The 121,896-nt window shown below is 34.4% G+C and overlaps 3 protein-coding genes across 3 annotated transcripts in view; 1 reads left to right on the top strand and 2 right to left on the bottom strand.

Annotated features, from left to right (window-relative positions):
• Window positions 1-1,289: 1,289 nt before the first annotated feature.
• On the top strand, window positions 1,290-32,157 carry nab (NGFI-A-binding protein homolog). Its single transcript, XM_073985207.1, has 6 exons — window positions 1,290-1,797; window positions 10,892-11,164; window positions 11,246-12,171; window positions 13,476-13,570; window positions 13,648-13,813; window positions 31,837-32,157. Exons 1-6 carry the CDS (start codon window positions 1,290-1,292, stop codon window positions 32,155-32,157), a joined length of 2,289 nt encoding a protein of 762 aa, XP_073841308.1.
• Window positions 32,158-46,981: 14,824 nt separating this feature from the next.
• On the bottom strand, window positions 46,982-101,465 carry LOC141402729 (venom serine protease Bi-VSP-like). Its single transcript, XM_073984611.1, has 6 exons — window positions 100,828-101,465; window positions 52,799-53,657; window positions 52,653-52,728; window positions 52,502-52,586; window positions 47,400-47,698; window positions 46,982-47,326 (listed from the first exon to the last, which is right to left on the bottom strand). Exons 1-6 carry the CDS (start codon window positions 100,916-100,918, stop codon window positions 47,183-47,185), a joined length of 1,554 nt encoding a protein of 517 aa, XP_073840712.1. The 5' UTR covers window positions 100,919-101,465; the 3' UTR covers window positions 46,982-47,182.
• Window positions 101,466-121,657: 20,192 nt separating this feature from the next.
• LOC141402732 (venom protease-like) overlaps window positions 121,658-121,896 on the bottom strand; it is a 12,167-nt gene continuing 11,928 nt past the window's right edge. Inside the window, exon 6 of the mRNA XM_073984615.1 lies at window positions 121,658-121,896. This exon is cut by the window's right edge and continues 77 nt beyond it. Coding sequence (XP_073840716.1) covers window positions 121,830-121,896 — 67 coding nt within the window. The 3' untranslated portion in view covers window positions 121,658-121,829.

Here is a 121,896-nt window from a genome sequence, read left to right as displayed (position 1 = left end):
ATTTCTTCCATTGTTGCAGGCTAAAAATACGTTAGATTTTTGTCAGGAAGAGAATGAAATAAAATTTATTATCACCAAGGAAACTGAAGCCGTTATTTTTATTTCTATTACAAATAGAACGTATGTTATGTATTGCGCCAAAATCTAATCGCAGCTTCCTAAAAACTTCAGATGTACCACAAAAAACTGGCCTATGGTTTCTAATAAATGAAAACAATAGAAAATAATGTTAGAAAAAAAATTATATAAAAAAAGTATGTACATATGTATGTATATTCTGTTGGTAAATAAGACAGAAGGAGATAGAAAAATGGCATTGCTACTCCTTAAAGAAAAAAATCTGATACGCACACACACACAAATTAATAAATCTAAAAAAATTACATTTCTATGCAAATTCCTACGGAATTGTTGATCTCCAAGGACACGCATCTCTAATTGTGCGTATGTAATGAAACACCACTATTTACTTTACTCTACTCTCAAAGGAGGAGTCCTGGGAGAGTGAGCATGAGAGAATAGAATCTTAAGTTTGAAATTTCCAATAAGATAAAATCTTGAATTTGTTTAAAAATCACCCTTAGAACTTTGACATGCTTGGGTGTGTTCCTTAGTTTAACCCTTTTCTTTTTAACCTCTTTTTTGTGATATGGGAGAGATTGTCCGCGCACACACACACATTTGAATACACAGCTACATATACCTTTGACGTTCTTAAAGTAAATTTCCTTCCCCAAGGATCGATCGCCTGTAGTCTGTCAAGGGTATAATGAAGTAAAAAAAGAGGTTTAACAAGATTCCCAATGAGCCTGTTTGTTTGTGAGAGGAAGAAGCATTTCTGTGTGTGTGTGCATGCGTGTGTGACCGACCAAGTTTGCGTCGTGCAGGGGTTACGATAGTGTCCACTGAAGTAAAGGCTTAACAGAACGCAGTCTGATCTCGTCAAGAGCGGTACTACAAATTCTAAAAGAAATTTTTTCTAAGAAAACTATTTTTTAAATTAAAAAAAAAAAATTACGCGCTAAACATTTTCTTTATAAGAAAAAAAACGTGTTTAAATATTTTTAAATATTATTTTAGTTATTTTTTAAATATAGTTTTCATTTCAATTCGATTTAGTTAAAGTAGAAATAATTGTTGCATGGTTATACTTGTGGTGTTTTCGTTTTGTGTTTTCTTGTTCTTGTTCCTCCTCTACGTTGTGTATTGTCCTTTATTTTGGGACTCTGTTGTTAAGTTTGTTGTTGTTGTTGTCGTGTTTATTGTTGTGAGAAATAAAAGTGCAAAAAATGGAATCTTCAAACGGAAGTTCATCTCAGTGTTTAACAACATCCGCCAGTACAACAACAAATGCTTCCACAACCAATTCCTCCACCTCCTCATCGGCCTTAACCACAACATCATTGTCCACACCATTGGCTTTGACAACACACACATCATCAGGCCCGGCCTCAACATCATCGGCAATTGTGGCGCCTGGTTGTTCCACACCATCTACAATCAGCAGTAGTTGTGGTGCTACAAATTTGACCAGTGTCTCGGGAAGCCTGGCCGCCACAAATCTAACAACATCTGGTGGCGCCTTTAGTGCGGCGGCGGCGTCCTCATTCCATCAACATACCCCGCTATTGCAAATTTTACCCTTGGATACCGGCAAACATGACGATAGCAATAATCTGTCATTGGCCAGTGGCATTTCTGAGGGTCAGCGATCATTGTCAGCAGCACCGTCGGCATCGTCCAGCCCCATTCTAAGTCCACCAAATAAGATTTTCGGACGCAATGCAAATGGAACAAGTAAGTAGAGATTTTAATGTATTTTATTTATTATTATTTTTTAAGGAAGTTCAAAGCAATATTTGGGGATTGGATAGAAGTTAAGGTTTAAAAAGCAATTTGGAAGATTATAAAAAAATATTATTTATTTTTGTGTGCAAATATTCCCAATGACCTTTAAAAAAATACAATTAAACCAATCTCTCTGTCAATTGTTAGGAAATCAAATTGTGTCCTTGATTTTTTTGTTAACTGTCTTACAAGTTGGGAATATTTCCATTAAAAAATAAATAATTTTTATTTTAAAATTTTCAAAATTAATTAAAAAATACATTTGAATAGGAAAATCTGAAATCGATTTAAAACATTCAAAAGCAAAGATGCTTTGAATCAATCACCAACTAACGAACAAATGCGTTTGATTCGAAGAATTAGATATTACTCAAGTTTGGATTTTCAATTTTTTTGGTGATGACCTCAAAAAAAGTTTTGATACAAATTAAATTAATGTCAATCAGGTGTGAATCCCTAGGACTCTGAGTTTTAGTGAAAAAAAAATAACTTCAAATTAACATACAACAGGTCAACAATAAATACCAACAAAAAAATAAAAATTAATTTTGTCTCGTAAATGAGGAAACATATCGAGACATCGTCCGCATACAATATTTTCTAAAAAGGAGAATAATATTTGAAAACTTAAATAGTAACTGTACACATTTGCCGCCTTATAAAATTATGCAAATTATGGAAGTAGGAAAAAATGACCCCTTAGGGGATTTCGTTTTTTTTTCACTCAGGTATTTAAATATTTAATGTATGTTAATCCTTTTTTGTTGGTATGACATGATTTGAATATAAATGTCTATTACAATAAGAATATGCTTCCTTTAACATTCTAATTAGAAAATCCAATGGCTTATTTACTTCAATTTCAACTAAGAAGGTCAGTAAATAAACTTGTTAACTGAGAGGGTAGTTTTTTTGTTAGTGTGAAATCTTTAGGGGTAGTGATTTTTTTCCTGTTACCATACCTTATTTTTTTCTGTTCAGCCTATAGCAAACCGGGAACAGAAACTAGTTTTCTTTTGTTATTTGAAATCAGCAAATTTTGATTGGATATTTTGTTTTTACAGTTCAACAATGTATTATTGAAATCAGTTAAGGGTGGATTTTTGCTACTCTTTTGGCAAATGAAATATGAGGAAGTTGTTTTTTTAATGGAGTGGCAACGGTTGAAAATGTTTCAAAAAGAAAACCGGAAAAACTTGTTGGCACAATTGATTTTTTTTATTTTTTTAAGATCAACTTCTATAGAAAAGTGGTAATGGCGATATGTATGACAATTTCAATTTAAAAAAATCGAAAAGTCGTTAAAGGTAGAATTAATTTCATTAAAAAGGACAACCACCTCGGAACTTAGTATTTCAAATTATATAAAATTTAAAGCTTCAAAAACATTAAAAAAATCAAACTAACTGCTCAAACTAGGAAAAAAAACGTCTACAAGCGGCAGGGATATATTAACAACATATTGTATCGAAGTTGTCTTTAGTAACAATGATTCGTTAAGGAAAATTGCTTTAAAACATATTTAGAAATTAATTAAATTAAATTAATATATGGTATGGGAATAAAAACCGAGAATTATGGACATATTCGTGAGAAAAATGTGACTAAAAACGTAAAATGGAGGAGGGAACACCAAAACGTCTTGCTACCAAACACTCAAACCGATTGGATAACCCGTAATGAAATTTGTGAAATTTTCACACACATTTTCACACATCGGGTCTTTAGAATCCTTTGTTTTATTTATCCAGAAAAATTTTATTCCGCTTCTCTATTTTTTTACTCTTTCTGTGGGTTTCAAAACTTTTATCAGATTTAAAAAAAAATATGCAATATCTCCATACGACTTGCAGCCGTCTCTTATAACGATTTCTCGACTTAAAGTGAGAAAAATTACTTAGGTCAGGTCCATTCTAAATACAATCAGTAATTAACTCCTTTTTCAGTTAACGATCAAAATATTAAAACGCCACATTTTGAATTTAAAATATAAAAATAAGTAGCCACATTACCCACCCACATTTAAAAACTAGGTGTTGGCATCATATTTTATGTTGCATACTTTAGGGAGCTATAATTTTGTAAGTCTGCGATGGGCACAATATTTTCCTCTGCATACTTTAGGGGGCTATTGGCTTTACCACAAATTCTCACCAAAACTGTATGAGCTTCATTTGGCTTAGCGATCATTTCACTTTCTATGGCGGTGGTGCTCAAAATATTTTGAGAAACTAATTTCTCTGAGCGTGTTTTTCCTTGCTAAACCACGGCAGATGAGAATAAAGAGAACCAATGTTGTTGTTGCAGTCACGTTAACGTATATGGGAGATCTTGGCCGTTCTATGGGGTCTCTATCTCTCAGCAAGTCAGCTGTTTTTTAAAGAGAGTGGCTCTCACACAAATAATCTCTCCATATCTCTATCAACTTTTTTGAACTCACTGAACTTAGCGATCACTTTATTTTTTGGGAATGAAACAGATAAATATTTCCAGATAAAATTCCGAGTTTTTGGTTAGTCGAAGTTCTGAAACTCATAGTTCTCTGCTATATTTTCTTGCGAGATAGTCACAGAAAAATTTCCTGAGCATTTTTTTGGAAAACGATTTTTTTTAATTTTATGCTTAACGATCATTTCACTTTCTATGGGGTCTCTATCTCTCAACAAGTCAGCTGCTTTTTTTAAAGAGATTGGCTCTCCCACAAATAATCTTTCTATATCTCTATCAACTTTTTTAACTCACTGAACTTAGCGATCACTTTATTTTTTGGGAATAAAACAGATAAATATTTCCAGATAAAATTCCGAGTTTGTGGTTATTCAAAGTCCTGAAACGCATCGTTTCAAGAAACTACTATAGTGTTCTGTCTCTTTCTCTCTCTACTATATTTTCTCGCGACATAGTGATAGAAAAATTTCCTGAGCAATTTCTAGGAAAACATTTTTTAATTTTATGCCGCATTTACACCATACGGGGTTTAATAAAACAACTCATTTATGTTGTCATGTCCATTGAATATCTGTCAAGTAAACTAAAACAGTTGTTTTAATAAGGTTCTAGTCTTCTCTAAAATGCCGACTTTTCCTTCTTTCAATTTAAGCCAATCAGTTAAAAATTATTTATTTTAAAAACATATAAAACATATTCCATATTTCTTCAAGTCAGCTGAAAAGGTGATTAGCTCCACCACAAGCTCGCTCCCAACATCTTTGAACCACTTTATTTTATTCTCTTTTTCTCCCTTCTTCATTTTCTCGCGATTCATGGAAATATTCCCTGAGAACTTTCTAGGGAAACAAATTCGACGTTGCTTGAACCTAATTTACGCTTGCACCTAATACCAGTATTTAAGGCAATATTTGACAGATATTTAATGAAATTGACAACTTAAATGGCACACGGGTTTAAAACGTGTTCGATGTAAATGCGGTTTGACTTTAAAATTGTATGTTATATTTACACCAAAAGGTATTTAAAAAATAAATTATTTAAGAAATTAATTCCATAAAATGTCTGTCAAATTAAAGGTGTATTTGAATAAAACAATTTTTTTGGGTTCCTGTGTAAGGTTTAGACTATACACTTTTACGATGATTAAGTGCATTGTTTCGATTTATTTGACAAATATTGTATGAAAATGACACCTTAAGGGCCTGTTTCCCTATGTCGAAAGAAAATGAATGCGAACGAAAAACACCAAAGCTTTGGTTTCCATGGTAATATTGACTTTGTTTTAGCTTCAAAACAACTACAACATTTGAAAATGATACATGAGTTTAGGTATTTTTCATTCGCATTCATTTTCTTTCGACATAGTGAACCAGGCTCTAAATCCACTGGGTTTGTTAAATCAAACATAGGGTAAGCGAGGTATTCATCTTTCCCAAAAACGCCGACTTTTCGATCTTTCAATTTAATCCAATCAGTTAAAAATCGATTTTCGATTATTTTTCTCCTCTCAATGTTGACTAAAGCGGGGTACACACAATCAGTTTTGCTCAAATTGTTCAGGCAAATTCTTTTGGAAGGATATTCCACATCGCAATTTATAAAGAAATGTCAATCATTTCTTTAAAAAACCTTAAACGCCGTCTGTATTGGTGCTTTTTGCCGTGTTATCCTCCTTTAAGGGAATTTATTTGTCGTATACATAGTGCAATTGACATTTAAAACCCAGTGGATTTCTTAAATCCGAATATATGACAACATATAATAAACTCCGATATTGGAAAGAAATTTAACGCCATGTTTACAGCAGAGATTTGTGCCAAGTTAACCTGCTTTATGAAGAATTATTTGAAGTATATGCAATAGATTTGACAATTTAAACCGGCGAAGCCCACTATATTTTTCTATTACATACTTTACGGGGTGTCATTGCGTAAGTGCATGCTTTTTCAATGGGTTGAATTGTGTGTGTGGAGAGAGCAACGTTAAATGAGTGCACGTGGTCGATCTCTCGCCTGACGCTGATTTAAACCCCCTAAATTTTCAAAATTCACTTATATGTAAACATACTTTAAGGCGACTATTCTTCCTACCCTCAAAGAAAAAGTAATGCCATTTTTATTTCCCCCCTCAAAAGTATGCAATTTGTTTTTATGCCTTAATGTTTTTATTTGTCAGCCAGCCAAACATTCCCCCATGTCTTTTGTCAATTTTTATGAGTCTACTTTTTTTTGGACAAGTTCAAGAAAAAATTATTGGAAAAAATCTTCGCTTTTTATCAATTGCTAAGGTTGTTTTGGTAACTTTATAAATTCCAAGACATTTCTTTAAATTCTAAAGGCCAAGATCATTTTTTTGTTCAGTTGTTTTACCATTAGTTTTTATGGCAACAACCACCCTACATAACTTCCAACCAATATGTGGCAATATCGATATGTTGTATTTAGCGTGTCCTCTCTTTAGGTTTCTTGAAGGCTTTATTTTTGTGATTATTGTTGGCCATTAGCACGTCGTCTCGCCTCAGTGTTCAATTGTTCAAGGGTTTTTCTCTGTGCCAATGTCTTGCATGTTTGTAGAGGTTTTTATGATTGCTGCTGCTGCTGTTGGTGGTGGTGGTGGTGGCTCCAAAAGAATTTTGATCGACAAGAATTTGGCCATTTAAGAAAAACATTTTCTTTTTTAATTTATCATTGTGGCCTCATAAAAACAAACAAACAAAATGTCCAGCCAGCCTGCCAAGCTTTTGGGCCCCATTGCGTATAGGTTGTTGCTGCTATATGAGAAATAGTTGTGATGACAATAATGATTATGATCAATGTTGGCAATGATCATTAAGAGGTTGGTCTTTGGAGACATATGTTTCCATTATTTTTATTTGTTTTTTTTCATTTGCTTCTTTTGACATATTGTTGTGGCTGGTGATGATGCCTGGGAGTTTTTCCTTACTTTGGCAATAATCAATTGCTTTAAATGACCAATCGTTGTGGTAATTTTTACCTTTTGCTGATGCTGTTGTTCATGTTGGGGATCATTTAATATTACACATGCAGAGCAGCGACAACTTGGAGTAGAATCATCAGCACCATGGCCAACAATACCATTGCCATTCTTCCTCATCATTCTTACGCCTGGTTAGCTTGTGAGGTTTCTCTCCCCTCCCTCACCTTAGCAAGTGTCGTGGTTTTTTGCGTTTGTTTTTGTCATTTTAAAATGTTGGCGGGTACTTAGGCATGTGGCGTCGTATGTCATTATAAATACTGTTGTTTGGGCCTCCTGCTACAAACATACATATTTCTTTCATTGCCTGTCCTGTCAACAAGTGCCAAAGAAACTGATTCTAAAGTTTTGTGTTGCTGTTATTTGCTTCCTTCTTGTCAATTGTTTCTTTCACCTTGGCATAGATGCTTGGCTGGCTGGCCATCAGCATCCAAGCAGCTAGCTAGCCAGTGAGTAGCTGGTGTGGGGTGGAATTACTACCATGTTTACGCTCATTTTCACATTTTACTTATGAGAAGAGTGCTGTTGTGGTAACACAGCCATGTTGTTGTTGATGACGAAACAGCCAAACGACAAAAAACGGCCAACAACATATTTAGCAAATGACAATGTTTGCAAAATGCTACAACATTCATTTAAAGTGGTAGCATTGTTAAATAGTAGCTTGGCCGCCAGTGCGTTACTTGGTCAAGCGAGCAGGCAGGCCTGTAAAGACAGTCATCATCACATTAAGTAATGAAGGTAATATTACCACCATCACCACCACCACCAGCGATTGCAGACAAAAAACAACACATTCTCTGCTTCGATCTCTAGTAAATTTTAATGAAACCAATAATCATGATCATGATAAAAAACTTAGCAGCAAACCCAGCAACAGCAACATGATAATATGTATTTTTTGTTATATTTTGATGCTGTTCTTGGTCTTCTTTTTAATGTTTTTGTTTATAGTTTTAGATCATTTCTTTGTGGTCTTCTTCCTTCCACACACACTCACTAGTTTTAGGTTTCCCGCCACATTTTTACTTTTATATTGTTAAGTATTAAAATCACGTATCATTTATTTATTGCTGCAAAATACATTCTAGTGTTTTTTGTTGTTGTTGTTGGATTTTTTTCTTGGCCAGTTTGTTTTTATATGCTTTTCAATATCTTTCACTTCATTTTGTCACTTACTTCCAAAAAAAAAAAAAAAAAAAAAAAAAACAAAATAAAATAAAAAAACGCAAAAGAAAGGATTCTTCTTTGCCATGTTTTTTTGAGCTGTCAATGAGCTTTACATTCCTCACTGAGGTCCTCACCTTTATTCCAAAAATGCCACATAGACAAGGAGTTCAGATCTGAAACAGGGAAATTAATTATCCGCAGAGGGTATCAACGGGCCCAATAAACCAATTGTACTAATATAAAATCAAGTAATATTCTCTTTAGGTTTAAATTGTTCTTTCAATTCTCTCAATTGGACGTTTTTTATAGGGGAGAGATATGATGTTGAGCATAATGGTGAGAGAAAAATAATAATAAAACTGACCCACATATCACCGACATACAAAATTCATTTAAAAACCGGCACACAACGATAGCTCCCTAAAGTATGCAACAGAAATATGGCGTCGATCAATACTGCGATGGGCACAATATTTTCTTCTGCATACTTGTATGCACGCATTCATTTTCAATTAGTTGAGTTGTGTGAGAGAGAAACGTTCATTGAAAGCCCATGGGCACTCTCTTAAACATCTATGGTTTCCATGTTCTCTATAGGAGAAAAAGAAGAGAGAAAACAACATCAAAGTCGAAGTAATAGAAAAATTGTAGATCTGGTAACAATGTCGAAAAGAAACAAAACAATACAAATTTTTCTTTGGTTTTTGTTAATTTTCCAAATAATCGTCAAACAAATGTAGAAAAATCATTTGAACGCCATTTTTGTTTTGTCTTAAAAATTGTTTCCAGTTTTACCTCTATTTGAGGTTAGGAACCGTTTGCAAGTTAAACATGGTAGCCTCAGGCAAGTAAAGGAACACAACTACATACCCAGCAAACCAATCGTACCGACATCGTAACGAAATCGGAACAAAATTCGGACGCTACGTCCGATGTCGGATCAGAAATCGTAACGATATATTAACGAAAGTTGTATGAAGGGGTTGATATAATTTCGGAACGAAATGTCGGAGCGAAATCGGATCGATTTCGGTTCGATTTCGGAACGAAATCTGAAGAAAATCTTTGGGAAATTCGGAAGGGAAATTTATTTCCGACATTCGCTCAGAAATCGGAACGAAATCGGCACGAAATCTGAATTATTTCCCCTCCGAAAAATCGTTTAGAAATCGGAACGAAATCTATTGCATACTTAAGGGCGTGTTTAATAATTGATCTGTTCCAGAACCTGCAAGAAGCTACTATTTTTTACTACGATAACATTTTTTCCTTGATATTATCGGAAAAAATAGTAAAAATTAGTAGATTCTTGCAGTACTGGAACAGAGCATATGTGTGGACAGAGAAAAGTTCACTGAGGTCCCATGGAGGCTCTCTTGGGCATAGCTAATGCACAAAGAACACACAAACTAATAAAAATTTCTCTATTGAAACAAAAAAAAAAAAAAAACTCCCTCTAAAAATATGTGGCACCTCTCCATACCCTAACCGTAGGAGGAGAATATGTAACACACTTTTTGCCACCTAAACCAGGTAATGGTCAGTCAAAAGCATGCTTGTTAAATGACATTGTTGGTCACTTAACATGATGTTAACAAGGTATTACAACTTCTTGGCTGTATTCTACGTTTCCTTGGGCATTTTTTGCAAAGCTTTATAAAAACAAAACAGCCATAGTTGTGTGTGAAGACCACCAAGGTTTCAAAGCAGATCATCATCACAAAGGCAGTATCAAATATTTATCTAAGAAGAAAATTCTCACGCTCTATAACTCCATTTTTTTGGGGTAGAAAAATCTTTTTTTTTAGAAACTGAAAGTGATAAAAAATGAATCGAAAAAAATTTTGAATAAAATATCCACAAAAAACAGGATAAATATTTCAAACAAAAAGCAAAACAAATGCATGCGTGAATGAGTTGATGATCCTTTTTTTGGTTGTCTTTAACAGACAAACAAGCCAGCGAACACACAAAAAAAATCAAACCCCAGACCATCCTCCCCTAAACGACAGCAAAATGAATGGATGTCTGCTCAAGAAACAATAGCGACAAGTTGGAATTGGGTATGCACACAGGAAGACTTATGAGTCTTTATATCCCTATGCAAATTAGTTTGAATGGTCGGTAGTTGATGATCAAACGACCGGTGTGACTGACTGGGCAAGGGTAGTAAAGTGAGGGCCAGTTTTTTTGCTGGGTAAAGGATTAATTTTTTTCCTGTATTTGAAAGGGTTAAGAGTTAGGTAAAACAGCGTTTTAAGCATAAAAACATCAAATTTTTTTCTTATGGGTTTTAAAGAATAGTGGGAACCTTAACTTCACTTCCTATTTGTATTTTTTTCTGTTTTTTTATTTTTTTGAAACTAAATGCACCAAAATTGAAACCGGTTTTTAATTAATTTTTTTATTTCCTTTCTTCCATTTTTAGTGGTGGCCACATCCCGTCCCAACAACGAAGCCGAGATTCAGCTGTATCGTGTGCTACAAAAAGCCAGTCTTTTGGCCTATTATGACACCTTACTTGAAATGGGTGGTGATGATGTCCAACAGCTGTATGAGGCTGGTGAAGAAGAATTTTTAGAAATTATGGCCTTGGTTGGTATGGCCTCAAAGCCATTACATGTTAGACGCCTGCAGAAGGCTTTACATGAATGGGCCTTGAATCCAGGGCAATTTCAACAGCCACTAAATCACAATGCCGGTAAGTGTAATAAAACAAACATGACTCATCCCAACACTTTTGATGATTTTACTAAATTCCATCTTCTTCTTTTGCTTTCAGGTCAATTCGAAACACCTGCCAAATCAAGCACTTGCCTATACAATGCTGAACTTTCTCGTTCTCCTGGTCCCATACGCCCCAAATATCCCACTTTTAATCCCAGTGCCCCCTTTAATCCTACTCCCTTGGTTAGTACAGTTGCTCCAGGTGGTGGTCCAGCCTCCTCGGCTCATTTGCTATCACAAATATGTTCTTCCCTACCCTCTCTACCTATTCACAATCCATCTACCAGCCATGTTTTACCACCCACCACCTCTTTGACCCACGCGTCAGAAAGACCCCAAGCCCTTGTTAATATTCCCCAAATGCCAGGCAGTGGTGTTCCCTCAAATACCGCCCATCAGGTTAGCTCTAGCTCACCCCAACTAACTCCCGTCCTAAGTGAAATGCAGGTTGCCCGCATTACAATGGGTGCTGAGAAAATTGCCGCCCAATTGCCACAACGTGAACCTCGGGCCCATACCTCCAAGAAACGCACCAGCCGCGAACTGGAACAGGTTATGGCCATGAGTGAAAATGATCCAAGGCGCATGGATGAAATTCGTAAGTATTCTGCCATTTATGGACGCTTCGATTGCAAACGTCGTCCCGAAAAACCTCTTACCCTGCACGAGGTGTGTGTAAATGAGGCTGCTGCTCAATTGTGTCGTTTGGTCCCCGCCCTCTTAACAAGACGTGATGAACTCTTCCCCTTGGCCCGTCAAATTGTGAAAGATGCTGGTTTTGGTCATTCCGCATCCATTGCTCGCTATGGTAATTTACTCTCTCAAATGGTAGGCAATCAACAAAATGCAAGTGGACAAATTCGTTCGGCCTCGGCAATGCTTGAATGCGAATCGAATGACACGACAAACTCATCGACACCAAACAAGCGACAAAGATTGGCATCTTCTGATGCCACCTTGTCAGCAGCCGATAGTAATCGGGTAAGAATTCCAAAAAATGAGCATTAAATAGACAAGACAACTTAGAGCTTAAGAGCTTTTCAAGCTTCTGCTGTTGAATGGTTATGGCTTTAAAACAAACAAAAAGTTCTGAGAAATATTCTTCAAAATCCAAGAAATTTATTTGCAGCTATTTCCTACTCCCCTTCTCTATGGTGGTGAGCTTTTATTGCGATTTTTTATTCTTGTGGAAAAATACTGTGCTGCTTTTAAGGGCAACTCTTTTTGATTATAGTTATTTATATGTATATTGTTGTTTTGGAGAGCGGTTTTAAAAGTTTTCCAAAACCTAATCGCCCTATTCAGTAGTCTCTTTCCTTTGACACCTTTAAAGGTCTCGGAAACCTATGTTACTCTGTAAAAGTTTGTTATAAAGTAAATGTATAAAGTTCTTCTAATCTAAACCTTAAGCTTTTATAATAATCATAAGCTTCCATCTCTAAGGAATTGTTACTATTTATTGTTACCTTATGCAGAGAAATGCCTTTAAATCACATCCCATATCCCAAATTGATTCCACTGTACTATTTGCTTGTATTTACGCTTGAAAGCTTTCGAAAAGTTAAAGCTTTCAGATCACTACAGACCTCTTATCTCCCCTATATGTCCTTGTTGTAGATAACCTAAAAAGAATTCCTTCTAACATTCTTGGAGGAGAATGTTACGAAGTTTTTGGATATTTTTTTTAATTTTCAGCAAATTTTGTAAATATAAAAAACCCTCTTCCAGTTTTTGGCACAACTTTTAACCGGAGAAGTGTTAAAAGTTTCACAACGTTGCCAACACCACAAAAATATTCTTTGGCATATAGTTACTATATTGTTAATAAATTCCTAACATAAAATTATGTAGTTTTAGTTGCTTAATTTCTTAACCTATTTACTGTTTTTTAAACCTTTTTAGTTTCCTGTTAATTTTTTGTATAGTATTCTGCTTGGTATTGGTATATTTGAATAGTTCAAAACTCGTTTTTAGTTAAAAAGCTTTTTAGTTGATTTTATTTTTTGTTTGTCGTTTGTTTTCTTTTTTCTGTTATTAGTTTTGTAGATACTGTTACCGTTAAGCTTAGCATAATTTTTAAATATTTCCACCACTGACTTCCTGTAACTGCTATTTTTGATTTTGAACCAAATATCTAAATAAATGCTTAAAGAAAAAACAAAAACTCCTGCTGCGTATTTATTTTATAGAGCTTAAAGAAACCGCATAGTAAAAAAAAAACAAAAAGAATATATAAAAACAAAAACTAATGAAACCATACAAATGGTAAACTTAATCCTTTAAAGGATTCGGTGGAGGATCCACGTTACAACCTGTTTGCCATGTACCAAAAATTTGCAGCAAAGCCGCCGTTTGATTTGGCCGATATTGCAAAATTCACGTAAGTTTGAGAATTTATATATCTGAGAAAAGAAAAAGATCTAAATCATTGTGTTTTTCTCTTCAAAACATATCTAGATTGACAAAACCACATGATTTTGATGATCAAGATCAGGAATCTCGATTTTCCTTCAGCAATTCTAGTTCGCCTTCCATGCCAGTGAGTATGTGTTTCTTTTTTGTTGAATATTACATATCACATTTAAGTTTACTTATTCCGTATGAAACAACAGTTTTGAATATAGTACGTTGTTGCTTTAAAATTGAAATCAACGTGGTTTGTTTTATTATTTTATTAAAAACAAGCAAGTAAGGAAGGGCTATAGTCGGTCGGAGCCGACCATTTAATACCCTGTTATGTTTTTTAAAAGCGAATGCGAGATGTAAAGTCATACCGGGAAATTCCGCGCCAGTTTGAGACAATAATCATAATATGGCCTCATTTGTCAGGAAGCTCTTTTGGAAATCAGAATTGGTGTTATTTCAAAATATGACAACATGAGTTCAGCCATGACCGTACAGCAGAGGTCCTATGAAAATGCCATGTTTCGAGAAAACCTTTCTCATTTTTTTTTTGGAAAATTTCCATTGAAATGACTATAAAGAAACGTCGCAGAGTGGTTCAGAATCGTTTTTTCCTGGTCAAAACTCTGTAACTTTTAAACGGATAGGAATTATTTTCATAATTCTTTTTCTGTTCGGCAGATAACACTTTCAGTTTTCCAACACATTAAAAACCACAAAATTCGGTCTAGCGGTTGCAGAGGAATTCAAGGTCAATGTTAAAAATTTGTAATTTGAAAAAAATAAAAAAGTGTTAAACGGACAGAACGGAACTGATACAAAAGTGTACATGAGCTAAAAGAGGACACTCTCTGGCATCACTCTGTGAAAAAGAACTTCGTTCCAAGCTGTTCCCTAAATGTCTAGCTCACTTCGTATAAACACTACGGTAACTTATTAAAACGACTCTTAAAGGTTACAGTCCTACCTACCTAACAAAAAAACAATGAACACAATATCTGTTATAGTTTCTGAGAAATAGCCGTTTCTTTCTCCACAAATTTGCAAAAATTGCGTATTTTCTAAAATTGTGTAACATTTTTCGTCTTTAGGAGCACGCCATGTCCACACTAGGGTTATGACTTTTTTACTACCCCATATCCTTCTATCATAGCGTGATGAGTTTCTACAAAATATTACATAAAATCTCAATTATAAATTGTTTCGATAAAAAAAGCTTCCGCACGAAAAGCTTTTAAAGTTTTTATCTTTTGAACATTTTTGAAGTCACTATAAGGAGATTTTTTGGGTGCCACCGTCGTGCAATGGTCGGCAATACACAGTGAGCTAATATGAATCGGGGTGCACTCATTGATATGAGAGAAGTCTCCCTTGTACCATCTGGGATGTTCGTGGAACAATTATTATAAGTAGATATTTAACTGAAAACAAGATATAGGGGCACACGACATAACAGAAATGACATAACCGTTGGTTTTTCACTATTTTATCGTCGTATTATTACATATATATCATTTTATATTATATATAACATTATTTCATATATAATAAAAATTAAAAGTGGTTTATGCGGGACCTTTTTCAATATTTATGTGAAATAAAAGTTATTTTAGTCACTAATAGACAAAAGTTCATTCATTCGTGCAACAGGAAATAATTTTTTGAGAATTTTTTTTTTCATTTCATAGTATTTTTTCAAAATATTTGTTTTTCAAAATGGTTTGTGCGGAACCTTTTTTATAATAAAATTTTAGGCATTAGTAGGCAAAATTTCATTCATTCTCACTACAGTAAATCATTTTTGAGACAAAATGTTAAAAAGTCATAACCTTAGTCCACACCTTCCAATATTTTGATCTAATTGGTTGCTTTCCTTAGTTTCAATATGTTTACTATCGAATCCCATATAGAAATTAATAATCGGTGACAACAAAAATGGGAGTTTGGCCAGGAAAATCGATTTCTGAACCACTGTGAGTCGTAGTTCCGAACGCGGTGGTTCCCAATAAGATGTTCATTAGGGTTATGACTTTTTTTACAACCTCATAACATACACAAGATTACATAAAATCATGATTACATAAAATTTTAAAATTTGAATTTATCAGAATAATGGGCAATATTGCGAAATCACTAAGTAAGCGGATATAAAATTGAATATAAACTTTGGAGTCACATGAGATAACCAAACTGACAAAACATTTGTTCTCACTAATTTTCTTTAATTCTAAAAATCATTAAAATGTCGTAAACGCCTTTGTAAAAGATATAATTTCTTACAAAAAAAAAAAAAAAAAAAAAATCAAAGTGGTTTGTGCATGACCTTTTTCAATATTTGAGGGGAATAAAAGTTATTTTAGTTATTAGTAAGCTTAACCCATTTCGTACTTGGTGTTCGATTTTTCGAACAGTAAAATCACTTGTTTTCAAAAAAATATTTATGGATGAAAAAGGTTAAATTTTAAATAAGTTTTGGTATATATATTAAGTCTCATCTGTCAGCAAATAAAAAAAATGCTTCCCTTGAAAATCCCCCCCTCCCCCACGATGTTAGGGGTACATTTTTGAAACCTATATTTTTGGAAACTTTTTAAATTAATTTTAAAAAATAATAAACAAAATGAAATTAAAAAAGTAATCATGGGGAATTATTGCCAACACATGTAGCCGTTACACAAAATATAGAGAACATGATTTACATGCGCAAGCGCGACTTTACATTTGTGAAAAGTTGACTGTTCGAAATTTCGAACGCTGGTACTTAACCTACATATCGGTGGGTATTTCAAAACGTGGAAATTTACTGCCAAATTCCGAGAAAAAATTATTATATCCCCATAGAAGACTAAATACTAAATTCCAGCCATTTCTAACGGATAGTGCGGCTAAAACCCTGAAATACCCTAAAATCGGGAGGTACGGTTCAACGGAGGCTATATAAAACGTGGATCTGTGCTGACAAATTTCCGGAGGAAAGTTAAGTAGTCTAAACGAAGACAAAATATGTATTAGTTAACAGCCTTGCATGTAGGATAATGCAGTTAAATCCTTTAAAACTCCCGAAAATCGGGCGGTACCGTTCTATAGGGGGTAATCCAAAATATGGACCCGTGCTGATACAGGGTCGTACGCAGGGGGGGGGCACGGGGGGCCCGGGCCCCCCCCGAAATGGTTTGGTCGAACAAAATTTTTTAAGCTACTGTAACTAGTTATTGTATTTTTTCCTCATAAAAATGTTTGTATATTTGAAGATTTCATATTAAAACTTAAATTTTCTTAAGTTTCTGAACAGAAAATGTACATCATTAACAAGTTTTGTAAGAAAATATTTTGAAAAATTTTGTTTGTAAGCTGTTTTTGAGAGAAACTTCCAATAAAATCTGAATTACTTCTTCATGTCATATCATACCACTATCAAAAGCTAATTCCTTAATGAATATACCCCATGTCTATTATTTATTCGAACTGTATAGAGCTCTCGAGGCTTAAAACTCATCCGGTTATAACAAAAATAACGCATTCAGTATTATGGGAATGGAAATATGTATATAAAAAACCTATTGAATAAAATGTATGAAAAAACCTATTGAATAAAATGTATGAAGGTCCTTCGTGGACTACATACTGAAAGCCAATTAGAAATTTGTTTTACTGCCATCGCCAAAATTTTGTTATTCTGTTTTAGGCAAATTTGCTGCTAAACAGTATGAGAAAATAATGAAGACAAATGAATTTTTGTGGGTCACATATGTTTGGACGATATTCGTTTCAGCCAAGATGGAAGTACTTACCACCGTCCGTTCGTCTGTATCTCTGTTTGTCTGGCAGGTTGGAACTCATGATAACTCTCGGTCCAAGTTATGGATCTCGTAATGTTTTGTCTAAATTATATTTAAGTCATATCGGTACCTCCGCCATAAAAGTTCAAAAATGTTCACTAAAATGGTCGAAGGGACTAACCGATTCGGTCTAAAATCGAACCTAATATGGTTCGCAAGATTACTTCCAAAAGTACATCAAGGTCCAAGAGAATATGTTTGGACAACATCTTCAGGTCTCTTATACAAGTCTAACATAACTGCAGTTTAAAGACTGTTCGATGATTCTTTGGACATTTTTGTTTACAGCGACATCCTACTTTTCGTGGACAAGTTTATGCTTCCTGACAAAGCTCTAAACACTACGGTGGCCAACTAAAAAGCTTATGGGTGCGGTAACTATCGAGAGGAGTGTCTCCAAATAATTATTAGTGAATAATTATGTGGGGTTCAATAAGGATCGATTGTTGTTTGTAAAAACTATATAGAACTAAGTCCATCAAAGTGTTTGTCATCGAGTCCAAAAACTTCTAACCGTACAATTAAGAAAACAAATTATAACGCTTCTTTTGTAACATAATATTAAAAGTAAAAATAATCCTGGTATTAGAATCTATCTCTTTCGGTAAATAACACTGTGCAACATTTTTAAGGTAATCTTGTGCAAATAATTTGAAGTGAGGATTTTTTTGAAAGTACAGACCCAAAGTACAAAAGACCTAGTTCCGTTTTGTTGAGTCAGATACAGCTTGGATTTTATGGCCCCATCTAAACATTATTAAATATCGACTTTTTAAACAACTCGGGGCTATATCTCTGAAACCAATGCAAATCTTCTTCTGACTTTTGCAGCAAATTTGTAGATAAGGGCCAAAATAAAATATTAGGAGAAATGAAAAAAAAAAAATTATAATATATCTAAAAATTCCATAATTTGTATACATTTCGCACCATATCTCCAAAACTGTTAAATTTTTCATAATGTTTTCATTTGGAAACATATCAACGACAGCCGATATTCTTAAAACTTAGGCTAAGATCATCGAAATAGTGAAAATCTTGCTATAGCAAAGACAACGGCAATTCTCTGTTGTTGTAAAATTCTGCGATAAACCATAACGTGGACCTGTATGATTAAAAACTTCAATATACTTCAATAAATTTTACATGGCGACATTACCGAACGTGGCCCGATATTGTCTAATTTCAATTCTAAATATCCTACTCTGTAAATATTTAAAACCGTATCCTTAGTTTCAATTTACATTAAACGATTTTTCTTGCGGCAATTTTTCTCGTTCTCTTTTAAACTTGCCTCTTGCGTTTGTACAGGCAATTCTGTTTCTGCAAGTTTTGTTTTCAAAACAATGAAAATAATGTCAAAAACGAAAAATATAAAAGGAATTGCCTGAAAATTGCCGGTACGAGCAAATTTTTTCCACTTCCATACCCCTTACGTGTCTCTCCTACAAACTGAGACTTGCCGCAAGTAAACTCGCCTAATGTAAATTGGGACTAAATATTAGGAATTCTTTCTATTGAATTTATATACTTTGTACCATTATTTCATATAAAATATAGAATAGAATATGTGCCAAAATTTCCAGTCTATCGGACAAAAATTTACCGAGATATGAGCTTTCGAAGGGAAACATTTATTGTGTTTTGTATGTAGCATAGAAACTAAAAACGTCTTTTCCTCGAAGTGGCACTTTATATGTTTTTGTGGGACTATTGTACACATAAATCATGTGCTTAACCGAGAGAGTCTAAAAAAAACTGCTGATGGAGTCAGAAAAAATATCAATTTTGTACGGTGTTTTGTTTTTGTTAAAATCGAAATTTTAATTTTAACTGTTCAAAATTTTTAAAAATTGATTTTTTTAATTCCTTTTCGATAATGGACAAGATTATTAGGTTCGTAATGTCCCACAAAAATATATGCTGATCGGTTTATTCTTTTTCAAACTACAGTGGGTACCGCAAACTGCTTTAGTAAAAACAGTGCTTTATAAGCGGGCATTTTAATGTAAGATATTAAAAAAAAAAAAAAAAAAAAATAGAAGGTAAGTTAAGGTTTAATAGATTTTTTATAACAAATGCATGAAAATGGCTTTTCTCATGCTTAAAAGTGGCCATAACCCCTTAAAATAGCTTTACGTAACGCTACACAACATTTGAATTTTTCTAATTTTTGGTCAAGTTGTGCCCCCCCCGAAATGAAATCCTGCGTACGTCCCTGTGCTGATACATTTCGGGGAAAAGTTTTGTAGGACCAAAGAAGTCTTAATACCAATTTTCAATCATTTTTTCATACAAAAATTGTGAAATAAATCAATAAAACGGAAAATAAATGAATTTTATTTCACTTATATTTATGTAGCTTAAGCGCCAGTGTTCGAAATTTCGAACACCATTTTCGGAAAATTTTTCTGAGTATATTTTTGACATCAGTGGGTTCTAATTAACCTAAAAAAGGGTTTAGAAAAAATAAATAAAAAGTTTGTCTCTGTACGATATGGGTTAAGTGTATTCATTCGTGCAACAGTAAATAGATTTTGGGATTTTTTTCATTTCATACATTTTTTAAAAAATAATATTTTTTAAAATCGTTTCGTGCGTAAACTTTTTTATATTTCAATGGAATAACGTTAGTTTAGTCATTAATATGCAAAAATTCATTCATATGTGCTACAAGAAATCATTTTTGAGAAAAAATTTCGAAAAGTCATAACCCTAATGTTCATATTATTTCAAAAGTTATCACCTCTGTAAAGAAATTAAACAAAATGGCCAAAATGTTTCAACAACTTTCTTGTGTTAGCCATGTATTAGCTATTTTATGATATACTACACTAAAATAATACAATAAAAAAACACTGTCATTTATATTGCGTTATTTGGCCAGGATAAGAAAATATGACCTTTTGAGTTGAATTATCATCGCACAAGCGAGATATTATGAAAATGAAACGTTTCGATACAATTTTTTAATTTTTGTGCACATTTTCAGGCGGAATGGTGAAATTTTATATATCATTGTAAAGATAATTATCCACTCTTTCGAAATCATATCACACCGCAAGGATACACCGGCTACTTCTGGAGTTATGGCCTCTAGAAAATAACTGTCCAATAAATGATATTTTTTTATATTTTGACACATTTCTTCATTAGGCTATATCTCAGAGATGTGTGTTACTAAGTCAAAACTTAAGGTATCTATGTGAAGCGCCGATGTTCATATACGAAAAAATATAAACAAACTACAAGTATTCTCTCTTTATTTCCTTCTGCCGTAGTTTAACAATGGGAATGTTCGCTTACCACTACTAATGCACGAAATTTTGTGAGCACCGGTGGTGTAAAGGTTATTCCGTCCCAAACCACCCAAGGACCACAGATAATCCTCATGGAGTAAACGTTAGCCGAATTCCATACAATTTCGGCCCCTAAATATTTTTCAATCTTAAACAAATTCAATACTAACCGTTGTTAGTGAGAGGGCTAACTTTATTCAAATTTTTGAATCGATATCACTAAAATTGTGACCTTTATAGTGTTTACAAAGATGGACACCAGACGGAAAGATGCGGAGAGAAGTAAATAGGTATAATAAATGGTGGGTTCGGTATGTTACAAACTTTGGGCCAAAACTGACTTGTTATACCCCCCACGTAGTGGTGTACGGCGCAGCTAGGATGTACTCCAATTTGTTCCACAGCACACAGCCCGGATGCAGACCATTTTCGATCCGAATCACGGCATTTGATGCAGTGTCTTGGACTGAATTTAAATGCAGTCTAAAGATGCTGTAAAATTGCAAGTCATTGCAAAACATCCCAAAATAAATAAAATGCATTTATGACACTGTGCAACAAAATTCAATTTTTTCAAAATGATGGGAGAAACTGAGCAGATTATGAAATTAGGACTAAAAATATGAGACACGTGTATCGGCGTTTTTCACCTTGACATCGGAAAGTAACCAAAATAGGCGGGGAAAGTTCCGCCCATTTCTTGTTTTTCCGAAATATTAAATTTAAGATGTCTTGGAATCCGTGCATTTTAGACAAGAGTATAGGGAATATTTGTGTTAAAAATTTTAACCCTCATGCTGTTCATTAAAAGGGCCTTTTCGTTCCTTTTTTCGAAAATCGTTCAAAATCTCCTTTAAAATGTGGTCGTATCAAATCAAAATATTCTATAAAATTGTTTGTCATAAAATTTTACTATAGGTCTCAGAATACACCAAATCTGTTCTAATCGCCAGGAATCTCTAGAAAGGAAGAACACGTCTTAGGGTTAAAGTCGGACTTCATCTGAGTTTATTCAAAATTGTCCAACAAAACATAATTTTAGAGGAATCACGTCAAAGATAAAAATATTCTTCGTGAAATTTCACAATAGGTCACCAGAAAAATGAATTCTCTATTTACATCACGTATCATGCAAATATCAGTATCAATTTTGCTGAAAAACACGAAAATATTTACCAATTTTTTTGAAGAAAACATAAGTGATACCGACTTTCACAAGAAAAACCTTCATAAAATAAGAGAAATATTACGAAATAAGAGAAATATTAACCATAGAGAATCTTATTAGACGCGCAATCAACAGAAACACCACAATAACACGAGAAACATGCGAGAAAATATACAAACCTATGACATACATACGGGGGTTCTCAGAAAGGTTAAAAGTTTCTGATATATATGATCATACCAAATATCAGTTAGCATTTAAAACTACCAACACATTAAATAAAGTTTTTAGTAAATTGAAGAATAAATTAAAAGACGAGGACAAATCCAACGTAGTATACCGAATCAATTGTAAGGGGGACAAGTCCGACAAAATTAAAGACAAGGATATCCGCGCACAAATCTGACCAAAAAGCTTATAATAGGCCTATGGAACAAAAGACTGCGTTGGCAGCTCACTGCACATTGACGGGACATACCCCTGATTTCAATAATATTAAAGTTTTAACTCAAGAGAATAATTACCAAAAACGTTTTACTCTTGAGATGTTACATATAATTAACACTCCTACGAATGTAAGACTAAACTACAAAACTGACACAGACAACTGCGCCCATATATACAGACACATAGTTAATAAATACAAACCCGACAAACTTTAGTTGAAGTAAGCTCGCTGACTATTAGACAACGACAACTTTCTTTAAGTAAGTTTGTAATTTGTAATATTGTTTTTTGTAAATGCTGATTTGGTGTTAAATTGTAGTTCCCTGATGATGATTGGAGATTCCAATCGAAATATTGGAAAAATAAAATATTAAAAATCACAAAAACGATTTATATTTATGAAAAGCCTATAGCCAAACAATACCACAAACATCGAAAAAATTTTCCTTCTTTTTTCGAGTTGATACATGAAAGTAATATGAAACTAGGTTCTAGATGAAAAGTGTCAAAAGAATAAAAAATCTACACAAAATTTCACTACGAGTGAGCGTTTTGATTTTCGGCATTTTGAAGGTTTTACTGAAATATCGAAAATTTGGTATTTAGTCTTCTTTGGTATTTAGAACGGTACCTCCAGAATTTCGGTATTTTGAACGTTAGCCACATTGATTTAAATGAACTTGCCGAAATTTGGTTTTTAGTCTTCTTCGTAAACGAAAGGAAACTAATTGCTCCACTTTACTTCAATACAACTCGTTAATAAATCGGAACATATAAAAACACAAAAAACCCTCATATGATTCAAAATATGAAAAAACTCAACATTTTAATTTTTAATGTTTTTTTTTTTAATTTTTAATATCTATTTAAATATTTCTCCAATAAAATGATTCTATAATAGGATAGGAACATTATCAAATTAATTTATTACATTTTTATTAATAATTATAAAATTGCAAAAAATGTATTTTTCTAAAAAGTTAAACAACAACTGTCTTTGTGATATTTTAGCCTATTAAAAATTGCACCATTGTACTAAAATTTGCATATGATTATCGTCACTATTCTCTTGACATCTCAACATGATGTCAAGAACTCATTACAATTGTTTACAAACTTGTAAATGGCCTTATAATGAAGTTGTAAATCTTAAACCCTTTTTGCAACAATGCCAAAATATGCAAAAATGTGCCTTGCATAGGAAATTAGGAATTAAAGATGCAAATTTCTTAAATCGCATTTGAATTTCGCACGAAAGGAAAATTTGCATAATGCAACTAATCTTTTGTCCTTTTCTCAAAATGAAGAAAGAAATTGTCTTTGAAGATGATCATTAATCACTTTCCTTGCCAATAATTCAACCACTCAACATGAGAAGAAATCTTGTTGACGAATAACCACCAATCGCTGGGTGTTAAATAGTTTTACAATATATGTACATACATTCGGCTTACAAAGATAAATCTCAAGGTGGCACCTTCTCTTGTGCTCAATCAAATTGACAATAGATCGATGATCTTTTCGGCTTGTTTTGCAAATTGGGATGTGGTTGCAAAACCAATGTCCTTTGTGATAAACGAACTATTTAATTTATTGATACAACATCAATGAACCTTATGCAAAACGAGGCGTTGTTATTGTGATATTTAAAAAAAAAGTTCAAATCCCTCCAACATTAGTTGGAATTTTTCAGTTTCTAATTGGAAGTAGTTAAATTATTTTTCTTGCTTGTTTATGTGGCTTTGAAGAACAATTTTTCGTTAAACCGAATTCGGAATATATAAAAAATTACAAAAATTGTTACAAATTTATATTTGACCCCAAATAACCTTTTTTTGTACAAAGGGGATCGATGGGGTCTTTTAAGACATTACTTGTAATCGCATACCGTACCTCTCCAATAAAACTTATACAAAACAAGTGCCGAATGCTGGTCTATGCCAAAACTTTTATAGTACGTTCCCTGCCAGCAATTGGAAGTGAGTTTTATCTAATTTTATAAATGAGGATCTTTTTGGTGTCTAATTTTCTGTAAAAATGCGACATTTGTCTAATATACAATAACAATTGCATTGTTATCCCATTTGTATCGTATCCAGTCACCATTTAGAAAAGAATACGATAGACAAATAACAACAATAACATATGTATCTAAAAATAAATGTAAGCTATCTCATTTATATCCCAATGAAGGATGGAAATTAGATAGACATATCTATTTTCCATCCTTTATTTGGATACAAATTAGACAGCTTACATTTATTTTTAGAATTGTTGTAAGTTGAACAAATAAGACATTTGTACACAGATGGTTATATACGGAGGTGGTGCAATGGTAAGCATGCTCGCTTTGCAATCTAAATGTCCGGGGTTCGATTACCAGGTCAGGCGACATCACATTTTTCAAATGACAAAATTAATATAAGCGACAATTCCTGAAACAATTATAAAAATATAAATAATGAATTAAATTAAATAATAAAAATCCAAAAAGTCAAAAATAACCCAAACAAAGGATTAACGACACAACAATAAAACAAAACATAAAATAAAACGGAATTAAATTAAGTTAAAAAGAAAATCAAAATAAAATGTTGTTTTTTTTTTATTTATTATTTTTTTATCAAGTTTTTAGCTATATTAATGTTTTATAGTTAAAAAAAAAAGATTTGTCATTAAAAAAATGTCGACTGGCCTGGGAATCGAACCCGGGCATTCAGATTGCAAAGCGAGTATGCTTACCATTGCTCCACCGCTATTATCGCTTTAATAACTTTCTGAAGTGTCCAATTAGACACTCAAAAAAGTATCTAATGAGTGGAACAGTTCTTCCCGAGAGCTTTATCTTTTTGGATAAGAATGCGACTATCGCATTCGTTTGTGCAATCTAATTGAAGTGACTCATTGGACAATAAACAGATAGCAAATGTTGGCAGGGTTTAGACCAGTGCACCAATCTGCAGACAACAACAACAATTTGAGCAAACAAAGTTTTCATTGTTTGCCCTACCAACATTTGCTATCTGTTTATTGTCCAATGAGTCACTTCAATTAGATTGCACAAACGAATGCGATAGTCGCATTCTTATCCAAAAAGATAAAGCTCTCGGGAAGAACTGTTCCACTCATTAGATACTTTTTTGAGTGTCTAATTGGACACTTCAGAAAGTTATTAAAACGATAATATCGGTGGAGCAGTGGTAAGCATGCTCGCTTTGCAATCTGAATGCCCGGGTTCGATTCCCAGGCCAGTCGACATTTTTTTAATGACAAATCTTTTTTTTTAACTATAAAACATTAATATAGCTAAAAACTTGATAAAAATAATAATAAATAAAAAAGAACAAAATTTTATTTTGATTTTCTTTTTAACTTAATTTAATTCCTTTTTATTTTATGTTTTGTTTTATTGTTGTTGTTGTGTCGTTAATCCTTTGTTTGGGTTATTTTTAACTTTTTGGTTTTTTATTATTTAATTTAATTCATTATATTTTTATGATTGTTTCAGGAATTGTAGCTTATATTAATTTTGTCATTTGAAAAATGTGATGTCGCCTGACCTGGTAATCGAACCCCGGACATTCACAATGCAAAGCGAGCATGCTTACCATTGCACCATCTGCGTATATAACCATCTGTGTACAAAAGTCTTATTTGTTCAACTTACAACAATTCTAAAAATAAATGTAAGCTGTCTAATTTGTATCCAAATAAAGGATGGAAAATAGATATGTCTATCTAATTTCCATCCTTCATTGGGATATAAATGAGATAGCTTACATTTATTTTTAGATACATATGTTATTGTTGTTATTTGTCTATCGTATTCTTTTCTAAATTGTGACTGGATACGATACAAATGGGATAACAATGCAATTTTTATTGTATATTAGACAAATGTCGCATTTTTACAGAAAATTAGACACCAAAAAGATCCTCATTTATAAAATTAGATAAAACTCACTTCCAATTGCTGGCAGGGTGAGTGCATGTTTTTTCAATAAGTTACATTGTATGAGTGGAGAGAGAAACTCTCTTTCCTTGCTCGCGAGTAAAGGCGCTACCGATGGCCGCTTTAGACTATGGTGGATTTAGCAAATCCAGTCGATTTAAGTTGTAATTTTCGTACAATATAGGTCGAGTAAACATGTTATAAATGTATAGTCTAACAGGCGTTTTACCTCCAGCAAAAATGTGTCACATTTGAAGTATCACTGCGACCTATAGCGTGATTATGGTTACACTACACACAATTCACCCACTTAAAGCCACAGGTCGTTTAAACGGCACCAAAAATGATTGCAAAAATTTACGTAGAACTTGGATACTTTCGCACATTTTTGTGGGATTTTTTTTTTGCATTTTCTTATAGTATCTGTCATTCCATGCTCATAAAGCTTTATTTGACTTATGCATCTCCACACAATTGGCCTACAACTCAAGCAATTCCAAAAAATCTACTTTTTTGTAATTTTCCACTTTTGATGACAAATTAAAATATGCGATAAAAATATAATCATAAATGTTACATTCATATAAAGTCTGGGATTTTTTAGGAATGTAGCAAGAGTACCCTTCAAAGTTTTCGTGACCTTAAAAAGAAGGCCCTATTGCAGGAAAACTATACGTTTAAGAGAAAAAAGTTATGTGTTAAAAATTGCTTAAAAAGTCTCAAAAATATAATTTTCATATAAAATTTTAAGTTTTCTCGCAAAAATATTCTCGGCGCTAAGTGGGTTAAAAATGGCGGATCCCCGTATATACTGGGATGTAACTCTGTTATCTGACCACGCACATCGACATAATTAGCATCAATAGAAAGGTCTAGAGTTCCTCTTATAAAAAATGGGGTTTTAACATATTTTCCTGGAATATATCTTTACACTAAAAAATTTACCAATTTTCACACAACAGTTTTGATCCATTTAACCCACTAAACACTATATGATCATCATATTAAATTACAAGCTTCAAAAATGCAAAACCGCCAAGTCAACAATCTATGGGCAAACTCGAAAATCGATCACAAGATAATCGATTATGCGATTTTCCCTCCAGACAAAAGTCGACTACGATTTTTCGACTTTTCACTGCACAAAGTCTATTAATCGATTAATTGAAAGCCGACCTACCTATCCCTAAATTCGACTTTTTCAAACCGCTATATCTCTGGAACCGTTTGTCAAAAAATCTGCAAAATATACTAAAATGTTTTTCTGATGAGCAGCATCGCCACAGCAAAATATAAAGGAAATCAAAAACCACTTGTTGAAAAAGTGTCCGATTTCACTCACAAAGCCCCATATATTCTAGATCAGCGTAAAATTCTAAGTCGATTTAGCCATGTCCGTCCGTCCGTCTGTTGTAATCACGCTTTCTTTCGAATGAGTTGAGATAGAGATAGCGGCTGTGTCTTTGGTCTGAACTTAGATCAAGTTTAAAGATGGGCTATATCGATCCACGTTTTGGTATAGCCCAAATATAACGATACCGCCCGATTTCAGGTAGGTTCACGTTTTCTTATAGCCACCATATAACGGTACCATTCGATTTTGGGTATTTTTACGTTTTTAACTACGTTTTCGGGTCGACTTAGATATAATTCGGCCCCGTCGAACTTGACGATTTTTGAGTTGTTGTTATTTGAATGTATATTTAGACAGGGCTATAATTGGTTAAGCTTTAAATAAATAAATAATAAATATATTTAAATAAATATTTATGAAAAGTATGCAGTTTTGAGATGATTTTTCCCACAACTTATCACATTTTGCTACATATTGACCGTTTATAAACTATGATTTATTAAAATTATACATACATATTTATTATCCATATATATAAAAGAGCTTAGTGATAAGTGAGTGAGTGAGTGATATGTATATCATCGCCCAGACGAAACCGCTGAAGCTAGATAGCTGAAATTTGACTGTGGGTTGCCGTCGGTGTGTAGGGGTGAGATAAGGCTGGGTTTTTGGAAATTCGACCTATAAGGGTACTAAAAGGTACTAAATATGGTACCCTTTGTTTTAGGCAAACGGGAAGAGCAAGAATTCTGAAATTTGGAATGAGGGCAACTGATGGAGAGTTGGAAAGACGTACCATAGGGTTTTGGGAAATTCGACCTCTAAGTGTACGAAAAGTACTAAAATTTAGTACCAATTGTAGATTTTGAACGGATTTAGCTAGAAACTTGGAATTTGGTATGGAAATGAAGGTTGGGAAGTGGTGTTTATAAAAGCAAATGGTTTGTGAAATTCGTACTCATGTGTACGAAAAGTACTAAATGGTACTAAATTTAGTACAATTTGGATTTGGGTGAAAGGATAGAGCTGGAAATCTGAAATTTGGATTTAAGATTACTGACGGAGTATAGGACTGAGATATAGGGGTAGTATTGGAAATTCGTACTTATGTGTACGAAAAGTACTGCATTTAGTACAACTTGGATTTGGATGAACGCATAGAGCTAGAAACCTGAAATTTGGAATTAAGATTACTGACGGAGTATAGGATTGCGATATGGGGGTAGTTTTCGGAATTTGTACTTATATGCACGACAAGTTCTAAATGGTACTAAATTTTGTACAACTTGGATTTGGGTGAACGGATAGAACTGGAAACTTGAAATTGCGAATTAAGATAACTGTTGAAGTGTACGATTGATATATGGGGTAGTTTTAGTACTTAAGTTTAGGAAAAGTACTTATTGGTACTAAATTTGGTACAATTTGGATTTGGTTGAATGAATAGAGCTGGAACCCAGCAATTTCGTACTTATTTCGTACTAAATATGATGTCCATGGTATTAGGCAAACGGGAAGAGCTAGAATTCTGAAATTTGGAACGAGGGTCACTGATGTAGAGTTATAGAGAGAACCCTTTGGTATGGTTTTTGGAAATTCCACCTATAAGTGTACGAAAAGTACTGAAAGTTACTAAATGGTACCAATTATATATTTTGAGCGGATATAGCTACAATCTTCAAATTTGGTATGGGAATCAAGGTTGGGAAGTGGTGTTGATATAAGGAAATGATTTTGGAAGTTCGTACTTATGTGTACGAGAAGTAATAAATGGTACTAAATTTTTTACAATTTGGATTTGGGTGAACGGATAGAGCTGAAAACCTGAAATTTGAAATATAGATTACAGTCGTGAAATATGAGGGTAGTTTTGGAAATTCATACTTATGTGTACGAAAAGTACTTAATGGTACTAAATTTGGTAAAATTTGGATTTGGATAGAAACTGAAATTTGGAATTAAGATTACTAATGAAGTGAAGGACTAAGGTAATTTTGAAAATTCGTACTTATGGGTACGAAAAGTACTAAATTTATTTACTTTTGGAGTGTAGGATTGAGGTAGTTTTGGAAATTTGTACTTATGTGTACGAAAAGTTGTATACAGTACTAAATTTGGTACAATTTGAATTTGGGTGAACGGATAGAGCTGGAATGCTGAAATTTTGAATTAAGATTACTTTTGGAGAGTAGTTTTGGAAATCCGTACTTATGGGTATGGAAAGTACTAAATAGTACTAAATTTGGTAAAATTTGGATTTGGATAGACCAGGAAACCTGAAGTTTGGAATTAAGATTACTGGTGGAGTGAAGGACTGAGGTAGTTTTGGAAATTCATACTTATGGGTACGGAAAGTACAACATGGTACTAAATTTGGTACAATTTAGATTTGGGTGAACGGATAGAGCTGGAATCCTGAAAATTAAGATTACTGTTGGAGTGTAGGACTGAGATAGTTTTTGAAGTTCGTATTTATGGTTATGAAAATTACTAAATGGTACTAAATTTGGAACAATTTAGTTTTAGATGGACGGATAGGGTAGAATCCTGAAATTTGGAATTACTGTTGGAGATAGTTATTGAAATTCGTACTTTCATACGAAAAGTATTAATGGTATTATGAATAGGGTATTATAGACCCTCTTGATGTGTAGGGTTGAGATATGGGCTAAGGAATAGAAGTGGAATTCTGGTATATTATTTATTTGTCAGGTTCATTGTTAGAAGTGGTCGTACAATAAATGTACTAGAAGTATTAAGTAACACTAAATATTGAAGCACTGGTATTCAGTGAATCGATAAATGAAAGTTGTTGTGAGGATCACTGTTGAGATTGGATCAGAATGTTTATTAAAATCCACCTTTAAATATATGAAAGGTTTCTACATGTAATACCATTGGCATTGGGGAACAAGTAGAGCTAAAACTGTAAGATATGAGCTAAGGTTCTGGATAATGTACTATTGTTTCTATGTTAACACGAATTCGGTTTCTAAATAATGTAATAATTGTTCCAAGGGAGACTTCTCTCATATCAATGAGTGCACCCCGATTCATATTAGCTCAATGATATGGGACCTACTGTTTATCGCCGAGTCCGAACGGCGTGCCTTACGACACCACTTGTAGAAAAGTTTTACATGGCTGAAATACTCAGGAAATGTCGCCAACATTACTGTGGGATATTTTGCCACCGTCGAAAATTTGATGTTGCCTGACCGTGGAATGGATCGGTTTTCTACATTTTGATATCACAAATTCCTAAATTCGGTTGGAAAATGTGGATAAAATTTTCAAAATACCCATACCGTTCTAATAAAACATGGACTGAAATTTAAAATGTAGGCCGCTGTTGAAGTGTAGAGGTTTTTTTTTTGACATTCGAACAAAACGTGTACGAACAGTACTTGAAAGAAAGTAAATATCAATTCAAATAGGTATTAGTACATAAAATTTTTCAGTGTTCACCATATTAAATATTGTTTATTTGAATATTATTCCTTTTCCGCATACGAAGTAGCGGGCATTTTCCTAGTAATATTATATAATATATAATATAAAATACAAAATATAAAATTTAAAGTATAAAATTTGAAATATAAAATATAAAATTTAAAATATTAAATATGAAATACAAAATATAAAATATAAAAATTGAAATACAAAATTTAAATATGTTATATCTTGAAAACTGATGACAGGCGTTGTCACTTTTTTTATTAATTTTTTTTCCAAAACTACTGAACCTAATTTCATGCAATTTTCAGAAAATATTCAGGAAAATCACGTAGTTCAAAATGATATATATTTACAGACGAATTTCGGGAGTCTATTGCTTTATAATTGCTATATTTGCTAAACTTATGAGTGCATCGGCTTGCAAGAAAAACGGTATATTTACAAATTTCTTTAAATGGTGAGGTTCAACGGTCCATCAGCCATGAAAAACTAAAACATATACATAAGTCCAATATGGGGGAGATTTCGACTTAACTATTTTTTTAACTTTTATAATTAGATCGCTTTAGGATGGGATAGCATCAATGGGCGAAAAAATCCGTCAGTCCGTAAGAGAAGAGAGGGTCAGCAACGCGGACAGGGGTCTGCTAGTTATTTATAAACATTGTAATATTTTTTGTTGTAGTTGTGATAATAATTTAAAATCTTCTATTTATTTTATTTAGAACAATGGTCCGGAAGAGGATCGTAACGTTAGTTCCTTGGACAAGTTGCTATTGAAATCCAATGACTGTGTCAACAACAATAACAACCTGGTCGATTTACAGACGAGTATTGGCTCACCAACACCATCGTCAACTACAAATCGGGTTATTGCAGATTTAAGTACGACGCCAACCAAAACACGCTCCCTATCTGGTGATGTTCAGGTTATATCAGCTGCTGGTAGTCATATTATTGCTGTTGCCAATCCCGCTTTGGCTATGAGTCCCACCCTCCAGGAGGCGATAAGTTTAAAGAGGGAGGCATCATCACCGGATCAATAAAAAATGCGCGTCAAAAAATGTTGCTTTAGTTAAACACTATGTGCAATTTGTTAAATAAAATTATTTCATAGAAGTATGGCGAACAGAAATATTTAGGAAATAAATAATATTATTTAAATAATTTTAGTACTGTGATTGAAAAACAAGTTATATACGTATTATGTGGTGTATAAAGAAACCAACAATAAGAAACACTATAAAATAGTAAAATAAATATTTTATTTTATAAACGATGTATGGTGTATACGTTTTATTCATACTCAAGGCCCAAGAGAAAGGCACAAAACTGTAAAGACTAGAAGAAAATGATAACATATGGTCTGTTCCTTTACTTTTGAAATGTATCGTGTCTGAAGTAAATGAACGATTTTCGAGTATAAAGTGGTAAAACTTGAAGATTCTTGTACGTAAAGGAACAGAGCTATACTTACTATATTACTATACTAAGAAAAGATTTCCATTTCTTTTCATTTCTTCAATTTGGACTACTGCGCTTTACGATCTCTCTTCCGATTGTACAATCCATTGAAGCCTTGGATTTCCAGTCCTGCGTGTACCACCATGTGACCGGTATTTATACACCTTCTTATCTGGTTCATCATCGCTCATTCTTATCACATAACCTAGCCAACGCAATCGTTGTATCTCGATACTTTTAACTATACAGATGTACTTGTATCGCCGATACAGCTCGTGGTTCATACAGCGTCGATATTCACCATCAACGTATATTGTCCTGTATTCGAAAAAATGATCTCTGTAACACATCAAGAGCTGCGTTATCTGCATATGCAAGTACCAATGTGGAACCATACATTAGCACGGATAGTATCAATGCTATGTATGGCATAATTTTTTGTTTGAAGGGGGTTGTCATGCGAGGCTGCTTATGGCTTAGAATTTCTCAGCCGGTTTATTGCTCTGTTTATCTCATCTTGACAGGACGTTTTATATTAAATACCATCTTCTGGGATAGAATGTGTGGTATCTTCGTCGTCTTCGCTAGTATCGGATGCTAACAGTTTGGAAAAAAGCTCATTCCATATTATGAGCACCCTATCTATATCTATATCCAAATTTTCTTACTCGTCTCCACAGGGGGTTTGCCTGTAAATTCAGGTAGAAAGTTTTGCACCCCAAAGAAGTCTAACCCCGGATATGTCAGAGGAGCCTCTACGCAAGGCGAAACATGTCATGTCACATAGTGGTGGTTGTGGGTTCGTATCGTCGGCTTTCTTTTTCACTTGCATTATTGATCATTAAGCTCGAATCCAAAGAGAAGTTAATTAAAAAATGATACTAAAAATAATTTTCGCCTAAAAAGGCAAAATTTTCAAATAAATATGTTTACACTTCAATCAATATAACGGAACACAGTTTTGGTGCAAATTGAGGGATTGGAGAGGTATATTCGAAGCCCTCATAAATCGGTACCATAAAAACTATGAAGTGTTTTTACGGTTTTGCCTTCATTTCTTATTTGATGAATCCAAAATCTTCTAATATGATAAATTATTGGTTAAGCTAATATTTGGCAAAAAATTATTAAGTTAGGTCAATATTTTAGTGTAGCTCCCATACAACGGTATCTCCCGATTTTATGTATTTCGAGGGTCTTGAGCACATTTTTTAGTACATTTTTCTGTAAATTAGGATTTATAGTTCTGAATGCCTCAGAATTCACAGTGTGAACATTTGTCAATATAGGTCAATGTTTTGGTATAGGCCCCATATGGAGGAACAATTAAATTTGGGGGTTTTCGAATGTTATGCATATATCGCAACTAAACTAGCTCAAATTTTGAATTGTGCATTTTGAAGGGATTGAAAATATTTCTATCAAACATCATCTCTATATATTCTCGTTTTGGAATAACCTCCATATAAAATATTCCGCTACTTTTTTAACTCTAAATACTTTTCAAAAAATAGGGAAAAATATACATTTTAAATTAATTTTTAATATGCTTCTAAACTTCTTTTGCCATAAATATATTTTTCTAAGACTCAGATTTCTAACTGAAGTTGACGATTCCATTCTAAAAAGGGCACTTTTGAACAGGGTTTCGGAGTCGGAGTCGGAGTTGGAGTCGGAGTCTACGAGTCGGAGTCGAGCAATTTTGCTGGAGTCGGAGTCGGAGTCTGAGTCGAAAAAAATAACTCGACTCCGACTCCGGGCAAATTTTTTCCACGTTATTGAAATATAACATTAAATTTGGAACAAGAACATTTTTTTTAAAAATCATTATTTATTTTAAAAGAAAGGTATAAGAAAATATATATGCAAATTATATATTATACTAAGTTAAAGGACAACTCACAGGATATTTACTATCCTCTGAAGTGTAGTATATTCATCCCATTTTGTTGATCCCATTGATTCTTTAAATTTTTGCAAACAAAAGTTCAGTTCTATGACAATCGAATTAAGATTGGACCTTTAACCTCTTTCGTCAGAAGTCTTACTGGTGTTCTCACAAAGGTCTATTGGTATTCTCATCTTGTTTTTATGAGAAGCCATCCTTGTCTTCTATTAAAGACGTTGTGATCTCTATGGGAAATCTTACTGAATACCCTGTGACACAAAATGGATGTTAAGATCCGGGGGAGGAAAATTCCTTTTGGGAATGAAAGCCCCAATTGAGAACCACAAAGGATCCCATAGCTCAAATTTCTGAGTCATAACATAATGATTTTTTTTTTATTTGACCCCCATCAATCATTGAGAAAATATTTTTATATCTCTGTTTGGAGATATTGTTTCGTCATTTCTAGATGACATGTTTTCAGTTAAATGGAATGAGAAACCTTTCTGTCAAATATGCTGTCCTAGCTCAGTTTCTTCCATGTCCTTTTTGTTCTTGAACCCAAAAACTAAAACAAAATTGAATTTTCTACAAAAATGTTCCACCGAAAATTATATGTAGGTTTCCTATATCCAAGAAATCGACATTGTCACGTTTTCATTGTCCTTTATCAGTTTTACCCGTTACTTTCTCAAAAATGTATTTCGGTAAATTTCGCATAATCTATTAACTATATATCAAATTCGGATAGTTACGCTTCGGAATTAGGCGTCATAAATTCGTTGCTGGTTAACGACAGATTCATCCCGCTATAACTCAGAAGTCTGACAAACGGTTAATCGTTCTTCTAGGATTCATTATATACTCAATGAGGGCTTTAGATGTAGACATTCAAATAACCGGATCTGTCCGCCAGGAGCAGATATAGTTCATGTGTATGCGAGTTTTCTACACAATCAGTTGCATATACGAAATTCGATGAAATACATAATTATAGAGTTTTCATGAGAAAGGATCGGTTAAAAGTGATAAAGGACAATGAAAACATGACAATATCGATTTCTTGTCCTAGTGGACAGACCCTACAAAAAATTTTCCTAGCAAAATTTTTGTAGAATATTTTCATGCACAAAATCTCATCGTTTATTTATTATTATTATTTATTTATTTTTTTTTTGTAACATATTACCATGTAACACCAGTCATACCAAAATCCGAATTTAATTTTTTCAATTAATCTCCATTTTTTGCGATTTCACCCCTTGTGCATCGCCATCATTTCATATAAATCATTATATATAGTAACTATAACATAATGGTGGACCTGCACACATTGTCTTATGTAGGGTGACCACAGACATTAAACCAAAACACGACATACGAGGGCGGTTCGGAAACTTCTTAGCCTATCAATGAAAGAGAATAGTTAGTTTTTCAAAACTATTTGTATTTTTCAATATAATCTCCTGAAACTTCAATACGCTTAGTCCAACGCTTTTCTAGCAATTCTATCCCTTGATAAAAATAGTTTTCCTCAAGATCTTCAAAATAGTGGTTTACAACTGTAATTGCATCTTCATTTGAGGTAAAACGCTTGCCAGCAAGGAATTTTTTTAGATTTAGTAAAAGTCACTGGGAGCTAAATCAGGAGAATAAGGTGGGTGGTCAAGCAACTCGTACTTCAATTCGTTGATTTTAGCCATTGTTAAAACACTCTTGTGCGCTGGTGCGTTGTCTTGATGAAAAATTATTTTTTTGTGTTGTAAGCCAGGACGTTTTTCTCGAATTTGTACATTTAATTGATCCAAAAGGTTGCAATAGTACTCTGAATTTATTGTTTTAGCCTTTTGCAGATAGTCAATCAATAAAATACCTTTGAAGTCCCAAAAAACCGTTGCCATAACCTTACCTGCCGATTGAATTGTTTTTGCCTTCTTTGGGGCACTTCCTCCAGCTTCAGTCCATTGTTTGGATTGTTCTTTTGTCTCTGAAGTATAGTGGTGGATCCATGTCTCATCAACAGTTATGAAACGACGCTTAAAATCCATTTTATTTCGCTTAAAACGATCCAAACAAGCTTGAGAAATGTTCATTCTTATGCGTTTTTGATCGACTGTTAACAAATGCGGCACCCATCTTGCAGAAAGCTTTTCCATCTGTAGTTCTTCATGCAAAATTAAATGGACTCGATCATTTGAGATGCCCATGATATTAGCAATTTCAATCACTTTTATTCGTCGATCATTTAATACCATATCATGCACTTTGGCTACAATTTCTGTTGTTGTTGCTGTTTAGGACGTCCTCTACGTCGTTCATCTTTAATGCTTGTGCGACCACGTTTAAATTCAGCAACCCTTTTTTTACATATGAAGGAGCACTTTCACCTAACACATTCACCATATCATTATGAATTTCTTGTCCCGATAAACCTTTTTTATGTAAATATTTAATGACATCACGCATTTCTAATTTTTCCATCTGATGCGTCTTTTTTGAACACCTGTTTCTATATGAAGGAGTTGCCAGATCGAAACAAAATTTAACATGTGTTCATAACAGAGATGAAAGTTTCCAAAACACTTAACTTTTTTCTGTTTATACCGCGCTTTTTGTGCTATGCTAAGAAGTTTCCGAACTGCCCTCGTACTGTACAACAATAACAGGGAAAATGAAGACAAACCCCCAAAATGCAAAAATTTGACCCACGGCTATTTCCACCAATTTTGACATAACTCAAAATGCGCAAGCAAGACGCAAGTTTTGTTTGCGCAATATCAAAGACAACAATCAAGAGCAAAATACAAAAAAAAAATTCTCACGACCTTCTCGACACCTTTTTTTGTTATACTCCAATACATTTCAAAATTATGCAAAATCTGGACACATTTTGACGAATTTTTTAAACACATTTCTACAAGACTTTTTCAGTACATTTTTTTTTTTCAAAAATATTAAGAATTGCCTCTGTTTGAAATAGCCAAGTTTATGTAGCAAAAACTGCGTTATGGCGATTTAAAAGCAGCAAAATTTAAGAAATTTTCACATGTTTCTTAAATTTTAAAAATATGTTCAAATTTAACACTGTGCTTCACGAAAAGTAAACAACATACGACTTTGCTATTTTGGCTAGTGTGGTAGAATTTTGTACTCGTTAACCCTGTCAAAACAGATTATCAAAAATTTGTGTTTCAATTTTTCAATTAAGACTCGCTTTTTACAATCTTGCCCCAACGCGCGGCGTTTAAATACCCCCAATAAAGACTAAATACCAAATTTCAGCCATTTCGATAGAATATTGAAGCCACAACCTTAAAAATATAGAAAAACGGGAGGTACATTTCTATGGGGGCAATATTAAGGCGTGGACATATACCGACATCTTTACAGGGAAAAGTTGAATGCCCCCAGTGAAGACTAAATACCAAATTTCAGCCATTTCGATGTATTATTGTAGTCATAACCTTAAAAATACCGAAAATCGGGAGGTACCGTTCTATGGGGTCTATATTAAAAGTTTTATACCACCAACGAAAGATGAAATACCAAATTTAATCCTTTTCGGAGGAATATTGAGGCCACAACCTTCAAAATACCGAAAATCAGTAAGTAGCATTCTGTGGGGGCTATATGAAGGCGTGCGCCTATACCGAAAAATCGAAAATATCATAAATGTCAATCTTGTACAGAATTTTAATTGCTGCAACATTTTCTTTAGTTTCATTTCGATAGGACATTGTAGTTTCAGAATCTGCAAAAACTTCCCAGATGTAAGCACCATTTAAAGTTGGTTCAAGATCAACGTGAGGATTGTTGTTGTTAAGAACCGTTTCAATAAATTACCGTAGCGTTTTTACTAAGTAAGCTATTTTATTTTTCCTCAGTAACTAAATTTTAGTGAAATTTCAACTTTAGTGGACCGTTTTCACAGAATGATGCCCTAGAGTATTCTCTTTCAGTTCATATACACTTTTGTACCCGTCCCGTTCCATCCGTTTAACACTTTTTTACATTTTTTGAAATTACATGGGTAATTAATTATAGCAGCCAATTATAGCTTTCTTACATGAACGTATTTTTAGACGGAAATGAGTGACTACTTTCCTTTCGTACAGGTTTTCGTGCGACATATATAAACAGGCGGTTAATTAAACTAAGTTATAACAAAAATTTCGGGGCGTTACTCCCCCTGTTTCGGAAGATACAGTACATTATTTCTGAAATTCTTACACAAATTGACATTTTGAATGTATGAGTTGTTATAAGAGTTATACGAGTTGAATGAACCCCCAAGGAGTATTTTTTAAATTTTTGAAAAAAAAATTTAATTTTTTTGAAAAAATTCTTAAAATTGTTTTCCGAAATTTTTATTTGTATTTTTAATATTGACATTGTTTAAAGAGTTAAGGCCTGGACACATAAGATGCATGGCATTTTTGCCATGATTCTGAAATCTTTTTATTAGGTCGAACTTGGTCTTTAGTCTTTAATCAGATATGACTTCAGCACGAATGCCATGCTTCTTATGTATCGAGGCCTTCAGAACCATGGTATAATTATTTTACAGGTAGAGGCAAGTGTTGTTGTACAACAAACGTAACATCAACCACACATAAATTTGTTTATGTAAGTAATGTTCACTGGTATTTGTAAACAAAACATGAAAAGTCTCAATAAATTATTTTAATTTCAAAAATAAATATTTTTTGATTCGGTTACACAAATTTGAAAATCATGAATGAAAATTCGATGTATGTTCAATTCTAATGTTTCCAACCCATTCATCTAAATGGATAATTGCAAGAGGGAAGGATATTTGTTCAAAAAATGTTTGGGGTCAACAATAAAATGTTTGGGGTCGCTAAAAATTAAATGAAGAATGTAAGGTTGCTTCAAACTTTTGTTTTAGAAATCAATAAAAAAAATCGCATCGAAACAATTTAAGTATTGCCTGTTTTGAACAGAATCACATATTGCAAACATTATTTTGAATTGAAACTAGGTAATGTAGTCCAGAGCAAACTCGGTCAATATATGCTACCTTTGGATTGGTCAGTCAAATGACGTTTAAGCTGTGTATATTACAAAAAATTACACAAATATGTTCATAATATACAAGATCGCAGTGTGAAGATCAATATTGGGTATTTTATTCAGAAACGCCCCCATATGTGGTGTCATAATACATATGTAAGGTAGTTCGTTTGGACTCGAAAAATCTTTCATTGATATGAGGGATGTCTTCCCGTTTTATCTTCGGAGATATTCGTGGGAAATAGTTTTTATTCTGAAAGATATTTTGCTCTCAAAAAATATATATCCCTAATCTACATAGGAAATAGAAATAAGAATACAAAATGTCTTTTGGAGTTTGACACTAGTATTACACGAGAATCAAAAAAGCTGGCACTTAATTCTACCTGTAAATTAGTATAACATATGTACAAGTAAAAAAGTATCAGTCGTCTTTTTCGACAGAGATATACTCAGCCTATGTAAATTAAAACACATACCCTCATTATTATAAGTCTTCTTTTGTTATAGTTTGGATTTTCCGAACAGATTTTAGCGTTCCGGTTAACTAAAAGTTACAAGTGATTATTAAATTTTAAGGAGGATATTCGTGGCATTAACTTTTAATGTGAAAATTATATTTTTAATGCCTCCAAATTAGTTTATTTTGCGTTTTAAAATCCATTCAATAGTAAAAAAAGACATGTAATAATGGGCCTTATGTTTAAAAAAACATATGTTGCCGACAAAAATATGGATTTGGATTAAAGCACAAAATTTTTGCGGGGGAGGTACCTCAAGGAATGGACCGACATAATCCATTTTGAAAGTGGGTCTATTTTGGGAGTCATTCCTCTCTATAAATATCGCGCCCAGCAGTCATTTATGTTGGTCACCACATAATTTAGACCCACGAAAAACATATTTTCGGTGTAAACAGGGACAATAGGAGTCCCTTCGGTAAAAATTTCCAAAGGATTCTTGAACAGATCCTTAAACAATTTTTTTGAACAATTGTGTTGGTTAGTGTAGTGGACCGATAGGTCCCACCTTTGAACATAAACTAAGTTTGGACACAGTATTTCGACACACAAAGTTTGGACGAGCCACAACGACTTGCCACTCCAAAAATTTGTACCATCGAAATAGGGACCTTGAGTGCAACTAGTTGCAAGAAAAATCAGTTCGATTCGAGAGGAGGTCCTAAGCTGCTCTTTTCCGAAATTTTGTGTGGAAGGTACCCGAACGAGCTGACGTATATAGTCCATATTAAAACCTGATATATGTCTCATAGAAATATCACAGTGTGCAAAGAATGGACCAAATCGGTTACTGCCTCCGAGAGTTATCGTGCACACCTTTAGCAAAAATCTTGAACTGTTGGGGGGGGGGGGGGGGGGGGGGGGAGCTACCCAAAGGAGTGGACCGATATGGCCCATTATAGAACATGATTTAAGTCTGCAAAAAATATTACGACTGCCAAATTTTGGATCGAATTGGTTTATTCGTTGGAGAATTATCGTGCGCTGAATCCACTACACATGGAGCCTTAGCGGAGTTTATAGCTTTCGGGTCATTTCCTCAGGAAGTATAGACTTGCCCCTACATGTATTGCCGTAATAGGGGCAACAAATACAAGTTGTTACAACAAAATCAAAGCGATCCGAGAGCAGGTCCTAAACTTAACTTTTCCGAAATTTTAAGTGGGAGGTACGCAAAGGAGTGGACCGATAGTGTCCATATTGGTACCTCATCTATGTCTGGTTGAAAGTTCACGATGTGTAAAGTATGTACCAGATCGGTTACTACCTTTAGGAGTTATCGGTCGCATAACTTTTTTGGACATTTTCTAACTTTTGTGTGGGAGGTACCTGAAGGAGTGGAGTGATATGGCCCATTTTCGAACTTAAACTATGTTTGGACAAAATATTACGAAATCCAAATTTGGATTTTTGCTAACGAGGGTATATGGTAAAATTCAAAAAAGTTTTACAATCGTTGAAGTTGAGGTTCACCATTTAATAAGTCGCGAACTGTTGATATATTTTATAAAATATGGATACATTTATATTAATTGAAGTGTTTTAGCCAAGATCTCATAATATGGACCATAACAAATAATTTTCGTGGAAGCTGCGTTGGTGGTAATATAAAAAAATGGGAAAAATGTGTTGAAGTAATCAAGTTTTTTTGTGTTCTTTCTTGATTTCTGGCCAAACCACGCAAAATTCAAACCTGTGCTCAAAGAAAGAACTAAATAATACCCCTTGGGAAACATGGTTCTAGTGCATGACTTTTCGATATATACACTACATCCCACTAAAATCCATGCTGACATTTTGAAGTTTTGATTTCAGTGTTTTTCGAATTTTTCTTATAATTATATGGTGCAACTGGATAATATTTTCAAACTAGTTACAGGATTGTAGAACTCGCTCGTTCCACGTCGTTCGATGTATATCTCATGAGTGTGCTCCCTACAGCTTCCTAGTAATAAGAGCCCAAAAGCCAAAATTTGGTGCGTAAATTTTCTGAAAAAACCTATTTTTTGGCTTTAAAATTTACAACTGTCGTCCAGGTACCCCTGAACCCCGCGTGATTTTAGTTTTTTTACGTGCCGGATCTAATAAGACCTTTCGCGTTCGAATCCATCCACTAAAACGCCGGATATAGATACCTTGAAAGTTGGAAATTCTGCAAAAATATATTTTGACAATTCCGCGAATTGAACCGCGATTTTCTTTGATTATTTTTAGATAAATGTAATCCTTTATACGCGATTATAATATTTGCCAAAAAGAGGTGTCACAAATTACAAAGATTCGGGAGTAATATCCATATTTATCCCAAAATAGAATGTGGTGGCACATCCGCAGTTCTTGACGAATCTGTCTAAAATCATTTATATTGACGTATTTTTAATATGCGGCCATTGAAATCGGATGCACCTTATAATCATATGCACATCGCGCAATTTTTGCCCACTTGAATGTTTTTTGAATAGTAAGATGCAACTGATGGCACACTTTGGCCGCTGAATGAAACATGGGAAAATCCATGCATATTGATAGACATGGACTCCCTGTATCCGAAAAGCACATGCACCTCAACTGATTTAAACGGATTCGCGAATTACACGCTTTTTAACTTTTGTGTTTTTTCTTTGATTGTGATTTCAATATTACTCTGTACTTCTTATTTCTATTGCTTATCACAGAAAGCAAATATACTTTCACGATGACTAATTACTTTTTTCGTAGAAGTTTAAGCAAAATACTTCAGGATTTGGATGGAAATTTATCGAAATAATGGAATAACTACCAACATTTATTTTTCAAATTTTTCGTATTTAACCAAAAATATATTTTTGAAATAATTTCCAACAATAAGTTTCCGTTCTTTGTTGTTGCTGTAATATGCAAGTTTTAAGCGCGATCTTTATAATTTTGGTCTCACATTTTTCTACGCGTTGTCTAGATTCTGTACGTATTTTTAAATTATTTTTGTAGAGATTTTTTGGCCTCTGATTTAGAATAAATAAAATTTATTCCAAGATTTCTTCAATATTTTTTGATTTTCCGCGAAAATAAAAATAATTTTAGCAAATATTTTAGCATCTACGGATAGATATCAAATGCTGCTAACGATTCATATATACATGTTCTTATTACAGCACAATAGGAATTTTTAAATATTTTTTCTTTACAAGAGAGTAAAACCGCATATAACTTTTGAGTGCAGCATCCAATTTTGTGAACGCGAACAGATTTGAAACCACGATTTTTTTCGTAACCCATGTACCAAAAATGGCGGATGTGCTCGAAAAAAAAGTTTTTAATTTTTTTTCTATGTAATTGTAAAGGAAATTTGAAATTTACCATATACACTTTCATGCGAGCAAAATGTGCGAAATAATGGTTTTAGACCCCAAGTATGTTCAGATGAAATCCGTTTCAGACAATTTGGAGTTCATTTAGCTAAGTCCGTCCGTCTACCTCTCTGTCTGGCTGGCTGGCAGGAGCGCACGATAACGTTCGAACGGATCTGCCAATTTGATCCAAAAGTTGGCCTTCGTAATATTTTGTCTAAACTTAATTTAAGTTCGAAGATGTGCCATATCGGTCCACTCCTTGAGGTACCTTCCCCACAAAAGTTCAAAAATGTTCGTAAAAATGGTGCGCACGATAACTCTTGAAGGGAGTAAGCAATTTGGTCCATACTTTGCATATCGTGACATTTCTACCAGACATAGATGGGGTTCCAAGATGGACTCTATGGATCTACACCTTCGGATATCTATATAGTATATAACTGTTCCATAAGCATCCCAGAAATGGAAAAAGGGAGACTTCTCTCATACCAATGAGTGCACCCCGATTCAAATTTTGCTCAATGATATGGGACCTACTGTTTATCGCCGAGTCCAAATGGCGTGTCCTAATGCACCACTTCTAGAGAAGTTTTACATGACTGAAATACTCGGGAAATGTCGCCAACATTACTGAGCGGTATTTTTCCACCGTTGAAAAGGGTTTGATGTTGCTTGGCCAGTGAATCAAACCCACGACCTTCAGAGTGCAAGGCGGGTGTGCATACCATTGCATTCCGGAGGCACCCTTCGGGTACACAAAATGTTGGAAATTTTCAGTTTAGGACTCTCGAATCGCTTTGATTTTTGCTGTAACAACTTGTATTCACTGCCTCCCATACGACCGACCATTTTTTTTCGGGAGCAAGTCCATACTTCCTGAGAAAATAGCCCGAAAGTAGTAAAAACCCCAATGGCACCATGTGCAGTGGCTTGAACGCAACATAACCAAATCGGTTGATCAGTTCGATCAATCGATTTGGTCCAAAATTTGGCTTTCTTATTATTTTGTCCAAACTTAATCTAGGGTCGGAAATGGGCAATATCGGTCCACAACTTCTGGTACCTACCCAAAAAATTAAAAAATATCACCTAAATGGTACAGGCTATATCTGTTGAATTGAGCAATTGATTTGGTCCAAGCTTTGGATCTCCTAATATTTTGTCCAAATTGCAAAATGCTCCATATCGGTCTCCTTCTTATGGTATCTCCTTACAAAAGTTAAACACTTTTGTTGATGTGCTTGAAGATCCTTTGGAAATTTATACCCATGCTATTCGTCCTGTTTACAGCGATTTTATGTTTTATTTTTTTTATTTTTATACCCTCAGCATTTATTCTAACGAGGGTATATACACTTTCATACGGGTTAAATGTGCCTCATCGAAATAATGGTTTTAGACCCCAAGTATGTTTGGAGTTGATTTAGCAATGTCCGTCCGTCTGTCTGTCTGGCTGGCTGGTGCGCACGATAACTCTCGAACGGATCAACCGATTCGGTCCAAAATTTGGCTTTCGTAATATTTTGTCCAAACTTAGTTTAAGTTCGAAGATGGATTATATCGGTCCACTCCTTCGGATACCTCCCCCACAAAAGTTCGGAAATGTTCGGAAAATTTGTGCACACGATAACTCTTAAAGGAAGTAACTGATTTGGTCCATAATTTGCACATCGTGAAATTTCTGCCGAACTTAGATGAGGTTCCAATATGGACTCAATCAGTCCACTACTTCCGGTACCTCCGACACAAAATTTCGGAAAAGTTCACTTTAGGACCTGCTCTCGTATCGCTTTGATTTTTGTTGTAGCTACTTGTATTTACTGCCCCCCATACGACGCTATATGTTTCATCAAGTCCATACTTCCTGAGAAAATAGGCTAAAATGTACAAATAATCCCTCTGACACCGTGTGTAGTGGTTGGAGCGCCAGATAACTCTCGAACGGATTCGGTCCAAAATGTGGCCATCGAAATATTTTGTCCAAACTAAGTTTAAGTTCGAAGATAAGCCATATCGGTCCACTCCTTCAGGTACCTTCCCCACAAAAGTTAAAAAATTTTCGGAAAAATTGTGCGCACGATAACTCTTGAAGGGAGTGACCGGTTTGATCCATACTTTACACATCCTAATATATCTACCAGATCAGGTTCGAATATGGACTATATTTGTCCTCTCCTTTTGGTACCTCCCACACAAATTTTCGGATAAGTTCACTTTAAGACCTGCTCTTGAATCATTTTGAATTTTGTTGAAGCAACTTGCATTCGCTGCCTCAATTACGACAGTAAAAGTTTTTTAGGGGCAAGTTCATACTTCTTGAGAAAACAGCCCGAAAGTTGTAAAAAAACACTTTGGCACCATATGTAGTGGGTGGAGAGCTCGAACCGAATACACTTTGGATATTAGAACCGATTTGGTCCAAACTTTGTATCTCTAAATATTGTCGAAACTTAGTTTATGTTCAATTTTGGGCCCTATCTGTCCAATCCTTATGGTACCATCCACACAAATGTTCAACATTTTTGTGTGGTTAAGGGTAAGTTCGAGGATCCTTTGGACATTTTTACCGAAGGTTTTCCTAGTGTGATAAAAAGCCATATCTATCTTTATCCCCGCAAATTTTTAAGCTTTAATCCTATCCATACTTTTGTCGGTTCATACGCCCAATATTTTGAAAACCTCCCTAAATACATAAGTTTTTTTTGGGAAAAATATTTCAATCCACACAGGCTGAGGGTATATCTCTGTCGGCAAAGCCGACTGATACTTTTTTACTTGTTTATATTATGTTTTTGTCCAAAACGTTGTAAGTTATACGGAGTCCAACTGAATGAATTCTTCATGTATCTCCTCCGCAACACTTTTGAGCATTAATTTTACTCCACATTTATGTCGGTAAGATGTAATGTCCAAAAAGGGCCAACAAATTCTGAAACCCTCATTAATACGTAATTTTTAGGGAAAAGTATTTTTGTTTTTTAGCCGGTATTCGCTCTGTCCGTAAATAAAACATTCACTTCACATAGGCTGAGGGTATATCTCTGTCGGCAAAGCCGACTGATACTTTTTTACTTGTTCTAATAATAACTTTCAAATCTTTGGACCGTGTGGTAAAGACAACTTTCACGATAGACTGAGTGATCACCAGAACAAAAGTGAAATTGAATTGAAAATTTATAAAATCCTTGTTTATGACAAACCTTAATAAAAAACCAAAATGTTTTCCATATCAGTAATCATAAAGCACGATAATCATCAGCGCCATATGTTGGAGTGTAAATAAACTGTGTATTACATCTGTCATAATGAACCCACAAATAGTTGATTAGTATTCAATTTTCATTTAAATGAGTTTCTAACATTTCATAAAAGCTATTATCATCGCTTATCCCCATTTGCAGTGTAATCCCAACACTAAAATCTTAAATCTGTGTTCCCACACAACAGCAGCGCAAGCAAAGCATCTGTCTGCATTGGCGTCATCTGCATAAATCCTTTGTTTAAAATGAAAAGTAAATTCATTTGTAAATCAAAGGCGTTTGAAGTAGAAGACGAAGGAAACGTAAGTGATGTAAATCAAATGATTACAACAAAACAGAACAACCATTTCCCCTCTTGGCTATTGAAATAAACATTAAAATTGTAAAGAGTTTATTTTTGTAATAAGTTATAAAAAAGGAAAATGATAAAAGTAGAAAAAAAATAAACAAAAATAAAAACACTGAATAAATAATCTCTCTTCCACCTTCGTTATCATTTAATCTGGCTAGATGGATGGCTGCACTTATTCTTAAGTGATTTGTGCTTGTGTGCGTGTATGTGCCTATCACTTATTCTATTGAGTATCGGCAATCTTCTGTTGGATCCAATCCATAAAGTATTGTGTACTTGTATAGACACCAGGAATTTCGGGGCGGGCACAACCAATACCATATGACACTACACCAATCAAATAGTAACGTACATTGTTTTGATAGGGCTAAAAAACGAGAGGAGGGGTGGGGGTTAATATGCACTATTTTCACCTTTATTCGTGAGCTATTGTTACTTACCTCTGGTATCATTAAAGGACCACCAGAATCTCCTTGACATGTATCCTTGCCTCCGGACAAAACACCGGCGCACAAAACTGCACTATCGAATTGATTTTCGGTAAATAGACGTTTCTGTTTTTGATAACGATCTCGGCACACGCTATTCTCATAAATGGGTATCTGAAGTTCTTGCAGAACATTTGCTGATATGCCACCTTCCATGGTCTTACCCCAACCAACAACAAATGGTGTGTGCTTTACATAGGATTTTTGTCTTAGTTGTGGCGTTGTGGGCATACAAATCGGGGAGATGAATTCTGAAAGAGATAATTCAAAGACAAGGAACAATTAATAACAGGGTTTGTTGAATAAATTTACATCGCCTAATACATTTATTATATATTTCTTAAGATCCTAAGAATATACTTAGCATTTTAAACCGACTGAGGCTGAGATGATTTTGAATTTAATTTCACGCTTCAAATCTTTTTATTATACGTTTTTCCTCCCTCCTTCTCTCTTTAGTAGTCTTACGACACTCGTGGTCGTGGTGGTTTTATATCGATTTTGGGACTGTTTGACCTAAGGGAGAGTTCTTATCGGCACAAGGAATATCGTCTTCCAGTAGGTTTTGCCGAAACTGGACGTCTACAATTTCCGTCCTGTGTCAGATGGCGCTTTTGCCGACGGATTAAAACTGCTGCCCATCTTGGCTGGTACAAGGAGTTGTCTAAATCGATATTCGCTACTGGGATCTGACGGTTGTCTAACATACTGTGTCTATTTCTACCGTTTATCACAACATAATAGACCCTCTCTGCTTCTATAGACCCTTTCTTACAGAAAAGGTGCTTCTATAGATCCTTTCTTACAGAAAAGAGTGCATCTAAAGACCCTTTCTTTCAGTATGAGAGGGTGCTTCTATAGACCCTTTCTGTAGGAAAGGGTGCTTATATAGACGCTTTCTGTAGGAATGGGTCCTCCTATAGACCCTTTTTGTAGGAAAGGGTGCTTCTATAGACGCTTTCTGTAGGAATGGGTGCTCCTATAGACCCTTTTTGTAGGAAAGGGTGCTTCTATAGACCCTTTCTGTAAGAAATGGTACTTCTATAGACCCTCTCTGTAAGAAAGGGTACTTATATATTATTTCTGTAAGAAGGGGTGCTTCTATAAACCCTTTCAGTAAGAAGGGATGCTTCTACAGACCTTTTCTGTATAAAAGGGTGCTTCTATAGACCCTTTCTGGAAGAAGGGGTGCTTCTATAGACCCTTTCTGCAAGAAGGGGTGCTTCTATAGACCCTTTCAGTAAAAAGGGGTGCTTCTATAAACCCTTTCAGTAAGAAGGGGTGCTTTTATAAACCCTTTCAGTAAGAAGGGGTGCTTCTATAAACCCTTTCAGTAAGAAGGGGTGCATCTATAAACCCTTTCAGTAAGAAGGGGTGCTTCTATAAACCCTTTCAGTAAGAAGGGGTGCTTCTATAAACCCTTTCAGTAAGAAGGGGTGCTTCTATAAACCCTTTCAGTAAGAAGGGGTGCTTCTATAAACCCTTTCAGTAAGAAGGGGTGCTTCTATAGGTTCTTTCTGTAAGAAGGGGTGCTTCTATAGGTTCTTTCTGTAAGAAAGAGTGCTTTTATATACCCTTTCTGTAAGAAAGAGTGTTTTTATAGACCCTTTCTGTAAGAAAGAGTGCTTTTATAGACCCTTTCTGTAAGAAAGAGTTCTTCTATAGACCCTTTCTGTAAGAAAGAGTGCTTCTATAGACCCTTTCTGTAAGAAAGGGTGCTTCTAATTTCTGACGTCTTCTCCTTCCATTCTGAAAAGCTAGCTATTAAAATCCCTAGAGCTGATATAATTCAACTTAAGACGGTAAGGCCGGTTGTTGTTGTTGTAGCAACGAAAATATATTCGTTCGTACATCTATTCAGTTATGTAGTTCTCCTTCCGCGGACTCCACATTCAACAATTCTGCAATCTAGAGTGTCCGTGTCAGGAGACAGGTGAATGGGTCCCAATACACGTGCAGGGCATGTGTTGGGTGTCGTGCTATCACAATCGGACCCAATACAAATTGAGGCATCTACATCGTCCGGATCTTAATTGGGCTAATGCCACTCATGTTTGCCCTTGGCAGTTGGCGGTCTTCTACTGCGATGGATGGCGGCTGGTTTAGGAGTACGACATTCACACTGTATTTTTGTACTGTTTCCGGAACATCATCAGAGTGATTGCTATCAGATCCTGTCTGATAGGATCGTTGATCTAAAGGTTCTCATTTGTACCTCTGGCAACCTCTCTCTCTAGTTCTCCTGATATGCCTGGGTGGCGGATGATTGTCCACTAGATTGCGGCAGCGATGCTCGCGGCCATAACAACCAAGCAGGTACTGCCTCGGCAACATCTTGCTGTGCTGATGCGCCAGTACAATTTTCGTAAGCACCCTGCTGTAGTCCTTAGGTCGGCATTCTGGCAGGTTTGAATATTCTTCCACTGCGTATCGCTAAGATATGCATACCACACTGGCGCAGCATAGCTTTGCACAGACGTACAGAAGTACTGCCGGCCACCGTCTTGAGGACTTTTTCCTACTTCTGCCATTGTGGCAAATAGCTGTGGCTTGCGCGGACGACTTAAATAATGGGTTAGAATAATGGGTTAGTAAGGAGTTTTGTAAGGGGTATTTTACATGTGTCATCGGCGATAGGAGCCGACTCCAAGATCGTATGATCTCTATGCCGTTTGAAAGGCGTGGAATTTCGGACAGGTAGGGGTTAAACAGTTCCGGGAGCGGGTGGTAGTCGTGTGAAACTTTCTGTTTCACTCTACGGGTCTTCGACTTATTATTTCTGAATTCCACAAACGACTGGCGTCCACACATTTAGTTTACCATCCAATGTTTCAAACACGGCTAGTGGGAAGTCTTCGTTATGTATCCGAACAGCTTGACATGGTTGATGGTATCGATGGCCTTCAACAGGTTAAGAGCCACTATGACTGTTTGGCCGAATGGGCTGTTCTGGTTCAATTCTCGACTGATATGTGTGGATATGACGTGTAATGCTGTTGCGGAACTATGAATTTTCCGGAATCCATGTCGATGTTGGGCAACTGGGAAATTGCTTCTCATCAAGGGGAGGAGTATTGCATCTAGAATCTTCGCTACTAGCGACAAGAGGGAGATTGGGCTTTACGATTTGCCTTTGCTGGCATCCTTGCCTGACTTCAGTAGCGGTATCATCTGTCAAATTTGCAGGCTTCTGGCACAATATGGGTGGCTAACAATATTTGAGGGCAATTGACAGATCGCAACTCCGCGTTGTTTAAGCATTACCATCGATATTTCGTGTGGATCCAACGCTTTAGATAATTTCGCGTTTCGGATGACGTCTGCAACATCGCTGATCGTAAATTGTGGTGGAACCTCATCTTAGCACTCTTCTCGGGTTGCTCTATGAATTGCCGGATAAATAACACGCGCACCATTTCGGATCTGTCACTATCAAGCCGTTGAAAGTAACTGTCGTTCTATCATCCTTCTTTCCCGGATTCGAAAGGGATTTGACCGTTGCCCACAATTTACTTAACCCGTTGCATTGTTTAAACTGGTCCAGCCACTTTTTCCACTTATGTTCGCCTACTAGCCTGTTGACTTCAAGTGTAAGTTCCCTAACTCTTGGGTCATGGGTTTGGACGACGAAGCTCATCACGCTGATATGCTACGCCAGTCGACTCAACTGGAAAATTTGGTCTAATTTCGGGTATTCGAATAAGTATGTAGCGAGCGGCTGCTGCAGTGATGATGTCCCTGAAAGTTCTCTCAGCTACCTGAGGATCTGAGGGAATAGGCAGCTCACTGAAGTTGTGATTGGTAAATCCTCTGAACCCTTGCCAATCAACTTTTCCATAGTTCAGACAAGTATGTCGGTCAGAGGTTATGAAGTTGGGTTGTCTATTAACCTGATGATGACAAGATGGTCCGAGCTAAGGGAAATAACGGGTTGCCTGGACACGACATTTATAAGACCGAGTGCCAAAATCAATCAATATCCTCCGATCCTCGTAAGAGAGTCTTCTTTCACTGTGCAAAATGTAGGCTGTCAATTTACGCGGCCTGCGCTGTACCCCTCTGGTCATTACATCGGGCGGAGCACCAGACGGTTATCGCCCCCCAAACGTGAACTAATATCGCAGGGCAAAACTTTTAAACGGCGGTATGTACACTTGGGCGGTTTTAAAAAATCGATGTCGGATTTTTTTATGCGGCACCCCCCTACGTCTTTAGTTTTGTTAGATTTTAAGATTGCCAAGGTTGACCAACCTAATTTCGTGAAAATTCGCCTTTAACCCCATACATGTCACTATGGAAATAATGATAGGTCTGGTGGCACGGGATACCGATAACCGATCATCATAATCTTGTGCCTATCATTGCAAGCTGCAGGTGACGGTGAGTTGTATTTCAAGTATATCGGCGACCATAGAGTCAAGCTATATAGGTCTGTACTGGACAGACTAGTGTATAAAAAAGCAAGTCCTCCTCCTCCGTTTCTTGTGCGCAGCGTTTCAAGCTGCAGGTGACGGTGAGCTTTGTTTTCAGGATAGCAGCAACCTTAGAGTCAAGCTCAAGCTAGATAAGTCGGTGCTGCTTATTTGAGTGCCACGGTGGTGCAATGGTATGCACAACCGCCTTGCACGCTGAAGGTCGCGGGTTCGATTCCAAGGAAAGGCAACATCAACAATTTGAACGGTGGCAAAATACCCCTCAGTAATGTTGGCGACATTTCCTGAGTATTTCAGCCATGTTAAACTTCTCTACAAGTGGTGTCTTAAGACACGCCGTTCGGATTCGGCAATAAACAGTAGGTCCCATGTCATTGAGCTAATATGCACTCATTGATATGAAAGAAGTCCCCCTTGTCCCGTATGGGATGTTTGTGGAGCAATTATTAAACACGAAGTACTGCCTCATCCGCTCATAATTCGGAACCATATATAAACACGAGTAGTGTCAGTGCCTTGTACAGTGTGAATTTGCTGTGCGAGAGGTGGCTTTGTTTTTGAACTCCTTACTCATCCAAACTAGCAATTGTCTTACCAAAGGGGCAGAATAACACAACTTACCTGTAAAATCGACATTCCGTTCCAAGTATAAAATAGCCAGATCACTGTGGCCATTTTGGGTATTGTAATTGGGATGTTTTTCACTCTGTTAGGGGTACAATAAGAAAATTAATACGGATCTAATATTTCAAAATCTTTGCCTTATCCTTACCCTAACAACATTGATATCAACATGGCGAGCTTCGGTATCTGTGGTCAAATCATGTTCGCCCAAACGAACAAATTTCCTGCAAAACCAAAAAAATATATATAATTAAACGATCCTTTAAAGAAACAATATCCAATTGTCTTCCTTACAAATCTTTTCTCAAACAGTGGGCAGCCGTCACAACGTGACGAGCTGTGACCAAGGCACCGCCACATTTAAAAGGTGAAGGCGACAATTGATCATCATAACCGATTAAGGCAATCCATGGCCAAGCACCTTTTTTGCTCACTTCACCACCTACAATTTTCTTATAAGAATTACTGGTATAACCACATCCCTCCTCGACGGTTGGCAATCTACGTGGCACCACATCATTGTTCCTTACAATTGGACCGGATGTAACCGCTGCGGCTGACTGTGGACAACAAACCAGAGTATTGGCACCACCACAAATTGTATTCGAAACACGAAGATAATTGGTGAACACTGTATCTGTCTGCTTGACTTGTAACTCTTGCACCAAAGGTGTACAATTGATTAGCGCTATACATGTACCTTCTCGTCCATCTGGTCCACGGCAAGAAGTGGCTTTATTATCAATGACAGGTGCTGAGGTGGGAGCTGGTGTAGGTGGTGGTGTTGGACGTATGGTGGGAGCTTGCGTAATTGGTTGTGTAACGGGATTTAGAAAAGGATTTGTGGGATTTACACTTGGCCTTTGAGTTGCAATAAAGGGATTGGTGGGCGCCTGTGTTACTGGTCCTACGGTTTGACGATTCGGCCTCGTTGTTGGCTGCTGTTGTTGTGGTACTGTTCTGGGATTTGTACAGCATACCACAGGATCACCGTTTACACTTCGTGTACCACAAGCTCTTTGTGATTGTATGATATATTGTTGAGCCTGACGTTGATTTGTTGTTTGGAAAACATTAGCAATCTGTGGACAATAGCTAAGAGCAACACACTGCCCATAGAAGTTTTCCGGAGTTACACAATATTGTGAATTAACTGAAAGGAAAAAATAACCAATATATTATTAAAGAAATATTTAATAATAATTATTATTATGGATATATGGCTCATTTACTCAAAAAGTGACATAACTCAAAAAGAGAGTTTTCTGAGTAAGCTATTTCTATTTTTTCTACAACTTCTACTTTATCTTGTGACAAATTTTCACGCTGATATCTAGAAAACTTATCGAGTTACAGCTCATTTACTACGATTTTGGCATAATTCAACAAAACAGTTTTTTGAGTTTATGAAGCACTAAAACATTTCAAATCATGCTTGATCTTGCACACAAATTTAGCACTGATATCTGGCGAGCTTTTTACAAAATATGGTCTAAGTGGTTATTCTATTTCTCGTAAAATAATATTTTTAAGTTAGGAACTCAAATTTCAATGCCAACTTAAAAGGCGTTTTTCTCGAAACTGGATTTTTTGAGATTTGTCACTCTTTGAGTAAATGAGCGATATGTACATAGATTATAATCTATCTACAGTAAGTGTGATGTACATAACCCCTAGTTAGAAATAGTAACAAATTTTACCAAAAGTGTTTATATGTATGTACATGTATATAATTGGTCACTTTTTATACCCTCCACCATAGGATGGGGGTATATTAAGTTTGTCACTACGTTTGTAACTACTCGAAATAATCATTGTAGACCCCACAAAGTATATATATTCTTGATCAGCGTGCAATTCTACATCGATATAGCCATGTCCGTCCGTCTGTCCGTCTGTGGAAATCACTCTAGCGTCCGACCGGTTGACGTAGGTTGATGAAATTTTGGGAAAATATGTTATTTTTACGTAGGACTTTTGGTATTGAAAGCGGGCTATGTAGGTCCACGCTTTCGTATAGCCCCCATACAAAATGAAGCGTGACGCGTCGTCGTTTTAAGGAATTTTTAAGATATTTGGCCCATTTTACCACCGAATTGGTTGTAATTTGGTACTTTGTGTCTCCAGAGGCCAAAAAATATTCCTACCAAAGTTGGGTTATATAGGTCCACGTTTTGGTATAGCCCCCACATAAGGCCCCTTATAAAGTACGCGTCATTTGAATATATTTTGAATGTATTAGACCCATTTGACCGAAGAATCGGTTGTAACTTTGCATTTTGTGTTTCCAGAGGCTAAGAAACATTTCTACCATAAAATGTTTATATAAGTCCATGTGTTGATATAGCCCCCCATAATACAATATCTCTTGATTTTCGATATTTTGAACGTTTTAGCCTCATTATCACACCGAATAAAACTTCCCCCCAGAAATTTTTTGGTATAGGTCCACGCCATCATATAGCCCCCATAGAACGGTACCTTCCGCATTTCGGTATTTTGAAGGTTGTGGCCACATTAATCCACCGAAATGGCTGAAATTTGTGGTGGAGGGTATAAAAAGTTCGGGACGACCGAACTTAACGCTTTTCTTACTTGTTTGCTTTTAATATGTTTTTTCTCATGGTGTCTTGTTGCTTATTTCTTTTGAAATTTATTCTAATATTCTATTTTTGAAAAACGTGATATATCTTGAAATACCTCATGCAAACGCATGACTTTAGGACAAAAAATTAATACATAACTGTTCAGTGCAGAAAATAGAACAAAAGTTAGCGTTGACATACATTGTCAACATACGATTTTTTTTGTTTTGAAATATGATCTAACTAAATACTCACAGTTTATTTACATTACGGAAAAAGTTATTATTAAATCCGATACATAATAGTTGACTGAATAAAATAGAAATGTTATTCAATTTGGATATTTATATTACTAAAATCGAAATTTGGGAGAAAAAATTCGATTTATTCGCAATTCGCAAGTTTATTTAAACCAAAGTATTTAAAGTTTAGTTGGGTTATAATTCTCGTTATGTTTTTGTTTTTTAATACAACTATATTTCCATAGTTTGAGTTTTGAGCAATTCTGGCCGTTGTTCCTATGTGCCCTAGGGTTATGACTTTTTGACATTTTTTCTCAAAAATGATTTCTTGTAGTGAGAATGTGTGAACTTTTGCCTACTAATGCCTAAAATAACATTCAACTCATTATACCCTCAGCCTTTAGGCTAAAGAGGGTATTTACACTTTGATACGACCAAAAATGTGCCTCATCGAAATAATGGTTTTAGACCCCAAGTATGTACGATATCCGTTTCAGACAATTTTGAGTAGATCTAGCAATGTTCGTCCGTCAAATTTTGGGTATCGAAATATTTTGTCCAGATTCGATTTAAGTTCGTAGATGGGCCATATAGGTCCACTCCTTCAGGTACCTCCCCCACAAATGTTCAAAAATTGTCGCAAAACTTGTGCGCACGATAACTCTTGAAGGGAGTAGCCGATTTGGTCCACACCTTGCCCATCGTAAAATGTGTACTAGACTTAGATAATGTTTCAATATAGACTCAATCGGCCCACTCCTTCGGGTACCTCCCACACAAAATTCCGGAAAAGTTCAGTTTAGGGCCATCTCTCGAATTGCTTTGATTTTTGTTTTAGCAACTTTTTTTCACTGCCCCCCATACGACTGTACAAGTTTCATCAGGGGCAATTCCATACTTCCTGAGAAAATAGCCTGAAAGTTGCAAAAACCCCCAATGACACCGTGTAAGGTGGTTGGAGTGCAAGATAACCCTCGAACGGATCTTCCGATTCGGTCCAAAATTTGGCCTTAGTAATATTTTGTCCAAACATAGTTTAAGTTCCAATATAAGCCATATCGGTCCACTCCTTCAGGTACCTCCCCCACAAAAGTTCAAAAATGTTCGGAAAATTTGTTCGAAGGGAGTGGCCAAATTGGTCCATACTTTACACATCCTAATGTATTTGCTAGATATAAATCATGTTCAAATATGGACTATATTTGTCCACTCCATCCGGTACCTCCCACACTAAATTTCGGACAAGTTCACTTTAAGACCTGCTTTCGAATCACTTTGATTTTTGTTGAAGCAACTTGCATTCGCTGCCTCACTTACGACGATAAAAGTTTTTTCAGGGGTAAGTTCATACTTCTTGAGCAAACAGCCCGAAGGGTGGAAAACCCCCTATGGCACCATATGTAGTGGCTGGAGATCCGCATCCATAATGGTCAATGTAGTTCCATTCCTTTTAGTTTCTACTCCGCAAAACTTTTGATCTTTAATCCTAATCAACATTTTTGTCGGTTCAAATGCCCAAAATTTTTAAAAACCCCTTTTTTATTATAAAAAAAGGATCGGCACAAACCACTTTGAAAAAATATTTCCTGTTGGACGAATGAATGACCTTTTGCCTATTAATGACTAAAATATCTTTTATTTCACATAAATATTGAAAAAGGTCCCGCACACACCACTTTTAATTTTTATGGTATATGAAATAATGTTATATATGTAATATAAAATTATACACTCTAAATTATTTGTTGGTAATTGCAATGAAAATCACTGTGATTTTATGTTGATCTTTTAAGGGTGCGAAATAATTAACAATTTATAGTGTAATTTATAGAAATGCGTAATTTCAGACATAACTTATAGCAAAAACAGTAGTTTCAACAGAATATGCCTGAAATTAAACACAAAATGTTTAATTTTAGTCAAAAAGTGTTGCAAAATCTGTATTGCAACATAAAATGCCTAAAATTAAACACAAACTGTTGCAAAATCGCAACAAAACGTGTGTATAACTTCAAAGAAATAACAACAACGCGGAAAAGCACGTGATCACGCAAGGTCTTTGTTTTGAGCAGACGTGGTGGTGTAATACTGTTTTTTTTAATTATTTAAGTTAATTTTAATTTTGTATAAAAATGTATAAATGCCAAATTTGTGACAAAGTGATTGAAAATGTAGATAAACATAATTTGCATCTATACTCATATAGCCATAAAAACAAAAGAAATTGTGTACTTCGGTGCTTGATTTCAAAATGCAACCAAGTGTACAACAACATTAATTCTTATAAATCGCATTGTGAGGCCATCAGCGACATACCAACCTTAATAACACAATTACTTTGTTATTTTTACATATTCAATATAAAATATCCAAAAGATATCTCACAAATTTGTGCATTTTTTATGAGATACTTCTTTTAATTTTATCCCATACAGGTCAGAGGCCAAAAAAGAATATAAATTAAAAATTAGATGCGATTCCATAAATTAAGCATACATTTGCTCAAATTCGCACACAAAATTGCGTAAAATTATGTCTAAAATCGAAACTCAAAATGTGTAAAGTTTTAAACATATTTTGCGTATAATCTTATAACAACAAAGCAGTTGAAAATTACGCACTTTTGTGTCGCATCTTGTTGCCTATCAGCATCATTGCGAAATTCAACAGAAAAAGTTTAGAGTGTACACTCTAAATTATTTGTTGAAAATTGCAATGAAAATTACCGTGATTTTTTGTTGATTATTTTGGGGGTGCGTAATTATTAACAAACTGTAATGCAATTTATGGAAATGCGTAATTTCAAACACAAATTAATGCATGAATGTACTTGAAATTAAACACAAAATGTAGAAAATTCATTTTTGCACAACAAAAAGTGTGTATTATTGAAGCAGAAGAACAACAAAACTTAAAAACACGTGTTATTTGCTCGCGGTTCTTTGTGCGAAGCGGACGAAAGATTGTGAAAATAATTTTTTTTTTAGATGTAAATTACAGTTAAAAGCCAAAAACGTTGTGGATTAATGCGCAAAATAATTTAAAAATTTAAATGTAATAAGTAATTTTAATGGTCATAAAAGTTTAGAAGTCCGCAGCAAGATTCTATATATAATTAAATATATACAAATTTGCTTTTATTAGTACTTTTAATTACATAAATGAAAAAAGATATGTTTTTATATAAATAAAACAAGTAAAAAAGTATCAGTCGGCTTTGGCGACAGAGATATACCCTCAGCCTGTATATATTGAAACAATTTTTTCCCAAAAACGTATGTATTTAGGGGTTCTTAAAAATTTTGGGAATTTGAACCGACAAAAATGTTCATTAGGATTAGAGATCAAAAGTTTTGCGGAGGAGATACTAAAAGGAATGGATTTCCATTGACCATTAAGTGGATCGATCTCCAGCCACTACATATGGTGCCATAGGGGGTTTTTACACCCTTCGGGATGTTTGCTTAAGAAGTATGGACTTGCCCCTTAAAAAAACTTTACCATCGTAATTGAGGCAGGGAATGCAAGTTGCTTCAACCAAAATCAAAGTGATTCGATAGCAGGTCTTAAAGTGAACTTATCCGAAATTTTGTGTGGGATGTACCGGATGGAGTGGAAAAATATAGTCCAAATTTGAACCTGATCTATATCTAGTAGATACATTAGGATGTGTAAAGTATGGACCAATTCGGCCACTCTCTTCAAGAGTTACCGTATGAACAAATTTTTTCAACATTTTTTTGTGGGGGAGGTACCAGAAGGAGTGGAACGATATGGCTTATCTTCAAACGTAAACTATGTTTGGACAAAATATTACTAAGGCCAAATTTTCGACCGAATCGGCAAATTCGTTCTAGAGTTATCTTGCGCTCCAACCACCTCACACGGTGTCATAGGGGTTTTTTGCAACTGTCTATTTTCTCAGGAAGTATGGACTTGCCCCTAATGAAACTAGTACCGTCGTATGGATAACAGTGAATACAAGTTGCTAAAACAAAAATCAGAGCGATTCGAGAGATGGCCCTTAACTGAACTTTTCCGAAATTTTGTATGGGAGGTACCCGAAGGATTGGGCCGATTGAGTCTATATTGAAACATTATCTAAGTGTGGTACGCATTTTACGATGGGCAAAGTATGGACCAAATCGGTTACTCCCTTCAAGAGTAATCGTGCGCACAAATTTTCCGAACATTTTCGGACTTTTGTGGGGGAGGTACCGGAAGGAGTGGACCGACATAGCCCATCTTCGAACTTAAACTAAGTTTGAGCAAAATATTACGAAAGCCAAAATTTGAATCGGTTCATCCGTTCGAGAGTTATCGTGCGCACCAGCCAGACAGACAGACACACGGACGGACATTGCTCAATCGACTCCAAATTGTCTGAAACACATTTCGTCCAAACATACTTGGGGTCTAAAACCATTATTCCGATGAGTCACATTTTGCCCGAATGAAAGTGTATATACCCTCGTTAGCTTAAATGCTGAGGGTATAATAATTTTTTTATATAAATAAAATATATTTTTTCTTGTATTCAAAATGTAGTTTTATTAAACACATTCAGAAATTATGTATACATTTGGGTACATTTGCATACATTTATGCAATAAAGTCCATAAAATTACAATAAATTGTGTCTAAAATCGCAACTCAAAATGTGTAAAGTTTTAAAAATATTTTGCGTAAAATCTTACAACAACAAAGCAGTTGAAAATTACGCACTTTTGTCTCGCATCTTGTTGCCTATCATTATCATTGTGAAATTCAACAGAAAAAGTTTAGAGCATATATGTAGTATATGTAATAATACGACGATAAAATTGTGAGAAACCAATGGTTATGTAATTTCGGTTATGTTGTGTGCCTCTATACCTTGTTTTCAGTTAAATGTCTGCTTAAAGCGACTTAAAAAAATTGTAAAAAGTTCTGAAAAATAAAAACTTTAAAATCTTTTTGTGCGGAAGCGTTTTTATCGAATCACTTTATAATTAAGATTTTATGTAATCTAATGTAGAAACTCATCACGCTATGATACAGGGATATGAGGTTGTAAACAAGTCATAACCCTAATGTGTCCTTAAAAAACCTAATCCCCAGATTCAACTCGGTATAATAAAGATTAGTTAGCAATAATTCAAATCAAAGATCTATTCTTTAACATTAAATATCTTCTAGGCGAGTATAATGACAAAATTGAAAAAGACAATATTCTTGGGCACTATGCCTAAACACTGAAATATTGACAACGGAATGAGCCTTTATAATATGCTATATTGCCTCTCCAGATTCAGAGATCTAGAAATACATCACGTGGCTGTCACCGTATCAAGTCTAAACAAGTAAGAACGGCGCACAATAGATTAGGAATCGATTTTTCTGGCCAAAATCCCAATTGTTTGCCGTCACCTATAGCTTATTTCTATATAGGATTCTATAGTAAACATATTGAAACTAAGAAAAACCAAAAAATTAGGTCAAAATATTATAAGGTGTGGACACAGAGCGCTCCTAAATAAGAAAACTTTTTCCCATTTTGGAAAATTGGTTAATTTTTCAAATTTCTGTAGAAAGAAATATCTATTTTTCGGAAACTATAACATATATTGTGTTCATTCTTTTTTTTTGTTAAGTATGCAGGATTGTTGCCCTTTAGAACCGTTGTAATAAATTACCAATAAGCGTTTAAACAAAGTGAGCTATTTTATTTTCTTTTTTTCAGAAATCCATATATATTTCTGAACCCATTCAGTCCGTTTAACATTTTTTTAAATTTATTGAAAAATATATGTTTTTCCCATAATAGCTCTTTTACAGAAATGATTTTTTTAATATATGAGCTTTTACATGGGTTTTATGAAAAAACAAGGAATATTTTTTAATTTGACGATTTTTTTTTTTTTTTGAAAAAAAAATTGAACAAAGAATCTCTTTAAAAATTATTTTTTTATTTTTATGGTTTGTTTATTTGTGTTTGACATTTTTTATAGATTGGAACATATGCAAAACTCAAAAACACTAATATTATGATGCAAAATATGAAAAAAACTCAAAATTTTAATTTTTTACAATGAATTCTTTTACAACTATTAGACGGAATTTGATCGTTTTTATACCTTCAGCCTTTAGGCTATCGAGGCTAAAGGCTGAGGATATATACACTTTGACACGATCAAAAATGTGCCTCATCGAAATAACAGTTTTAAAGTTTGTTTATATGTAACCGGATTTAACAAACCCACTGGGTTTCAAATGTCAATTCCATTTCTTATATTTCAAATAAATCCTCATAAAGTAGGTTAACCCTGCAAAAGGCCATAATATAAAATATTTTGAGTAACAAAGTTTAAAACTCTCCACTAAAATGGTGCGCACGACAACTCTCGAAAGCAGTAACGGATTTAGTCCATACTTTGTACATCGTAATATTTCTACGCGAAATAGATCAGATCAGGTTCAAATATGGACAGTATACGTCAACTCTTTCAGGTACCTTTCTCACGAAATCTAGGAAAAATTGTGTTTAAGGGCTGCTCTCGAATCGCTTTGATCTTTGTTGTAGGAACTTGCATTCGCTGCCCCATTACGACGGTACAAGTTTCCAGAGAGAATAGCCCGAATGCTGCAAAAAGCCCTATGACACTATACACTCCGGTTCATCTGAATAGAACCAGCCAATATTTGTCTACAAATACCGTTATATCTGACAAAAGGAGAGGAATTGTAAATTATAATTTTGTGGACATGTTGAGTATATAGTAGCCGATATTTTCAATACCTAACATGTTTCACATATGCGTTATAACGGTACTTTTTACTCGCTTTATTAAAAAATGTCAAAATATTATCATGTTTTAATGGTTCACCAGGATAGAACCACCCTAAGAATTTACACAAATCCTTTGTTAGATGTGGTAAACTTTAACAAAAAACTATTTATAATTATAAATAAATGCCGTGAGTGTTAATTGCTATCAAATATTGTGCAAAAATTTGTATTAGGGTCTTGAAATTTGATGAAAAATCGATGCTTGGAGCTCCAAAAAATATTTTTATGACGAAATCGGTAGAAACAATTTATAAAGACAAAATTTTATACTGAATTATGTTCAAAATTTTCAAGACTACAATAAAATTACGAAACAGAGGAAATATGGTAAAGATAATTCAAAATTCTACCTTTCCAATCCAAAAATTGATATTTTATCTCAGGAAAGTAAATGCAAATCGATGGGTTTCACCCAGTTTCGGTCAAAAAAATAAAGAAAATTCCACCGCCGAACGCTCCATGTCACCATCAAGTCCTTGGAATTTCAAAAGGTTCTAAGTCATTTGATGTGAAGAAACAGCTTAGCGATAGGGGAAGGCAGACGTTAATTTTTTCGAAAGGAAGGTGTTTAATTTTGATGGTTATGATGTTCACACATCTTTTACTCATAGTATAAGTACCGAAAAAATATTTCTGATCCGTCATTACACAAAAAAGAGCGCCTTTGTTTCTGTGCTTTCCATGTCATGCGATATCTTCTAAATCAAAGCCCTTGATGTTGACGTGAAGCGTTCGGCGGTGGGATTTTCTTTATTTTTTGGACCTGAATGTTCACAGCCAACGAAACTGGGTGAAACCCATCGATTTGCATCCACTTTCCTGAAATCAAATATCAATTTTTGGATTGGAAAGGTAGAATTTTGAATTATCTTTACCATATTTTCTCTGTTTCGGACTCATAAACCTATCAAATGTGACTTTTTTGTAATTTTATTGTAGTCTTGAAAGTTTTGAATATAATTCAGTATAAAATGTTGTCTTTATAAATTGTTTCTACCGATTTCGTCATAAAAATATTTTTTGGAGCTCCAAGCACCGATTTTCTTCAAATTTCAAGACCCTAATACAAATTTTTGCACAATATTTGATAGCAATTTACAATCGCTGCATTTATTTATAATTATAAATAGTTTTTTGTCAAAGTTTACCACATCTAACAAAGGATTTGCGTAAATTCTTAGGGTGGTTCTATCCTGGTGAACCATTAAAACGTGATAATATTTTGACATTTTTTAATAAAGCGAGTAAAAAGTACCGTTATAACGCATATGTGAAACATGTTAGGTATTGAAAATATCGGCTACTATATACTCTACATGTCCACAAAATTATAATTTACAATTCCTCTCCTTTCGTCAGATATAACGGTATTTGTAGACAAATATTGGCTGGTTCTATTCAGATGAACCGGAGTGTATGTAGTAGCTGGAGCGTACGATAACTCTCGAACGGATCAATCGATTTGGTCCAACATTTGGCCTTCGTAATATTTTTTCCAAACTTAGTTTAAGTTCGAAGATGCGCACCTGCAATTCACACAGGCTGAGGGTATATCTCTGTCCGCAAAGTCGACTGATACTTTTTTACTTGTTGATTCACCGGAAAGCTGAAACTCAAAGCAGTGATCGAAAAAATAAACGATTATGAGCCACTGTGAGGCGTTAAGTACGGCCGGTCGAACTATTTATGCCCTCCGCCACGAACTGTATTGAAGAAAATAGGAACCAATCTCTTCCTCCACGCTAAGGTTTATTCCACGGAAGAGTAGAATATATATTTACTAATGAAAAACACTTTATATTGATAATTTTCTGCGTTTAGGCTTTCTACCCAAAATACGAGTATCAATCTACATCCACCTCAGCAAACCCCTTTGAAATAGCTTACATCGGGGGCACATACTCGTATGTTCTTTGCAAAGCATCGACCTATATTTACAATTTTTTAATTAAATTTTTGTATCCTCTGACAAAACGCAATACCAAGTGGCAATCTCAGTCTGAAAATATGACAAAAAACCCATCGAAATGATTTTTTGATTTTCTGCACGCTAGATCGCTATTTTTTCCCACTGTGCTACGTGGACCTATAATCATAACTCTCTTCTGGAATATTTTATACCTCCATTGAAAACCAATACTGTTTCCACGCTTACCATTTCAGTTACACCTGATTGTTCCGAATGTAGCACGTACCATTCTTTGTCTGTACCCAGCAAAAATTCGGATCCATTAGTCATTACGTAACCCTTTACAAAGTAATGTAAACAAGCTTCTTTTCCCACTACAAGTAATTTGAAAAGTAATGGGATACTTCTTAAAAAAAATACAAGGCAAACCTACTTACTTTGCTCCTCACTAAGTAATGAGGACGGTGGCACAGTGAGTGTGTGTCCGACTATAAATCCTAAGGTCGTGTGTTCAACGCTCACTGTCGGCACGCGAGTTTTTTAATTAAAAAATAACAGTTCGTGGTGCACATGTGCACTGCACATTTAAGTTCTTAAGCAACCCTTAATGTTCGTGTGCGTGGCATAGTATGCAGTGTCTTTGGCTAGAAATCAGAGGGTTCGTGTGTTCAACTCGCACAGCGAGCGAAATAAAATAAAGTAAAATAAAAGTAAGAAGTGTGATGAAATTAAAAAAAAAAACTCTACATCAACTGTTCTAAAAATAGAATTTTTTTCAACTTACTTTTCAACTTCTAGAGCCCACAGAATAACTAGTTATTCTAGTGGTCATAAAATAACTACAAACTGAGTGCGACATGCCCTTGTAAAAATAATGGTGAAGAAAGGGGGTTTGCGAGTAGTTACGGCTGCCAAAAATCCCTTACAAAACCCATGATTTTGGGAGGACTTTTTTTGCTGGGTAGAACTGCAGCTTGCACTTTATAGAAATTAAGTTGGCTGCGATCGAGATGAAAGGTAGCAATTCTCGAACACTCGCAGGAGAACTCCAGAATGTGTTAAATGTGTTATTGTAATGATTGTTGTCGATACAAGAAGCCTGAAATGGCAGACGTTGTAGTTCGACAGCAGCAAGTCCGTCTGTACACCCACAAGTATATCCATTGCCAGCACCATGTGTTCGATCTTCGCGTTGTCATGGACGATGAGCTTCAGTCTCCAAACATAGAGTACTTTTTTGTGCAGGAGTTTATGAACAATTGTACTCAACTAAATGCAGCCTTCAACAATAGTAAAACTGTATTAAGGAAACAGGCGGCTGGAAGACGAAAAGAAGCCTCTATTCTGTCACTTCACAGAGATCAGTGAAATCCTTTTGTAAATTTTAAGCAGACCCAAACATCTACAATGTATGCTGGAACTCTCACGTCATTCTAGCTCAACCTGCGCCTATGCCGAAATGCTGAAATCCGAGAAATCTTGCTTAAAATCTGCTCATTCATTTCTTACTCATGGGCTGATTGATCATCGGTTTAGCAGTCAATTTTTCAGCGCTGAAGATTTTGAAGACCTATTTGTAGCTCTGTATGACTATTCAAAAGATGCTAATCATTGTGGTCCTGTTCACAGCGATATAATGTTATTCGTGGGCAAGTCCATGCTTCCTGACATATTGTTCCAAAACCTCTAAGTTGTATGACTGGAGTCAGTGCTATCTATGGAAAAGAAATTACTGCCAAGATAAGACCCACTTCCAAAATTGACTATGTCGATCCATTCCTTCAGCTTTAATCCAAATATATGTATATTTTTGTCGGCAAGTTCATACATCCATAAAGGGCCACACAATGTGAAAAACTTCTAAATATAACACTATGCAACAACTTCTAGTGTGCATTTTTTAAAGTACATATTTAGGCTATAAAAACCCTCGTAGGGTTTTGTCCTGTCAGATCCAGTTCGGATTTTATGGCCTCATCTAAACCGGGCTAAATTTACACTTTTTTACACTGATCAGGCCTTTATCTCAGAAACGAATAGGAATTTGGCCTTGCTGTCTTTAGCAATATTGCAGCCCTAAACTAGTAGAACTTATCTTTTGAAAAAACCACATAAGAAAAACTCCATCTAGGGCATCAAAATCTATAAAATATGGAAAATTTTACGTAATTGCTGAAATTCTGGTCAGTATCGCCTAAGCTATTGGGAGTTGAACCAAGTAACCTTCTTCCGAATAAAGTTCTCAACAATTCTTTAGAACATTCTGAAACTCTAAAATGCTTGCTTCACGTTGTTTCAGCTGTATTTTGCATCTTATCTTTTACAGCACGTATTTCAAACACCGTTCACACCAACAGTTTATTCTCGCATTTCGGATTTCACTACATTATTGGCATTTTTATTAAATCGTCGTTGAAAAATGTGCTGAAAACAACGGCATAGAGACATTTTACAACAATGACATGTTCTGAAGAGTTGTGTATTACATTCCAGGGAATATTTTTCCAAAAGAAAATATTCAGAAAAAATTAACGGTTTTGGAGATTCGGTGCGAAATGTATAAAAATTGTGGAATTTTTGCATATATTTTGAAATTTGAGGCAATAAATGTAGTTTTTCGAGTTCATTATTTCTCCAAATATTTTATTCTTGTTCTTATCTACAAATTTGCTTCAGAGGTCAGACGAAGATTCGCATTGGTTTCAGAGATATAGCCCCGAATTTCTTTAAAAACTCAATATTTAAGCATGTTTAGATGGGGCCATAAAATCCGAGCTGGATCTGACAAAACAAAACCCAACTAGGGTTTCTTGTCGTTTGGGTCTGTACTTTCAAAAAATCCTCAGTTCTAGTTGTTTGCACAAGATCACCTTAAAAATGTTGCACAGTGTAATTATTGGGGAAAAAGATTTTGGTGGTTTATTTGACTCTATAGTATTCATATATGAAAATTCAATTCACAAAGGCTGAGAGTATATCTCTGTCGGCAAAGCCAACTGATACTTTTTACCTGTTTTTACTAAAAATAAAGAAAATTTTCAGCCATAGGATGTAGTTCCTCTCATTCAAAAACAGCCGCCTGTAAACTTGGCCTGGGAATCTAACCCGGGCATTCAGCGTGCACAGCAGGTGTGCATATCATTGCACCACGATGCCACCAAGTTAATACATAAACAATTTCATTTTATAAGGTACTAGCAAAGTGCCCGCCACTTCGTTTGCGGAAAAGAAATAAAAACAACAACAAACAATACTTAATACCGAAATGGTGAACACTGATTGTTTTGTTGTACTACTACCTAAAATCGGTCCATCTCACCCCTGCAAATCAGCAGCGAAGTATTTTAATTTATGGCTTTCTGTCCTTAGGGTTCAAAAAAATTGTCGCATAGGTCTACGTTTCCAAATTAACTTTCTAATGCGTTCAGAATAAAAATACAATAAAAATACAATATTCAATACAATTTTTCTAACCCACGACCCTATCTAAAATTTTACAGTTTTATCCCTACTTGTTCGCCCAATGCCTATTTCATTACATGTAGAAACATGCCATATACATATTTAATGTGCGAATTTTTATAACCATTGTGATCTAAACCCAACAGTGACTCGTAACACAAATTTCTTAACGCTGGATTTACCACTTCATTCATATCGGTGTTCCAATGTGTAGTAAAATTTAGTTATTCTAAAACATTTGTTGTATATTACCCTTGAGTGCTATGCGTACACTAATATTAGCATTCCAAATTATATGATTTCGGCTTTAATCCTAGATCCAAGACCAAATTTAATACTTATGGTAGCCTTATAGGAGGTATTTCCAATACCACCTCCACAGCTCAGTGCACAGAGACCTTCGTACCAAACTTCAGAATATCAAAATGGTACCAAAAATGCTACTTTTCGTACACTTGGGTATAAACTTCAAAAATTACTCCGTATATAAACGCTATACACCAACCGTGATTCTCATTGCCAGCTCTAGCTGTTCACCTACTAAATTACTCCCTCACACCAACAGTGGCTCTAGTTTTTGAATTCGAACTCAGCCCCCAAATACCAAATTTAGCACTTTTCTTGTTTTAGTACTTTTCTTGTATTTGTGGAACGTATTTCTACAAAATTGAGTACCACCCGATGTCAAATTTATTACAGCATAAGCATTAATTTCCGAGATTTCTTCCTCATCCCCATTCTACACACCAACAGGGATCCTAATACTAAAATTATGAAATTTAGTTTTATATTTTAACAAATATCAAAAAGTTAAAAATTTTTGTTCCACTTAACACTTCTGGAACACATAAGTACGCATTTCCAAAACTACCTCTATATCTCAATCCTACACACTAATCTAAATTTCACGATTTCAGTTATATCCGTCCACCAAAATTGTAATTGTACCAAATGTAGTACCATTACGTACTCTTCGTACCCATAAGTCCGAAATTTCAAAATTACCTCAACTCTACACATGAACAGAAATCCGTTCAACCATTCAAAATTGTACCAAATTTAGTACCATTTAGTATTTTTGTACACATAAGTACAAATTTCTAAAACTAACTCAATCCTGCACTACAAAAGAAACTTCAATTTAAATTGCAGCTTTCTAGCTCTATCGGTTCAATCAAATCCGAATTGTACCAAATTTAGTACTTTTCGTACTTATGAGTACAAATTTCCAAAACTACCTCAATCCTATACTCCAACAGCAATCTTTATTCCAATTTTCAGCATGTCTGCTTTATTCGTTCACTCAAATCCAAATTGTACCAAATTTAGTACCATTTAGTACTTTTCGTAAACATCGTTCAAAATTTCAGGATTACATCTCTATCCGTTAGACCAAAGTCTAATTTTACTACATTTAGTACTTTTTGTACCCATAAGTACGATTTTCAAAACTACTTCCATTCTACACTTCAACCGTACCTTAATTGCCAATTTCAGGATTCCAGGCGTACTTTTCGTATCCATAAGTATGAATTTCCAAGACTACCTCAATCCTATACTCCAACAGCAATCTTAATTCCACATTTCGGCATTCCAGCTCTATCCGTTCACCCAAATCCAAATTGTGCCAAAATTAGTACTTTTGTACTCATAACTACTTCCATTCTACACTTCAACCGTAACCTTATTTTAAATTTCAGGATTCCAGGTCTATCCGTTCGCCCGAATCCAAACTGTACTAAATATAGTACCATTTAGTTATTTTAGTATTCATTATAACAAATTTCCAAAACTACCTCAATCCTATACTCTATCAGGAATCTTTATTCCAAAATTCAGGATTCAATCTCTATCCGTTCACCCAAATCCAAATTGTACCAAATTTAGTACCATTTAGTACTTTTCGTATCCATAAGTACGAATTTTCCATACTACTTCCATTATACACTCGAAGAGTAAACATCGTTCAAACTTTCAGGATTACATCTCTATCCGTTAGACCAAAGTCTAATTGTACCACATTTAGTACTTTTTGTACCCATAAGTACGATTTTCAAAACTACTTCCATTCTACACTTCAACCGTAACCTTAATTCCAAATCGCAGGATCCGTTCACCCAAATCCGAATTGTACTAAATTTAGTACGATTTAGTACTTTTCGTATCCATAAGTACACATTTCCAAAACTACCTCCATATCTCAAACCTACATCCCAAAAGTAGTCTTATTTCAAAATTTCAGGATTCCAGCTTTATCCGTTCATCCAAATTGTACCAAATTTAGTATCATTTAGTACTTTTCGTACACATAAGTACGAATTGCCAAAAGTATCCCCATACTTTTATCATACACTTCAACAGTAATCATAATTCCAAATTCAGGTTTCTAGCTCTATCCGTTCACCCAATGCCAAGTTGTACTAAATTTAGTACCATTTAGTGCTTCATACACATAAGTACGAATTTCCAAAACCATTTCCTTATATCAACACCACTTCCCGAACTTGACTCCCATACCAAATTTCAAGATTCTAGCTTTATCCATTAAAAATAGGCAAATGGTACCAAATTTAGTAACTTTTAGTACTTTTCGTACACTTATAGATTGAATTTCCAAAAACCCTTTGGTACATCCTTCTAACTCATCATCAGTGACCCTCGTTAAATCTGTTCACGCAAATACAACTTGTATCGAATTTAGTACCATTTAGCACTGCTTCGTGCACATTAAAACGATTTTCCAAAGCTACCTCCTCCTCAATTCTAGATTCCAACAGTAATCTTAATTCCAAATTTCAGGATTCCAGCTCTATCCGTTCACCCAAATCCAAAGTGTACTAAATTTAGTACGTTTCGTGTACTTATAGTTAGAATTTCCAAAAACTTTTCTTTGTTACTTTCCATTTGTGACCCTCGTTCCACATTTCAGGATTCCAACTCAATCCGTTCACCTAATTTCAAACTGTACTAAATTTAGTACCATTTTCGTACCCTTATAGTTCGAATTTCCAAAAACCTTTCATTGTTACTTTTCATCAGTAATCCTCATTCCAAATTTCGGGATTCCAGCTCTATCTGTTCACCCAAATCCAAATTGTACTAAATTTAGTATCATTTATTATTTTTCGTGCACATATAGTTCGAATTTCCAAAAACTTTTCCTTTCCTTACTTTCCATTAGTGACCCTCTTTCCAAATTTCAGGATTCCAACCCAATCCGTTCACCCAAATTAAAATTGTACTAAATTTAGTACCATTTCGTACTTTTCGTACGCTTATAGTTCGGCCCTCATTCAAAATTTCAGGATTCCAGCTCTATCCGTTCACTCAAATCTAAATTGTACTAAATTTGGTACCATTCAGTACTTTTCGTACACTTATAGTTCGAATTTCCAAAAACCTTTCATAGTTACTCTTCATCAGTGACCCTCATTCCATATTTCGGGATTCCAGCTCTATCTGTTCACCCAAATTCTAATTGTACTAAATTTAGTACCATTTAGTACTTTTCGTACCCTTATAGTTCGAATTTCCAAAAACCTTTCATTGTTACTCTTCATCAGTGGCCCTCATTCCAAATTTTAGGATACCAGCTCTATCCGTTCACCCAAATCCAAGTTGTACTTAATTTAGTACCATTTAGTACTTTTCGTACACATTAGTACGATTTTCCAAAACCATTTAATTACATCAACACCACTTCCCAACCTTGATGTCCATACCAAGTTCCACGATTCTAGCTATATCCGTTCAAAATATACAATTGGTACTAAATTTTGTAAATTTTAGTACTTTTCGTACACTTAGAGGTCGAATTTCCAAAAACCCTTTGGTACATCTTTCTAGCTCTCCATCAGTTACCCTCATTCCAAATTTCAGAATTCTAGCTCTTCCCGTTTGCCTAATACAAAGGGTACCATATTCAGTACCTTTTAGTACTTTTCGTACACTTCTAGGTCGAATTTCCAAAAACCCAGCCTTATCTCACCCCTACACACCAACAGCAACCTACCCCCAAAATTTCAACTTTCTAGCTTCAGCGGTTTCGTCTGGGCGTTGATGAATCAGTCAGTGAATACCTCACCTCACTGCTCTTTTATATATATAGATTTAACATAGTTTGCATACCTTAATTGTTATTCAAAAAATAAAATAATAATTTAGTTGATCATATTATTTTGCTCGCTAATACAAATGACTCATTCTTTAAATTAAATAATTTACTTTCAATTCGTCAAAAACTTTTTTAATATGAATCATTTGCCAAAACTATTTAGTAACAACTAGTGTGTCGACCTTGCTATATATTAATTTAATTTAATCATTCCATTAAATCCTCCTGCATTAATCATACTGGCCAAAAATACCCTAAGAGTTTGTGTCTTAAGTCTTTTTCTGGGAAACAAAGAAGAAGACATGTCATCATCCATTAATGACGTTTGTGTCTTAAATCTTTTGTATACTATAAACACACTCAAAATATAATTACAATAAATTCTCTAACTCAATCAATATACTCATTTAAAGAGCATCCAAAATGAAAGGCTCTCTCACTCAATATTTCCACTCAGTTAATGATTTATGTAAAATAGCACTCTCAAAAATAATATTTATTCAATGAGTATATTTATAAAACACACTCTTGTATTTTCAGAGAGTGAGAAAAATTTGAAAAGATTTAACAATTTGTATTGGCTATCGATATGTTTGTCATTCTTATTGGCATTGCTCTTCTTCATTGGACATTTTTTTGAGTTAATTGCAAAGGAAAAAACAACAAAACAAAAATTCACAATAAAATATTACTTGTAAATTATATTAATAGCCCCCATAAAAAAATTGGTTAACGTTCTTCCTTTTATCAAGGTCGTCTTATGGAGTGAGGAAAAGAAATTCCACTTTACGCTTCAATTGAATTTTGATGGTGGTCAAGTTTACATCGGTTGGTTGTTTCCGTAATTTACCACACAAACACAATGATACATGTTTAGCATTAAAAATCAGTTTAGTTAGTCGACATTTTTGTTGCCTGCCAGCCATCACGTCATTATTTATAGCCATTAATTAACACGTTTATCAAGTTCTAGACTGCGGTCGGACGGTGATTTTAATTTTTGTTTTTTTTTTTTTTGCAATTGACTTTAACCTTGATAATGATTTTGTGTGATTTTTTGTTTTACAATAATTTATTGTCAATTTTGTTTTTCTTTTTAATTTCTTGTGAATTTGTTGCTGCTATAATTATAGTTGAATTTTTCAATGACTATCATATTTAATAAACGTATGTATGTACGTTTTCATGTGAGTAACTTCGTAGAAAGAAATTTGAAAAATAACTTTATTTATTTACGAACTGATAAGTATTGGGATTTTCGAAAGAGAAATGGGGTTTTGAAAAACAAGTGGGGTTTTGAAACAAAGTCGGGTTTGCAAAAAAATTAGTCAGCCAATGACAGCAAAACACTTCGATCTATGGACATACCAAACACCATGAAATATTCTAAATTTATATGAAAAAAAAATTGTTTTCATGTTTTACGAAAGTAACAATGCCTACAAAATATCTAAAATCGGCGGTTTCTTTAAATAAAGCTAGGCCAAAACGTGGGCCTATGTCTACAATTTTAATTTGAAAACGTAACGCAAATCGTTTGGTACCGTTATATGTGGGCTATACCGAAACATGGACCTATGTCCACAATTATTTGTAGATAAGTTTTTTGACCATTAGGAAATCTAAACGCCAAATTATAGGTAATTCGGTCTGAAAACGTCAAAACACCTGAAATCGGGTGCTACACCAAAGCATGGGCCTATGTTCATATTTTTGGTAGATTCGATTTTTGACCACCAGGGCCAGCAAATGTTAATTCACCGCTAATTAGGTCTTAAAACGTAGGTACAAACGTCAAACCACCAGAATTCAGTAATTAGTTAATATCCTTAAAATACTTAAAATTCGGAGGTTACGTTATATGGGGGCCTACTAATCGTGGACCGTATTCGAAGTTCTAGCTCAATTATTACTGAAGCACAGACGCATGTCATATGCATAGATTGACTCAGAATTTTTAATACAATGGTGGATGGTACAAAAATGCGCAAAATGTTTGTACATTTTTAGAGGGTTACTCATAACAAAGACATTGTAATCAGTCATAAAATTTAATATGGATACAACTACGCCATGGTTATTGATCTTTGTTTACTTATTTAAACTCCCTTCTTTGATGCAGAGTTCACAGGCACGCATACTATTATTCGGGCATGTTCTGGATTCCAGAATCTGGAATTCACCGTGCATCCATTTCACATAACACATGCACTTCACTTGTGAAAGCAATTGCGTCTCTGCATTTCACGTGAAAAGACCTTCCATATTTCACGAAAGAACTTTGGAAAGCCCCTGTAGGAAGTGTGGGGTCATGTGTTGACATGTCGCCACTTTGTCTACTAATATGGTGACAAAGTCAACACTTTGTCACCAGGTTGTCAACTATTGATACCTTTACCTTAATAAGAAGAAGCATTGTGTGTATTGACAGATGATAGCCCAACGAAGCATCCTTTTTTTAATTTTCTTAATTGTTTGGCGTAAAATAATTTTTGCGGTTGGTGAAAAAAGTGTTTTTGTAAAAATCAATAAAATATCGTGAAAACTTAAAGCATATAATTTCAATAACAAGTATGAGCAAAAGAAAATATAAAAGACATGTGAAAAATAAACAATTCTATAACAAAGTACGAATTCTGAGGCGACTAACAATTGTGGTGAAATTTCGACAATTAGACATTATGTGGAACCTTTAGAGAAGATTATGGAGCCTGATGTATATATTGTCCCGTCTCGCTGGAAATGCTGAATGCAACTAAGCATAATAATGAATTACAATGTTGAAGAATTATTTGGCATAAATCGATTGTGAGATTTTTCCAATGTTATACAGCTGTAATAGGCAAGCAAATTTAAGGACATATTTTTTATTTATGTTTATTTATACATGTTTATTCTTTTCAATTCCTAGATGTTATCGCATGATAAAACGTTATGTGCAACAGAAGAAGAACTATTTTAAGCAGACAAGTCATTGGTGGGACTTGCCCAAGAAAATAAAACGAAAACGTTTTTTATTATTTATGTATATGTTAAAATGTTTAAGCAGCCTTGAAAACATTGTCTTTATTTACTAATTTTTACTTATGTGGAATCTTTGGCTTAGCCAATTAAAAAGATAAAAATACTGTAATACGCAATTTGTACGTTTTTAGCATTTTCAATATTATTTGTTTTATTCTTTAATGAAATATAGTATTCAAACAAACGTGTAGCTTCATCTTCTTATTAAACGTATAGATAAAACAGCTATATAGTTTTATCTATGAAAACTTCCAAATAAGCTAAAAAATTTAGTATTGAAAATCTGGTACTATTGACTCACTACCTCCAATGTCTATATTGACTCACTACCTCCATTGTCTATACTGACTTACTACCTCGAATGTCTATACTGAATCACTACCTCCAATGTCAACACATGGTTCCTCAGGAACTACTGACTTACTATTGACATACTAGTTCCATTGTCAGTACTGACTTTCGAATGACACGTTCATACAAAATGTCTATAGGAAATTACATTAGTTGTCTACAGTTTGTCAGTAGTACTGTTGACAATGTCAGTAGTAAGTCAGTATAGATTCACTATTGACATTTCCTACAGGGGCTTTATAAGAGCTTTCAAATGTTATCATTAACAATGAACAGTCTGTGTTGGCGCATCAACGAATACACATGCGTCTGTGTGGGTATGTACGCTTTGTTCGATTAATTGTTTACGAAACAGACATAAACAAAGAAACGAACTTTTACATGTGGATTTTTTTTATTTTGGTACTTTAAGAAAAAATACATTTTTAAATCATTTTTTATAAGGAAAATAAAATATTTTTTTATGCTCATAGAAAACACATTATATTTTAGTCCTATGCATTTTTTGTAGAATTTTTTAATTAGTTTCTTTAAAAAATAAGGATACACTCAGCTCTCGCCATCAAAATTACAGTGTGAGGAATACACCACAACTAGGTATAAAGTGTGTTGCAGAACAGCTTTAGGTGTGTTCGATACACGTGAGGTGCAGAGGTGAATACCAGAACATGCCCGATTGTTTATTGGATTCGCAGCCACATAATACCCACTAAGGTTATGACTTTTTGACATTTTTTCTCAAAAATGATTTCCTGTAGTGAGAATGAATGAACTTTTGCCTACTAATGCATAAAAACGCATTTATTCCACTTTATTATAAAAAGCGGTTCAGCACAAACCACTTTTTTTGAAAAAATACTATGAAATGAAAAAAAAAATGTTCTCAAAAAATTATTTCCTGTTACACGAATGAATTGCCTTTTGCCTGTTAATGACTAAAATAACTTTTATTTCACATAAATATTGAAAAAGGTTCCGCACAAACTAATTTTAATTTTTATGATATATGAAATAGTGTTATATATAATATAAATGATATATATGTAATAATACGACGATAAAATAGTGAGAAACCAACAGTGCCCCTATACCTTGTTTTCAGTTAAATATATATGTTTATAGTGACTTCAAAAAATGGTCAAAAGCTTTTTTTATCGAATCACTATATAATTAAGATTTTATGTAATCTTATGTAGAAACTCATCACGCTATGATACAAGGATATGAGGTTGTAAAAAAGTCATAGCCCTAATACTCACTTTTCGCAACATGTGGAGGCGACCGGTTGCACTCAGCGGTGTTTCCTCGAAGGGTGTTCCTAGCCAATTCTAATCTGAAGATCCCACAAAGGTATAATTCCTCGAAATGTTCTATTCACTGATAACCATTACACATTTTTGTTGGCTTTGGGACAATAAAAAACCAACACCATCAGCTTGGAGATGAAAAATTATTTTTATACCCCCAGCTTTATGGCAAAAAGAAACCAAATCACCTCCTGGAAATTTGGAGTCAATTCAGGCATGTCTGTCTGTCTGGCTAGAGCGCACGATAGATGCTGAACGGAAGAACTAATTTGGTCACTTATTGAACACCAAAAAAACACATTTCCTGAATTCTACCAATCTTTTTTACAGTATTTTGTTTTCATCTGAAAGGTCACACCCTGAGCTACTTTTGCAATTTTTTTATTGAAATATATTGCACAGTTTGCGATGCCCTCTATAGCTCAAAAAGAATAAACCGATCAGCATATATTTTTGTGGGACCATTAAGAACCTTAGATGTGTATAATATTCACACAAAAACATATGAAGATCGGGTCATCCTTTTTCAAGCTAAAGTGGTGGGTACCGCGTTCTATCACTATGATTTTTTTAACGCTTATATCTCAGCTAGTTTTTGCACGACCAACTCGAAATTTTCGCAACATAATCTAATGCAGCTGTACTTTAAAATGAGTCAACAAAATTTGTTTCGATTTTGTAAAATTTTTAAATGGACATAACACGCTTTTAAGCTAGGTAATCTTTAAAAGTTTATAAATTATGATTTAATTACCGCTTAATTTTCAGACAATCTAGAATCGAATGCCTGTCTTTTTGACTTGTTGGTGCACACGAAAAATCTAGAAAGGAGATGCCTAAATACGAAACATTTTGGAAACCCTAATATTTCTTCCAAACGTAGATAATGTTCTAAGAAGTGCTATATCGGTCTACTCCTTCTAATACCTCCCTACAACAATCCAACATACCTCATTTAAGTACAGTTATCAACAGAGAATGGTTTTCGATAAAACACGTCTAAACTTTGCCCACAATAATTTTCGATGATTTAATTCTTCACCCAAAACGTCAAAACTTTAGTTTATGGTGTATTTTTTTCGTTGGGAGAAGGCATTTCTTCCGATGTTTAATATCATTGCTATCCTAGGCTGAAACTCTAATGATCGTTAGTAATCTTAAAATACGTAGTACTAGTTCCTATTATTCGTTATTAGACCGCAACTTTTCAGCTTATATATTTCCCTCTAATATATAATTACTAAACGTGAACTATGTAATTGTGCCAATAACCGGTTAGACAAAACAATTACTTCACAAACTGTCAATTAATTACAAAGGTCTGAGAAAGTAAAATTGTGTTTTCAAATATTTTGCATTGAAACGTAGTTAGAACAGAGCTGGGTAATCTTTAAATGTTTATAAATTATGATTTAATTACCGTTTAACAGTATCGATAAGTTAATCAGACATGTTCGATATTTTTCACTTTCATTTTCAATAGAAATGTTCTGTTTATTTTTATCAGTTATTATTGTTCATTGATATTTTTGTAATCGTTTAGTCACAATTTAGTGTGTTCAATACAAAACCTGTCAATGAACACACCAAGTGACAGTCCGATTTGTGGACACGTGTTTGAAATGCTAATGCAAATGCGTTAATGCTATTGATTGCCATTCATTTCAACTTGAAGATCATTGATCTGTGAAGTTCATTGGGTGGTATAGAGGAAAGCAACATCAACTAATTTGATATGCAAGTTATATACATGCATACACACATATGTACATAATCAATGTAATTTATAATGCATAAATGCAATAAAACACAATGTTTTATAGTGCAAACAACTACATACATATTTATTGTATCCAGAGAAATTTCGTTACACTGTTCGACAATAAATAAAGGAAAATTAATATTATGTATTTAACATTAACTAATGTTTTAAAAAAATCGTTGGAGGCAGATAATGAAAATTTCATGTGGCGAGAAAATCTAATTTTTAAGTTATTAAAATTTACAACTCCAAGAAAAAGTCATTACAACTCCAAGAAAAGTCATCTATTAGCCACAGAATTGTTGGAGTCGAATGCTTGTATTTGCATATTCAGATATTCCTCTGTTTTATCGTTATCAAAAAACGGAAAATTAATGTTTATAAAATAACTAGCTAAACCCAATGCGCTTTGCAACCCCTACTAACATTAAATTTATGTACTCGTAATTGAACTTTAGTTAATAACACTGTACAACAAAATTGAAGTTTTTTTAAAATTCAATAAACCCCGCACAGATTATGAAAGAGGACGGAAAAAAAGAAGACACGTGTATCGGCGTTTTGAAAGTTTACGTCGAGAAGTAACCTAAATAGGCGTGGCAAGTTCCGCCCATTTCTACAGGTTTTGAAATATTCGACATCAGATTCCTTGGAATCCTTGCATTTTAGGTATAAAGTGTCTTTGGCAATATTACTGACAACAATGCGGGGTATCTTTTTGTGAAAAAATTAACCCTCGTGCGAGTCAATAAGGAGGTCTTTTTGGTCCATTTTTTCAAAAACGTTTAAAAAGTCCTTTAAAATGAGATCGTATCAGATCAAAATATTCCACAAAATTATTTGTCATAAAATTTTACTCTATGTCCCCGAATACACCAAAACTCTAAATCGTACCTAAACGTCAGGAATCTGCCAAAAGTAAAATCACGTTTTAGGGTTAATGTTGTACTTAATCTGAGTTTATTAAGTTTTGTCCCACAAAACTTCATTCTAGATAGAAGACGCCAAAGACAAAAATATTCTCCATCAAATTTCAATATAAGTCGTCGAATAAATGAAATATGTATTTACAATATATATCAAGGAAATATATACATCAATTTTGCCAACAAAACACCCAAATATTTTTTGAATAAATTAGTTTTGTTCTTTTTTTTGAGTTGATGCATGAACGTAACATGAAATTTAGTTTTAGACGAAAGTTGTTAAAAGAAGAAATATTCTACACAAAATTTCACTATAAGTCCCGGAACAAACTATATATCTAAATAAAATACTTTGTTAAGAAAATGACGTTACAAAATTAGATATTATAGGTAGAAATTATTTGCTAACCTTTAAGAATCTTAATTTAAATTTGTTCCATCCTTAGTCAAAATCTCCTAAAGTACTTCACTTTTTGGGGATGGTATCAAAAGAAGAAATGTTCCAAATCAAATTTCGTTATGAGTCTCTGAACAAAAGAAATTAGTAGCTATAATATTTAACATCTCCAGAAGCTTTCGCTTTTCATATATGTTTTAGGACCATATTCTACTGTTTTTATTCACGTTTTCGTTATCTGCGGTCACAAAATATATTTTATTGATGTTTTTTCATAATAAATTCTTTCAGAAGATTATGTGTGCTCGATCCCAACTGTTTTTAAAATATCTATGGTGAATATATGTAGGGAAAATATTGACAACCCAGATCGGACTTTGTAAAATTACGTATTTTAGTACTATAAACTAAAATAAAGTCATCAGGATAAGCCGTAGGTCCCTGATATTGCATGTGAAAATTCGGGGATAGTCTACGGCTATTGTTCAGTGAATATATATCTGACATACGGGTCCTACCATCCATGATTTTGGCATGGTCCTAAATGTGTAGGTCACTTTTACCAAGGTCTAAAGGACTCGAGTATTCCCATGTTCATGAGAATGATGCTCTTTCGGCTTTCCCAAAAAAACAACTAAAACAAACAAAAAAAAACGAAGGCACGCGCAAAGGGAATTTTTAAATTTCAACAACATACTCACAGGTAACTGTGGTGATGTTACTTCAACTCACAGAAATCGATGATTTCTTTGTTGAATCGTGCTGTCAGCTTGAAAATTTTTTGTGCTGGTGTTTTTTTTTTTGGGAAAGCCGAAAAGTGAGCGTCATTATCATTAACATGAGAATACTCGATGCATAAAGAGTTCAGGTTTTCACTAAAACAATCATCATTTCAAAAACTGAAAAGACAATTGATAATTCCCTTCGCCGGGATGAAATCATGATATTGGTAGAAAGATAATGATGAAGTTAAGCCAATGGGGGAATACTCCAGACTTAAGCAATCATATGATCGAATTTTAAACTAAAACAAAACAAACAAAAAAGAAAAAACACTATGAAATGAAAAAAAATCTCAAAAAATCATTTCCTGTTGCACGAATGATTGACCTTTTACCTATTAATGACTAAAAGGTTCCGCACAAACCACTTTTAATTTGTATGATATATAAAATAATATTATACATAATATAAAATGATATATGTATATGTAATAATACGACTATAAAATAATGAGAAACCAACGCTTATGTCATTTCGGGTATGTCGTGAGTCCCTATACCTTGTTTTCAGTTAAATATCTGCTTATATTGACTTCAAAAAATGGTCAAATGTTCTGAAAAATAAAAACTTTAAAAGAGTTTTGTGCGGAAGCTTTTCATATCGAATAACTTTTTAATTAAGATTTTATATAATCTTATCTAGAAACTCATCACGCTATGATACAGGGATATGAGGACGTGCTTACCACTACACCACGGTGGTTCCCTATCATAATATTTTATATTTGTAGCCATAGTCAATTCCTTCCCCAATATAACTACATGTCTACTACACTATGTGTTTCAAAAGACGTTTATAAGATGGATGCAGGTGACGAATCATGGAACTATGCGTATGAGCTCGAAAAATAGCAGCAATCACCAGAACATGCTCTAAAAGCGTTCATAAACCATGTTTTGGAGGTGTCTCAATCAAACCACTGTAAACAACCCAACACATGGTCGTATGTCAATATGTACGCTTCGGCTAAAAACTGTCAAAATTTCCAAACAAAAAATGCCAAATGACGCCTGGCGACACTACGTGTTGCCTAGGACAAATAGTTTTTTAGTGAACCTCGTATCAGGTGCAAACACAAGCAGAAGGAACAATGATGGATTTGTGACAGCGCCAACTGCTTCAAAGATCGCCGGTTCTAAACTTCTTCTAAACTTCCCTAAAAACAAGGTGCCTCCTCATGTCTTCAGTGGACCATCTACATAAGGAGACATAATTTATTCCAGTACAGTAACCATTGTGCATGATTCTGTTGCAGTACTTGTTCGGGTGCTACCGTAAGAGCCATCCTAATCACCATATGGTGGATATGATGGATAAGATCCCTCCAGGCATGTCAGGAGGTCTTAATGATTTAGAAAGAAAGGTCCAACGTCACAAGGGAAAACCTCTAGATCAATAAGCCTATCAAACAGGTTAAATAGCATAATGCCATCAACAACTATCGTGTGAATGCGGTCCTCGGAGAACATCCTCCATCTATCGCAGCTGAGGAGCGTCACAACAAGCCAGAGTAGTTTTGGCTCAAATACGATCGGGATGGTGCAGCCGTCTGAATTCCGTTGACACCGTGCAAAACATCTGCCTAGCATGCGGCAGAGGCCCGCATGACACACTGCACACTTTCAACTGCCCTGCCAAGCCCACTCAACTAGCTCCAGTAGGTCTGTGGTTACATCCCATCAAAGCAGCCACTTTCCTAGAGCTAGAGATAACCCTAAAGCCAGATTATGTATAAAAGCGAACATACATTCATATCAAATATTGTTACAACAACAAACCTACCAGTTGATAAAACTGTTCGGCCACCAATGTGCAACTACATCCTCAAACTCCGTGATATCTACATAGAGAAAGCACATCGAAGATGGATCTTAGAATCTGGATGCAGGATATCCAAAACAATCTCGTCTGTGTCTGTGTTCTCTCGTCGTAAAACGCTGTCCCTCCTCCTAGTTAGGAACGAAAACCACTGTGGGACTTACCACAGGTTACTGCAGAATGAGATATCTAACATCAAAATGGGATGACAGTGCCCAGCAAAAATTTGGATCCGGTAGTCATTACGTAACCCATTACAAAGTAATGTAAACAAGCTTCTTTTCCCATTTCAAGTAATCTGAAAAGTAATGGGATACTTCTTAAAAAAATTACAAGGCAAACCTACTTACTTTGCTCCTCACTAAGTAATGAGGACGGTGGCACAGTGAGTGTGTGTCCGACTATAAATCCTAGGGTTGTGTGTTCAACGCTCACTGTCGGCACGCGAGTTTTTTTTTAATTAAAAAATAACAGTTCGTGGTGCACATGTGTACTGCACATTAAAGTTCTTAAGCAACCCTTAATGTTCGTGTGCGTGGTATAGTGTGTAGTGTCTTTGGCTAGAAATCAGAGGGTTCGTGTGTTCAACTCGCACAGCAAGCGAAATAAAATAAAGTAAAATAAAAGTAAGAAGTGTGATGAAATTAAAAAAAATCTCTACACAACTGTTCTAAAAATATAATTTTTTTCAACTTACTTTTCAACTTCTAGTGGCCACAGAATAACTAGTTATTCTAGTGGTCATAAAATAACTACAAACTGAGTGCGACATGCCCTTGTAAAAATAATGGGGAAGAAAGGGGGTTTGCGAGTAGTTACGGCTGCCAAAAATCCCTTACAAAACCCATGATTTTGGGAGGACTTTTTTTGCTGGGTGGTACAGACTACTGTAGGCTATGTGAAAAGAGATAGATACTGTCGAACATCTACTTTGTAGGTGCCCCTGTTTGCATACACGAAAGCACCAAATGTTAGGTATATATGATATAGTTATCTCACCTTCCTATCAAATATATGTAGATCGTATTATCCTCTTCATTTTTGCCAAGCACCTATGATGGCTTGGCAAAGGAACCTAACTACTAAGTTTTCGTTCTATCTATATCCAGCACACCCATCGATAAACAATGGATGTCCATCCGCCTGTTGTAATCACTCTAGCATCCAGAAAAATAGAGATAGGACGCAGACATTTTTGGCAGGATGGGTCTTTTGTTTTGTTGCCAGGTCAAATTGGAAGCTATATCGGTCCACGTTTTAATATAGTCCCCATATAACGGTACCGCTTGATATAAGACATTTTAGCGTTCCTAGCCACATTTTCAGACCGAATTAGCTATAATTCCTAGAGGTAACAAAATTTATAATTGGAGACATAAGTCCTTGTTTTGGTATAGCCCCCATATAAAAGTACCACCCATTTAAGTTGTTTTGGCGTTCTTAGTCACATTTTCAGACCGAATTAACTGTAATTTGACATTTGTGGTTCCTAAAGGTTTGCTATAGACGTTTATAGCTACATTTCCACATCGAATTCGCTATTTAAAGATGGAATTTTGATCCTAGTGATCAAAAAACTTATCTTCCAAAACTGTGGACATAAGTCAAAGTTTTTGAATAGCCTCATAGAACTATACAGCCCCATTAGAGGTATTTTTCTGACCGAATTAGCTGGAATTTGGCATTTAAGGTTCGAAGTGGTTAAAAACAAGTAAGAAAGTATCAGTCAGCTGAGCCGAAAGAGATATACCTTCAGCCAGGTACCCGAAGAAAAAAAGTTAACACAATACTTCTTTAGGTTTTTTAGCTGTTGGGAAAATTTTCCAGGATGGAAAGGGCCGAAAAAACTACATGTTGCAACAAAATTCAGAATGATCCAAGACGAGTGTATTTTTTCCAAACTTTGGGTAGGGTGTACCCGTAGGAGTGATCCGATGTAGTACATATTCGGACCTAAAACAAATCTGTAGGAAATAATTTTTTTTTTCTTTATTAGTCCATGGATATTTTCCTTACAGACTATAAAATTAAAAATGTTGTACTTAATTTTCTGAATTTAAATATATTACAATTTTACTTTTCAATTTACAAAGTTTGAGCTAAATAGATTTCTCTCTTAAATGGTTATTTTACCCATTAGCCAGTTTAGGTGGTGCCGGTAGGATTTTCTGGACCTTTTTGGGTCATTATCTCAGGAAGTATGGACTTGCCCACGAAAAGAAATTACAACGTCGTAACAGGGGCCGCAAGTGCAACCTGCTGCATCACAAATTAATAAGATTAGAGAGGAGTTGTCAAACTATACTTTTTCCAATTGTTGTGTGGGAGGTACCCAAATGAGTGGACTGATATAGTCCATATTAGTAACCGATCTATGCCTGAAAGTAATATTACCAATAGCAAAGTTTGGCTCAATTCGGTTACCCCCTCCCTTCGGTTACTCATGCCCACAATCCAAAAAAAATTTTAACCATTGTGGGGAGGTACCGGAAGTAGTGGACCGATATGGTCTATCTTCGAACTTAAACTAAGTTTGGACAAAATATTGAAAGACCCAAAATTTGAAACAAATATGTTGATCCGTTCGAGAGTTATCGTGTGCTCCAACTACGGCACATGGTATTATATGGGTTGTTTGCAGTTTTTGTGCTGATTTCTGAGGATGTATGGACTTGCTTCTGAAAAAAATTATATCATCGTAATGGGGGTAGTGAATACAAGTGGCCGCAACAAAAATCAAAGCGATTCGAGAGCAAGACTAAAACTGCAGTTAACCAAAATTTTGTGTGGAGGTACCCGAAAGAGTGGACCAATAGGGTCCATAATGGAAGAAATGTCACGATGTGCAAAGTATGGACTAATTCGGTAACTCCCTTCAAGAGTTATCGTGCGGACAATTTTTCCGAACATTTTTTAACTTTTGTGGGGGAGGTACCTGAAGGAGTGGATCGATATGGCCCATCTTCGAAATTAAATCAAATCTGGACAAAATATTTCGATACCCAACATTTGAACCAAATCGATTGATCCGTTCGAGAGTTATCGTGCGCACCAGCCAGTCAGACAGACAGACGGACGGACATTGCTAGATCGACTCAAAATTGTCTCAAACGGATATCGTACAAACATACTTGGGGTCTAAAACCATTATTTCGATGAGGCACATTTTTGTTCGTATCAAAGTGTATATACCCTCTATAGCCTGAGGGTATAGAAATTGTGGACGGACTTTCGTAGGTCTCCCTTGTCCCTTATGGGATGTTTGTGGAACAATTAATTATTATGTTTTGGAATAGCTCCCATATAACGGTACCACCCGAGTTAAGGTGTTAATTTTTTTATTGTCTACATTTGCGGCCTAATTTGGCTGTAATTTGGCATATACGATTCCAAGTGGTGAACAAACTTCTCCGCTTAAAGTTGTCGACATAGGCCCACGTTGTGGTAGTTCCCATGAATGAAAAATAACGGTAATTCCCGATTTCAGTTACTATAAATTTTTTAGCAGACCGCATTAGCTAAACTTAGGTATTTGGGTTTCGAGGTAGTTAAAAAAAACATATCCATCTAAAATTGTGGGTATTTGTATTTCCCAACAGAAACAAAGAAAGAGTTTAAGGCCATGTTTACACTATACAACACTGAAAATGCAAACAACTTCTAGTATGGATTTTTTGAAAGTACATATTTAGACTACAAAAACCCTAGTTGGGTTTTGTCCTGTCAGATCTAGTTCGGATTTTATGGGCTCATCTAAACCGGGCTAAACCTACACTTTTTTGCATTTATCAGGCCTTTATCTCAGAAACGAATAGGAATTTGGCCTTGCTGTCTTTAGCAATATTGTAACCCTAAACTAGTAGAACTTATCTTTTGAAAAAACCACATAAGAAAAACTCCATCAAGGGCATCAAAATCTATAAAATATAGAAAATTTTACATAATTGCTGAAATTCTGGTCAGTATCGGCTAAACTATTGGGAGTTGAACCAAGTAAACTGTTGCAAAAATCTTCCAAATAAAGTTCTCAACAATTCTTTAGAACATTCTGAAACTCTAAAATGCTTACTTCATGTTGTTTCAGCGGTATTTTGAATCATATCTTTTACAACGCGTATTTCAAACACATTTCACACCAACAGTTTATTCTCGCATTGCGGATTTCACCGCATCATTGACATCTTTATTAAATCGTCGTTGATAAATATACTGAAAACAACGTGATAGAGGTATTTTACAACAATGGCATGTTCTGAAGAGTTGTGTATTACATTCCAGAGAATGTTTTTCCAAAAATTAACGGTTTTGGAGATACGGTGCGAAATGTACAAAAATTGTGAAATTTTTGCATATATTTTGAAATTTGAGGCAATATATGTAGTTTTTCGAGTTCATTATTTCTCCAAATATTTTATTCTTGTCCTTATCTACAAATTTGCTTCAGAGGTCAGAAGAAGATTAGCATTGGTTTCAGAGATATAGCCCCGAATTTCTTTAAAAACTCAATATTTAACCATCTTTAGATGTGGCCATAAAATCAGAGCTGGATCTGACACAACAAAACCCAACTAGGGGTTTTTGTCGTTTGGGTCTGTACTTTCAAAAAATCATCCGTTCGAATTGTGTTTATAATCGTACTATAAAGCTTTTTACTTGTTTAACCCACATAGAACAAGATTTTTTGCGTGAAAACTTAAAATTTTATATGAAAATTATATTTATAAGGCTTTTTAAGCATTTTTTAGAAAATATTTTTTTCTCTAAAACGTAAAGTTTTCCTGTAATCGGGCCTTCTTTTAAATATGCCGAATACTTGGAAGAGTAATATCTGTGTATTCTTACATGACAATCCCTTAATTGTTGATGTAGAACATACTCTTACTATATTCCTAACAAATCCCTGACTTTATATGAATGTAACATTAGGTCTGTACAATAACCCAAAAATTTTTACAAAATCGTACAAAATTTTACTGAATGCTGTCCGATAACAAAATTATCCAGCAAAAGATAGCGATTTTGAGAGATTTTTGTGACTTAGAACCTGCAATTTTTTTCTTGGAAAATTAGTCCCGTAAAAATTTGTAAGTTCGGCCAGCTGACTTTTTATCAGCTGTTCAATGTAAACAACTTGAAATGTTAACATTTTTGACAAGAAAATTTTACAATTTTACATTTTTGTCTAAAACGTAAAGTTTCCTGTAATCGGGCCTTCTTTTAAAAATGTCGAAAACTTGGAAGGGTAATATCTGTGTATTCTTACATGACAATCCCTTAATTGTTGATGTAGAACATACTCTTACTATATTCCTAACAAATCCCTGACTTTATATGAATGTAACATTAGGTCTGTACGATAACCCAAAAATTTGTACAAATTCGTACAAATTTTTACTGAATGATGTTCGATAACAAAATTATCCAGCAAAAGAGAGCGATTTGAGCGATTTTTTGGGACGGAGAACTGCAAATTTTTGCTGGGAAAATTTGTCCCGTAAAACTGTTTAAGTTCGGCCAGCTGACTTTTTATCAGCTGTTCAATGTAAACAACTTGAATTTCACAATTTTACATTTTTTAGATTTTAAAGCGTTGGTCGATAACTTTCTGCAATTTTTCTTGCTTGAGAGAGTAAAATTCACTGAGAGAAGTTGCTGGAACTTGCTGACTAATTATTGTGGGAAAAAATTTTTAACGCATGTTTAAATTTTTCATAAAAAGTCGAAAATTACAAAAAGTCGATTTTTCTTAATTTCTTGCGTTTAGGTCAATTGCATGGAAATGCATGGACCCAATAAAGCTTTATTAATGTGGAATGATAGATAATAGGCAATACTATAACAAAATGTAAAAAGCCACACAAAAATATGTGAAAATATCCGAGTTTTACGTCAATTTTGCCAACCAGTTTTTGTGACGTTTAAACGATCAGTGGCTTTAAGTGGGTTAATAATTAAATAAACGTTGAAGCAATCCATATTTCAATAATTACACTTTCATGCCCTCTACATTTCAATAGTAACAATTTTCATAGTTTTGTACCTTTGTCATTGTGAGTTTGTAAATATTCCATTTTCCCATTGTGATGGATTCATTGTATTTTAAAGTTAACTGACAGAATGCAACCATGTAAATAATTTATTCTACTACTCTTGTAAATAAACTCATTAATTACTACTTTCGATATACCATTTTATGCAACTGTAAACTATTACTAATATATTTACGCCCTAATATTTCTTCTCACGATTAGTACTTAAGCTAGAACAAAATTCAATAAAATCGCTCAGTTTGTGATCTACATTCTAACGCGTTACATAACCATCAGATAAGATCACAAAGAGTGGTCTCCATTCTAACACGTTATGTAACTATCAGATAAGATCACAATGAGACAACTTGTCCGTCCGGCAGTATACATAAATCCTTGCTTGTGTTTTCATATACAATCAGACACCAGAGATTGTTATAATGGCGCCCAACTCGTGGCCATGTATCGCGACCACACCAACCATAATCTGTGAGTAATAGCCGAGGACAACAACAACAAAACCAATAGCACAGCGTAATTCTTGGAACGACCAGTTGCCGCATTCGTATCCAATGATGACCCACAAGAAGAAAATGCCTGGTGGAAAAGAAGCTTGATGAATCAACAACTATGTACGATGTATGAGTTTTACTCCAGGGTGAGGTAAACATACATCCACCTCTGCTGTCAGTTATTCATCTTTACTCCTGCAAAATGAACCGCGAACCATGTTGAGAAAAAGAAGGTTGATGAATCACCAACAATGTACGTGTACGATGCAGTTTTACTCCAGGGGGAGGCAAAATACATCCACCTCTACCGTTAGTTAGTCACCTTTACTCCAGGGGGAGGTTCCGCAGAAAGTCTTCAACGCCATCTTTATGCAATTACTACAGTCTTATTGGTACAATAGCAGTTTCAACATCCGATTGTTCCTGATGCAGTCCATCCTAAGCAGAAGCAACAATCCTGATGCTGGTTACTATAGAAGTTCAACAATCCGTAATTTCTGATACTTCATCGCGACGCTTTCAGCATCAGAGGGGGAGACTGAAGCAATCCATTTTTCAATAATTACACTTTCATGCCCTCTACATTTCAATAGTAAACATTTTCATAGTTTTGTACCTTTATCATTGTGAGTTTGTAAATATTCCATTTTCCCATTGTGATGGATTCATTGTATTTTGAAGTTAACTGACAGAATGCAACCATGTAAATAATTTATTCTACTACTCTTGTAAATCAACTCATTAATTACTACTTTCGATATTCCATTTTATGCAACTGTAAACTATTATTAATATATTTACGCCCTACTATTTCTATTTCTTCTCACGATTAGTACTTAAGCTAGAACAAAATTCATAACCATCAGATAAGATCGCAAGGGGTGAACTCCATTCTAACACGTTATGGTAACAATCAGATAAGATCACAATGAGACAAAGTGCTCCTCCGGCAGTCAACAACAACCCTCGTCTGTGTTTTCCTGTACAATCTACACCAGATTGTTATAACGTTATTTTAGTCATAAATAGGCAAAAGTTCATTCATTCATATGTATTCTTATTGCCGCCATCATCTTTGATTGAACAAGTATATCACGCAATAGTCTGTTGAGAAATTACCTTCCTAATTTGTATTCCTGTAATTGTCGGCTGACATCATAAGATTTGAAATAATAATGAAATATAAAAAATAAAAACAATTAAATATTGTTGCTTGTCATATAACTTGTTCTACTGACTAATTGTTGGCAATTTGCACATTTAAATAATAGTTTATAAATAATTGCTTGAGAAAATGAATTTATATAAATAACGACAAGAACTTGCCATTTGTTTAATTGCTCTACTTTGTTTTGTTCTCATTTTTTAAGAAAGAATGGACACAAAATAGTTTATTGACAATAAACTTAGAAGATTTCATACTATTGTGATTTGAGTTTCTTTGTTTGCAAATGCACATTCTACCGGTTGTTGACAAAATATTTAAACAATACATACGTCTAATATTTGTATAGCAAATTTAAAAAAACGTGTTTTATTTAATATTTTTAAACAAATTTAATTCATTATAATACAATCGTATCCATTATTGTTTAGAATTTTTAAGACTTTGCAAATTACAAATTATTCCCATAGTTCCCCAGAAGTGGCAGCGCTTAAAAAAGTAGTAAAGTGTTCCATCATTTTCACCAGCCATGCACGCGCCTTTACGAAAACTTTAAACACAACTCTCTTTCCCATACAATTGCCAAGAAGATAGCATGCTCTTCGTGTGCATCTCTGATTTTCACACATTAAACAAATGCTGCTATTGTTTTCCCAAGTGGGAATTTTTTTTTTAATTTCAACAGATTTATATACCCAAGCAATTGTGAATGAAAATATTTGTTATTCGCTCTCGGCTTTAGAAAAAAAATAAATAAATAAAAACACACCTTTGTGGTTAATTTACATTAAAAGTTCAACAACTGTCTTCTGACGTCAGTTTCAATTTAAAGCCATTGGTAGGTAGCCAGTCAGCCAATTGTTTTAACCTCCTACTAATTTCAACTGACAAATCAATCAATAGCTACATGCTTGCGGCGGGCTATGCGGTCAGCATGGCTCGTGACACTAATAATTCAATGCAAATTATTTAACTTTGTAAATTAATTAATCATGTTTGAAGATTGTGAGAAGTTGATAATGTCGTAAGAAAAATTAACTCTTAACGCTTAGTAGCGACATAATAATAAACAAATAATATTAGTAATACTGATGATAATAATTTAGCTGTATGTCTCCGATGACAAATGATAAACTCAATATGATGTTGTGTTTTTGCATGTTTGGGCCTTTAGTTTCAATTTAGTTTTTTTTATTTTCAATATAAATGATATTAGGAAGGTACTAATTTGAAAGCAAGTAATTTGTATTAGTCACGATCATAAGATATTTAGCCACACTGAAAACAGAGTTTTTGACCACAACCTTTAAAGATTTTGATGAATCATTTTAACTCGAAAGTATGATTTTGCCCAAAATTATATAATCAATGTCAAAATAATTTATTTTAAACAAAAATAAGACTGAATATTTTTTTAGATAAGTATTTTTTAGATAGGTATGCAGATTGTTAACGACTTTGATTTCGTTCATTTGAATATTTTAAATTAAAACTGGAATTTGGTTTTAATTTAAAATATCCATATTATCTGCGCAAATAGACTTAGTAAAAAATCACGATTTCCTCAAACATACAAGAAGAAACCATATGTATATGGGAAGTTCCGAGTGAAATCGGTCTCTTTGGGAAAAATAACCAAAAGTACTTATCATATCAAAGAGGGCAGGCTGGGATTAGAACCTGGATCTCCAACAACCAAGTGACACGGTTGCCGGCGTCTTAGCGTTGTAAGCCACCATCAACTTGTCAAAGCTTCCGATGACAAATATTGATGATCAAATCTGCTGATAGAGAAGGACAAATGCAAATAAAGGTGGAAAAATTCTGTCATAGTTTTTGTAAACAAGCTTTGAAAAATATTGTTGTCAGCCAAGTCGGACTGTAGGAAAAGTATGGAATTAAATAACTGACATTAAAATAAATAAATAATTTTCAAATATAAAATTTTCGAATGATTTGTGGTATAAATGCTGATTTCCAAGCTTAGCCTTCGTTCACCCACTAAAATAACATTCTTATATGCCTGATGATCGGACTTAACCACCCGTGATACGTATCGGTGGATTCCTAATGTGTCAATGTACCTCTTGGGTCATAACAGCTCGACTCGAAAGAGAATTAATTCAAATATCACTATAAAATGACCTTCACCTTAATAAGGCCAACCATAAAAGATTATAATTAATTTAATTAATCGAGCTATATGACCTAAATAATATCGTTCTAAGCAAGACCACAACGAACACCATCGGTATACATTTACAAACGATCTTAGAACAGTGCCTTAACTGCACATAGGCACAAACGTTGAAATTTTGTGGGAGAAGTACCCTAAGAAGAGGACCTATATGGGACAATTTAGAAGTTAAACTGAATTTTGACAAAATATTAGGAGATCTAAAGTTTGGACCAAATTGGTTGATCGTTTCGGGAGTTATCGTGCTCTACATCCACTACCCACCCAGCAAAATGTCCGATGCCAAAGATTCCATTCAATCATAGGTGAAAGTGATCTGGCATGTCATCTTTTTAGCATCTTCATTGATGAATTTTATATGAGCGTAGACCCCAAAAGATGCTATTCATTTTTGGATCCAAAGCATGTCATTTTCACCAATGCATTGGCATGTCATTTCCACCAATGCTTTGGCATGTCATTTTCACCAACCCTTTGCAATGACATTGTGGTGACATTAGAGTGGTTGTGATTTCGAGTCTCCGACAACATCAAGCCTATTGTAAATTATTATTCTTATATATTTAGAAAAATGTGTATAAATAAAAACACAAAATTCATCTCAATTGGATCGAATGAATGGGTTCAAATGCTGATGAAAAGATCGGATCTTTACGAATTCCTTTGCATGGTTTCAAATGCTAATGAAAAGATCGGATTTTTCACGACTTCGTTTGAACCAATGCAAAAGATGACATGAAATCACGTTATCGCATGGAACCCCTTCCTTCAAATTTTGATGGGTACATATGGTGACACAGGAGTTTTTTACCCATTTCAGGCTGTTTTCTAAAGAAGTATGGACTTGCCTCTGAAAAAAAAAACCTTTACCGTCGTAATGAAGGTAGCGAATACAAATCGCTTCAACAAAAATCAAAGTGATTCGAGAGCAGGTCTTAAAGTGAATTAATCCGAAATTGTGTGTTAGAGGTACCAGAAGGAGTAGACAAATATACTCCATATTCGAACCTGATCTATATCTGGTAGATATATTAGGATGTGCAAAGTATGAATTACATCGGTCACTCCCTTCAAGAGTTATCGTGCCCACAATTTTTCCGACCATTTTTGAACTTTTGTGGAGGAGGTATCTGAAACAGTGGACCGATATGGCTTTTCTTCGAACTTAAACTAAGTTTGAACAAAATATAACGAAGGCCAAATTTTGGACCGAATCGGCAAAACCCTTTGAGAGTTATTTTGCGCTCTAACCTCTACACACGGTGTCACAGGGGCTTTTAGCAACTTTCAGGCTATTTTCTCAGGAAGTATGGACTTGCCCCTGATGAAAATTGTACCGTCGTATGGGGGAAAGTGAATACAGGTTGCTTAAGCATAAGGAAGGAAGGAATCGACCGATTAAGCCCATATTATAACGTTATTTAAGTCTGGTAGAAATTTCACGATGTGCAAAGTATGGATCAAATCGGTTACTCCCTTCATGTGTTATCGTGCGGCGCACAAACTTTCCGAACATTTTCGAACTTTTGTGGGGTTAGTTCCGGAAGGAGTGGACATAACCAATCTTCGAACTTAAACCCGTTAGCATAAATGCTGAGGCTATAAAGATTAAATTTTTGATATCTCATACGACATATGCAAACAGCGCACTATGGTTGCAAATGCGAATTCTTTGTCATTCTTCTTCTTCTATTGTTCGCAGTTTTAAAGTAAACACTCCAAAACCACAAAAACAATGTTTGGTTGTTCCAAATGTACATTTACCGTTAAACGAGAAGTGGTCAAAATTGAGACTGGTTTGTTAATAGAGTGGTGTGTGTAGTATTTTGTGATATATAATTTCTGTGGCAATAAAATCGCACCAAGAGAACTAAACAGAGCAAGGTCAAATATGAAAAAGAAAGATACAAGAATGAACATAGTTTAGTTTTCTAAAACGAAGAACGAAAGAATGTTATCAACACATTCCTGAAAGCTCCTTAAATTATTTATTTTTTAATGTCAAAAACTTTTTTTGATCTGTGTACATGAATAAAAAATCATTTCAAGTTGCGTTTCATTGCAATAAATTACACATATTTTTTCAAGCTACATCATACTCGGAAATATTTGATTTTGGCTGATAAAAATTTTATTTAAAATTTGCAATTTGTCTTCTGAGTGATCAGAAAATCTCTATACCAAAATTGTTAAAGTACATCCAGGTTTGGATATACCCTCTAATAATAACACTTTGCAACAAAATTCATTTTTTTTTTCAAAATGATGGGAAAAACCGAGCAGATTATTAAAGTAGAGCTAAAAATATGAGACACTTGTAGCGGCGTTTTAAAAGTTAACATCAAAAAGTAACCAAAGAAGGCGGGGCAAGTTCCGCATATTTCTAGTTTTTTTTTTTTGAAATATTCGAGATAAGATATCTTGAATCCTTGCATTTTAGGTATATAGTGTCTTTGGCAACTTTGTTGAGGGGAACCTCAATCCTTTAAAATGTGATCATATCAAATCCAAATATTCTACGAAATTGTTCACCATACAATTTTACTATAGTTACTCAGAATACACCAAATCTGTAAAACCTTTCTAATCGCCAGGAATCTCTAAAAATGAACCAGTAAGGAAAGGATCAAAGTCGGGCGGAGCCGACTATATGATACCCTACACCACTGTGAATATGTAAAATATAAATCGGAGCTATATCCAGATCTTAACCGATTTTGATATAATTTGGCACATTTATTTCCAGACCGAATTCAGTCACACATTCCAAATATCATTGAAATCGGACTTATATATCGTGTTTGGAGCAGAAAATACGTGAAATCGGCCGAAAATATATATGGGAGCTATATCCAAATCGGAACCGATTTCGATATAATTCGGCACACTTATTTCTAGACTGAATTCAGTCAAACATTCCAAATTTCATCAAAATCGGACGTATATAGCGTGTTTGGTGCACCAAATACGTGAAATCGGGCGAACATATATATGGGAGCTATATCCAAATCTGAACCGACTTCGATATAATTTGGCTCATTTATTTCTAGACTGAATTCAGTCACACATTCCAAATTTCATCGAAATCGGACATATATAACGTGTGTGGTACAGGAAATACGTGAAATCGGCCGAAAATATATATGGGAGCTATATCCAAATCTGAACCGATTTCTATATAATTTGGCACATTTATTTCTAGACTGAATTCGGTCACACATTCCACATTTCATCGAAATCGGAAAAATATATCGTGTTTGGTACAGAAAATACGTGAAATCGGCCGAAAATATATATGGGAGCTATATCCAAATCTGAACCGATTTCTATATAATTTGGCACATTTATTTCTAGACTGAATTCGGTCACTCATTCCACATTTCATCGAAATCGGAAAAATATATCGTGTTTGGTACATAAAATACGTGAAATCGGCTGAAAATATATATGGGAGCTATATCCAAATCGGAACCGATTTCGATATAATTCGGCACACTTATTTCTAGACTGAATTCAGTCAAACATTCCAAATTTCATCAAAATCGGACGTATATAGCGTGTTTGGTGCACCAAATACGTGAAATCGGGCGAACATATATATGGGAGCTATATCCAAATCTGAACCGACTTCGATATAATTTGGCTCATTTATTTCTAGACTGAATTCAGTCACACATTCCAAATTTCATCGAAATCGGACATATATAGCGTGTGTGGTACAGGAAATACGTGAAATCGGCCGAAAATATATATGGGAGCTATATCCAAATCTGAACCGATTTTCACCAAAAGCAATAGCGTTCTTCCTATGGCTTAAAAAGTTGTAGTCCCCAATTTTTAGCTGAATCGGACAAAAAGTGCGACCTGTATGTTGCGAACAAAAATACATGGACAGACGGACAGACAGACAGACAGACGGACGGACACGCATAAATCGACTCAGAAAGTGATTATATGTATATCCCCAAAAGGAACTGTGGGTCTATTTCGTTTCCTTTTGTATGTTACATACAAATGCACAAAGACATAATACCCCTTACCACTGTGTGGTGTAGGGTATAAAAAACACGTTTTAGGGTTAAAGTCGGACTTCATCTGAATTTATTCAAAACTGACCCACAAAATATAATTTTCGTGAGATGTCATCAAAACCAAATATGTTCTTTGTCAAATTTCACTATTGGTCACCAAAGAAAAGAAATGTCCATTTACATTATATATCATGAAAATATCAGTATCAAGTTTTCTGAAAAAACATGAAATGATTTTCAAATTTTTTGATGCATTTTGTTCCTTCTTTTTTCAAGTTGATAGGTGAAAGTAATATGAAACTTGGTTCTATGTGAAAACTGTCAACAGAAGACAAATTCTGCACAAAATTTCATTGTGAGTTTCAGAATAAACGATACATCTAGGTATACTATTTCCTTAAGAAAATTAGATTACAAATTTGTATTTTTTAGCATGAAAGTATGTTTTAATTTTGGACTCTTAATTTTACATAATTCTATGCTGGATCAAAATCTAACAAAATCCTTACATTTTTGGGGATATTGTTAAAAGAAGAAATTTTCCAAATCAAATTTCACTACGAGTCTCCGAATAAAATAAATCTGTAACCATAACTTATACCAAGGCATATTTACATATATAAGGTAAATGCATGAATTACAACAACTAACAAATTTACAAAAACAACATTGTTGTTATTGAAAATGTAATGTCAAAGAAAATATTGAATAATGGGGTCGTTCTTAAAACTGTCTCAGGAAAAACATAAATACATTTTGAAAGTCCATTTTGTTTTTCAAAAAAGTCAGGCTTAATCCCATAGTCGTTGTTTTAATATTTTATTAAAACAACTTTAATTTATTAGTGGGAAAAAATTGGCGATGTTTACCAAGGGGTAAGGCAGGGAATACTATAGTTTCAGATCTCGCCACAGATCTTCATCAGTTCCCTTATTTCTTGTTTTTCAACAAGAAACTTTTTATACCCAAATGTCAATAGCTAGCTCAAATAGATACGTGCGCAAAGAAACACTCTGATCGAGAATTTCTTTGGCACTACCTAAACTCTAGGAACTTCACTTACAAACAAGCCTGACTATTTTGAAAAACAAAATAGAAGTCGTCATCCCAAACAAAAAACGCCAACCCTCCTAATTTTGAAAGTCCTCTAAAATAGAACAAATTTGAATCAAAATGTATATATAAAGCATTCAGAACTGTCGTAGGTCATTTTATTACATGTTTAGGATGAAAAGAACTATTTTATGGTAGCAAATTTCGAAGTTTTGAAATTTCATGAGTAGAAATTTAGAAATTTCATGAGTAGACCCTATTACATTTTAAAAACCAAATTTACAAAAAAAAGTAAAAATACAGCTGATTGTCACTACTACCTTAAATAAATGTGTCTTGACTTATAAAATTTTTATCAGGCGACTTTAATCCTAAAACGTGTTTTTTTTTGTTAGAGATTCCTGGCGACTAGATAAGATTTACAAATTTGGTGTATTCTGTGACCTATATTAAAAATTTATGACGAACAATTTTGTGGAACATTTGGATTTGATATGATCACATTTTATAGGAGTTTTTAAAAGATTTCGAAATAGGACCAAAAAGACCGCATTAGGGTTTAAATTTTTAACAAAAATATTCCCCACATCCTTCTCAGCAAAGCTGCCATAAACACTATATACCTAAAATGCAAAGATTCAAAGAAATCTTAACTCGAATGTTTTGAAAAAAAAAACTTGAAATGGGCGGAACTTGCCCCGCCCCCCTTGGTTACTTTCCGATGTAAACTTTAAAGACGCCAATACACGTGTCTCATATTTTTATCTCTACTTTCATAATCTACTCAGTTTTCCTTGTCACTGTTTTATTGTCGCACAGTGTAATTTAAACATTCGTCTAGAGAATAGGTCTTTGGGTCCTTTTGATACCCTCAGCATTTATGCTAACGAGGGTATATACACTTTCATACGGGCAAAATGTGCCTCATCGAAATAATGGTTTTAGACCCCAAGTATGTTTGGAAGAAATGTGTTTCACACAAGTTGGAATCGATTTAGCGATGTCCGTAAGTCTGTCTGTCTGGCTGGCAGGTGCGCACGATAACTCTCAAACGGATGAGCCGATTTGGTCCAAAATTTGGCTATCGTAATATTTTATCCAAACTTAGTTTAAGTTCGAAGATGGGCCATATCGGTCTACTCCTTCAGGTACCTCCCCACAAAAGTTCGAAAATGTTCGGAAAATTTGTGCGGACGATAACTCTTGAAGGGAGTAACCGATTTGGCCATACTTTGCACATCGAGAAATGTGTACCAGACTTAGATAAGGTTTCAATATGGGCTCAATCGGTCTACTCCTTCGGGTACCTCCCACACAAAATTTCGAAAAAGTTCAGTTTAGGGCCTGCAACTTCTATTCACTGCCCCCATACGACGGTACAAGTTTCATCAGGGGCATGTCCATACTACTTGAGAAAATAGCCAGAAAATAAACAACTTTTTAGAACATATGAAGATTCTAGGAACGATTCTTCAAGCTCAAAATTCGATTATTTTAGATCATAAATAAATACCAAACCTTTCAAATTTCCTTGAGTTTTTAACAGTTTGTTATTTCCAAACCTGAGCAGGGGGAATGTTAAAAATAATTTAATTGTTCTTGAATTTCAGCCCTGAGAATCATTCCTAGAATCATATGTTCTAGAAAGTTGTTTATTGAAATCTTAGGTAAATTTTTGTAGTTGACGGTATCCTTATTTTTTGGGCGGTTGGGTATCTTTGGACCAGAATTGGAGAAAAAAAGTGTAAAAATTGAATATTTTCAAATATTTTCAGTGATGTCTTTGCTACATTATTGCAGTTGGTTGTTTTCTTGAATATTGAACGGTTTAGTATCTGTGGATCAGAACCAGAGAAAACAGGATAAAAATCCCATTTGCTTTGTTATTTTGACCTTTAAGAACCGTCTATACAGAGTTCATATGTTCTAGAAAGATGTTTATTGGGATCTGAGGTACATTTTTGTAGTTGGTTGTTTGCCTCAAATTTGATCGGTTTGATAGCTGCAGACCAAAATTTTTAAAAGAAATTTGACCTTGGCAATTTTAACCTTGCAGATGAAGTTTGATGGATTATATGTGTTCACAATTTTTGTTCCTTAAGACAAGACCTACAACTTTGCCTCTGAGATGAATTCAAAACTCCTAACGGTTTGGAAGATATAGCCTTGAAAATTGACCCCTTTTTACATCAAAGCCTCAAACCTTTGGAGGCCTTCAACCGCGAAAGTTGATGAGATAGCGAAAAACGGCGAGACACTATTTTTCTTCTATTTTTTGTTCTTCTATCACGCTGCGGTATCAGAATATGGTTAATAATTTTCGTGTTGCACAGTGTAATTGACCAGCAGGAGAAGGATCAAAGTCGGCACAGGCCGACTATATGATAACCTACACCACAACGATTTCAATATAATTTGCGAAATTTTTTCTAGAACAAATTGCGTCACATTTTCGAAACTTTGTCAAAATGTCTACCCAATATGTATATGGGAGCAACATCCACATTATTCGGCAAGCTTTTTTTAAGACAAAATTTCCCGACAAATTCAAATTTAATCAAAATTGGAGATACGTAGCGAGGGTGGTGCACCTAATACCTAAAATCGGACGAAAAAATATATGGGAGCTATATCCAAATCTGAAAATATTTCAATATAATTTGGCTTTTTTTTGTCTGAATTCCAAATTTCACTAACATTGCACTTACATACATAGCGTGATTGATGCACCTAATATCTCAAACCGGGCGAAAATATATATGAGAGATATATTAAAAACTAAACCTATTTTCATCAAAAGCAATAGCGTTCTTCCTATGGGTAAAAAAATTATCTTTCAATTTTCATCTAAATCGGACAATAAAGGACACCTGTACGCTGTGAACGGACAGAGAACTATCTGCAGCTTTGAATGACTACCAAAAGCTCTCAAAAAAAAAAGATAAACCTCCCATCAACAATGCCCGAAGCAATCAGTGCAGTGAGCGTGCGAGCAAAGATATGCAAGACTTATAAGACTCCTGCCGTAACAAGGACAAAATGCCACTGAGGTTAATCCTTTCCAATGAATATTTAACACAGCGTCAGGCAAGAGAGCGCACATGTGCTCTCAGTAAACGGTTCTCTCTCCACACACAATTTAACTAATTGCAAAAGTTTGCACTCCCTCAATGACACCCACAAAAGAATGCAATAGAAATAGATGGTGCCTATCGCTCTATTTGCTCTGAAATAAAAATTGATGAATATTACAGCTATTCTTTTAGATAAATTCACCACAAAACTTCAAAATATATGCCTTTAAGACCTGTTTAGGCCGCTTCTTCTACAAATATTAAGTCTTTCAACTTCCAAATTTACCCACACACATGTTTTGTTTAATTTCCTTAATGGAAAATTAGCATTTCAATTAAATTCCTGACCACAATTTTGCAGATACATAAAAAACTGATATCACATTAACATTAAAACCATTTTCAAAATAAAATCAACGAAAAATTTGATATAAATAAAACATTTTGTTAAAATACTTTTGATGTTTTTTTGTTTCTTTTCCAATACAAACTCAACACAACAACAATAACAAAAAGATGATCACTTAATTGATATTCAACCGGTTGTTTAACTTTTTAATTTAATTAATTAAAATGAGTTTATTTCTATTGTTGGTATAATGAAGTAATCAAAGCTGGTTTATTGAATTTATATAATATATTTGGCAGAGAAGAAGAACAACAACGGCAACAAAATAACACAGGGTTTTTTTTAGATACCCATTTTTTAATTTTTTTAAACACAGTTTTTAGAATTTATTTTTTAACACATACCTTGTCGAAAATTACGTTGTGGTAGTACCGGCACTGTTATGCACGCCAGAACAATTAACACCGCAACGTAGCCGCCGCTGAATACTCTCATGATGTTTAATTATTTTTTGTTATTTCCCACTTCTATTTTATTAAGAAGAAGGAATCTTAAATTGTATTTTATTGATTTTTAAACTTAGAAGTGTTAATTGGCACAACAACAACTACACGAATACACTGTGTTTCCTTTTTTTTATATAAAAACCGGTATAGAATAAATAGACTTATTTAGAAAAATAATTCTTATATATTTTTTTGTTTAATTATTTTTAAAATTATTTTTTTGGCGTAAATATTCCAAATATAAATTATTAGCATTCAATTTCCTTTCCTATTTAACTTTTTTCCGTGCCGCCACTTTTGCTTGTGTACGAGTACGCGTTTATTTTGATACTGAACTTGAGTTTCTTAAGTCGTGTCTAGAAGAAGCGTTATTCGTACTAACGTGTTTTATAGCTTTGGAAGTTGTTCAGTTTTTTCTTTCGTTTTTTTAGTTTGGTTTTTGTCTCATGTATCTGACCAATGAACAGGTTGCTATTTTTTACAACAACAACACTAACAGAACAGTCATGTCTACACCGCCTGACTAAAATAAATGCAAAACTAGAAATATTGAACACACTTTCGATGAATCGGGAGCAGATGGATAATATCATATGTTATAGATGCCAATCGGAATTATTCAAATGTTCAATTGATTGAAAGTTGATTTATGTACCTTTTGCCTAATGAATAAAAAAGGTATATCCACTTTGATACTATAGAAAATTTTTCGATAGTTAGAAACAAATCCGTTTCAGATAATTGACTAAGTCATGTCCGTCCGTTTCTCCGTAACTCTCGAACGGAGAAACTGATTTAATCTAAACTTTGTATAGCCTTATATATACGAGGGGCACTAGAAAACTTTCTGGCCTAGGCAACACGCAGTATCGCCAGGCGTCATTTTAAATTTTTTTGGATTGTTTGACACTTTTTAGCCTAAGCGTACTCCGTTTGACATACGACCCTTAGGTTATGACTTTTTTCATCAAAAATGACATTTTTTTCTCAAAAATTATTTCCTGTAGATAGAATTAATGAACTTTTGCCTATTAATGCCTAAAATAACATACATTCCAATTTATTTTAAAAAAGGTTCCGCACAAACCAATTTAAAGAAAAAAAATTGAAAAAATCTATGAAATGAAAAAAATTTTCCTTCTTTGTTTTTCACCAATGTGTTTGTTATTTTTAAATTGTTGGTTACTGGGCTTTTTTGGTCAGTTATAGTTTTAAATGATAATAAAAAGAATTTTATTTCATTTTTGCTCGACGTTTCGTTGGCTTTTTTCCAACGTTATCAAGAGCGTCTTTTATTTGAATTTTTTCTTATTTCTTCGTCGTTATTTATTCCTTATAGTATTAAAAACTGGACTCCACAACATACACTTAATACAATAACACTGTACAACACAAAAAAAAAATACAAGATAATTCGGCCAAATTATGAAAGAGGGCCGAGAAAAAGAAGACACGTGTATCGGCGTTTTGAAAGTTTACGTCGAGAAGTAACCTAAATAGGAGTGGCAAGTTCCGCCCATTTCTACAGGTTTTGAAATATTCGACATCAGATTCCTTGGAATCCTTGCATTTTAGGTATTAAGTGTCTTTGGCAATATTACTGACAACAATGCGAGGTATCTTTTTATGAAAAAATTAACCCTCATGCGAGTCACTAAAGGGGTCTTTTTGGTCCATTTTTTCAAAAACGTTTAAAAACTCCTTTAAAATGAGATCGTATTAGTTCAAAATATTCTACTAAATTATTTGTCATAAAAATTTACTATAGGTCCCCGAATACACCAAAACTCTATATCGTACCTAAACGCCAGGAATCTGCCAAAAGTAAAATCCCATTTTAGGGTTAATGTTGTACTTTATCTGAGTTTATTAAGTTTTGTCCCACAAAACGTCATTCCAGACAGAAGACGTCAAATACAAAAATATTCTCCATCAAATTTCAATATAAGTCGCCGAATAGATGAAATATGTATTTACAACATATATCAAGAAAATATATACATCAAATTTGCCAACAAAACACCCAACTATTTTTTGAATAAATTAGTTTTGTTCTTTTTTCGGGTTGATGCATGAAAATAGCATGAAATTTAGTTTTAGACGAAAGTTGTTAAAAGAAGAAATATTCTACACAAAATTTCACTATAAGTCCCAGAACAAACTAGATGTCTAAGTAAAACACTTTGTTAAGAAAATGACGTTACAAAACTAGATATTATAGGTAGAAATTATTTGTTAAACTTTTAGACTCTTAATTAAAATTTATTCCATACTGTTTCAAAATCTCCTAAAATACTTCACTTTTTGGGGATTGTGTCAAAAGAAGAAGTATTCCAAATCAAATTTGATTATTAGTCTCTGAACAAATGAAATTTGTAGCTATAATAGTGTTTTACTTAGATATATAGTTTGTTCTGGGACTTATAGTGAAATTTTGTGTAGAAGATTTCTTCTTTTAACAACTTTCGTCTAAAAAACTAAAAAAACAGGCTGAGCCCGGCTGGGATTTGAACCCACGTCCTTGAAAAACATATCAAAAAATGTTGTCATGGCGTGTTAGCGTTCAAAGCCAACTCATAACTTCAAAGTCAGCGCAAAAAGCGTTTGTCATGAAGAAAATACATTTCTGTGGCCAAGTATCCGCGTTAATGTACAAAAACACATTTGCTTTTGAAAAACGATAAGTTCTAGGACAGAGAAGCCATTACATAGTCGATACGTTCGAAGATTTGCTTTACCACCAATGAAACCAGGTAACGTAATTTGGTGACTATGTGGGTTCGAGTCCTTGGCTTTCCTTTTTCACTTGCAAATAATTTCAGATCATCAAGCTTACCTCTAAACGAGAAAATTAACAAAAATCGTTAAAAAATGATCTTCGCCCTAAAAAGGCAAAATTTCAAAAAATAAATTTCATGTTACTTTCATGCATCAACCCGTAAAAAGAACAAAACTAATTTATTCAAAAAATATTTGGGTGTTTTGTTGGCAAATTTGATGTATATATTTTCTTGATATATATTGTAAATACGTATTTCATATTGAAATTATATTGAAATTTGATGGAGAATATTTTTGTCTTTGACGTCTTCTGTCTAGAATGAAGTTTTGTGGGACAAAACTTAATAAACTCAGATAAAGTACAACATTAACCCTAAAATGGGATTTTACTTTTGATGTATTCGGGGACCTATAATAAAATTTTATGACAAATAATTTAGTAGAATATTTTGATCTGATACGATCTCATTTTAAAGGAGTTTTTAAACGTTTTTGAAAAAATGGTCCAAAAAGACCCTTTAGTGACTCGCATGAGGGTTAATTTTTCATTAAAAAGATACCTCGCATTGTTGTCAGTAATATTTCCAAAGACACTTAATACCTAAAATGCAAGGATTCCAAGGAATCTGATGTCGAATATTTCAAAACCTGTAGAAATGGGTGGAACTTGCCACACCTATTTAGGTTACTTCTCGACGTAAACTTTAAAAACGCCGATACACTTGTCTTCTTTTTTTCGGTCCTCTTTCATAATCTGTGCGGGGTTTCTTGTAATTTTAAAAAATGTTCAATTTTGTTGTACAGTGTAATTAATAAATAATTAAATATATAAATAAAATCACAGTTAAACTTAAGCTACTTTTATCACAGAACCGTTCCTACATTATCCTACAGTATTCAATTGCGATAATGTAGGAACGGTTCTGTGATAATTTTAAAATTTTTAATAAATTTTAAAAAAGGTTCCATACAAAGCACTTTTAATTTTTATGATATATGAATGTACAGTATAATCTCCATAAACCGGATACCACATGTTTTGGCGGTGTCCGGATTATCGTATTGTCCGGATTACCGAGTAGCTACGAAAAACAAATATTTTTGTGTTTAAATTATAAATTAATTTAAAATTTATTCAACAGAAATATTTTATTGGACATAAACTTGTTCTTACATAAATTATATGCATAAGTTTTAAAAATAGAATTTGAAAATATGTACAGTATATTAAGATTTTGACTATTTGAAGTGTGAGAACAATGACATCATCGGAATCATTTATTTCTATGGACAATAAGGTGTAAAAGCTATTTTTTCTAGATAAGTGCGGCAGGAAAAATTTACCACCATGGTGCAATGTTAAACATCCCTGGAACACTTTATACCCGGGTTTGATTTCCAGGTGAGGAAACATCACATTTTCACAAATACATCTCAGCATAATATTGGCGACTTTTCCCAAATAATTCAGAAACTTATCTTCTAGTGGTGTCATAAGACTAATATCATTGAAATGAGATAAGTATCACTTTTCCCTTCGGAGATTTTTTTGGGAACATATATAACCTAGCCTAAAATTTCGAATGATTTTAAAGGACATGTTTTGTTAGCCAGAAATTGAACAGCATTATTAGAATAATTCTTATTTTCTATTTTTGTATAAAAGCCTTGAATTACTTAACAAATAAAATTTAAAATCACTTTTCCGGGCTTAAGTCAACCATTTCGTCTGATAGATTTTGGACCTTTTGCCTTTCTTCTATTGCAGAGTTGTATGTCTAGTTATTAACTCGTTCCTTAGCAAACTTATGACCTGATTCACAAACATAGAATATATTATTCTCATCTGTCACATTTTTTGAAATTTTAGGATAAGTGGTTGGACACAAGAATCCTTCGAAAACTCGGAACAAATTTATTTTCCTAAGGAATTATGTATTTAAAAAGCGAATTCTACGGAAGTCCCACACACCCAACCAATATGCTATGATCGTTTCGCTGGTAGTTTAATTCTGCTCATCAGGCATATCGGATGTGAATGGCTAGAAGACAAAGGCTGATTTTGATAACTTCTACTTATACAACCATTATTACAAATTTGCAGATATGAAGTATTTTTGAAGCCTTTTTTACCAAGTCAACCTAGTGTCTTGTCTAGATTCATTTCAATACAAACTCCTTAGGTCACGTTAGCTTGATTATTGAAGCCTTTTTCTTACCAAGTCAACCTAGTGTCTTTTCTAGATTCATTTCAATACAAACTCCTTAGGTCACGTTAGCTCGATTAAAATTCAATTAATTAAAAACTTTCATAAATAATGACCTTCGTCCTAATAAGACAACAATAAATAAAAATTATTTTCATTTTGGCTTTTAAGCCAGTTGCATTCAAATCGTATTCAGCACTCCGAGTTATTTTACGTTTGCTAATACCGCTAATTTCTCGTTGGAAATCGAGCTTAATGATCAATAATGCATCTGAAAAAGGAAAGCCGACGACTCGAAACCACCACTATGTGACACACAGAAAAAAATCGGCGATAAAAAAATTATCATATTGACGAAATTCGATAAAATTATTTGATACAATAAAATTGTAATATTGACTAAAATATTTATCGATTTTTTATATGGAACTGATAAAATATTTCAAATATTGACATATCAAGCAAAATGTGGAATATTTTGATAAATATTTTTGTCAATAGGTGAAATATTTTATCATTTGTATTTTTAATTTGTGATCAAATAATTTTATTGAATTTTGTCAATATGACAATTTTTTTATCGCCGGAAAATCGATAAATTGTTGATAGAATCTTTGAATTTTATTATCAAATGGCTAACATTTTTTTTTGTGCATGACATGTTTCGCCTTTAATAAAGGCTCCTCAGACATATCGGATTTGGCTTCGCTATCATCTAACTTTGAAATGAATGAATGAATTAAAAAAACCAAATTACTACTCAAACAATAAAATAAGTATCTTAAATAACTCAATGTAAAAGAAAACGAAAATTAAATAAAATTACTGAGTCTACAGTGTAAATATTTTCGGTGTCCGGATTACTGCGTTGTCCGGATTAACGAGTGTCCGGATTATCGCGACTATACTGTATAATGAATATATGCTATAAAATGATATATATGTCATAATACGATGATAAAATTAGTGAGAAACAAACGGTTATATCATTTTGGTTATGTCGTGTGCCCCTAACGACCATGTGTTGCGTTGTTTACAGTGCACTATAGGTCAAACGGGTCATTTTATTGGCCAAAAGTCTTAATGTTAAAACAAGTATTCGGTTTAAGTTAATATAGAGTTTTTAGATTCAGGGAGAAAAATGGAACAACGTGGGCCGGAAAATTAACCCTTTATGGACCAAATACACAACTGGTTCCTTAACCCTATGGGGGCAAAAACTGGAAGGTCTGTTATTTGTCTACAGAATTGAAGGCATCGACATCCGATAAGTTCAGAAGGTTTTTTGGAGTGTTTTATTTTAGTTTTAATGTGAATATGCATTAAAATGATTACCTTGAAAATCCCACAATATGATGTGAGATATTTTGACTATAACTGTATATATTTATAAAATATTTGTAAATAATTTGACTTTAGAACACAGTAGAATGCTGTAGACTCCAATTAGGCTAACATTATTTGGTAAGTCAAAGTTAAAACCCATTTAATAACTATTTATGCACATAAATGATGATAGGAGGGCATTTTTCATAAATATGTACCGAATACTTTCTAACCAAATCGTTACTTACGCTAATATTGTGATTTTGTTTCACCCTGAACGTATAAAAGTAAACATATTTCGTTAACAAGTTTTTAAAGATATTTGGATAATACATATTTGGCAGCCTGCCATGTAACGGTATAATTTCTCATACAAAAACAAAATTTATTTTTATTATATTTGAAGTGTTTCTTACAAGAAAGTAACACAAAATAAGTGAAAATACAAAGTGCGAAATCTGACTTTTGGCCAGTAAAATGGGCTGTTTGACCTATAGTGCAGTGGCTTGATTGAGACACCTCAAAACATGTTTTTGAACGCTTTTACAGCATCTTCTGGCGACGAAAATTGTTGACCAAGAAATTTTTCTTGATGTGCTAGAATCAAATTAAGTCATTGATCCCCAGTCAGGGCTGTATGTTTGAATCGATGTGTGAGACCGAGCGTTGTAATGATGCAGAACAATTCGTCTTCTCTTGTTCGCTTTTCGAACTTCTAAGGAGACTTAAGGCAAAAATGGTGGTGTAACACTCAGAATTAACCGTCCTACATTTCTCAAGCCGTATAGTCACCACACGGTCAGTTTTGCCGAAGAAATAGGTAACCATTTGCTTCGAAGGTCTTCTTCCATGAACAACTTTCATTGGAATTTGGCTCGCTTTCGAAGACCCAAACGGTAGATTTTCTGCGTTGTTTCAGGCCTTTAAGCATAGATCAAGGATTCGTCGTTTGTGACGATCTTATAAATGTCGTTTGAAGTACCGCGATTGTTTTTTTTTTCACTATTTCTTTGCACCAATCCACAAGAGCCTTTTTTTGAGCGATTGACCAATTTTGCTGGATCTAACGATGCTGGATGCGCATCCGGTTTCAGTAGCACCCATCAAAAATACGTCTATATACACATATTTCAAACAGATTCTTCAAGAACCGCGGATGTGCCTCCACATTCTATTTTTGGTGAAAACCCCATATTAATCGCGAATCTCTGTAATTTATGACACGCGTTTTCGCAAATATTATAATCGCGTAAAATATTTGAAAGAATATCGAGGTTTAGTACGTGGATTTGTCAAAATAAATTTTTGCTGATTTTCCTATTTTCAGGGTATGTATATCCGCGGTTTTAGTGGATGGATTCGATCGCAGAAGGTCTGATCAGATCCGTCACGTAAAAAAACTAAATTCACGCGGGGTACAAAGGAAATTGAATGGCACTTGTAAATTTTAAACGCAAGAAATAGGTTTTTTTAAAAAAATTCACGCATCAAATATTGGCCTTTAGACTTCAATTACAAGGATGCTGTAAGGAGCACACTCATGAGATATGCATTAAACGACGAGTGTTATAATCCTATTGTGAATTTTGAATATTATCTTGTTGCGCGTCCGAATTATTAAAACAATTCAAAAAAACCCCGAAATTCCGGCTTCAAAATGTCAGCATCAATTTTAGGTGGATGCAGTGGATATATCGAAAAATGATACACCAGTATCACATTGCCCATGAAGTATTCTTTGAGTCTTTCTTTGGGCATATGTCTATAAAATGTAAGGTTAAGCCAAAAATCGGAAGGGAGCATAAAGAAACTTGTTGGCTTCAACCCATTTTTACCTATTTTTTTACATTGATGCCAACACAGCTTCCATGTAAATTAATTTTAATGGTCGACCTTATGGGATTCCTCCTAAAACACTTCATTTTAAAGAATGTATATCATACTATGTAGAATATGTTAACAGTTCGCGAATTCTGAATGGGTGAAACTCGGATTCATCGATTGTAAAAAATTTTTGTTTTTCGCCATATGTATGTCAGTGGCTATATAAAAACGTGGAAATGTACTGACAAATTAGGAGGAAAAGTTATTATACCCCCATAGAACACTAAACACTAAATTTCAGCCATTTCTGTAGGATAGTACGGCTAAAATCAAAAAAAGACACAACCAAAAAATTACAAACTAAAAAAGTTTTTTTTTCTTAAAAAATAAATAAAACAAGTTTGAAAAGACTATAGTCGGTACGGGGCCGACTATGTGATACCCTACACCACTACCTCTGTGAATAATCTTTTCACTCGAAAACATTTCTTTTATGGAGATACGAAAGTTTTCACCTATCTGGCTTTTATACCAAATGACTTAAGGTGAACTGAACCAAAATAATTAATATTTAATTTTATATTTGACTACTGACGACATCACCAACATCAATAGGCTTCTATCTCTGTGAGAAAATTTCGTGATGATCCGATCAAAATTACGACCTGTAGTGTGATTGCAGAAAAAGTGGAAAAAAGGGATGCATTAACGACTATTGCGATATCTCTATTGTTTGACTACCTACGCCAACCTACTTTGCATAATTTCAAAGATGGGATGTTCTACTTCAGGCTTTGCTTTATTTATTATTAAAATCGCAAAAATGAGAAGTTGGGTTTTATTAGCGACTATTGCGATATCTTCGTTGTTAGACCACCTACGACAACCTACGTTACATTGTTGTAAAGGTGATATTTTATACTTTCATTGCCAGGTTTTGCTTTTTGTAGACCCCTTATAGACGCTGAGATATTTGCTTTGGAATAAAATGTTGACTTTTTCTCCAAATAACGTTTTTGCTCATTCCGACCCCTAAATATTATCCGACCCTCTGTGAGACCCTCATTAACCCTCGAAATTTCGTGACGATCCGATCAAAATTGCGCCCAGTAGCGTGATTTCCAAAAAAATTAAAAAATGGGATGTATTATCGAATATTGCGATATCTCCGTTATTTGGTCACCTACGCCGACCTATTTTGCATCATTGTAAAGATGGGATCTTCTACTTTCATAGTAAGGCTTTGTTTTTGGAAAGGATCCAACCAAAGCTGTGAGTCATTATAACTAAAATCGCAAAAATGAAAATTTGGGTTTAATTTGCGACTATTGTGATATCTTCGTTGTTTGATCACCCACGATAACCTACTTTACATCGTTAGAAAGGTGATATTTTCTACCACCATTGTCATTTTGGTATACCCCTTATAGAAGCTGAGATATTAGCTTTGGAAAAAAACGTTGTCTTTTTATCCAAATAAGTTTATGGCCCATTCCGACCCCTAAATATTATTCGACCCTCATCAAAATCAATAGGCTTCTTCCTCTTTGAGATCCCCATTAACTCTCAAAATTTCGTGACGATCTGATCAAAATTGCGCCCAGTAGCGTAATTTCCAAAAAAAATGGAAAGATGGGATGTATTATCGAATATTGCGATATCTCCGTTATTTGGTCACCTACGCCGACCTATTTTGCATCATTGTAAAGATGGGATCTTCTACTTTCATAGTCAGGCTTTGCTTTTGGAAAGTCCCCAGCCAAAGCTGTGATATTCGTCATTATAACTAAAATCGCAAACATGAAAATTTGGGGTTTATTTGCGACTATTGTGATATCTTCGTTGTTTGATCACCTACAAGAACCTACTTTACATCATTAGAAAGGCGATATGTTCTACTTTCATTGACACGTTTTGTTTTTGGTATACCCCATATAGAAGCTGAGATATTCGCTTTGGAAAAAAACGTTGCCTTTTTATCCACATAAGTTTTTTGCCCATTCCGACCCCTAAATATTATCCGACCATCACCTAAATCAATAGGCTTCTTCCCCTCCGGGACCCCCATCAACACCCAAAATTTCGTGACGATCCGATCAAAATTGCGACATGTAGCGTGATTACAAGGTTTTTGGCCAAGGCTTTTTGGCCAAAACCAACTTATAATACCCTCCCCACATAGTGGTGTAGGGTATAAAAAATGTCTCGGGACGAAATGGGTTAAGGTCTACCATTTTATACTCTCCATACTATGGTAAAATTGATCATCCACAAAAATTAAGATAGAACACTGAAATTTTGGAAAGATCGAATTAGCTATTATTTGGCATTTAAGGTGATCAAATCTGCACCAAAATTATGGACATAGGTATAACCCCCATATAACGGTACCGCTCGATTTCAGTTATTATCAAAATTTTATCTACATCTATATTTGCTTTACTTTTGAATTTTGGGTTAAGGTATTTGGGGTTATTTCGGCCTAAATTGCCTGAAATTTGGCATTTTAAGTTCAAGGTGGTCAAAAAATGTATCACCGAAAAGCCAATAGTCCCCTCAAAATTGCGAACGTAGGTCCACGCTTTGGTATGGTATTTTTATACCCTCAGCCGAGGTTATATACACTTTCATATGATCAAAATGTGCCTTGTTGACATAATTATTTTAGACCCCAATTATGTTTGGACGAAATCTGTTTCAGACAATTTGGAGGCGTTTAAGTCATCTCATTCCGTCTGGCTGGCTGGACGCACAGTAACTCTCGAACGGATCAACCGATTCGATCCAAAATTTGGCCTTCGTAATAGTTTGTACAAACTTAGGTTAAGGTCGAAGATGAGCCATATCGCTCATCTCATTCACACAAAACTTTTCGCTTCATTCAAAACTTTTCGCTAAAATGGCTTGCACGACAACTCTGGTTCATACTTTGATATTTCTACGAACATAGATCGTCCAAACATACTTCAAAGAAATTCATCTATACGTTCTTTAATAAAACCGTTTTCAATGATTAAACCAAAATATCTATTTGAAACTTGCACAACTCATTTTGACATCACAAATAATTAAGAGCTGGGCCGATATGGCCCTCTTCTAGATAGAGCTTAGACTAAGTTTGGACAGATATAGTAAAAACTTCTATACCAAATTATAAAGCTCTATCTTAAAAATTAAACTGTATCTTGATTCCGTCAGATTGACTCACATGACTTTATCGACTCAGAATTTTTTCCTGATCGAAAATATGTATACTTTATAGGGTTCCAAATAAATATTACAAATTACAAAAAAAATACCAACTTGATATACCCTCCATACTATGGTGGCGGGTATAAAAATGGCATATCTCATCTATTTTTCAACCAAATTCATTGGTTTTTCCAATTTTCGAAAGCTTACTTAAAAATAACAAATTAAGGGTCATTATTATATGTTTTCTTTTATTATCGGATAGATTTGAAAACGCAAAATAAACCAATTTCACATTAAAAGTTAATGCCAAGAAGCTCCTCATTGAAATGTAATCATCACTTTTAACATGAGTTAACCGCAACGCTGTAAATCTGTTCGGTAAATCCAAACTATAACAAAAGAAGACTTATAACAATGGGAGTAAATATTATAAAATAAGAAATAAATTATACTGTTTGGAGTCTTCTAAACAGCCTAGAGCACGAGGAAAAACATTATCATGTATTTAATGCGTTTTTTACACTTCAACAACTATAACCAAACCATTTGTTAACCGCTTTTAAAAAATATTGCTTACTCGAAAGATATTAGTAGCCATTTTATCGTTATAAAATAAAAAATAGTACTTCAGAACTTTGCACATATTCTTTTTTTCAAATTTTTGTATAACAGTATAATTTTTCAAAAATGTTTGAAGGATCTGGGGGGGAGGGCTATTGCCCCCCCCTGCCCATAGCTGGCTATGCCCATGATTATAAGTTGCTTTTGGCCAAAAAGTTTGTATCATATCAAAATAGAAATACTTTTATATACCAAAATTAATGTCTGGACGAGCTGAGTCGATCTGGCTATGTGTGTCCGTCCATCCGCCCGTATGTCCATTAGGATTATGACTTTTTGACATTTTTTCTCAAAAATGATTTCCTGTAATGAGAATGAATGAACTTTTGCCTACTAATGCCTAAAATAACATTCATTCCATTTTATTTAACAAAAAAAGTTCCGCACAAACTACGCTGAATTTTTTTTTTTAAATACTATAAAATTAAAAAAACCTCAGAAAAATAATTTCCTGTTGCTCGAATGAATGACCTTTTGCCTATTAATGACTGAAATAAGTTTTATTAATTTTCTCGTTTAGAGTTAAGCTTGATGATCGGACATTATTTGCAAGTGATAAAGGAAAGCCAAGGACTCGAACCCACATAGTCACCAAAAAAAGAATTTGCCCTCCCCTAGATTTGATCCTGGCTTCGCTCTTGCTTATAATACCCTCTCCACATAGTGGTGTAGGGTATGACAAGTAAAAAAGTATCAGTCGGCTTTGCTGACAGATATATGTATAACCTCAGCCTATGTGAATTGAAACTTTCATCTACAGACAGATTGAATGTTAGGCCGGGGCGATTTGTATGGAAGGAAAAAAGTGTTATCGGGCGCCTGGAGATTCTGATTTTTGGGATTGTACTGAGCAAAAAAGTCAACTAGACCATATGTCTACGGTGAAAATCGAGCCCCCGGATTTTGACTTGAAGTTTTTTTTCAAGGATTTTTGGATATTTTAGCATATAACAACCAAACCACTGAGATGTTCGATCCAACACAAAGACAACAATTGTAGCCAAGACAATTATAAAGAACTCTCTAGTACATCGCAAAAGCATTGGAACGCTCCTTCGGGTAGTTATGGCCTCGAGAAGGTGCACATTTTTCGGAAAATATCGATAAACGACACTGTGCTACAAAATGGAACTCAAAGTCAGTGGGTGGAAAATTTCTTTTGGAGATGAAAGCCCTTGGTGAGTGTACTGAGAACCTAAAAGGAAATTTTCACCATAGGTCAAGTTTCCGAGATATTGCGTGATTAATGGTTTAATTTTGGCCCCTTAATTTGTGATCAAATAGCTTTATATCTCTCTAAAGCGTTATTGTAGCTTCATTTTGACATTATATGTCTTCAGTCAAATCGAATGGTGAATCTTTTTGTAGAATATTTCATCCCTCTAACTCAATTCATTTCATGTCCTTTTCGTCCTTTATTTTTTTAACCGTAGTAAAAGTACCACAAGGCGAGATTTTACAGCATCCAAATATTCTACAAAAATGTTGTTCAGGAGATTTTAGGTACGGTTCTCATTAATGACCAATCGATATTTCCCCGTTTTCATGGTCCTTTTTGACATTTTACCGGGTTTTGTTCAGAAAACTATGTTTTGTTTTTATGTATATTCGTTATTCGTCTGTGGTGATTCTGAAATACTTACCATAAATACCTCTTGTAATGACGAACAAGTTAATAACAAATTTTATTGGAGGACAGATCCGGTTATCTAAATTTTTGAACCGGATATTCTGATATTAAAACCGATTTTGGAACCGGTTTTAAGTAACCGATTAACCGAATATGTATATCATTAGAAGCTAATAAAATGGTCAATCAAATGACAGCAAGTAGCTGATTTGTTGGTTACGAAGCTAGAACAAAAAAAACCGCGTTCTTAAACCGATTTTGATGTAAAATACCACTGGGTTCTTTTTGGCGATGAAAGTCGATTAAGATAATATTATAAATCTGGAAAGGCAGTTATGTCATAGGTCAAACTTCTGAGTTATGGCGAGATGAATTTGTGTTATGTTGTTTTTTTTTATCATGCACTTAAAGTTCATCAAGAATGAATTAATTTCGCCATAACTCAGAAGTTTGAACCACGTCAATAACTGTCCTTATTATGTTCATTTTTCCATAGCGCAAAATTATAAAATGTTCTATTTCGTATTTTTCCTACATTTTATCCAAAACTATAATGTTTTTTTATTTGATAATGTTTTTTGTTTTGTTCAATATTTATTTTGAAAAGCTCCGTAACCAACAAAGTTGTAATCAGCTACTTGCTGTCATTTGATTGACCATTTTATTAGCTTTCTAATGATATACATATTCGGTTAATCGGTTACTTAAAACCGGTTCCAAAATCGGTTTTAATATCAGAATATCCGGTTCAAAAATTTAGATAACCGGATCTGTCCTCCAATAAAATTTGTTATTAACTTGTTCGTCATTACAAGAGGTATTTATGGTAAGTATTTCAGAAGCACCACAGACGAATAACGAATATACATAAAAACAAAACATAGTTTTCTGAACAAAACCCGGTAAAATGTCAAAAAGGACCATGAAAACGGGGAAATATCGATTGGTCATTAATGAGAACCGTACCTAAAATCTTCTGAACAACATTTTTGTAGAATATTTGAATGCTGTAAAATCTCGCCTTGTGGTACTTTTACTACGGTTAAAAAAATAAAGGACGAAAAGGACATGAAATGAATTGAGTTAGAGGGATGAAATATTCTACAAAAAGATTCACCATTCGATTTGACTGAAGACATATAATGTCAAAATGAAGCTACAATAACGCTTTAGACAGATATAAAGCTATTTGATCACAAATTAAGGGGCCAAAATTAAACCATTAATCACGCAATATCTCGGAAACTTGACCTATGTTGAAAATTTCCTTTTGGGTTCTCAGTACACTCACCAAGGGCTTTCATCTCCAAAAGAAATTTTCCACCCACTGACTTTGAGTTCCATTTTGTAGCAGAGTGTCGTTTATCGATATTTTCCGAAAAATGTGCACCTTCTCGAGGCCATAACTACCGGAAGGATCGTTCCAATGCCTTTACGATGCACTAGAGAGTTCTTTATAATTGTCTTGGCTACAATTGTTGTCTTTGTGTTGGATCGAAAATCTCAGTGGTTTGGTTGTTATATGCCAAAATATCCAAAAATCCTTGAAAACAAACTTCAAGTCAAAATCCGGGGGCTCGATTTTCACCGTAGACATATGGTCTAGTTGACTTTTTTGCTCAGTACAATCCCAAGAATCAGAAACTCCAGGCGCCCGTGATGTTCAAATCGCCCCACTCTATTGAATGTATTTAGGGTCTTTTCAGAATTTTTCATCTACATCTTTTTTTATCATCACCTACAGACAGATCGAATGTATTTAGGGTCTTTTCAGAATTTTTGGCCCTTTTTGGACTTTGAACTTGCCGACAAGAATGGGGATTAGGATTAAAGTTTAAAAATGTATAATATCGCTGTTAACAGGACCACAACAAACAGCATCGGTATACATTCCCAAAGAATCTTCGAACAGACCCTAAACTTCAATTAGACACAAATGTTGAACTTTAGTGAGTGATGTGACGTCAATATCCCACTGAAAGTTGTTATTTAGTCTTCCATGTGGTTATAAAATATTCCAGAAGAGAATTATCAGTACAGGTCCACGTATTCGTATATACCCCATAGAAGCATATTTTGAAGGTTTTAGCCAACTTATCCTACGGAAATATCGGAAATTTAGTATTTAGTCTTCTTTGAGTCCAAAAACTTTCCGCTGGAAGTTTGTCCGTATAGATCGTCGTTTTGATATAGCCCCCATAAAACAGTACTTCCCGAATTTCGGTATGTTGAAGGTTAGCCATATTGTTTTAAAGAAATTGCTGAATTATGGTATTTAGCCTTCTTCATAAACGAAAATAAACTAATTGTACCATTTACATTAATAAAACCATTGGTGGAGGGTATAACAAGTTCGGTCCGGCCGAACTTAATGCCCCTCTTACTTGTTTTGGGAGTTGAATTGTAATGATGAATACCGCAGCATTGATTGGGGAAATTTGTGGAATTTTATTTCCGTGGCGGATATTTCTGCTCTGTTGGAAGTAGACCGTCTGACGTCTAAATCAATACCAAATATGTTGGAGTTGATGGTAAAATATCAGAGTTGTTGAACAAGGGAATAAGCTATCCCACTTTTATTATTTAAAAATATGTATTTTAATGAAAAATGTCTCAGCTTTTACTCTGTATATTAAAACAGGTAAACTGCTAATCAAAGAAAACCAGCACAGCTTTAAATCAGTACTGAGTAGGTTGTAGCCTGTGGGCAAATATAAAATATAAATAATGGCTTAAGGAATGGTAATATACAAATTTGGCCACCGAATTGGTTGTAATTTGGGATTATCAAAGGTTAAAAAACATGTGTACCAAAAATTGTTTATATAGGTCCACGTTTTGTTATAGGCCCCATATTAAGCAACGCGCCGATTTAAGGTATGTTGGGAGTCTTGGCGACATTTTACCACCAAATTGGTTGTAATATTACTGCTTATTTGTTTTTATATATCGGATGATCAAATGACTTCCACTACAGTAAATCTACACAATGCAATTCCACTTTGGATAGTTTTATTCACCGGATTTAGTCGGAGGAATCTTCGATCAGGGGCAATTCTGTTATTGTGTTCGTATATTTTTCACTATGGGAGTGGGATCATATCCCGGAATGCCTACTCTGAGATCTTTTGGTCCGTGCGGTATAGATCAGTTCCGGGCCCCATCTGTTCCGTTTGCCAGATCTTTATACACCATATGTCAAGTTCGATGAGATGTAATGGATACATGGAATGTGTGTATTTCCGAGGTTGTCTGGTCTTAGTCGCCCCTATGACTACTGCTATTGTAATTATGTTACTACCAGCGTGTCTCCAACTTTGTCTCCAGTCATTAATAGGCAAAAGGTCATTCATTCGAGCAACTGGAAATTATTTTTCTGAGTTTTTTTTTAATTTTATAGTATTTTTTCAAAAAAAAAAAAATCAGCTTAGTTTTTGCAAATAATTTCCGATCATCAAGCTTAACTCTAAACGAGAAAATGAATAAAAAATCATTAAAAATGTTCTTCGCCCTAAAAGGCGAAATTTCAAAAAATAAATAACTTTTATTTCACATAAATATTGAACTGACAAAAAACGTACATATGTAGAGGGAAATTCAACGTTTTATTCTTATCCTAATATATCCGCTACTACGACGAATATCTCTGCTTTGATATGTACATTTCAACAAAATTACCTATAAATACCATCTGAGTATTAATCAATTTGCGTTTGCAAAAGTAGTCAAATACTAGAGATATGAAGATTTCCAATTTGTGGGATTTTAATTTCAGTGCGGATTAGGGCTATAACCAAAAAAATACCACCACATAGCCGTGTAGAGCATGGAAAACTATTATGAAACACGGTATCAATTTTTCTCTATCGCGAAAAAAGTTTCCGCACCAAATGCATTGAAGTTCTGTAATGCATTTTTTAATTTTATCTGTCATAACAACATATTTGCTTTTCATTAAAATTTTTATTTTTTTGTAATCTAATTTAAAATCATTATCAAAGCGTTCTGGACCAATTTGTTCTCAAATCGCGCCATTTCGGACCATATTAGGATTTTTTGACACTATTGCAATTTTTGGGTTTTCTTTATAAACTCGTGAATTTTATGTTTATATTTTTTTAACCTATCGGACAAGAGAATATTGAGTCATTTGCAACTAATTCGCGAAAGTTACAGGCAGTTTGTGTTGACTTTGCCTTTGAGAATTGTATTCTTTTCTATAAATATTTATTCAAACAAAGCAAATTTAAAATTTTAAGTAGAAAAAATATCAAAAGGGTTTTAGTAATGACGGCCGGTGCGAGAACTTTTTTCACAGAATCGGTCTTAGAAACGCGTTTTCATTATTAGGACAAAATTCCCCACATGGTACTGGTGTTGTATTTATACCCTCAGCCTTTAGGCTAAAGAGGGTATTTACACTTTGATACGACCAAAAATGTGCCTCATCGAAATAATGGTTTTAGACCCCAAGTATGTTTGTACGATATCCGTTTCAGACAATTTTGAGTAGATCTAGCAATGTCCGTCCGTCTGTCTGTCTGTCCGTCTGTCTGTCTGTCTGGCTGGCTGGTGCGCACGATAACTCTCGAACGGATCAATCGATTCGGTTCAAATTTTGGGTATCGAAATATTTTGTCCAGATTCGATATAAGTTCAAAGATGGGCCATATAGGTCCACTCCTTCAGGTACCTCCCCCACAAAAGTTCGAAAATGTTCGGAAAATTTGTGCGTACGATAACTCTTGAAGGGAGTAACCGATTTGGTCCATACTTTGCACATTATGAAATTTCTACCAGACTTAGATGAGGTTCCAATATGGACTAAATCGGTAAACTCCTTCGAGTACCTCCCACACAAAATTTCGGAAAAGTTCAGTTTAGGACCTGCTCTCGAATCGCCTTGGTTTTTGTTGTAACATCTTGTATTCACTGTCCCCTATACGAAGGTACAAGTTTCCTCAGGTGCAAGTCAATACTTCCTGAAAAAATAGCCTGGAAGTTAAAAAACAAACCCTATGACACCAAGTTTATGGGTGGAAGCGCAAGATAATTCTCGAACGGAAATGCCGATTCCAGCCAAAATTTGGCCTTCGTAATATTGTTTCTAAACATAGTTTAAGTTCGTAGATAAGCCATATCGGTCCACTCCGTCAGGTACCTACCCCACATAAGTTCAAAAATATTCGGAAAAATTGTGCGCACGATAACTCTTGATGGGAGTGACCGATTTGGTCCATACTTTACACATTCTCATAATATCTACCAGATATAGATCAGGTTCGAATATGGACTATATTTGTCCACTCCATCCAGTACATCCCACACAAAATTTTGGATAAGTTCACTTTAAGACCTGTTATTGAGTCACTTTGATTCTTGTTGAAGCAACTTACATTCGCTGCCTCAATAACGATGGTAAAAGTTGATTCAGGGGCAAGTCCATACTTCTTGAGAAAACAACCCGAAGGGTGTAAAAACCCCCTATGGCACCCCCAAGGTCCATGTCGGTCCATTCCTTTAAGTACCTTTTTCGCAAAATTTTTGAACTTTAATCCTAATCAACATTTTTGTCGGTTCATACGACCAAAATTTTGAAACCCCCTAATACATAAGTTTTTCGTGAAAAAAGTGTTTCAATTTGCACAGGCTGAGGGTATATCTCTGTCGGCAAAGCCGACTGATACTTTTTTACTTGTTTTGTAGAAAACAAATACGATTCTCACAAGTCAATAAAAACAGTCTGTAACTTTCGCGAATTCGTTTCAAATGACCGCATATTCACGAGTTTATAAAGAAAAACCAAAAATTGCAATAGTGTCAAAAATCCTAATGTGATCCGAAATGGCGCGATTTGAGAACAAATTGGTCCAGAACGCTTTGATAATGATTTTAAATTAGATTACAAAAAAATAAAAATTTTAATGAAAAGCAAATATGTTGTTATGACAGATAAAATTAAAAAATGCATTACAGAACTTCAATGCATTTGGTGCGGAAACTTTTTTCGCGGTAGAGAAAAATTGACACCGTATTTCATAATAGTTTTTTTTCATTTTTTTTGTCGAAAGACCAGGGTGGGTGCCCAGCAAACCAATCGTACCGATATCGTAACGAAATCGGAACAAATTTCGGACGTTACGTCCGATATCTGATCCGAAATCGTAACGATATCTTAACGAAAGTTGTATGAAGTGGTTGACATAATTTCGGAACGAATTGTCGGAGCGAAATCGGATCGATTTCGGTCAGAATTCGCAACGAAATCGGAACAAAATCCTTGGGAAATTCGGAATTCGAATTTCTTCCTCCGAATTTTCGTACAGATTTCTGAACGATTTCGGAATAATGTCGTATGAAAATCGGAGGTACCTTCCGAACTTTCGTAAAGGTTTCTGAACAATTTTGGAATAATTTCGTATGATTAACGAAGGAAAAAATATTTTCTTTGATGCCTCTTTTTTATTGATAATTTTTTTTTTTATTGGAAGATTATAATTTCAATGATATCTAGTGATTTTCACTGTTGTTATCATTTTGTAGTTATAGTAGAACAATGTAAACTTTGTGTACGAATATGTTGAGTCTATCAGCACTAGCTTGAATTATTATATGTTGCATTTATATTTAAAATATTTAAAAAATGTATATGCGAATTTTATAACCAACCATTTTGTTTTTCGACAACAAACTAAAATGTTACTTTTTAGATATATACAAAAGGTGGTTGTTGTGCGAAGGGAAAATTGTTTCCGCCATATCGATCCGAATTCGTAACGAAATCGGAAGAAAAACATTAGCAAATTCGAAGGGAAATTTACTTCCGACATTTTCTCCGAAATCGGAACGAAATCTGAACAAATTCCCCTACGAAAAATCGTATAGAAATCGATACGAAATCTGAACGATTTTGCTTCCGAAATTGTTTCGATATGTCGGACATCCGACATTTGGTTTGCTGGGTGGACACTAGTGAAAAACTTATGCACATGGGTAGTGGTGTAGGGTATCACATAGTCCTTGTTATATATGTACATCCTCAAAATATAAGAATACCGCTCGATTTTATCTGGACTTTTAGGGCTTATGTATCATTTTACAACTATATTACGTGCAATTTCCTTACCTTAGTTACAAGTTCAAGTTTATTTATTTAATAATATAAAATTGCTTTTTTAATTTTGTTTATTGGCTTTGCACAGAAATCACAAGCAATATAATCAAAGTAACCACTGGTTGCGCTAACTGCTTCATATACTCGTTCTGTGGTGATATTAAAATACACATAAAAACTCTTCCTTCTCATTTGTATCTTTTTAGTGTGTATCTTCAATTCTCTCAGTTATCCAATCCATAAAGTATTGAGTACTTGTATAAACTCCA

The sequence above is a fragment of the Musca autumnalis genome, unplaced genomic scaffold (genome assembly GCF_047663935.1).
Source record: "Musca autumnalis isolate F117 unplaced genomic scaffold, ASM4766393v1 scaffold_4, whole genome shotgun sequence".
Classification (NCBI taxonomy): Eukaryota; Metazoa; Arthropoda; class Insecta; order Diptera; family Muscidae; genus Musca; species Musca autumnalis.
This window is presented reverse-complemented; position numbering and strand designations above follow the sequence as displayed.

What these genes read in the sequence shown, in the direction of transcription:
- nab (XM_073985207.1), top strand. Translation starts at nt 1,290, where the DNA reads ATGGAATCTTCAAACGGAAGTTCATCTCAGTGTTTAACAACATCCGCC. An exon ending in ACGCAATGCAAATGGAACAA is followed by an intron (nt 1,798 to 10,891) that starts GTAAGTAGAGAT and finishes TTCCATTTTTAG; the next exon opens with TGGTGGCCACATCCCGTCCC. An exon ending in GCCACTAAATCACAATGCCG is followed by an intron (nt 11,165 to 11,245) that starts GTAAGTGTAATA and finishes TTTTGCTTTCAG; the next exon opens with GTCAATTCGAAACACCTGCC.
- LOC141402729 (XM_073984611.1), bottom strand. Translation starts at nt 100,918, where the DNA reads ATGAGAGTATTCAGCGGCGGCTACGTTGCGGTGTTAATTGTTCTGGCG. An exon ending in ACAACGTAATTTTCGACAAG is followed by an intron (nt 53,658 to 100,827) that starts GTATGTGTTAAA and finishes TTTTCCTTTCAG; the next exon opens with TTAATTCACAATATTGTGTA. An exon ending in CACTGTTTGAGAAAAGATTT is followed by an intron (nt 52,729 to 52,798) that starts GTAAGGAAGACA and finishes TTGGTTTTGCAG; the next exon opens with GAAATTTGTTCGTTTGGGCG.